This window comes from Schistocerca piceifrons, chromosome 9 (genome assembly GCF_021461385.2).
Source record: "Schistocerca piceifrons isolate TAMUIC-IGC-003096 chromosome 9, iqSchPice1.1, whole genome shotgun sequence".
Lineage (NCBI taxonomy): Eukaryota > Metazoa > Arthropoda > Insecta > Orthoptera > Acrididae > Schistocerca > Schistocerca piceifrons.
The window spans coordinates 64,389,870-64,534,048 of NC_060146.1; the positions used below are offsets into that span (position 1 = coordinate 64,389,870).

Below are 144,179 nucleotides of genomic sequence, written 5' to 3' on the forward strand. Positions count from 1 at the left end.
AATCTATCAATTCCAAGGCGAATAACTGCTTACATAATGGCGAGTGGTGCAGTAAAGTAACGCATTGTTGACTTGCTGAATTCGTAAACTCTTTCTCCTGAATAAACCATCCAACTTTCCTTAAATTGTAATCATTCGTTTATCTGTACATCTACATCACATTTACTGGTCCGTCCCGTTCGGATAATTCCTTCGTGGTGCGCCGTTTATTTCGTCTAAGAGTGTATTTGAACTGAGGAAATCTATCCGTTTTCACGTCTCGTGTTTTTTAAATTCTACAAGGTGCACAACTTTGCTTCCGCCATTTGCCCCCAACATTTGAGGTCACTAGTTTCTCCCATCTTTCGGGCAATGTGCGAATCCCGCGCCGAACAAACTGTTCATCTTTTGAAAGCGATGCACGAATCGGTCCAATTTGTGACTTCTTCATGAGATCGGAAGTGTTGTTCAGCCAGGCCATGTCCCATTGATCTAAACAGGTGATAGAGTGAGCAATGCCTCGAGAACACGGCGGGTGGGGTAGGACTTCCCATTTTAACGTTTCCAAGTACTTTTTGATCTCTTTTGCGACGTGGGGTCGAGCGTTGTCGTGCTGCGAAATCACTTTATCGTGCTTCTCGCTGTACTGCGGCCGTTTGTCTTTTAATGCTCTGCTCGAACGCATTATTGCATTCGATAACGAACACCTGTGATTGTTTCACTTCGTTTTAACACCTCAAAGTACACGACGCCGAGCTGGTCCCACCAAATGCAGAGCATGATCTTGGAGCCGTGAATATTCGATTTGGCCGTCGACGTGGAAGCATGGCCGGGATATCCTCATGATTTTTTGCGTTTAAGGTCATCGTAATGAACCCATTTTTCGTCCCCGGTCATAATGCGACCCAGAAATGCCTTCCGTTTTTGCCTCTGAAGCAATTGTTCACAAACACACAAACGCCGTTCAACGTCACTTGGTTTCAGCTCACACGGGACCCAGGTTCCTTCTTTCTGAATCATGCCCATAGCCTTGAGACGTTTTGAAATGGTTTGCTGTGTCACTTCCACTAATCGTGCCAATTCGTCTTGAGTTTGACGTGAGTCTTCACTCAGAAATGTCTGCATCTTCGAAAACATTCTCTCTTCCACCACTATTCCGGTCTACGACATTAAAATCACCGTTCTTGAAGCGTTGAAACCACTCACGGCACGTTCTTTCACTAAGAGCGTCTTTAATATACGTACTTGAGAGCATTCCATGAGACTCCGTCGCTGTTTTCTTCATATTGAAACAAAACAGCAAGAGCTTGTACTTGAATTACGTAACCATTACGGCACCTCATCTGTACCTCTCGATACCAGCAATATTCTACTGTGTTTCTGAAAAGTAGTTGACATATTTCTGAGACAACATTAAGATCTGATTTCATTAATGTAGAGGTACTTTGATACATCGATATGTTTATATTGCAATGATATTATTCTCATATGTAATCTTTCTTTTGTCACTATGATCTTTGACGTACTTGTAACTCTGATTTTTGGGCGCGTAAGCGGTTATTAGAGAGTCAAGCTTTGGTCGTCATGTTAAAAAGACGCAAATTGTAGTCAGCTTATGAAATGTGAACTTTGGCAGTGAGGAAGATATTTTCGAGTATGTTTTATATTGTGAAGTGATGTTTTGGAACGAATTACGTGATATTGCAACAAAAGTAATAAAAAAAGAAGTGTAACTTAAATTCGGAGTGCTCATTATTCATTTTTACATCACCATTGTCCTAACTTTCAGAAGTTTAATCTTCATGAATCGTTTATGAAACACATCTATAAAACTTTTGAATATCGCAGAATAACACCTAGGCCTCTTTGCATCCGAGCTTGGAATCATCACCACCTAGATTTTCGACGATTGAGCCATGATTTTACAACGTGACCAGCGTGGGAAACACGAAAAGATGAGAGCGTAGTTTTTTCATTATTACATGAAATGACTTTATTAACTGTGCTCTAATGACACCTGCCACATAATAACTTTGTTGTTGCCCGAAAATGCAGTATTTAGCAGCGTGAGCAACACCTCGATCATTATTAAATTTTGACATTTGTTGTGGTAGGGTTGATAGAAGCTCCAGCAAATGACGAGAATTAGGCTCGTAAACTGACATTTTCAGTCAAGAAGAACTTTATGATGCAGACACAAATCGACTAATGTTTGAATAAGGTTATGTTGACCAAGGTCCAAGCTAGCTGCCTGACGCCTGCGATCTGTTTCTTTCGACCGCTACTAGAGAGTCTGTATAGGGAGAGAGTGGGCAACCGGACGATACGGCGGCCATTTTTCTGCCAAACTGCGGGCGGGGCTTTTGAATGTACAGCAGTGGCGTAGTGGAGTACACACTCACCGAATCAAAGGCACAAGGCAATACGGCGAAATCATTCGCTAAATGCCTTTGTTTATAAGAATAATGTGTTATAACCCAGCCAATTGACAGGTCTGTTTTCAAATTTAGCTATGTATATTGCAAGTTGTTTTATATGTAGTAAAAAGCAAAAACGACTTACTTCGCATAGATGGGAGTACTTGGTTGGTTTCCATAAGGCTCCTGTTTGATTTATGTCAGCCCTGTTGACTGCGACTGCACACTACTTTCGTCTTTCTTCATTGCGTGGAAATGCTAACACGCGAAATCCACCTCCGCCTCTATCGGAACAACCAAATGCAGCAGAACCTGGCATTGTTTACGAACGTCTGCAGAACGAATTACGGATGTCAAAAACAATACTGTACAATTACTTACGTGTTTACTTCAAACATGTAGGCCTACCGACTTCATCACAAAACGCTTCATTATTTCAACTCGTATTTAAGATCGCAAACGCTAATTACGTACTAAAAACGATATACAACTAAATCGATCATGCATGCACAACGCGTAACAAGTCTCTCGATAATTCAAATACCTTTTAATCGTTTCCAAAAGTCCTCTGAAGTTCAACTCAAAAGCACGGCGAACATAGGAAGCGCGAGAGACGTTTGGCGCCATTTTTCTGCCAAAGCTAATCAAGCAATCACGGGCAACTTGAATTATGGCCACTGTCTCTGTGTACAGGCTCTCTAACCGCTACTTACCATTATCGTCACCTATCGGCAAACGGCGGAAGCAAAGTTGTACACCTGGTATATGCCGGATTGTTGCTACTCACGAATTTTGTTTTTCAGTAATTTTATTACTCTTTCTGCTGTCTCTTTAAAAGTTTTCATTTGTTTTCGTAGTGTTTGAATGTCCTCACACAGAATCCTGAGATCTTCTGCTAAAGCTAAGATTCTGATGAGGTTACTATTGTTATTTTCCTGTCCAGGTTGCTGGACTCTATGAAGATGGCGCCGGCGGTGGTGCCGAGGGCGGCCGGGGGCGGCGGAGGCGGCGGGGGCGGCTTCCACATCTGCGACATCCTGGACCTGAACGCGGCCGAGCATGCCAAGCACGCCGGCCTCCACCACGCGCACGTCCACGCGCATGCGCACCTCGCAGGTGAGCGCAACCACGCCAGACCTCCACTAATTATGTCGCCCAGCAGGGGGGCTCGCGAGTTGCTTGTGTTGAGCAGACACAGAAGTTGCCGCCGCTGCTGCTGCTGCTGCCACTGTTGGTCATATTTGAACAGCCAGAGAGTGATATGAAATAAATTATGCCCTATGTGATAAATGGCAACGGCCTTGTCGCAGTGGATACACCTGTTCCCGTGAGATCACCGAAGTTAAGCGCTGTCGGGCGTGGTCGGCACTTGTATGGGTGACCCTCCAGGCCGCCATGCGCTGATACCATTTTTCGGGGTGCACTCAGGCTCGTGATGCCAATTGAGGAGCTACTCGATCGAATAGTAGCGCCTTCGGTCAAGAATACCATCATAACGACCGGGAGATCGGTGTGCTGACCCCACGCCCCTCCTATCCGCATCCTCCACCGGAATGACTGGACGATCAATTAACACCAGGATCAAAGAGCATAAGCGACATAGCAGGTTGGGGCAGGTGGAGAAATCGGCCGTGGCAGAGCACGCGCTGAATGAGACGGACCACGTAATAAAATTCGCCGACACGAAAGTTCTGGCTGTAGAGAAGCACTATCACACGCGCTTGTTCAGAGAAGCTGTAGAAATACAAAAACACGCGAACACTTTCAACAAGAAAGAGGAAAGCCTTAAGGTAAACGGATCGTGGCTTCCCGTACTGCAGCGAACGACCGTCGCAGGTAGCAAGAGGAGAACCGCACCGGAAATGACCGCGGACAAGCCCTCGGACGTTGGCGCGCCAGGTACATATAGTCTGCGGCCGCGAGCTCGGCTCCAGTTCTCCACCGGCAATGGAGGGTGAAGCTTTGACAATGCCAGCCACTCGTGCTGGCGAAAAGTCAGAAAAATCGTTAGATGAACGTCGGCCGAAGAACCCGAGACAGAAGGCAATAGGCAGTTTGCCAACAAGTGGCCAGGAAAGCCTTAATTTTGTAGTATGAGAATCGCTCACTTTATAGGACGGTGGCAGAATTCCTGCGTTTACAAGTCGTAGTTTGATGTATTATAGTTTTCGTCTTAGATAGACGCCATGTTGAAAGTTCAAATTGTGGTGCCGTTTTACATACTGTAATAGTGGTACTGGAGGGCGGCTTGGAGGGTAAAAATCGTAGAGGAAGACACATGAGCACACTTAACAGATTCAGAAGGATGTAGGCTGTAGTAGGTATTGGGAGATGAAGAAGCTTGCACAGGATAGAGTAGCATGGAGAGCTGCATCAAACCAGTCTCTGGACTGAAGACCACAACAACAACAACAATAGCAGTGTCACAGGGTTGGTGTTATGTTTGACGGAACCCTACGAAAAAACGGGTCTAGTGCAGCAGGGGATACAACCCGTCGGCTTTGAACAATGACGTCACAAGTCGCCAGAGACCATGTATTACAAAGATGAAAGAGCTGAGAAGAATGTTGAGAAACAAAGGAATGCGAGAGAGATAAACATTGATCTTGTCAAAAGCCGAGAAGCGATTCTTCTTAGTGTTGTAGCTCCCTTCAGTAGCTAATAAGTGTTTTTTGGCTTTAAAAAAAAAATCTCACGAGATGGAATAAACTGATCCTACTGTATTAAGCAATAGTGTTTTTTTGGCTTTTTTTTAAAAAAAATCTCACGAGATAGAATAAACTGATCCTACTTTATTAAGCAATATCTTGTCAGAAGCCGAGAAGCGATTCTTCGTAGTGTTGTAGCTGCCTTCAGTAGCTGATAAGTGTTTTTTGGCTTTTTAAAAAAAAATCTCACGAGATAGAATAAACTGATCCTACTTTATTAAGCAATCAGTAAAAAAACGAAATGGAAAGATAACAGCAAAAGCTGTTACGTTTTAGTTTAGTTTTTTTATTGATTGCTGAATAAAGTAGGATCAGTTTATTCTATCTCGTGAGATTTTTTTTTTAAAGCCAAAAAACACAATTCACATTATCTCAATATCATTACGAAAAATATTAAGTACCGGCCGAATAAAAAACAAACAATGAAGTTAATTAAATCACACGTTTAACGATGTACCGAATATCAAGCGATCGCTTTTAGATTAACATTCAATTATTTTAATGATAGTGCTTATTAGAACACAGAACTGCTTTATTATCTATGCCTCGAAGTGAAGACATTACGATCTATGACTTAGGAATGACGTCATTGTTCAAAGCCGACGGGTTGTATCCCCTGCTGCACTAGACCCGAAAAAACAGTGAAGTAGTGTACACGCAGCGGTTGCCGAGCAACGGCGAGCGCGCACAGACACAACAGCGGCGTGCCGGCCACAAAAACGCTAACGGGGCCATGCGGCGGGCTCGGAAGCAAGTCAATACCGCGAGCGGACGGGACGGCCGGCGCGACGTGCGGCAGCGCCACGGCACTGCGTCGCTTCCCAGCGGAAGGCAGCAGGCGCTGCGGATGGCGACCGTGGCAGGACGCGAGGGACACGACGTCTTCATGTGTAACAGCGACTAAAGCCGTTCCTCGCTTCTCAACCTCCACAGTTTACCATGTTCACAGTCGCCCTCTTAGAGGTTCGTAAAGTTCACAACTTTCTTGACATCTGTCACAAATCTTACAGTAGCCAGAATGAGATTTTCACTCTGCAGCGGAGTGTGCGCTGATATGAAACTTCCTGGCAGATTAAAACTGTGTGCCGGACCGAGACTCGAACTCGGGACCTTTGCCTTTCGCGGGCAAGTGCTCTACCAACTGAGCTACTCAACTACGACTCACGCCCCATCCTCAGAGCTTTACTTCTGCCAGTACCTCGTCTCCTACCTTCCAAACTTTACAGAAGCTCTCCTGCGAACCTTGCAGAACTAACACTCCTGAAAGAAAGGATATTGCGGAGACATGGCTTAGCCACAGCCTAGGGGATGTTTCCAGAATAACATTTTCACTCCGCAGCGGAGTGTGCGCTGATATGGAACTTCCTGCCAGATTAAAACTGTGTGCCCGATGGAGACTCGAACTCGGGACCTTCGCCTTTCGCGGGCAAGTGCTCTACCAACTGAGCTATCCAAGCACGACTCACGACCCGTCCTCACCGCTTTACTTCTACCAGTACCTCGTCTCCTACCTTCCAAACTTTACAGAAGCTCTCCTGCGAACGTTGCAGAACTAGCACTCCTGAAAGAAAGGATAGCCGGAGACATGGCTTAGTCACAGCCTAGCGGATGTTTCCAAAAAGAGATTTTCACTCTGCAACGGAGTGTGCGCTGATATGAAACTGCCTGGCAGATAGATCTGTGTGCCGGACCGCGACTCGAACTCGGGACCTTTGCCTTTCGCGGGATCGCTTCTGTTAAGTTTGGAAGGTAGGAGACGAGATGCTGGCAGAAGTAAAGCTGTGAGGACGGGGCGTGGGTCGTGCTTGGGTAGCTCAGTTGGTAGAGCACTTGCCCGCGAAAGGCAAAGGTCCCGAGTTCGAGTCTCGGTCCGGCACACAGTTTTAATCTGCCAGGAAGTTTCATCTTATAGGTGCTCAACTTAGTTTCCAATTTCCCTATGGAATCCACTTCCATATCTTCCTTGCCCATCTGTTACCATTAGTTGGTTGTAACTGGTCATACCATCTTACCCTCATCATCTTAAAAGGGAGCCCGCGACGTTTGGAATGTACTTTGTAGTAAACTTCGTACACTCGTAGTAATCCATGAGGGCAGATTATTTCTCCTTCCATCTGCCAGATATATTTTACAAAGAACAGATAAGATTAATATAGATCACAATAAACGTTTGGAACTTACAATGTGGAAACAAATTATATCAGTATTTACATTACAATTATGTCAGGGAAACTACATTATTACGTCAAAAGGAACAAAAGTCACATAAATTGAAGACAATTAATTACACAGTAACATTAAGATTATGGAGCCATTTCCTGGCATTGTCCGTTAACTTGTGGAGCGACACAGAGAGCCGTCTCTGAAACCATGAATGATACAAACCAAAAGATGGTCCATTGTTTGTACCTCGCCACAGTCACAATACGAATCGTCTGTATAGCCCCATTTGGTTCTTTGCTGTCTGCATCGTCCAATTCCCGTGCGAAACCTGTTTCGAGCCGCGATGGCCGAACGCCTCTGTGCCTCCCGGCCTAGCCAGATACGCAAGAGCAAGAAGCGTAAGCGCGATCATCACCAAGAAAAGGTGAAACACACACTGATTGTGTGGCGTCACCGCCAGACACCACACTCGCTAGGTGGTAGCCTTTAAATCGGCCGCGGTCCGTTAGTATACGTCGGACCCGCGTGTCGCCACTATCAGTGATTGCAGACCGAGCGCCGCCACACGGCAGGTCTAGTCTAGAGAGACTCCCTTGCACTCGACCCAGTTGTACAGCCGACTTTGCTAGCGATGGTTCACTGACTACATATGCTCTCATTTGCAGAGACGACAGTTTAGCATAGCCTTCAGATACGTCATTTGCTACGACCAAGCAAGGCGCCATATTCTTCAAGAATGTATTCTGAACAGTTAATATTGTGAATCATGTACAGTCAAGAGCGACGTTCATCATTAATGGATTAAAGTCAAGTATCAAACTAATTACGTCCGCTTTCTGAATTCTCATTCCTTGTCATGTTCCAGACCTCACGTCAGTATAGTTCTTCCCTCCTCCCGCCAGCCTGCGTGAGCTAAAACGCGTGCATTTCGGCCTCCTCTCGTAACACGGTGTTGGCTCTTCTGGTAACACAAAACATTGTGTGTCAAGTTAATATAGAAGGTTACAGTTGAGCGAATGGAGATATACTGTCCAAAATCATGAACGACTATAAAGTGGACGTCCTTGCATTGCAAGAAACCCACCTAACGGATGACAACATCTCCAAGATCAAAGTACATTTCTTCGCGACAGTTGCCTATGCTGGGCACGAAAAACATGGCATAGGCACCCTGGTAAGGAACAACTTGTTGAGCAAGACAACAAAGAGTAGCCACGACTTCACTGTGGGAATCAAGGTGAACGACATGACGATATTTAATGTGCACAAGCCACCCTCCAGCTCTTGGTCTCCGTCCATGCTTCCTGTGACACTCCACCCCTCTGTCTACACGAGGACAGCGTTACTGAGAAAATCGCAAGATAATTTCGGTCGTCAAATATCATCATCATCAGTTACCTGCTATATTAGCAGGTCCTTTGCCTCTCCATCTTCTGCGATCCATTGCTTCCTTCTTAAGGCTGCTGTATGTTGTACCGTCCATCATGTCATCCAGTATCTGGAATCTCTTCCTTCCTCGCTTCCTTTTCCCTTCTACATAACCTTCTAAAACTGTTTTTATCAGTCCGTCATTCTTTCTTAATATATGCCCAATCCAATTTCTTTTTCTTCTCTTTATTACATCTAGTAACTGCCTTTTCTCTCCCACTCTTCTCAGTACCTCTTCATTTTTTACTCTGTCCATCCAACTTATTCCTTCCATCTTCCGCCATGTCCAGATCTCAAAAGCCTCCAGCCTTTCTCTGTCTTTTTTCCTCATAGTCCATGTTTCAGCGCCATATAGAAGAACACTCCATACAAGACATTTTATGAGTCTCTTTCTCAGTTCTCTGTCCATACCGCTGCAGAAGATTCTCCTTTTCTTATAAAACGCCTCTTTTGCCATTGCTGTCCTTGTTTTAATTTCTGTGGTGCACTTCCAGTCGGTGTCTATCCTGCTTCCAAGATACTTAAAATTTTGCACCTGTTCAAGTGTTTCTCCATTCAGCACAATTTTTATTTCCTCCTATTGCCAATACTTTTGTTTTATTTGTGTTAATTTTCATTCCATATTTTTTTCCGTTAGTTGCAATGGTGTCCACCAAATCCTGTAATTCTTTTTCCCCTGTGGCTAGAAGGACCATGTCATCAGCAAATCTCAAGCACCCTACTCTTCTTCCTCCAATTTCTACTCCTTTGTCATCTAATGAGCATTGGTCAATCATATTTTCCAAGTACAGGTTGAAAAGAGTAGGTGATAAACAGCATCCTTGTCTTACTCCTTTCGCTAGTCTGATCCAGTTTGTACTTTCTCCTCTCACTTTAACTGAAACTTTTTGATTAAGGAACAATGAGTTTATAAGTCTTCTGGTTTTCCAGTCCACTCTCTTTTCCCTCATAATAGTCGCCAGCTTGTCCCAAACCACATTGTCAAATGCCTTTTCTAAATCGATGAAGCACATATATAGGTCTCTTCCTTTTTCAATAAACCTTTGTCCGAAGATTCGTAGGAGCCCTATTGCATCTCTGGTGCCCGTATTCCGTCTAAAGCCAAACTGCTCCTCGCCGAGATTCTCCTCTATTACTTTTTCACGTCAAATATATATATATATATATATATATATATATATATATATATATATATATATATATATATATATATATATATCTGTGCGTGGCCATTTTAACCATAAAGCTACTGCACCCGAGTGGTGCCGCCACGGTAGCTCAGCGTGTTCGGTCACAGCGTTAGCTCTCCTTTCTAATAAAAAAACTTAGCCCCTTGTGGGGCAGGACCTGGTTCAGGGCTTATTACATTCGACGCCACATTGGGTGACCTGCGCGCAGTATGGGGATGAAATCATGATGAAGACAACACCCAGTCCCTGAGCGGGGAAAATTCCAGACGCAGGCGGGAATCGAACCCGGGCCCGTAAGACGGCAATCCGTCATGCTGACCACTCAGCTATCGTGGCGGACGTATTCCTAGATGGACATTGTCAAGAGTGTGCCGAGAATACTAAATTTCAGGTATTACCTCTCGCAACAGACAACTTAGTCGCTGACGGCCTTCACTTAAAAACTGAGAACAGCGGCTTTTACGTAGAGCTGTCATTGCTAACAGACAATCACCTCTGCGAAATCAGTATGGGACTTACGACGAAGGTATCCGTTGGGGCAGAATGCAAAATGTGGCGTTAATGGGCTATGGCAGCAGATGACTGATGCGAGTGCTATGGCAGCGGCTCGACATGCACGGTCAAATGAGTCCCGATTTCATTTACTAACAGATGATGACTGGTTTCAAGAGTGGCGCATTTCCCACGGAGCCCTAATTGTCAACAAGGCACTTTGAAAGCTGTCTGTGGCTCCATTATGGTGTGGGCTGTCTTTACGCGGAATGGACTTGGTCCTCTGGTCCAACTGAACAGATCCTTAAGCGGAAATGATTATTTTCTTCTTGATGCAATAATTTACCAACAGCTCCATGTATTGTAGAAATTTATTTTATTTTATGAACTTCTATGTGCTACCAGTTTCGGCATTACATTGATGCCATCTTCAGGCCCCATACGTCATAGTAGTAAAATTGCTATACACGGAAGGAGCCATATAACTGGATCCGTGAAAAGGAGCTGTGCGACGGGATGGAAACAGAGGTAGGTAGGCGTATTTCTATATCTAGGAGGTGATATGTATTGAAATTTCGCGCCAATCACTAACAGTAGTGCTAGCAGCGTCACTGTTAGAATGAAAATCAGATATATTTTACATACACGCTGTAACGGTCGTGAGTGTGTTACCTGTGAGATCGGAGGCCGGCCGAAGTGGCCGTGCGGTTAAAGGCGCTGCAGTCTGGAACCGCAAGACCGCTACGGTCGCAGGTTCGAATCCTGCCTCGGGCATGGTTATTTGTGATGTCCTTAGGTTAGTTACAGGGTGTTTCAAAAATGACCGGTATATTTGAAACGGCAATAAAAACTAAACGAGCAGCGATAGAAATACACCGTTTGTTGCAATATGCTTGGGACAACAGTACATTTTCAGGCAGAGAAACTTTCGAAATTACAGTAGTTACAATTTTCAACAACAGATGGCGCTGCGGTCTGGGAAACTATAGTACGATATTTTCCACATATCCACCATGCGCAGCAATAATATGGCGTAGTCTCTGAATGAAATTACCCGAAACCTTTGACAACGTGTCTGGCGGAATGACTTCACATGCAGATGAGATGTATTGCTTCAGCTGTTCAATTGTTTCTGGATTCTGGCGGTACACCTGGTCTTTCAAGTGTCCCCATAGAAAGAAGTCACAGAGGTTCATGTCTGGCAAATAGGGAGGCTAATCCACGCCGCCTCCTGTATGTTTCGGATAGCCCAAAGCAATCACACGATCATCGAAATATTCATTCAGGAAATTAAAGACGTCGGCCGTGCGATGTGGCCGGGCACCATCTTGCATAAACCACGAGGTGTTCGCAGTGTCGTCTAAGGCAGTTTGTACCGCCACAAATTCACGAAGAATGTCCAGATAGCGTGATGCAGTAATCGTTTCGGATCTGAAAAATGGGCCAATGATTCCTTTGGAAGAAATGGCGGCCCAGACCAGTACTTTTTGAGGATGCAGGGACGATTGGACTGCAACATGGGGCTTTTCGGTTCCCCATATGCGCCAGTTCTGTTTATTGACGAAGCCGTCCAGGTAAAAATAAGCTTCGTCAGTAAACCAAATGCTGCCCACATGCATATCGCCGTCATCAATCCTGTGCACTATATCGTTAGCGAATGTCTCTCGTGCAGCAATGGTAGCGGCGCTGAGGGGTTTCCGCGTTTGAATTTTGTATGGATAGAGGTGTAAACTCTGGCGCATGAGACGATACGTGGACGTTGGCGTCATTTGGACCGCAGCTGTAACACGGCGAACGGAAACCCGAGGCCGCTGTCGGATCACCTGCTGCACTAGCCGCGCGTTGCCCTCTGTGGTTGCCGTACGTGGTCGCCCTACCTTTCCAGCACGTTCATCCGTCACGTTCCCAGTCCGTTGAAATTTTTCAAACAGATCCTTTATTGTATCGCTTTTCGGTCCTTTGGTTACATTAAACCTCCGTTGAAAATTTCGTCTTGTTGCAACAACACTGTGTTCTAGGCGGTGGAATTCCAACACCAGAAAAATCCTCTGTTCTAAGGAATAAACCATGTTGTCTACAGCACACTTGCACGTTGTGAACAGCACACGCTTACAGCAGAAAGACGACGTACAGAATGGCGCACCCACAGACTGCGTTGTCTTCTATATCTTTCACATCACTTGCAGCGCCATCTGTTGTTGAAAATTGTAACTACTGTAATTTCGAAAGTTTGTCCGCCTGAAAATGTACTGTTGTCCCAAGCATATTGCAACAAACGGTGTAATTCTATCGCTGCTCGTTTAGTTTTTATTGCCGTTTCAAATATACCGGTCATTTTTGAAACACCCTATAGGTTTAACTAGTTCTAAGTTCTAGGGGACTAATGACCTCAGCAGTTGAATCCCATAGTGCTCAGAGCCATTTGAGCAATTTGTGACATCAGACGTGGTGAGTTGATGTTAGCCAAGTGTGCCTTTACAGGCAACAAAGACTCCGTTACCTACAGCTCACATAATTTGATACGAGGTCGTGCAATAGGGCTACCAGAAGTTGGATCTTCCTTCTGCATGTTGTATAAACACTTGGCAGTAACGTAGAGCCTGTACATGGTGCCTAGCAGCGGTGTTCAGGGAATGTACGGTCGCAAGAGGAATGGGCACCGAACGGCCACGTGGGAGGTCTGTTGTGTGTTCTGATCAAAGCTGGTTCTGTCTCGGTGCGAGTGATGGCCGTACTTTGGTTAGGAGGAAGCCAGTCGGGGGCTCGCGAACAGTCTGCATGCTAGAAACACTGGACGTACATCTGGAGTTATGGCCTGGGGTGCGATTTCGTGTGACAGTAGGGGTACTATCGCCGTTACCGCACGCACCCTGGCCGCAAATCTGTATCTGGCCATTTTCACCTGTTGTGCTGCCAGTTATGAACATTCCATGGGGTGTTTTCCAACAGGATAACGCTCGCCCACATACCGATTTTGTAACCCAACACGCTCTACACAGTGTTGATACATTGCCTTGGCCTGCTCGATCGCCGGATCTGTCTCCAATCGGGCACATGTGGAACAATATCGGAGAACTCTGGCGCCATCCACAACCAGCATTAAGCGTCCCTATGTTGACCGACCGAGTGCCACACGCTTGCAGCTCCATCCCACAAAGTGACATCCGGCACCTGTACAGCACAATGCATGCACATTTGCATGCTTGAATTCAACGTTCTGGTAGTTACTCCAGTTATTAGTGTACCAGCATTTAGTGGCGCAGTGGTTAGCACACTGGACTCGCATTCGGGAGGACGACGGTTCAATCCCGTCTCCGGCCATCCTGATTTAGGTTTTCCGTGATTTCCCTAAATCACTTCAGGCAAATGCCGGGATGGTTCCTTTGAAAGGGCACGGCCGATTTCCTTCCCCATCCTTCCCTCACCCGAGCTTGCGCTCCGTCTCTAATGACCTCGTTGTCGACGGGACGTTAAACGCTAATCTCCTCCTCCTCCTCCACCAGCATTTCACATTTGATATGACTTATTTCGCGCATACGTTAACCTGTGGTCTTGCCATGTTGATCACTTAAGGGGGGTAGGACGTCAAACGGGCTGACTTGGAGCAGGAGAGGCACCAGAGGACATTTTAATTTCCACTGTCTATACTTTTACAAGTAAATTCATAAAACTTTGTCAGCATGACCAGGAAGGATTTAGGATTCACACTCATAGCAGTGGAAGTGCAAAAACATAAAATAATTTTTTTTTAGATATGAAATTTCATCATTTTTTCACTTACTGTTGGCTGCATTTGTTGCTATAAGTATATTTTTCTTCACAAGTAAGAGAGATTCTTTGATGAATTTTGCACAGCATACAAACCATACTTACAGGTGTCTGAAACTCTAGAATGTATTTAATTTATGAAAAAATTTATGTTTAGAAAAAAATCAATTTTTGTAGTTAATTATCTCAATTTTTACCACAGTTTTTAATAGATTTGGAAAATTCTAGAGTTTCATACACCTGCAAGTATGGTTCGTATGCTGTGCAAAATTCATCAAAGAATCTCTCTTACTTGTGAAGAAAAATATGCTTATAGCAACAAATGCAGCCAACAGTAAGTGAAAAAATGATGAAATTTCATATCTAAATAAAATTATTTTGTTATGTTTTTGCACTTCCACTGCTTTGAGTGTGAATCCTGAATCCTTCCTGGTCATGCCGACAAAGTTTTATGAATTTATTTGTAAAAGTATAGACAGTAGAAAATAAAATGTCCTGTGGTGCCTCTCCTGCTCCAAGTCGGCCCGTTTGACGTCCTACCCCCGTTAAATATGTTACCTTGACAAATGTGCTCTCAAAATTTCATTATTCTACATTAATTATTTTTTGGTTTTGCGATTTGTTCCTGTCAGAGTATACCTCACTACTGCCGTTCTTCAGGTGGTTTGATGTCAGGGCAGTATATGTTTCATTGCAGTGCAGTATTATGAGTGATGTGCATGTAAAAAATGCCCCATTGAGTCCTGTAGAGGGTAGCTATACTTGAGACCTACATCCATTCACAGTCGTTTGCACAAACACGTGAAGTGCTCGTAGCAAAATTCCCAAACGTCAAGATTCCAGCTATTCGTAGCACACACGACTTACTTAAAAAAAAGCTTAAAACAGGGGCGGTTTCAAATGCAAAACGAAATAGGCAGCCTTCTATTAGGAGTCCATAGGCCATTGCCGCTATTGAAAGGAGAATTACTTCTTATCCGAAAGAAAAGCGGTGCGCAAGTTATTCCAACAATCTGGTGTCAACCACATATCTTGCCGCTAATTTCTTCATGAATTAAAACTGAAACAAAACCGCGCTACAGCTATTCAGTTACTGAGAAGGCGGACGATCCGAAACGAAATGACTATTGATACTGGCTTGGTGGGCAGATAGACCTGATGTCGCATTTCATGCCAGACAAGGCGTGGTTTCATTTTCCCGGCCACATTAATCTGCAGAAAACGAGGCAGTGGATGTCGAGGAACTCTCATGAGCTATCGGAGCGTCCACGATGTGAAAATTGGTGTTTGGTGCGCCGTTTCTGTCAATAGTACAGCGGGACCAACATCTTTTCACCGGACAGTTAATACTCAAGTTTACCTCACTATTTTCGAAGAATTCTATGCTCAATTAACCAATAATGGAAAGGACGCCAGCTTCTGCCAACAAGACGGAGCAACATCTCACTAACAGAGCGTTTCACCGACTCGCGCTCATTCAGCTTTCACAGTATACAATGCTTCAAATGGCTCTGAGCACTATGGGACTTAACATCTGAGGTCATCAGTCCCCTAGAACTTAGAACTACTTAGACCCAAATAACCTAAGGACATCACACACATCCATGCCCAAGGCAGGATTCGAACCTGCGACCGTAGTGTCGCGCAGTTCCAGAATCTGGCGCCTAGAACCGCTCGGCCACAGCAGCCGGCCGCAGTTTACAGAAGTGGAAGATGTTCTGCACGTTCGCCAGAGTTCCTTGGCCGCGGTGTTTTCCTTTGGGATTACTTAAAGGAGAGTTTGTATATCAAATTCCCTAAATTTTGATGAACTCAATGCGAACATTCGACGAGAAATCAACGTAACTGACAACAACATGTTACGTCAGACGATTCTCAGTATCGCCAGTCGAGCACAGAAGTGCATCGATGCCCAGTGTGGTAATTTGGAACATCTGTTGTGACAATGGTGTTAACACACTGATGAGCCAAAAACTCTTGACCACTGCCCACTACGAGGTTGTGTGCTGCCTGGTCACACTGAGGGCACGTGACGCCCTGAGAGAAGTACACTACTGCCCAATAAAACTGCTACACCAAGAAGAAATGCAGATGATAAAGGGGTGTTCATTGGACAAATATATTGTACACACATGTGATTACATTTTCACGCAATTTGGATGCATATATCCTGAGAAATCAGTACCCAGAACAACCACCTCTGGACATAATAACGGCCTTGATACGCCTGGGCATTGAGTCAAACAGAGGTTGGGTGGCGTGTACAGGTACAGCTGCCCATGCAGCTTCAACACGATACCACAGTTCATCAAGAGTAGTGACTGGCGTATTGTGACGAGCCAGCTGCTCGGCCACCATTGACCAGACGTTTTCAGTTGCTGAGAGATATGGAGAACGTGCTGGCCACGGCAGCAGTCGAACACTTTCTGTATCCAGAAAGGCCCGTACAGGACCTGCAACATGCGGTCGTGCATTATCCTGCTGAAATGTAGGGTTTCGCAAGAATCGAATTAAGGGTAGCGCCACGGGTCATAACACATCTGAAATGTAACGTCCAATGTTCAAAGTGCCGTCTACGCGAACAAGTGGTGACCGAGACGTGTAACCAATGGCACCCCATACCATTACGCCCGGTGATACGCAAGTATGGCGATGACCAATACACGCTTCCAATGTGCGTTCACCGCGATATCGCCAAACACGGATGTGACCATCATGATGGTGTAAACAGAACATTTTTGGTGTTGTTCTTCTTCTTAGGAATGCCAATTTGCGGTTTTTCCCCCATTCCACAGCACTATGAACTGAACGCTTGAAACAAGAGTAGTGAGCTTGAAACAAGCGTTCAGTTCATAGTGTTGTGGAATGGAGGAGAAAACCGCAAATTGGCATTCCAAAGAAGAAGAACAACACCAAAAATGCAACAGGAGCGTAATGTGTAAGAAATTGTCCACGCAACCTGCCACTGACGATGACTTGCAGAAAATAAAGCCGAAACGCGTATGGCACTGAAATTCTGTTTTATTCAGTTGCTGTCAGACGGTCCACAAGTAAAAATTATCAATATACCGTAATATTACATGCAACTGAGGAAGACAGGACTACAAAAGTTGCCCGCATCTCGTGGTCGTGCGGTAGCGTTCTCGCTTCCCACGCCCGGGTTCCCGGGTTCGATTCCCGGCGGGGTCAGGGATTTTCTCTGCCTCGTGATGGCTGGATGTTGTGTGATGTCCTTAGGTTAGCCAGGTTTAAGTAGTTCTAAGTTCTAGGGGACTGATGACCTCAGATGCTAAGTCCTATAGTGCTCAGAGCCAGCCACTACAAAAGTTGAACTTTGCAAGGTCTTCCTGAATTTGTCTTCTTCGAGCTTTAGTTTCGCTATGTACAAACGTAAACAACATTACAGACTGCGGTTTCGACGTGTAGTGCTGATGCGTCTTTCGAATGGAGTTTCAAGTTGCCTTCAAACGGAGAGCGGCAATCAGCGGTAGGCTAAGCTCTTATCGGCTGTTGAGCGAACGCTGATGAGCCGAGATTTGGCGTGGCCCTTATCGCTTAAGATACCAGTTGCGTTATATAAGGCTATTCGTCGCCTGAGGAACGTGTATTCGCTTTTCCTCCACTCTTGTGGTGACATACAGCTTCTGCCAGATCTATAGACTAAATACAGGGTGTATCAAAAAGAATCATCCGATTTTGCACGTCTGTAACTAATAAACATATGCAATGAATTTTGTTTTTTGATGAATGGGAAACTCAAAAAGTTTTAACAGAATCTTCCGTCGGTTCTTGGTAGAACAACATTATAAAAATAAATGAAAACCACCAGTTTGCTTTTGTTCTACAATATTACTTTTATTGCTAACCGGTTTTCGGCTTACAAGGCCATCTTCAGACATTTACTGAGTATTATCACCAAAGAAGTTAAATGTTAGCAGACAACATTGGAAGAGAAGTAACACATCTAGAGTGAAGTAGAAACATACAGTAAGTAACATCTTTGCAATGAAATAGTAAAAACTGAACAGTACATAAATAACAATGGAGTTGACAGGAAAACCTTTAGCACAAAATAGGAATAGCATGCCTACATAACAGTTTCTATTAATAAACAAAACTAATAAAATAAGATAAAATTAGTACTAGACAAGGCTGCATCAAGAGGTATGAAACATGGAGAGTGATACACAACCAATTAAAAAAAAAAAAAAAAAAAAAGACAGTTGTCAATGTAGATACAGAATACATAAATTAATAAATGCAGGAAAATTGAGGTGTTCGAGGGAACCTACAGTTTGAGAGTGTGGTGGTACTGCATTTTAACATTAACATTATAATCAAAGCAGTGGCTGTGTACCAGTTTTCATTAAATAAATGAGCAAAGTAAAATATGAACAGTCTTTGATGAGACAACTACAAGGGGAGTTAAACATGGACAGTAATACAAAAAAGGAAGCCCTTAACTATTGAAACTACAGTCTATGTGGAATACAAAGACAACTGCAACAAATAAAACTACTTAATGGCTACAGGAGAATGGGAATATGTAGGAAGAGAGAGTGTGGGAAGTAAGGAACAACAAAGATGATTATACGAAGTTTACGAGAGGGGAAGTGTTGAGTTGTGTCTGGTCATTTAGGATGAGATATGGGCTGTGAGCAAGATGTTTGTTACTTCTCTTCCAATGTTGTCTGCTGACATTTAACTTCTTTGGTGATAATACTCAGTAAATGTCTGAAGATGGCCTTGTAAGCCGAAAACCGGTTAGCAATAAAAGTAATATTGTAGAACAAAAGCAAGCTGGTGCTTTTCATTTATTTTTATTTTCAAAAAGTTTTTTTTCATACCTTTTCATAGGTGTTCAACACGGCCCTCGTGAGATGCACGGCATATGTCAGTGCGGTATTCAAATTGTTCCCAAGTTGCAGCGAGCATGTCTTGAGTTACAGCTGCCAGAGCTTCTGTTACGCTATGTCCCAGTTCATTCACTGTTGTTGGTAAAGGAGGCACTTATACAGAGTCTTTTATAAGCACCCACAAGAAATAATCACATACACTCAAGTCCGGTGACCTTGGAGGCCAGTAACGTAAGGCTGAATCATTTGGTGCAAGGCGACCGATCCATCGTTCAGTAATGCTTTGATTTAAAAATTCCCGCACTTCCAGATGCAAGTCTGGCATTGCTCCATCCAATAGGTAAATGAGGTCGTTCGAATCAGTCTCCAACTGTGGCAAAAAGCAAGTTCTCAAGCATATCGAGATATGTGCTTCCTGTAACAGCGTCCTCAGCAAAGAAAAATGGACCATACACCTTTTCCCGTGAAACTGCACAAAACACATCAAATATTGGAGAGTCCCTCTCATGTTGTACAACTTCATGTTGTTGTTCCGTACCCCATATTCTCACATTATGACGGTTCACCTTTCCATTTAAATGGGATGTTCCCTCGTCACTAAACACTCAGTGTGGAAAAAAAACTGTCATCCTCTATGTTGCCAAGAACGAAATTACAGAACTCCACGCCGGCCGCGGTGGGCGAGCGGTTCTAGGCGCTTCAGTCCGGAACCGCGCGACTGCTACGGTTGCAGGTTCGAATCCTGCCTCGGGTATGGATGTGTGTGATGTCCTTAGGTTAGTTGGGTTTAAGTAGTTCTAAGTTCTAGTTGCTACAGTTCATTGCACATGTAAAACCGATTTTCCTGGCCTTCGTCTTAACTTTCCCCCAGGATCTGAGATATACATGAAGCTGTTATATGTACTTACGTGTCTATATCATATTAATATCTTTGTGCTGCAGAAGAATGGCCTTCCGCAAGGAAGTGTTTTGGCGCCATTTCTGTTTAATATTTGCACGAACGATCAACCTATAGCTCCAAACACAGGGAGCTTCTTATATGCTGACGACTTCGCTCTAGCCACCCAAGAGCACAGATTCTGAATCAGTGGAGAACAACCTCACGAAGGGCCTTGAAGGTCTATCCAGATACCACAGCACAAACCAGCTTAAACCAAACCCTTCAGACACCCAAGTGTGTGCTTTTCATTTGAGAAACAAGGAACCCACTGGCAAGCTGAAAAGAGTATGGCCGGGGGTCGAACTGGAACACTACAAGATTCCAAAATACCTAGGAATGGCACTTGACAGATCTCTCGCTTTCAAGAAGCACTGCATGAAATGCAAGTCGAAAGTTTACACCAATAACAATCTCGTACGGAAGCTGGTTGGATCACAGTGGGGTAGTCAACTGAAAACAATACGACCATCTGCGTGAGAGTATGCCTGTCCTGTTCGGTATAATTCAACTCAGCTCTCAACGGAACCTGCAAAACTATAACAGGTTGCTTGCTATTCACTCCAGCAGAATGGCTTTACCACCTCGCAGGGATAGTACCACTACCTGTTCGAAGAGAGATATGTGAGCACAAGGAAAGAAAGGCAGTCGAACAGGAAATTACCCATCCTCTGTATGGGCATGAACCGCCTCCGCAACGGCTGAAGTCAAGGAAGAGTTTCCTTAGGACATCAAAGGAACTTAGAACCACTGCTGAAAAAGCTAGGTTACAACTGTGGAAGGCTGCGACCTACCTTCCCGCTGGTTGGAAATGAGTTGTTGAAGCTTTACCTGCAGGCCATGACACGGAATGGACAACTTGGAGGTCCCTGAATACACTGAGATCCGGAGTTGTAAGATCAAAAGTTAACTTGGGAAGATGGGAATACACTGATCCAAATGATATTCGGTGTGACTATGGAGAAGAACAGACAGCTGGGCACATGCTTCAGTGTCGATTGTGTTCAGTCTCCTGTACAGAAGACGGTCTTCAACAAGCAACAGAAAATGCACTGGAAGTGGCCAAGTTTCGGTCAAAAGTAATTGAATCATAACTGTCTAAAATGTATGTACATGTACCTATATGTTTCTGACACGAGAATAACAATGTGTTCATATCTCTTTAATTTCTTGTGTTGGTACAACAAACAAATGATTGACGCAGAAAACCGTTTCGTTTATATTTCAGTTGGAGCCGCACTCGTCGTGATAACGTCATTTACGGACAGAATAGTTATATGTAGTGCCTAGACAGGGGAATGACTATTCAGCAGATTGCAAATTGAAAGTGTAAGGCGTCGGGCTACAGTTTGTTACAAGAAGCAGCAGAATATGGGCAAATGAGGCTGTGTGAAAGTACAAAGGAAAGCTAGTGACATTTTAACGAGGCCGTCCCTAGAATTGCGTCAGAACAGATTTCCTGCTGATCAGAATCTTGAGGGACAAACGCGAATTGGGATGTAGGAATTTGTTTGCTGAAACTGCCTGCCAGATTATCTGCGTAGATAGGGACACGCTTCGGCTCATTAGGGCGATAAGGCACAGACAGGACGCGAGAATATTCCTCAAGGTTTCCCCAGATACCCTATCTGGCCACAATCGCACGCAGTCAAAGCGACTCGTGTGTTAAGAAAAAAGAAAGTACTGCCAACAACGGAGACAAAGGACGCCTTAAACTGCGTCGTTCAGAGTAGTGTAGGTACAAAATACGTGGACAGGTAACGCGGCGAAAAAGTGTCAGTGATGTTGAAGTCTCTGACGTCTTTTACAGACTGTCATTATTCAAGGCTATATATATACAGTACGACGGAGCTAAGACAGACCACTCCAAATGTATCCAGAATGAATAAATGTAGCGTGGTGAGGTTTTTGCCAAATTACAGCGGACATTATGGCGAAATTTCTGTATATATATATATATATATATATATATATATATATATATATATATATATATATATAGGAATATACAGCCTACAGTTGCAGGTTAACTTTATCGTTTACCTAGGTTTCAACGTTGGCAATAACGTCTTCTTCAGAAGATAAAATATTATTTAAATGTTTGCCTAAGGCAAGCCATGTCCTAAGCCAACTTTATAAAACTTGATGCATAACTATAATGTTTTGTCCCTTCTATTAAACAAGCTGTAGCAAATTCACTTTAAGCCCGTTGTATGGACCTCGTCGTGTGACGAAACATGTCACATTACAGAAAAACAAAGTCGGTGTCGTAGTTCGGCGGCTACAAACTATGAAAACTGCTTACGAACGGCGGAAACTACACTACTGGCCATTAAAATTGCTACACCGCGAAATGACGTGCTACAGACGCGAAATTGAACCGACAGGAAGAAGATGCTGTGATATGCAAGTGATTAGCTTTTTAGAGCACTCACACAAGGTTGGCGCCGGTGGCGACACCTACAACGTGCTGACATGAGGAAAGTTTGCAATCGATTTGTCATACACAAACAGCAGTTGACCGGCGTTGCATGGTGAAATATTGTTGTGATGCCTCGTGTAAGGAGGAGAAATGCATACCATCACGCTTCCGACTTTGGTAAAGGTCGGATTGTACCTGGGTGCACGAGTGGCAAAACGTCATTTTTTCGGCTGAATTCAGGTTCTGTTTACAACATCATGATGGTCGCAGCCGTCTTTGGTGACATCGCGATGAATGCACGTTGGAAGCTTGTATTCGTCATCACCATACTGGCGTACCACCCGGCGTGATGGTATGGGGTGCCATTGGTTACACGTCTGCATCACCAGCAGTCGAGATGACAGGCATCTTATCCGCATGGCTGTAACGGATCGTGCAGCCACGTCTCGATCCCTGAGTCAAGAGATGGGGACGTTTGCAAGACAACAACCATCTGCACGAACAGTTCGACGACGTTTGCAACAGCATGGACTATCAGCTCGTAGACCATGGCTACGGTTACCCTTGACGCTGCATCACAGACAGGAGCGCCTGCGATGGTGTACTCAACGACGAACCTGGGTGCACGAGTGGCAAAACGTCATTTTTTCGGCTGAATTCAGGTTCTGTTTACAACATCATGATGGTCGCAGCCGTCTTTGGCGACATCACGATGAATGCACGTTGGAAGCTTGTATTCGTCATCGCCATACTGGCGTACCACCTGGCGTGATGGTATGGGGTGCCATCGGTTACACGTCTTGGTCACCTCTTGTTCGCACTGACGGAACTTTGAACAGTAGACGTTACATTTCAGATGTGTTACGACCCGTGGCTCTACCCATCATTCGATCCGTGCGAAACCCTACATTTCAGCAGGATAATGCACGACCGCATGTTGCTGGTCCTGTACGGGCCTTTCTGGATACAGAAAGTGTTCGACTGGTGCCCTGGCCAGCACATTCTCCAGATCTCTCACCAATTGAAAACGTCTGGTCAATGGTGGCCGAGCAACTGTCTCGTCACAATACGCCAGTCACTACTCTTGATGAACTGTGGTATCGAGTTGACGCTGCATGGGCAGCTGCACCTGTACACGCCATCCAAGGTCTGTTTGACTCAATGCCTAGGCGTATCAAGGCCGTTATTACGGCCAGAGGTGGTTGTCCTGGGTACTGATTTCTCACGATCTATGCACCCAAATTGCGTGAAAATGTAATCACATGTCAGTTCTAGTATAATATATTTGTCCAATGAATGCCCGTTTATCATCTGCGTTTCTTCTTGGCGTAGCAATTTTAATGGCCAGTAGTATACATCCCCATATGTTTATTCGTTCTGGTTATATGTTGGTCGCCTATCTCAGCTGCCTTATCCCATATATATATATATATATATATATATATATATATATATATATATATATATGTTGGTCGCCTATCTCAGCTGCCTTATACTATATATATATATATATATATATATATATATATATATATATATATATATCCTTGAATACTGAGAGCTTGTATCAGACTTCGTGCTAATGCCTCTGGAGATTCTGTAACAACTACAGCTATCAATCAAGAGGATTACACACCGATACACGGATACCCTGAGCGCTTCCAATAACGCAACCTGATAGCATGGTAAAAGAATAATACGGCTGAATTAATCCTCAAGCTGTATCCCTGCGGCATATGCTTACACCATCTGTTGCAGAGTGGCCAATTCCTGATTAAACATGTCACCCCTCTACAGGCTTATAGACCTCACTCATCCTGCGTCCATATTCTCTTGATGCTCAGGTGCACGGAAACACAATAGTTGTCAGAGACAATTTCTTCCTTGATGCGAACATCGTCCTTGTACTGATTACTGAATCCCCTTTTGCACTGATTGATTATTCTATCTGTACGTTGAGTGAGCAATAATGGAAACCATAGAAAAATTTGAAGAATTAAAATTAAGGGAGAAGAAATTAAGATCTTGATCTTTGCCGATGACACTGTACCCCTGTCAGAGACAGTTACGCACTTGGAAGAGCAGTTGAACGGAATGGATAGTGTCTTGAAAGGAGACAATAAGATTAACATCAACAAAATTAGAGAACGGGATGTAGACGAATTGGTGGATTGCATTCTGAGGCATCAGGGAATCGTGAATTTCGCATGGCAAGAACGTGTGTGGCGGAGTGCGAGGCAGGGCGGAGGAGCCGGCCGGTGTGGCCGAGCGGTTCTAGGCGCTACAGTCCGGAACCGCGCGACCGCTACGGTCGCAGGCTCGAATCCTGCCTCGGGCATGGATGTGTGTGATGTCCTTAGGTTAGTTAGGTTTAAGTAGTTCTAAGTTCTAGGGGACTGATAACCTCAGAAGTTAAGCCCCATACTGCTCAGAGCCATTTGAACCAGGGTGGGGGAAGAGACTAAAAAGATGGAAGTAGGTTGCAGTAGTTGTTCAAAGGTGAAGAGGCTTGCACAGGATAGGGTAGGATGTAGAGATGCATTAAACCTGTCTTCAGACTGAAGATCACAAAAAATTATTTTTACTGATCTGGAAATATTTTTAAGGACTTCTGTTGATAAGTATCGGTGCATATGAGAATATTTTCCACGTATTTAATGTGAGCTGATTTTAGACGTGGATATTATGCATAAATATTATAGACAGAAAAATCCTCCTCATAAATTTGTCAATTTTCTTCAGAAGCCATGAATAAATTTATCGATATTTACAAGTAAAGTAATAGATTTCTCAGGAGGGGGTACCAGTATTGAAAGTTAACTTACAAGCAATAATATTTGCAATATTAAATATAGAAAATATGTATAGTGGTTTGCTGCAGTTGTTACTGTTGTAGGAACTGAAGAACATATTGCACTAATGCTAAAAGTAGGATAGAGTGTAGAATTAATAGCGAGGAACGTAGGAAATATGCTAGTTGTAATGGCAGTCTTTGAGGTAGCAGTTATAGTAGAAGAGGTAGCAGGAAGAGGAGTAGTATTGGTTGTGCCAATGGTGGTGATGGAGTTAACACTGGTAATGTTGTTATTGAGGTGTTGAGGTGATGTTGGTGATATTAGTAATACTGCTGGTGATACCGGCTATTGTAGTAGTAATACTATGGGCAGTGTTAGTAATAATAAGGCTAATAGTAAATGTGTTGGTCTTTGTATTAATGGTGATATTCACGAAGGGAGTAAGGTTGATGATAGATGTGATGGTAGTAAAGCTAATGGTCTTGCCTCAGTGGTAACAGCGGTTCGAATCAGATCACCAAAGTTAAGTGCTGCTGGAAGCTGGCTAGCAGCTTGGATGGGTGACTGTCTGGGTCTGCTGAGTGCTATGGCAAACAGGGTGCACTCGACCCTTGTGAGGCCAGTTGAGGACCAACACTATTAAGAAATAGAGGCTCTGGTCACGAAAACTGACAATGGCTGGGAGAGTGGAGTGCTAATCGCATGCCCCTTCATCATGTGATGCCTATTTGGACACCGATTTTGGTAATAGTATTCGCAGTGTAGAAGTAGTAGTGATAGTAGTAGTAATAATTGGGGGTGGTAATGGTAATAGTAAGTAAATAGTGATGGTAATAGTAACTGAGGCAGCAGAGATAATTTTGAAGGTGTTTGTAGTAGTGCTGATGTTGGTAGCAATGGGAGTAATATTAATAGTGGCAAAGGTAATAATGATGGTAGTGATCATAGTAATTGTCGCACTAATTGTAAGGTAGAAGATGTAATAGTAGATTCAAGTATCAATGGTAGTGATAGTAGTGTTAGTAATAGCGGTGGTGGTGGTGGTGGTGGTGGTGGTGGTGATAGTGATGATGATAGTGGTATCAATCATGGCAGCAGTGGTAGTGAAGTGATGGTGTCCTTAGTAATGGACGTCTTGTGGCAATAATAGGGAAATAGTAGAAATGTTAGTGTTTATAGCAATGGAAGTGTTAGTGTTTGTCATTATAGCATAATCATTATTGGTGGTGGTGGTAGTAGTAGAAAGAGAAGAACAATAAGAAGTTGTGGCGGGAGGGGGAGGAAGAGGCAGCACAGAAATATTAGTTCTTACAAATAATGGTATTGGTTTAATGGTGACAGAGGAATAGTGGGACCTACTCTTGATTGTATTGGTGATGGTGGTAGTGTTAGTGCAACTAACATCCTGTAGATGACTAGGCCATTAGAGACAGGGCATGAACATTGGTTGAGGAATGAAATTGGTCACGCCCATTCAAAGGAACCATTCCAACACTCTTTTTAGGCGATTTATGGACGTGGTGGAGAATGTAAATCTGGGTGGCCAAACTGGAATTTGAACTGGCGTCCTCTCGAGTACGAATACAGTTTCTTAACTACTGCACCATCGAAATTGCTGGTGTTATTGGTGGTACTAATGATGCTGGCAGTAATAGTGATGGTGACGCTCGATTGTCTTAGCATCACCTTCTTCTAACAGGAGGCATCCACACCTTAATATTTTTTTTCTCGTGGGTTAACTAGAAAAGCAAGAGTAGTAGTTCTGAGCATGTCATTCCGCAGGCATTCTGGAGGGCAGTGCATCAACACAGGTATGCAGCCGGCCATTGTGGCCGAGCGGTTCAGGGCTCTTCAGTCTGGAACCACGCGACCGCTATGGTCGCAGGTTCGAATCCTGCCAGGGGCATGGATGTGTGTGATGTCCTTAGGATAGTTAGGTTTAAGTGGTTCTAAGTTCTAGGGGACTGTTGACCTCAGATGTTAAGTCCCAGAGTGCTCAGAGTCATTTAAGAAAAAGTATGCATTGTCCTTGGGGACACAGCACGCAGTGCATGTGCATAGTTCAGAGAGCATCAGGATGAGTTTACTGTACTCCCCTGGACACCAGACTCCCTGGATTTAAACTCAATCGAGAATCTATGGAACCACGTCGATTGGGCTGTTCATACCATGGATCCCCAGCCAAGTAACCTAGTGTAGATGCCCACAGCACTGGAGTCCGCGTGGCTACACAAACCTATCGGTACTTTCCATGTTGTGACCAGATGAACCTACTTTCGTCTGGCCATAACTGTGGGTTCTTAGACTGCTCTGACAGAAAGCTCATCAAACTAGAACACATGAAATATTATTTGACTTTATTATATAAACGAATAAAAGATTTACTTAACTTTGACAGACTTTTTTGCCAAGGGAGTAGTCGATATTTGACCATGAAAGCATTACTTGATGCACTAAGTAAGAAACTATTATCCTGAGGTACAATTTTCGACATGTACAGCACTACGGGATCATCTGCAACTATAAAAACTTGTTGGTTCTACACTACAATTGACTGCTTCAGGTGAGGTGAGCTCGGCCCAGTTTGTGACCTGACCTTAATCAGTCAATTGTAGTGTAGAACCAACAAGTTTTTATAGTTGCAGATGAACACTATATTGACATCAGCGTGATGGCGCTGCTGTACTGAGAGGGAGGGGGGTGTATTCTCTGTATTCTTGAGTGCCTCCTACTGGTTATTATGGTTTACAGCGACCTCTCGGTAATGTCTGTGGTGTCGACAGGCGTTAACGACTCTGGTATGGCACTGCCATCTCTGGACGATAGGGCATTCCAGAAACTCATTGGCTGTCTTTCTGCATGTTTCACAGCATTCCATGCCGCAAAATGTGGATATTCAGGCTGCTGACAGGTGGTTACATTGATGTGACTGGACATTGTACTCTTAGAACAGTAGCAACGTAAGACTGCGGCAGATCTTTGGCGTTACCAGGGTGGTAACTAACGAATTAAAATGTACATAAAACAATAAGTGAATGATCTGCAAGGTATTAAAACCAGGAAAAAGGAGTCAATTCTGTTTCTGAAGTCACATGTCCGGTGCATTTCCTGCAGCTAACCGACACTACTTCTGGTACACGTTAAATTGAACCTATTTGTGACTTTCAAATACATCTGGGCGGAATTATTCGAGCCTATTTCCCGGCGACTGCGTGCGAGCACACACAATGAATGAATGACTAGCAACGCCAGATGAGTAAGCAGACAACTGACGAAAAGTATTTACTCAGTCAAGTGGCTAAATCTGTGAGTGCCCGGTATTGACAGCCACAAGTTCTTCAGGAATTGGTGCTCGTAAAACTGCCACATTGTGTCACAAACTGTAATTGATACTGGATAACAAGTGCTATAAATACAAACGAAGGCCGAGTAGACCCACAGAATTCACTGTAAATTACTGCTGCTTTTCAACTATTTTGTTATGAAATCTCGTACCTAATAGTCTGAGAAACACACATTAACACAATACTACAGCGGTGCATAAAGACGCAAAAAGTATAACATAAAAATATTCTTTCTCTTTGTGTGCTCAACTTGGCTGCTACAAGACGTATCTGCTATATCGTTGGGCTCTCTCGAGGAACGATAAGATAGAAAAAGTCTTATCTCGTTTTCCGTGTGTCGTAATATCAAGGGCAAGTCGTTCGCCAGATCATCCATCAGAAATTAAAGCACTGGATAGCTTCGTTCCGTGTCCCAGATGCCTACGAAAACGCATTACTTATAGTGCCATAAACGCCAACCATTTTTATTATTTCAGGGCTTGTCCAGAACTAGATGCTTCTCAGAGCAGTTTCTGCATTCATGGCAACCACATCGTAGTTCTTCTGCATTTTTCTGAGAGCTCTGTGTTTATTCTACGTTTAGATGACTTCGTATTACCAGCTTTTACGCTATTGGGTACGTATTTTCACAGACACGTAGATAGTTGTGGTAACAAACCAAATACGTGGGGTCCTGACTACTCCTCGCTTATAGGGTGCCTAAACGGTGCTGCGTTCTCGGATAGCTATACAACAGGTCAAGCAAATCAAATTAATAATTTTCATTACTATAAAGGCAAACCTACGTTTCTAGCATTTTTAGACTTAGAGGAAGCTTTTGACAATGTTGACTGGAATACTCTCTATCAAATTCTGAAGGTGGCAGGGGTAAAATACAGGGAGCGAAAGGCTATTTACAATTTGTACAGAAACCAGATGGCAGTTATAAGAGTCGAGGGACATGAAAGGCAAGCAGTGGTTGGGAAGGGAGTGAGACAGGGTTGTAACCTATCCCTGATACTATTCAATCTGTATATTGAGCAAGCAGTAAAGGAAACAAAAGAAAAATTCGGAGTAGGTATTAAAATCCGTGGAGAAGAAATAAAAACTTTGAGGTTCGCCGATGACATTGTAATTCTGTCAGAGACAGCAAAGGACTTGGAAGAGCAGTTGAACGGAATGGACAGTGTCTTGAAAGGAGGATATAAGATGAACATCAACAAAAGCAAATTGAGGATAACGGAATGTAGTCGAATTAAATCGGGTGATGCTGAGGGAATTAGATTAGGAAATGAGACACTGAAAGTAGTAAAGGAGTTTTGCTATTTGGGGAGCAAAATAACTGATGATGGTCGAAGTAGAGAGGATATAAAATGTAGACTGGCAATGGCAAGGAAAGCGTTTCTGAAGAACAGAAATCTGTTAACATCGAGTATAGATGTCGTTTCTGAAAGTATTTGTATGGAGCGTAGCCATGTATGGAAGTGAAACATGGACGATAACTAGTTTCGACAAGAAGAGAATAGAAGCTTTCGAAATGTGGTGCTACAGAAGAATGCTGAAGATTAGATGAGTAGATCATATAACTAATGAGGTGGTATTGAATGAAATTGGGTTAGAAAAGGAGTTTGTGGCACAACTTGACTAGAAGAAGGGATCGGTTGGTTGGACATGTTCTGAGGCATCAAGGGATCACCAATTTAGTACTGGAGGGCAGTGTGGAGGGTAAAAATCGTAGAGGGAGACCAAGAGATGAATAAACTAAGCAGATTCAGAAGGATGTAGGCTGCAGTAGGTACTGGGAGATGAAGAAGCTTGCACAGGATAGAGTAGCATGGAGAGCTGTATCAAACCAGTCTCAGGACTGAAGACCACAACATCAACAATAGATGATTTCGTATTACCAGCTTTTCCGCTATTGGGTACGTATTTTCACAGAAACGGAGATAGTTGTGGTAACACACCGAATACGCGGGGTCCTGCCCACTCCTCGCTTATAGGGTGCCTGAAGGGTGCTGCCTTCTCGTATAGCTATAAAACAGTTCAAGCAAATCACATTAATAGTTTTCATTACTATAAAGAAGACTGACAATACTTTGTATTTATAAGAACTTGTCGCAAGCGATGGGCGACATGCAAATAGTCAGTCTCCCTCTGTATATACTGAGTCCATACAAGCAATCGATACGGATCACTAACAACTGCTGTCGTAGTCCTGTGCTGGTCTCCGTCTTCTAACCGCCCCGGCCTGCTAGAGCCGGCCCAGTTCTGTGTGCAGTGGCTAGAACACTGGACTCGCATTCGGGAGGACGATGGTTCAATCCCGCGTCCGGCCATCCTGATTTAGGTTTTCCGTGATTTCCCTAAATCGCTCCAGGCAAATGCTGGGATGGTTCCTGTGAAAGGGCACGACCGACTTCCTTCCCCGTCCTTCCTTAATCCGATGAGACCGATTACCTCGCTGTCTGGTCTCCTTCCCGACACAACCAACCAACCAACCAACCAACCAACCTCTACTGTGCGGCCGCGTCTGTCAGGAGCGGCCCTTGTATTCTGCTCTTGTAAAGGCCGCTACTGCGTGGTACGCTCCTTGTCAGCGAGCTGTTGGCTGACGTGTCGTAGCCTTCCCTTCTCGTGCGTTCTTCGTCTTCGTGCCGGCGCTTGTGGATACGCCAGAACAGAATAAATCATATACATTTACGGAAAGAACACCAGCACCAAGAAGGAGTTGTACGACATAAACGAATGTTGGTAGATGCGTTTTTAAACTACTGGCCATTAAAATTGCTACACCACGAAGATGACGTGCTACAGACGCGAAATTTAGCCGACACGAAGAAGATGCTGTGATATGCAAATGATTAGCTTTTCAGAGCATTCACACAAGGTTGGCGCCGGTGGCAACACCTACAACGTGCTGACATGAGGAAAGTTTCCAACCGATTTCTCATACACAGACAGCAGTTGACCGGCGTTGCCTGGTGAAACGTTGTTGTGATGCCTCGTGTAAGGAGGAGAAATGCGTACCATCACGTTTCCGACTTTGATAAAGCTCGGATTGTAGCCTATCACAATAGCAATAATTAGCATAACAAAGTAAGTATATGCTGAGGCATTGGCGTCGGATGTTGCCTTCCAGCATGCCTAGAGATGTCGGTCGATCACGATACGCTTGCGACTTCAGGTGACCCAAAAGTCAATAATGGCACGGACTGAGGTCTGGGGACCTGGGAGGCCAAGCATGATGAAAGTGGTGGCTGAGCACACGATCATCACCAAACGACGCGCGAGAGATCTCTCACGCGTCTAGCAATATGGGGTGGAGCGCCATCCTGCATAAACATCGTACGTTCCAGCAGGTGTTTATCAGTCAGGCTGGGGATGATGCGATTCTGGAACATATCGGCGTACCTCTCACCCGTCTCGGTTGCAGTTACAAAACCAGAATCACGCATTTCCTCGAAGAAAAAACGCCCGATAACGGTAGATGTGGTAAATCCAACCCATACTGTGACTATCTCGTCGTGCAATGGAGTTTCCACAACAGTTCTAGAATTTTCGGTAGCCCAAATTCTGCAGTTGTGGGTGTTGACAGATCCTCGGAGCGTGAAAAGATCTTTGTCGGTCCACAACACGTTACTCAAGCAATCGTCATTTTCCGCCACCTTTTGAAACGCCCACACCGAAAATGCCCTCCGCTTCACTAAATCTCCAGGTAACAATTCATGATGCTGATGGTTACCTAAGTGCCAACCCAGCAGTAGTGTATGGAATGCCTGTGCGAAGTACGACTACACGAGCGCTGACTTCCCCGTGCATAGACGAACCCGCTACAGTCTCCATTTCTTCGTGAACTGTCTCAGCAGCATTACGTCTCGTGGTCGGTCGCCCACTACGGGCTCTATCGTCTAAACAACCCGTGGCTTCGAACTTAGAAATCATTCTCGCCACAGCTGCATTTGTCAACGGACCTTTACCCGTTCGAATCCCCGTCCTATGGGGATAGGAAGGCTGAACTAGCACATTCCCCATTATGATAATACAGCTTCACTAAAAGCGCCTTTCCAGGTAACGTCAACTGCTGCGACTGCTGGCGCATCTGATTCTCTCTCTCATTACAGCACCTTTTATACACCATTGTCACGCGCAGTCACTGACGTTTTGGTGTCCAGCGCCATCTGTCAGACATTGTGTCTACTTTGTTTTTTTTTTTTTTTTTGGCTGTAATAAAACCCCATATCATTCCAAGCATTTGTGTCAATTTTTACCTCTCTATCTACATTATTCCGTGGTTTATTCAGTTTTCAAATTTATACTGACTTTTTGATCACCCGGTACATACTGGAAATGGAAATGAGCGTTTGGCGTCATTGGTCGGGAGACCCCTCAAGGAGCATGTCAGGCCTCCTTGGTGCACGTCTTATTACATTTGACGCCACATTGGGCGACCTGCGCGCCGGATGGGAATGAAATGATGATGAAGACAACACAACATCCAGTCCCTGAGCGGAGAAAATCCCGGACCCAGTCGGGAATCGAACCCGGGCCCTTTAGGAAGGCAATCGTTCATACTGACCACTCAGCTATCGGGGTGGACAAGTACACACTGACGCAACATTATTCAGTTTACTGTTCGCAGTCACCGATAAAGACATCTGCACTTACACCTGTTTTGCCGCTAGCGGCCAGTGGTAGACACAGTGGAGTGTTTCTTGACATGGGTGCAGCAGTTGGTGGCAGGCACCGCTACACACAGCTCATCGGCCTCTCGTGTTTCAGGTGGTGGTGACCCGTGCGGCCAGCAGGCGGCAGCACAGGCTCAGCAGTATGGCGGGCTGTTTGTGGGGGAGGTGCCCGCCCACCACCACCCACACCACCACCAGCACCAACACTGGCTGGCACAGCACCACCCCGGTGAGTACCGCCATCGTCGCCTGGTTGTGATCTTTAAGCACTAAATGGCCCGTCGATTTGCACATTTCCTCACATGCCGCTCGCAGTTCCTCTGGTTCAGTTGAAACTGATACTCCACATGCAGCAGTCGAAGCAACGTGCCGGAGCGTCTGCAGTTATCTGGGACTTTGGGAGTGTTGTCTCCCGCCTAACGCCCAGGACAGCAGTTCCTCTCTGTGTTGAACACTTAGGGTACGTTCGTACCGCAACCTCTACGACCACACATCGCCAGCGTGGTTCGGCGACGATGAAACAATCCCACTGAGTCTTAGCATTGCAACTGACATGCAGCATCTCTGTTCGGCCCACCGCTCGCTACGATCTACATCTACATCTACGTCGATACATCTACATTTACATCTACATTTATACTCCGCAAACCACCCAACGGTGTGTGGCGGAGGGCACTTTACGTGCCACTGTCATTACCCCCCTTTCCTCTTCCAGTCGCGTATGGTCCGCGGGAAGAACGACTGCCGGAAAGCCTCCGTGCGCGCTCGAATCTCTCTAATTTTACATTCGTGATCTCCTCGGGAGGTATAAGTAGGGGGAAGCAGTATGTTCGATACCTCATCCAGAAACGCACACCTCTCGAAACCTGGACAGCAAGCTACACCGCGATGCAGAGCCCCTCTCTTGCAGAGTCTGCCACTTGAGTTTGCTAAACATCTCTGTAACGCTATCACGCCTACCAAATAACCCTGTGACGAAACGCGCCGCTCTTCTTTGGATCTTCTCTATCTCCACTGTCAACCCGACCTGGTACGGATCCCACACTGATGAGCCGAACGAGTGTTTTGTAAGCCACCTCCTTTGTTGATGGACTACATTTTCTAAGGACTCTCCCAATGAATCTCAACCTGGCACCCGCTTTACCAACAATTAATTTTATATGATCATTCCACTTCAAATCGTTCCGCACGCATACTCCCAGATGTTTTACAGAAGTAACTGCTACCAATGTTTGTTCCGCTATCATATAATCATACAATAAAGGACCCTTGTTTCTATGTATTCGCAATACATTACATTTGTCTATGTTAAGGGTCAGTTGGCACTCCCTGCACCAAGTGCCTATCCGTTGCAGATCTTCCTGCATTTCGCTGCAATTTTCTAATGCTGCAACTTCTCTGTATACTCCAGCATCATCCGCGAAAAGCCGCATGGAACTTCCGACACTATCTACTAGGTCATTTATATATATTGTGAAACGAAATGGTTCCGTAACACTCCCCTGTGGCACGCCAGAGGTTACTTTAACGTCTGTAGACGGCTTTCCATTGTGAACAACATGCTGTGTTGTGTTTGCTAAAAACTCTTCAATCCAGCCACACAGCTGGTCTGATATTCCGTAGGCTCTTACTTTGTTTATCAGGCGACAGTGCGGAACTGTATCGAACGCCTTCCTGAAGTCAAGGAAAATGGCATCTACCTGGGAGCCTGTATCTAATATTTTCTGGGTCTCATGAACAAATAAAGCGAGTTGGGTCTCACACAATCGCTGTTTCCGGAATCCATGTTGATTCCTACAGAGCAGATTCTGAGTTTCCAAAAATGATATGATACGCGAGCAAAAGACATGTTCTCAAATTCTACAACAGATCGATGTCAGAGATATAGGTCTATAGTTTTGCGCATCTGCTCGACGACCCTTCTTGAAAACTGTGACTACCTGTGCTCTTTTTCAATCATTTGGAACCTTCTGTTCCTCTAGAGACTTGCGGTACACGGCTGTTAGAAGGGGGGCAAGTTCTTTGGCGTACTCTGTGTAGAATCGAATTGGTATCCCGTCAGGTCCAGTGGACTTTCCTCTGTTGAGTGATTTCTATCCTTGAACACTTATTTCGATGTCAGCCATTTTTTCGTTCGTGCGAGGATTTAGAGAAGGACTCTGGAAATCACATTTAACTGAGTGGCACAGGGTTCATCCAATGACCTTCACAGTTCTCTATTATTCTAATTTCGTATAGCGCGCGGAAAGAATGTACGAGCTCTGATTTCCCTTATTTTGTCATAGTGATCGTTTCTCCCTATGTAGGTCTGTGTCAACAAAATATTTTCGCATTCGGAGTAGAAAGTTGGTGATTGGAATTTCGTGAGGAGATTCCGCAGAAACAGAAAACGGCTTTGTTTCAATAATGTCCAGCTCAAATCCTGTATCATTTCAGTGACACTCTCTCCCATATTTCGCGACAATACAAATGTGCTGCCCTTCTTTGAACTTATTCGATGTACTCCGTCAGCTCTATCTGGTAAGGATCCCAAACCGCGCAGCAGTATTCGAAAAGAGGGTGGACAAGCGTAGTGTAGGCTGTCTCTTTAGTAGATCTGTTACATTTTGTAAGTGTCCTGCCAATAAAACGCATCTTTGGTTAGCCTTCCCCACAAAATTTTGTATGTATTCCTTCCAAAATAAGTCGTTCGTAATTGTAATTCCTAGGTATTTAGTTGAATTTACGTTATTTAGATTTGACTGATTTATCGTGTAACGGAAGTTTAACGGTTTCCTTTTAGCAATCATGTGGATGTCCTCACAATTCTCATTATTTATCGTCAGTTGCCAATTTTCACACCATACAGATATCTGTTCTAAATGATTTTGCAATTTGTTTTGATCTTCTGATGACTTCATTAGTCGATAAATGACAGCATCATCTGCAAACAACCTAAGACGACTGCTCAGATTGTCTCCCAAATCGTTTATATAGATAAGGAACAGCAAAGTCCCTATAACACAACCTTGGGGAACGCCAGAAATCACTATTGTTTTACTCGATGGCTTTCCTTCAATTACTAAGAACTGTGACCTCTCTGATAGGTAATCACTAATCCAGTCATATAATTGAGACGATATTCCATAAGCATGCAATGTCGCTACAAGCCACTTGTGGGGTACAGTGTCAAAAGCCTTCCGGAAACCCAGAATTACGGGATCAATGTGGAATACCTCGTCAATAACACTCAACACTTCATGGGAGTAAAGAGCTAAAATCAAATGGCTCTGAGAACTATGGGACCTAACTTCTGAGGTCATCAGTCCCCTAGAACTTAGAACTATTTAAACCTAACTAACCTAAGGACATCACACAAATCCATGCCCGAGGCAGGATTCGAAACTGCGACCGTAGCGGTCGCGCGGTTCCAGAATGTAGCGCCTAGAACCGTTCGACCACGCCGGCCGGCAGTAAAGAGCTAGCTGTGTTTCACAAGAATGAAGTTTTCTAAATCCATGTCGACTGTGGGTCAATAGACCTATTTCTTCGAGGTAATTCATAATATTAGAACACAATATATGTTCCAAATCCTGCTGCATATCGAGATTACTGATATGACGCTGCAGGGTTTTCTGCTTTATGATGAATGAACCAACGCCGTCTCGATCACTACATCTTTCATTAATAATTACCGTTTTAGATCTACTGAGCAGATCAGGTGTAGAACTAAGAGGCTTAAGAAATTAGCCAACCAGTTGTACACCAAAGATTTACTTAGCCCTTGACCTAGGTTTCGATATTTCTAGAAACATCATCTTGTTTTTTATGTCAGTTTTATATACGACAAGAGCCGCTCGGCTTCATCTAATATAATGTACCACCATGTGATGTAGCGAGGCCCACTCCTTCTGAAGAATATTTTTAGAAATATCGAAACTTAGATGAAGGGCAAACCAGATGGGGACGTTCGCAAGACAACAACCATCTGCACGAACAATTCGACGACGTTTGCAGCAGCATGGACTACTGTATCAGCTTGGAGACCATGGCTGCGGTTACCCTTGACGCTGCATCACAGACAGGAGCGCCTGCGATGGTGTACACAACGACGAACCTGGGTGCACGAATGGCAAAACGTTATTTTTTCGGATGAATCCAGGTTCTGTTTACAGCATGATGATGGTCACATCCGTATTTCGCGACATCGCGGTGAACGCACATTGGAAGCGTGTATTTGTTATCGTCATACCGGCGTATCACCCGGTGTGATGGTATGGAGTGCCATTGGTTACACGTCTCGGTCACCTCTTGTTCGCATTGACGGCACTTTGAACAGTGGACGTTACATTTCAGATGTGTTACGACCCGGGGCTCTATGCTTCATTCTATCCTTGCGAAACCCCACATTTCAGCAGGATAATGCACGATCGCTTTTTGCAGGTCTTGTACGGGCCTTTCTGGATACAGAAAATGTTCGACTGCTGCCCTGGCCAGCACATTCTCCAGATCTCTCACCAATTGAAAACGTCTGGTCAATGGTTGCCGAGCAACTGGCTCGTCACAATACGCCAGTCACTACTCTTCATGGTCCCGGCGGAGGTTCGAGTCCTCCCTCGGGCATGGGTGTGTGTGTTTGTCCTTAGGATAATTTAGGTAGTGTGTAAGCTTTCGGACTGATGACCTTAGCAGTTAAGTCCCATAAGATCTCCCACACATTTGAACATTTTGAACTACTCTTGATGAACTGTGGTATCGTGTTGAAGCTGCATGGGCAGCTGTACCTTTATACCCCATCCAAGCTCTGTTTGACTCAATGCCCAGGCATATCAAGGCCGTTATTAAGGCCAGAGGTGGTTGTTCTGGGTACTGATTTCTCAAGATCTATGCATCCAAATTGCATGGAAATGTAATCACATGTGAGCTTTTGCATAATACCCCCCCCCCCCCCCCCTTTTTAAACCAACCTACTTTACTTTCTCCAATGTTTGTACTCTATTTGTCCTATGAATACCTGTTTATCATCTGCATTTCTTCTTGGTGTAGCAATTCTAATGGCCAGTATTGTAGTCTTTCACGATGATTCCGTACTTATACTCTGTATCATACGATTTTAGTCACAATTCTGTGAACATGTTATAGACCATTCTTTGATTTACATTCTGAGGAAGGTACTCCTAGCAGTGTTGAAACCCGGTTAATCCGTTAAAAGTAGTGACCGAGGGTTTTTTTCATTCAGTTGAAACTGCGGAATGCACATGAGGATGCATTTCGCACTATAACACCGAATATGCTCAAAAATGTGTCAAGAAGAATATGGAGGCGTATAGGTATCTGTTTACAGCGTGATGGGGAACATACCGATATACTGAACAGTCAACTCATAAGTATTTGGTCTACTACAAATCAAATCAGTTAGCATTCGCCCCACCTGTAGATGCCAGTAAGCAAGCCAGTAGGTCTGATAGCATTTACGCACCCACGGCTGTCCGACAAAAGTGAATGTTGAGACGCTGAGCCTGACACGAGTAGACTACATGTTGAACAGGTCGAGGAAAACATCGGGTCTGCTTGGGGCGGAGCGCGCAGTTTGACAGAGCTCGAGACTGGAAGCCGCTGAGGGCAGGCTGGAGCCGTTGTTAAACAGGAGCAGGGGGTGGTAATGGATGAGCAGCCAGCAGCCGGCTGCGGGCCAGGTAATGGTAATGGTGATGGACGCGCGCCCATTACGGCCGTGACTCACCTGTCTGGCTCCCCCAGCGCCAGCCGGTTAGTCTCTGACGGATTCCCATCCCAACCCCAGCCCGCCGAACGTTCTCCCCTCGCGCAAAGAGCAGCGCCGATTCATACTCTATTCGTACAAATGGCTCTGAGCACTATGGGACTCAACTTCAGAGGTCATCAGTCCCCTAGAACTTAGAACTACTTAAACCTAACTAACCTAAGGACATCACACACATCCATGCCCGAGGCAGGATTCGAACCTGCGACCGTAGCGGCCGTGCGGTTCCAGACTGTAGCGCCTTTAACCGCTCGGCCACTCCGGCCGGCACTCTATTCGTACAAGCTGGACAGTCAGCTCTTCAAAGTATCTCAAATATCCCTTTACCCACAATATGTTTGGTGAGTAGCCATTAAGTTTGTGACTGCGGATGATAGTGTAGAACAATGTAACTAAGCAGACAACCGTCAAAGTTCATTTCTTATTTATTTTAAAAGTTAAGTAAAACTATATCATTTTGTTCGCAGATTCAACATTCACGATTAATTTAAACGAAACTTTCAAATTCTAAAGGTGGCGGGGTAAAATGCAGAGAGCGAAAGGCTATTTACAATTTGTACAGAAACCAGAAGGCAGTTATAAGAGTCGAGGGGCATGAAAGGGAAGCAGTGGTTGGGAAGGGAGTGAGACAGGGTTGTAACCTATCCCTGATACTATTCAATCTGTATATTGAGCAAGCAGTAAAGGAAACAAAAGAAAAATTCGGAGTAGGTATTAAAATCCATGGAGAAGAAATAAAAACTTTAAGGTTCGCGATGACATTGTAATTCTGTCAGAGACAGCAAAGGAGTTGCAAGAGCAGTTGAACGGAATGGACAGTGTCTTGAAAGGAGGGTATAAGATGAACATCAACAAAAGCAAAACAAGGATAATGGAATGCAGTCGAATTAAGTCGGGTGAGGCTGAGGGAATTAGATTAGGAAAAGAGACACTTAAAGTAGTAAATAAGTTTTGCTATTTGGGGAGCAAAATAACTGATGATGGTCGATGTAGAGAGGATATAAAATGTAGACTGGCAATGGTAAGGAAAGCGTTTCTGAAGAAGTGGAATTTGTTAACATCGAGTATAGATTTAAGTGTCAGGAAATCGTTTCTGAAAGTATTTGTATGGGGTGTAGCCATGTATGCAAGTGAAACATGGACGATAAATAGTTTGGAGAGGAAGAGAATAGAAGCTATCGAAATGTGGTGCTACAGAAGAATGCTGAAGATTAGATGGGTAGATCACGTAACTAATGAGGAGGTATTGAATAGAATTGGGGAGAAGAGGAGCTTGTGGCACAACTTGACTAGAAGAAGGCATCGGTTGGTAGGACATGCTCTGAGACATGGAGGGATCACCAATTTGGTATTGGAGGGCAACGTGGAGGGTAAAAATCGAAGAGGGAGACCAAGAGATGAATACGCTGAGCAGATTCGGAAGGATGTAGGCTGCAGTAGGCACTGGGAGATGAAGAAGCTTGCACAGGATAGAGTAGCATGGAGAGCTGTATCAAACCAGTCGCGGGACTGAAGACCACAACAACACAACAACAACATTTTCTCTTTCATCAGCCTAACTCCATACCACGCAGCTACAACTCTGGGGACTGTTTCGGCGCAATACTGCACTGAATTGAGGCTAACAGTATTCTGCTCTAACACCACGTTTTCGAGAAACGAAATTCGGGAAAGTAGCGGATATCTGGACTGCCTGAAATTCACACGCGACCATTTATCCACCTGTGACGTGTATAAACCGTGCGACTGCCTGCATTTTGCCTGACACAATGGCAGCGTGCTCCCGTAGGCGATGACCTATACAGTTAACGCTTGCATCGAGCGATGTGAAAGCATTCACATCGTTAAGAGCGGCTGCGACATTGCGTGACGCTTTGTGGTGTTACTGCGGGCGGAACTCAAAAGCAACTGGTGCTTTCTGAACGTACAGTCAGTTCCAAAATGATATAAGCGCTGCGAAAGCCTCGGTGACTACGCGGCCAACATGACTGACTAATAACTGAAGGGGTACGCTTTCGATTCCCCGCTAGGTCGGAGATTCTTCTTCCGCTCGGTGACTGGGTCTGTGTTGTCATAACTGGCATTACATGGATGTATGGGAAAATACCGATCGCCAGTAAATTAAAAAAAAAGCTTGACTAGCGCGTCCGCTGTTTATTCAGCAAACTGCGTCATTGGAGGTACACAAATACAATGTATTATCAAGGTTTTAAATATCACCTGAAAAAAATACAGGTACATAAAAACATTTCTCGTTTATTTATTCGTACATGTCGGCACTGCTTTCGTGCCACGTATACTTGCTTCACTCAGTCAAAGAGAAAGATTGGACGTGATGCAAGCTCAAGAAGTAAGACTGTTTCACACAGTAAAACTAAAATTATGTACAAATCTTTAACATAATGCAGCGCTTCAGCAACCGTGAATTGTTCAGGCAATAAGAAATTGAGCCTTCAGTTGCAAGGCAAAATTATTTTCGTTTACCTAGGTTTCGATGCCAATAATAGTATCTTCTTCAGAACCTATAATTTACCCAAATGGACATACATTAAACATTGAAATACATCATCAATCTAATGATTTCATAAGAAGCAAAAGCGTGATACTTACAAAAATTAAATTATTTTGAGGGCCAAACGTGGGCCATGTCACAGAATAAAACTGACACAGAATAAAGATGCATAATCGTAAGATTACTAAAAACAATAAGGAAAACGTAGACGGAGCTACGCCGGGAGAGGAATTACAATTTTCATTATTATGAAATCATTAGATTGTTGATGTATTTCAATGTTCAATATACGTCCGTATAGGTAATTTATAGGGTCTGAAGAAGATACAATTATCGGCATCGAAACCTGGGTAAACTAAAAAAAATTTTACCTTGCAACTGAAGGCTGATTTTTTTATTGTATGGGTAAAATATAGTTGTACTACAATTTCAAAACAACAGCGTCAAATATTTAACGAAAATTGTGCAAAAATGTAATATGAAACAAAAATATCTGCACTCTACAGGGTGAAAAGTATTTAAACCGACAAACTCTGGGAGGTTGTAGGGCACATCGAAACAAATATTTTTCCCTAACGTCATTTTTTCCTGTGAGGAGTATTTAAACCGGTAGAGGAAGATTTCTCTGGTCGCAAATTAACTAAACCAACAAACACTTCTCCATTTTTTTTATGACCAACAGACAACGCATTAACACAACCCAATTTCAGTTACATAGATTTTCAAAAATGCCTCCATTGACGCGTAAACAAAGGTTACACCGTCGGATCCTGTTCTGTCTGACACGGGCAAAAACCCCAGGAGTATCCTGAATTGTTCCTGCTGCTGCTACTACCCGGGCAACCAGATCCTCTTCTGATGCAACAGGAGTTGCGTAAACAGGATTGCGCATCTAGCCCCACACAAAAAACTCCAGAGGGGACATGTCTGGGGATCGAGCAGGCCACGGTACACGACCACCTCTGCCAGTCCACGTTTCTGGGAACCGTCGGTCCAGGAATCGACGCACACGACGACTGAAATGTGCCGGCGCCCTTTCATGTTGGAGCCACATGCGTTGTCTTGTAGGGAGCGGGACGTGTTCCAGCAATTCTGGCAATGCTCTGGCGAGAAAATTGTAATAGTGCCTGCCATTTAATGGCCTAGGTAGCAGATACGGCCCAATTAAACAGTCCCCAACAACACCGACCCACACATCAACGAAGAACCGCACTTTATGAGCGCTAGTAACGGTGGCATGTGGGTTATCCTCACTCCAAACATGCGAATTGTGCATGTTGAAGACTCCATCACTCCCGAACGTTGCTTCATTGGTAAACAACACAGAGGATGGAAATGTAGGATGCATTTCACACTGTTCCAGGTACCACTGCGAAAACTGTGCTCTGGATGGATAATCAACTGGTTCCAGGTTATGGACACGCTGTAAGTGAAATGGACATAACAATTGCGCTTTAAGGACTGTTCTTATATTCGTCTGATTCGTCCCCATGTTACGTGCACTTGCACAAGTGCTGATTGAAGGATCCCGCTCCACATGCTGCAAGACAGGTTCCTCAAATTGCAGCGTTCTTACCGTGTGACGGCGTCCCTGTCCAGCTAATCTGCAAAATGACCCGGTCTCACGCAGACGTTGGTAGACAGCAGCAAAGGTCGTATGATGCGGGATACGGCGATTAGGATATTGTTGTTGATAAACCCACTGTGTAGCTCGTCTGTTGTGTTGCGCTACGTAGTACGCACCAACCATATCAGTGTACTCACTCCACGTGTATCGCTCCATTAGTAAACAGAGACAATGCACTACTACACTGGTGGACAGCAGTTGCCTACAACTAAAGACTGTAATACGCCCTCTAACAACTGAAGATCGTAATACCGCCTCTAACAACTGACGAACGTAATACGGCCTCCACCGGTTTAAATAATCCTCATAGGAAAAAATGACATTAGGGAAAAATATTTGTTTTGATGTCCCCTACAGCCTCCCAGAATTTGTCGGTTTAACTACTTTTCACCCTGTATATTGCCTTTTTGATATCAATACATATGGTGGAAAGTATCACCGACATTTATCGTTACTTTCTGGTGGAAATATCGATATATCGATAATTTATCAACAGCCCTAGTAAACAATGCAGACTTTTCAAGGAAGACAATTCAGTGTTTATAAGAGCCATTTACGCACATCATCCTAGCTGGGTAGCTGCCCACTCGGTCTGCATGTCGTATGGAGGAATTGACAACCAGGGTACAACAGTATTGAGGTGCCAGTTTCCAATCATACAATGCTAGCATGATATGTGTCTCTATAAACTGTATGTACGATGTTCAGGTATTATTTAGTTTCCTTCACCCCTTTCGTGTGCTTTACTTTTTTCGTCGTGCAGTGTGAATGTCACGAAATGATTACGACAAAAAATTCGGATTAAAGGAGAGCTTGTACCGAGGCTTACTGACAGCAGTTCCTCGCAGGGAACATTCCGCTAATGATGCAAGAAAAGGAGAGGGGGGAGGGGAAACGATAATGTTACCCCGTAAGACGTGTTGCGTAGTCCAGTGTGCTAACCAACACGCCACCTCGCTCGGTAAGACCTCGAGGAACTTGCAAAGCGTGAACACCCTAGTATCAAGAGGGTGAGGTCTGCAATCTCATTTGGGTGGACTGTGCAGCATGGATACGGCTGCGCTTTCACCGGATAGAAATGAGAGGAATAATATCCGTGACACAGCCGGATAGGCGTTATGGTAATCGCAGGACGTCTGGATAGCTCGGTTTGGGAGGACCAGGTTTTTCGCGGAATATTTGGCTGTATTGGGACATAATGTCTTCTCTTGGACTGTAGTGATATCCGCCTCTTGTGTCACAATTCTTGATGGATCTTTTTCTTTACGCCTGGAACAACACCTATATAGAAGGCAAGTGCAGTAAGGTTGGCCATCAATGTTTCGCCAGGTGGTGCACCATCTCCATACGTGAGATACCAAAGTGTCTCTTGAGCCATAATAACTGGACACATTTAAGTTCATTTTCACAATGACAGACGAAGAGAGCTGAGGTAACGTCAATCGTAGAATGTACGCAACATCGGTCAGTGAAATTGCTATACTTCGTGCATCTACATCTACACTACTGGCCATTAAAATTGCTACACCAAGAAGAAATGCAGTTGATAAACGGGTATTCATTGGACAAATATATTATACTAGAACTGACATGTGATTACATTTTCACGCAATTTGGGTGCTTAGATCCTGAAAAATCAGTACCCAGAACAACCACCTTTGGCCGTAATAACGGCCTTGATACGCCTCGGCATTGAGCCAAACACAGCCTGGATGGCGTGTACAGGTACAGCTGCCCATGCAGCTTCAACACGATACCACAGTTCATCAAGAGTAGTGTATTGTGACGAGCCAGTTGCTCGGCCACCATTGACCAGACGTTTTCAGTTGGTGAGAGATCTGGAGAATGTGCTGGCGAGGGCAGCAGTCGAACATTTTCTGTATCCAGAAAGGCCCGTAGAGGACCTGCAACATGCGGTCGTGCATTATCCTGCTGAAATGTAACGTTTCGCACGGATCGAATGAAGGGTTGAGCCACGGGTCGTAACACATCCGAAATGTATAACGTCCACTGTTCAAAGTGCCGTCAATGCGAACAAGAGGTGACCGAGACGTGTAACCAATGGTACCGCACACCATCACGCCGGGTGATACGCCAGTATGGCGATGACGAATACACGCTTCCAATGTACGTTCACCGCGATGTCGTCAAACACGGATGCGTTCATCATTATGCTGTAAACAGAACCTGGATTCATCCGAAAAAATGACGTTTTGCCATTAGTGCACCCAGGTTCGTCGTTGAGTACACCATCGCAGGCGTCAAGGGTAACCGCAGCCATGGTCTCCGAGCTGATAGTCCATGCTGCTGCAAACGTCGTCGAACTGTCCGTGCAGATGGTTGTTGTCTTGCAAACGTCCCCATCTGCTGACTCAGAGATTGAGAAGTGGCTGCACGATCTGTTGCAGCCATGCGGATAAGATACCTGTCATCTCTACTGCTAGTGATACGAGGCCGTTGGGATCTAGCACGGCGTTCCGGATTACGCTCCTGAACCCATCGATTCCATATTCTGTTAAAAGTCATCGGATCTCGACCAACACGAGCAGCAATGTCGTGATTCGATAAACCGCAATCGCGATAGGCTACAATCCGACCTTTATCAAAATCGGGAACGTGATGCTACGCATTTCTCCTCCTTACACGAGGCATCACAACAGCATGTCACCTGTCAACGGCGGTCAACTGCTGTTTGTGTATGAGAAATCGGTTGGAAACTTTCCTCATGTCAGCACGTTGTAGGTGTCGCCAACGGCGCCAACCTTGTGTGAATGCTCTGAAAAGCTAGTCATTTGCATATCACAGCATCTTCTTCCTGTCGGTTAAATTTCGCGTCTGTAGCACGTCATCTTCGTGGTGTAGCAATTTTAATGGCCAGCAGTGTACGTGATTACTCTGCTGTTCAGTGTAAAGTGCCTTTGTAGCAGGTTCACCGAACCAAAGCTGTTTCTCTACTTTTTCCCCGTCGAACGGCATGCGGGAAAAAAAAAAAACGAGCATAAAATCTTCCTGTGGAAGCTCCGATTTCTCCTATTTTATTATTATGATCGTTTCTCCCTATGTAGGTCACTGCCAACAAATTATTGTCTCAAATGGTTCCAATGGCTCTAAGCACTAAGCAGATGTGCGAGCGGAACAGGCCTGTTGTGGCACTGGTGTTTAATAAGGCGGCAGAGAAGTGACGCCGGCAATATTGCCGCGGCAGAGCGGGGGTGGCGGCGGCGAGCGATTAAGTTGCGGGGGTGCGCGCGCCCCCAGACCCCGGCCGCTCATTAGGGGACTCCCCGCGGTTCTTAACGCCGGTCCCGGGGCAATATCTCCAGCCGGCGCTGGCCGCGTTCATTGTATTAGCCGCCGCGATTGTGCCGTCATTAGCCGGCGCGCTTATTGCGGGCACGCGCCCGATCCGATGATTTATCTCAATCTGGTATTCATGCGCCTCCCCCCCGGGCACTGCCGCGGACCGGCCGGGGCCATCAATCCCGGTTAGGCAGGCAGCGAGCGCCAATATGCCGCCTTATTGGCCGCCACGCTGCGAGCCCCGGGCGGCCGTCTGCAAACACGGGACCGGCCGGCGCTGTGTCGCCCCACTGCCTTTAAGGCCTCTTCCACGCCCGGCGCAGCGCTCGTGTCCGACAAGTCGTCAGGGCCTCTCTTACCCACACTAACATACCGCGTGATCGAAAACTCAGTATACATTTTAAAACTTAATAAACCACGGAATAATGTACAGGGTGTTTCAAAAATGACCAGTATATTTGAAACGGCAATAAAAACTAAACGAGCAGCGATAGAAATACACCGTTTGTTGCAATATGCTTGGGACAACAGTACATTTTCAGGCAGACAAACTTTCGAAATTACAGTAGTTACAATTTTCAACAACAGATGGGGCTGCGGTCTGGGAAACTCTATAGTACGATATTTTCCACATATCCACCATGCGTAGCAGTAATATGGCGTAGTCTCTGAATGAAATTACCCGAAACCTTTGACAACGTGTCTGGCGGAATGGCTTCACATGCAGATGAGATGTACTGCTTCAGCTGTTCAATTGTTTCTGGATTCTGGCGGTACACCTGGTCTTTCAAGTGTCCCCACAGAAAGAAGTCACAGGGGTTCATGTCTGGCGAATAGGGAGGCCAATCCACGCCGCCTCCTGTATGTTTCGGATAGCCCAAAGCAATCACACGATCATCGAAATATTCATTCAGGAAATTAAAGACGTCGGCCGTGCGATGTGGCCGGGCACCATCTTGCATAAACCACGAGGTGTTCGCAGTGTCGTCTAAGGCAGTTTGTACCGCCACAAATTCACGAAGAATGTCCAGATAGCGTGATGCAGTAATCGTTTCGGATCTGAAAAATGGACCAATGATTCCTTTGGAAGAAATGGCGGCCCAGACCAGTACTTTTTGAGGATGCAGGGACGATGGGACTGCAACATGGGGCTTTTCGGTTCCCCATATGCGCCAGTTCTGTTTATTGACGAAGCCGTCCAGGTAAAAATAAGCATCGTCAGTAAACCAAATGCTGCCCACATGCATATCGCCGTCATCAATCCTGTGCACTATATCGTTACCGAATGTCTCTCGTGCAGCAATGGTAGCGGCGCTGAGGGGTTTCCGCGTTTGAATTTTGTATGGATAGAGGTGTAAACTCTGGCACATGAGACGATACGTGGACGTTGGCGTCATTTGGACCGCAGCTGCAACACGGCAAACGGAAACCCGAGGCCGCTGTTGGATCACCTGCTGCACTAGCTGCGCGTTGCCCTCTGTGGTTGCCGTACGCGGTCGCCCTACCTTTCCAGCACGTTCATCCGTCACGTTCCCAGTCCGTTGAAATTTTTCAAACAGATCCTTTATTGTATCGCTTTTCGGTCCTTTGGTTACATTAAACCTCCGTTGAAAACGTCGTCTTGTTGCAACAACACTGTGTTCTAGGCGGTGGAATTCCAACACCAGAAAAATCCTCTGTTCTAAGGAATAAACCATGTTGTCTACAGCACACTTGCACGTTGTGAACAGCACACGCTTACAGCAGAAAGACGACGTACAGAATGGCGCACCCACAGACTGCGTTGTCTTCTATATCTTTCACATCACTTGCAGCGCCATCTGTTGTTGAAAATTGTAACTACTGTAATTTCGAAAGTTTGTCCGCCTGAAAATGTACTGTTGTCCCAAGCATATTGCAACAAACGGTGTATTTCTATCGCTGCTCGTTTAGTTTTTATTGCCGTTCCAAATATACCGGTCATTTTTGAAACACCCTGTAGATAGAGAGGTACAAATTGACACACATGCTTGGAATGACGTGGGGTTTTATTAGAACCAAAAGAAAACAAAGCTCACAAAATGTCCGACAGATGGCGATGGACACCAAAACGTCAGTGACTGCGCATGACAATCGTGTATAAAAGGAGCTATAATGAGAGAGAGAATCAGTTTCCTCTCCTCCCCCCAACTGTCCAGTTTTCCCCCACCCGCTCTCGGCTGTGGTATGTCACGTTTGCCAACTTTTTGGTGCAGTTGTGTTCCGGTGAATGTTCAGTGTTGTTCGTCTTTCTCGTGTTGCGAACAGAAACCACGCTGTCGCTAGGTGTGAATTTTATGTCTTTTGCGAACGGAAATCAGACTGTCGGCGTGTTTTTTAATTGTCTGTGTATTGATTTACCTGTGTGCTTCATACGTATTTTATTAGCATCATCATCCCTCTGTTCTTTGTTTTAAGATCCACGATTTCTTTTCGCCATGTTACTCTTTAAGTCCCCAATTTTATCGCCTGTTTTTATTATTTATTCTCTTCATCTTTTTAACAAAGTCTGTAGGCTGAAGAGCGGCATACTCAGCTGCTGCAGGCCCGCCCCCTTCGGGGAGAATTGAAATTCAATAAAGAAAAAAAAAAGAGAGAGAATCAGATGCGCCAGCAGTCGCAGCATATTGACGTTACCTGAAAAGGCGCTTTTAGTGAAGCGGTATTATCAGAATGGGAAATGTGCTACTTCAGCGTTACGATCCTATCGATTATAATGGGTAAAGGTCCGTTGACAAATCCAGCTGTGGCGAGAATGATTTCGATGTTCGAAGCCACGGGTTGTTTAGACGATAGATCCCGTAGTGGCCGACCGAGCACAAGGCGTAATGCTGCTGAGACAGTTCAGGAAGAAATGGAGACTATAGCGGGTTCCTCTATGCACGGGGAAGTCAGAGCTCGTGCAGTCGCACGTCGCACCGGCATTCCATACACTACTGCTTGGTTGGCACTGAGGCGTACCCTCCGATGCTGTCCGTACAAAAACCATCGGCATCATGAACTGTTACCTGGCGAGTTGGTGAAGCGGAGGGCATTTGCTGTGTGGGCGTTTCAAAAGATGGCGGAAGATGACGATTGGTTGGGTAACGTGTTGTGCACCGACGAAGCTCATTTCACGCTCCGAGGGTCTGTCAACGCCCACAACTGCAGAATTTGGGGTACCGAAAATCCTAGGTGTCGTGGAAACTCCATTACACGACGAGAAATCCACGGTATGGGTTGATTTACCACATCTACCGTTATCGGGCCTTTTTTCTTCGAGGAAATGTGTGATTCGGGTTTTGTAACTGCCACCGTGACGGGTGAGAGGTACGCCGATATGTTACAGAATCGCATCATCCCCAGCCTGGCTGATAAACACCTGCTGGAACGTACGTTGTTGATGCAGGATGGCCGGCCGGGGTGACCGAGCGGTTCTTGGCGCTACAGTCTGGAACCGCGCGACCGCTACGGTCGCAGGCTCGAATCCTGTCCCGGGCATGGATGTGTGTCATGTCCTTAGGTTAGTTAGGTTTAAGTAGTTCTAGGTTCTAGGGGACTGATGACCTCAGAAGTTAAGTCCCGTAGGGCTCAGAGCCATTTATGATGCAGGATGGCGCTACACCCCGTATTGCTAGACGCGTGAAAGATCTCTTGCGCGCGTCGTTTGGTGATGATCGTGTGCTCAGCCGCCACTTTCGTCATGCTTGGCCTCCCAGGTCGCCAGACCTCAGTCCGTGCGATTATTGGCTTTGAGGTTACCTGAAATCGCAAGTGTATCGTGATCGACCGACATCACTAGGGATACTGAAAGACAACATCCGACGCCAATGCCTCACCATAACTCCGAACATGCTTTACAGTGCTGTTCACAACATTATTCCTCGACTACAGCTATTGTTGAGGATTGATGGTGAACATATTGAGCATTCCCTGCAATGAACATCATCTTTGCTTTGTCTTACTTTGTTATGCTAATTATTGCTATTCTGATCAGATGTAGCGCCATCTGTCGGACATTTTTTGAACTTTTGTATTTTTTTTTTTTTTGTTCTAATAAATCCACATGTCATTCCAAGCATTGGTGTTAATTTGTACCTCTCTATCTACACTATTCAGTGACTTATTCAGTTTTCAAATTTATATTGACTTTTTGCACACCCGGTACATAAGCAAGCTGTACGCTCGTATACAGCGTGACGACAAACTCCTGCTGTCACTTCTAAGACTCGTAACGTGGAAACTACTCTGACGGAAAGAAAATCGCCAACATCGAGAAGGAATTGTGCAACATGAACGAAAACTGGCATGCGTGTTTTTGCATCTGAAAGATGATGCCTATTCCAATTTCACACTAGTCGTGTGCCTTTCGAGCATCGCTTCAGTTGTATAACTGGATTCGTGATTTCCTGGCTGAAAGTCGGTAGTAATTGACGGAAAGTCAACGAGTGAACCAGAAGTAATAATGTCTGGCGTTCGCCGAGGATTGTTATAGGTCTTACGTTGTTCCTGATGTGCGTAAACGAATTAGTACAAAACCTGAGCAGCCCCCTTAGATTGTTTGCAGATGATGCTGTCATTGCCGGCCGGAGTGGCCGTGTGGTTCTAGGCGCTACAGTTTGGAACCGAGCGACCGCTACGGTCGCAGGTTCGAATCCTGCCTCGGGCATGGATGTGTGTGCTGTCCTTAGGTTAGTTAGGTTTAAGTAGTTCTACGTTCTAGGGGACTGATGACCTCAGATGTTAAGTCCCATAGTGCTCAGAGCCAGCCATATGTTCCGCATGCCATTTGACATTTCTCCTGGTCTGTCGATATTTCGATGCATTCAGAGTCAGATCTACAACGATGGAAATAAGCTTTGAGTGCTGCTAAGCGGTTTGCAACAAACCACGGTTTTCTATCGCTGATAATTTGAAGGATATGATCCTTTCAATATGCTAGCGGGACTTTGTGGACACTTTATGAACTGTATTTTTGACACCACCTTCATCAGATTATGTAAAAATCAAGTTGGATAAGCTTCGTCTGTCAGTTGCCGCTGAAGGGCATTAAATAAGAAAAAGAAGCGTCTCGATGTAAGATCCGGTCGTCAAATATCTTATCAGATTTGTGAAAATCTTACGTTTAACAAGACATTTGACGATCTGTTGTTATAGCCAACAGCTACTTATTCTTATTTAACTCCTTCAGCGGCAATTGATGGATGAAGCTTACTCAGTCACGTTTTTACATAATCTGGTGATACCTTACAAGGGCGAAGCACTTAATTGTGACTAACAAAAACAAGTTTGCAAACGAAACTGTTTTCATTCAGAAGACTTAATCACGCCCAGGGTAGTCCGAGAATAAAAAAGAAACACATATTTTGATTAATAAAATGTCGAAGATACCGAAGATATTTTGAAAATCACCCGTGATTTATTTTCATATCTTTCCGTCTCGCACCAGTTCATTGGTAGGTGCCTTGAATGAAATTTCTCCTTCACATTCGTATAAGTATTGCATGTGCCACCGTAGCTATAGACTTGAAAATAATGACGAGTTAAAATTTCTGTACATCAGACTACGACTAATGGTGGACAAGAAAGTCAGTTTGCCTGATCTAGTCCTATGGCGTACTAGAACTGGCCTCCTTGTTCATCGTCTCCTTCTTCGGAAAGAGGGAGACAAAGGAAGCAAGCACAAGTGAATGATAGAAAGGGCAATCAAATGTAAACGAGACAGATGTAAAAAAAAAGTAAGTAAACGGTTTATTATTTCAAAAGTAATCATCATAACTGATCACACCGATATCCCACGGTGGAACAAGGCGGTCAGCACCGTCACGGAAGAATGATTACTGTTGCTCAAGGTATCATGATTGTATCCAGCAAATCGTCGGCCATGAATGTCTCTCTTCAGTGCTTCGAAAATATGGAAATCGTTTGGGGAAAGATCGGGACTGTGTCGAGGCTCCGTAAAGGCATCCCAACGGAACTTCTGCAACCTGCTAGAAACAAACTGGACAACATGTCGAATCGCCGACATACGGTCACGATCTCTCCGCACTCGATTTCCATATTTTTGGAGTCCTGAGGGAAGACATTCGTGGCGTCGATTTGCTTTGAAGAGGTGCACGGATGGATAAAATCACGGTTCCGTAGCAAACCGCAAACAAGCTTCCATTGTGGTACTAGCCATTTTGTCTCACAGTAGGATAAACTTATTTACATCCGTGTCCGTATCATTTGACTGCCCCTTATAATATTGTAAGTCTGTGGTCTACGTAACGTTAGGCTGAAGTTACTCATTGATATTCTTTTCTAGAGTTATTACAAAAATCGTATCTACGATGTAGGCGGTAAAGAAAGAAATGTTAGAATTGGCTAGAGCGATATTTGATTAACGCAACTCAGGGGGCTATACTGGACGGCGAATGCTCAACTGAGACGAAAGTGTTATCGGGTTGCTCCAAGCAAGTGTAATAGGCTACCTAACATTTTCAGTAGACAAGTGAATTATCACGTATGGTCACAAACACTACCAGACTGTTTGCTGATGATGCTGTTGTGTACAGTGAAGTATCGTTGGTTCATCGTAAGGAATTGCAGAGAGGCATGGACAAAAATACAACCGATTTTATGAAGGCAGTTGTCGATAAATAATAGATAAACGTAAGATAATGCCTATAACACAGGGAAAGAGCCGTATCTTATCCGAAACAAATTTAATGACGAACATCTGAAGGACGTCCTATCGTTTAGATATCTAGGGCCAATAGAAGCGGTTAGAGATTAGACGATCACGTGAAATCAGTATTAGGGAAAACGAATGGTAAACTTAAATTTGTTGGAAGATATTGTGTCCATAGGTGAATAAGATGGCACACGCACTTCAACATTCACTAAATGATTAAAACTTCAGCATACGTTTTGCAAATTTTACAATATGCACAGTAAAATAAGATAAATTCGTAACTTTGTTATCACTGAATGTAACTGTTAGACACTCTGACGGTTCGACAGTACTGTCCAAATCTCTTGTTCTGTTGGCTAGCTTGTGGATCACGGGGTCCTGGATTGAATTCCCGGCCGGGTTGGGGATATTCTCTTCCTGGGGACTGAGTGTTCATCATCATCATCATCATGATTCGTGACAGTGGCTAGATTGGACTGTGTAAAAAAAACTGGACTGTGTGGGACTTCGTACGGGCGCTGATGACCGCGCAGTTGAGCGCCCACAAACCAAACACCATCATCATCATCGACACTACTGTGGATCGCTGCCTAGCAGTACATTGTTCAAACACTTGCTGATCAGTATCAGAGCAGTAAACCCCCGATACCTTAAAGAATCGAGCTCCCACGTTTCGAACAGCTTGAAAGTTCTGATTACGTTATAAATGAGTTAATGGGTTTCTTTACTTGAAGCATGTAAGAAAGACAATTTTTTAGAAAAACTTTGACATCATCGGTATGCCTAAAGTATATGGGAAGTAGCTAAATGCGGTTCTAGGTGCTTCAGTCTGGAACCGCGTGACCGCTACGGTCGCAGGTTCGAATATGGCCTCGGGCATGGAAGTGTGTGATGTCCTTAGGTTATTTAGGTTTAAGTAGTTCTAAGTTCTAGGGGACTGATGACCACAGATGTTAAGTCCCATAGTGCTCAGAGCCATTTGAACCATTTTTTTGTAGCTAAATGTTTTCATTATGAACCAATGAATGAATAAAGTATGGGTAATTTCCACTCCATCTTATGAAAAAGTTAATTTTTTACGCATCTAAATGTTCATGGCGTCGTATTTCTACAGATGTATTCACTGACATTTTTGGATACTGTCTGCAAACTGTATTGCGAATAGAGTCGATAGTAAACACATAATGCCCGATGGAGACGTTTGACTGCATGAACAGCGAAAATGTGGTAAACAAACTTTTTTTAATCAAAATATCCACGGGTGTACTGCCGGTCTACAGTGTCCAACGGGCACAATATTTCGGCGATCATACATGTCGCCATCATCAGATGAACTGACGTCAGTTCATCTGATGATGGCGACATGTATGATCGCCGAAATATTGTGCCCGTTGGACACTGTAGACCGGCAGTACACCCGTGGATATTTTGATTATCAAATACGCCGGTAGAAACTCAAGAATCACAAACTTTTTTTTTCTTGCTGACATTTCTGAGTGTGTGTGTGTGTGTGTGTGTGTGTGTGTGTGTAGGGGGGGGGGGGGCGTGTGGGTGTGGGTAGGGGCAGGGTGTGTCAGTGATAAGAAGTTTCGTAAAGGTTTGAAATTATGTGTAAAGTTTGTTGGAAGCCGCTAAGTGCTGTCAATAGTCTCAAATACTTTATGAATATAGTCTGAGTATTTGCACGCCGTCATTTACGCTTTCTCGAGACAAAGATACAATTTGTAACTGGAATACTTGTCTTATTGTGTTAAACTTTTGACATAAGATTATACTACTTAATGAATAGGTTACGACAACTTTTTAAATTTTTGAAGTCGGTCAGTAATTATATGAAATATTAAAAAATCAATCCAACTGGTTTTAGGTTACCGCGTGCTGCGTTAGCGGTTTAGTGTTATTAATAGCTTCGCGCCAGGTCCTTGTATTCTCACTGTGAGTGTTCCGATATCTGGGCCACAACCTTCCGATTCAGGAAGGACACGTCCCCTCGGGCTTGACGTTACGCAGTCTAAACAGTGGACTGCTGTTCCTGCTGTCTTGGCGTAATCTGACGTAAATGGCCGGCCGGGGTGGCCGAGCGGTTCTAGGCGCTACAGTTTGGAACCGCGCGACCGCCACGGTCGCAGGTTCGAATCCTGCCTCGGGCATGGATGTGTGTGATATCCTTAGGTTAGTTAGGTTTAAGTAGTTCTGAGTTCTAGGGGACTGATGACCTCAGAAGTTTAGTCCTATAGTGCTCAGAGACATTTTAACCATTTTTTTTTTGACTTAAATGGGGGATGGGCGTCGCTGATTGGCGTCGTCGAAGAAGTTGCCCTCAGGTGCTGCAGAAGTCCACGAGCGGGATGCTGGCGTCCACGTGAGTAGAGAAGTCGAGCGAGAAGGTGCAGGGTTAGGCAACCCGTCGACACTCTAGGGGGCAGTTTGCCTACCTTTAGGCGCTAGAGCAGCCGCCAGATTGAACCGGTCTCGAAGTTTCTGACAGGATCGTTTGTAACGGGCTCAATAAAGGGGCGTGGGTTGTACCAGCGAACTGGGGAAGGGGGTCTTACAGGGATCCTTTGTAGTTTTATTAACATACATGTTTATGTTTCACTCCCACGCGATCACGACACAGGGGGCCGAAAACAGGAGGGTTGAAAAAGCATAAGTACCCCTTATTGCTTCAGATCGCTTTAAAATCGAATGGTTTCCTAGTATTTCTAATTTGTACACGAGAGCAAAACATGCGGTCAGGTTGACCTTCCATGGGGATGCAGCACCACAGTGTCCTTAATAAGAAGTTTTAAAAGACCGAGTGTGTCAGCAGTGCAAAAGGATATCAGGAACATCTTCGTGTAAGACCTTAACTTTTCCCGGCGAATCGAATGTTCAAATAACTTACGGGTTTGCTGCCGGGTGACGTCGTCGAACACCGCCGATATTTCGACAGGAGCACACCCTGCCATTGTCAAGGCACAAATGCAAGGAAGAAGAAATGTGCCAGCTTATTTAATACCTCGGTTCACAGAGGAGAAACAAGGAAGACACCACACACAGAACAAGTGTCAACACAAACAAAGATAACCAACTTCAGAAATATCAATAGTTACTGTTAATCAACAGGTGAGGTAGCACTAATTCTGTCCCTCTGTTTTTTTATGAGAGACAGAGCCGGATTCCAAGCAGCATTTAAACTAAATCCACCATCTCTGTTAATAAGGGTGCTTGATAGTCTGATTTCAACAGCTTCCTTAATCACACTATCCCAGTAGATGGACGTGCAAGCCAGAATCTCCGTGTTGTAGTATTCCATAGGGTGACCGGTGTCAAGGCAATGTTCTGCAATAGCGGATTTGCTCTGCTGTTGTAAGCGCGTATGACGCTTATGTTCAATACACCGGTCTTCCAGTCCTGATTGTCTGACCAATATATGACATGCCACAACTGCAAGGAATATGATAGCCCCAGCCTTACGCAAACCAAGATCATCTTTTACGGACGCCAGCAGTGCCTTAATCTTAGAAGGTGGTCGAAAAACACATTTCACATCATATTTCCGCAAAATACGGCCAATCCTGTTGGAAATGCTTCCTGCGTAAGGCAAAAAGGCCGTAGACTCAGTTGCCACTTCGTTGCTATCGTCACTCACCCGTTGCACAGAAGGCTGATGGCGCAACGCACGTTTTATCTGCCTCTCACTGTAACCATTCTGACGAAAGGTGACTTCGAGATGTGCTAGCTCAGCTGCCAAACTTTCAGGGTCTGAGATAACGTGGGCCGTGTGAACCAAGGTGCGGAGTACTCCTTCACGCTGAGCTGGATGGTGACAACTATCAGCTCGCAGATACAAGCCAGTGTGGGTGGGCTTCCTATAAACAGAATGTCGCAACGTACCATCAGACTTCCTTTTGACCAACACATCAAGGAAGGGAAGGCATCCATTCTTTTCCACCTCCATAGTGAACAATATTCGGGTGGATTGAATTCAGATGTTCCAAAAACCGGTTTAAATTCTCACTACCATGAGGCCAAACAACAAAAGTATCTTCTACATATCTGAAAAAATACGCAGGTTTCAAGGTCGCTAACTCCAATGCACGTTCCTCAAAGTCCTCCATAAACAAATTGGCTTCCCATTGCAACTCCATCAGTCTGTTGGTAGTACTGACCATTGAATAAAAAGTAAGTGGAAGTCAGCACATGGCGAAACAAATTTGTTAACTCGACACCAAACTTAACCTCAATTAGCTGCAGCGAATCAGAGAGAGGAACGCGAGTGACAAGAGAAACCACATCAAAACTGACTAAAATATCAGAGTCATTCAAACGCAAACCCTACAATCGACGTATGAAATCTTCAGAGTTCTTAATGTGGTGTTCACACCTACCTACTAGTGGGCTCAACAAACTAGCAAGATGTTTAGCTACACGATATGTCGGATCACCAATGTTAGAAACAATAGGCCTCAACGGGACAGCCTCCTTATGGACCTTAGGGAGGCCATATAATCTAGGTGGTACAGCACAGTAAGAATTAAGACCCTTGATAGTCTCCTGTGACAAAGAACTTTTCTTCGGTAGGATATTTTTCTTTCTTTCAACACTCTTAGTAGTGTCAGCACCGATTTTGCGATACGCCGAATCATCTTTTGAATGTAATCGTGCTTGTTCAACAAAACGGTGGCGTTTCCCTTGTCCGCAGGTAAAATAACAATATCAGGATCCATTCTAAGTGAACGTAAAGCAGCCGCCTCAGCTGCTGTAATGTTACATTTGGGTGGACGGGCCCCAGTCAACACACGACAAGCTTCCCTCCTAACCTCTTCCGCAGCCTCGTTTCTCCTCTGTGAACCGAGGTATTAAATTTGCTTGCACATTTTTTCTTACTTGCATTTGTGCCTTGAGAATGGCAGGTTGTGCTCCTGTCGAAATATCGGCGGTGTTCGACGATGTCACCCGGCAGCAAACCCGTAAGTTATTTGAACATCTTCGTGTTGCTCGTAGCACGGTCACCTGTCGATGTTGACTGTGTGGGAATAATCAGAGCCCCATCGAAGGGGTTGGTTCTCATTGACACCCTTTGCACCACCCTTAGAGGCTTTTCCGTGCCGATTTTGAGCAGCGGTGTGTCTGAAATGTTTTCCTGGGCAACCCATATGAAAACCTAGTGATTTCACCGGTGGGTGTCTCGGCGAGACCTCCATCGCAAGAGGCGTCGAAAGAAGGGATGAAATGAGAGTAAGAGAGTCTCCGACTACTTTCTCATCATGTGTCACGTCCGCGGTGGGTTGAGTACAATTGTTGTTAAATTTGGTGCCAAAGTGACATCATTAATTCACGTTGCAGCACACATCTGAGCTGTGGCCTTTTTTTTCGCATGTGTCGAGACCTTCCAGTTTGAAGCGTTATTGAGCTCGAGGTTGACGTCGTAGGACGCCACACTTTTCACATTTGCTAAGTTATATACAGGGTGTCACAAAAAGGTACGGCCGAACTTTCAGGAAACATTCCTCACACACAAATAAACAAAAGATGTCATGTGGAAGTGTGTCCGGAAACGCTTAATTTCCATATTAGAGCTCATTTTAGTTTCGTCAGTATGTACTGTAGTTCCTCGATTCACCGCCAGTTGGCCCAATTGAAGGAAAGTAATGTTGACATCGGTGCATGTGTTGACATGCGACTCATTGCTCTACAGTACTAGCATCAAGCACATCAGTACGTAACATCAAGAGGTTAGTGTTCATCACGAACGTGGTTTTGCAGTCAGTGCAATGTTTACAAATGCGGAGTTGGCAGATGCCCATTTGATGTATGGATTAGCACGGGGCAATAGCCGTGGCGCGGTACGTTTGTATCGAGACAGATTTCCAGAACGAACGTGTCCCGACAGGGAGACGCTCGAAGCAATTGATCGGCGTTTTAGGGAGCACAGAACATTACAGGCTATGACTCGCGCCTGGAGAAGACCTAGAACGACGAGGACACCTACAATGGACGAGGCAATTCTTCGTGCAGTTGACGATAACCCTAATGTCAGCGTCAGAGAAGTTGCTGCTGTACAAAGTATCGTTGACCACGTCACTGTATGGAGAGTGCTACGGGAGAACCAGTTGTTTCCGTACCATGTACAGCGTGTGCAGGCACTATCAGCAGCTGATTGGCCTCCACGGGTACACTTCTACGAATGGTCCATCCAACAATGTGTCAATCCTCATTTTAGTGCAAATATTGTAAATTTTCAAAATCAACCTGTGTGGGCTGACGAGAATCCGCACGCAATTGTGCAATCACGTTATCAACACAGATTTTCTGTGAACGTTTGGGCAGGAATTGTTGGTGATGTCTTGATTGGGCCCCATGTTCTTCACCTACGCTCAATGGAGCACGTTATCATGATTTCGTACGGGATACTCTACCAGTGCTGCTAGAACATGTGACTTTACAAGTACGACGCAACATGTGGTTCATGCATGATGGAGCTCCTGCTCATTTCAGTCGAAGTGTTCGTACGCTTCTCAACGACAGATCCGGTGACCGATGGATTGGTAGAGGCGGACCAATTCCATGGCCTCCACGCTCTCCTGACCTCAACCCTCTTGACTTTCATTTCTGGGGTCATTTGAAAGCTCTTGTCTCCGCAACCCCGGTACCAAATGTAGAGACTCTTCGTGCTCGTATTGTGGACGGCTGTGATACAATACGCTATTCTCCAGGGCTGCATCAGCGCATCAGGGATTCCATGCGACGCAGGGTGGAAGCATGTATCCTCGCTAACGGAGGACATTTTGAACATTTCCTGTAACAAAGTGTTTGAAGTCACGCTGGTACGTGAGAAGTTATAAAATGAGCTCTAACATGGAAAGTAAGCGTTTCCGGACACATGTCCACATAACATATTTTCTTTCTTTGTGTGTGAGGAATGTTTCCTGAAAGTTTGGCCGTACCTTTTTGTAACACCCTGTATATAGAAATTGTAATGTACATGTACATCACAGCTACCGTTTCCCGGCCCTCTAGGGTTATTCCTTCGTGGTTCTTTTTCTGTATGCATGAGCCGAATCGCTTGGCCGTGACTGAGCCCTCTCCTTGTAAGCTAACAGCGAAGCATCAATTTGTAATGTGGGCAACCCGTCATTATTGCGTACTCTCCGCTTCTGATCTGCACTGGACGCGACTGCCTCGCGCTCACGGCTAGGCAGCCAGTGTGGCGGTATCTGGCTGTCAGCCGTCCCAGTGAAGAGGTGGGATGTGGAGTGGCTGGTAGCTGCTCGCTAATCCGCGATGAAGTCAGCGCCACTTGTTGCTCAAGAGATAGATAGATAGTCCCTCTCCTCTCACTGCCTTATCTCCCTCGCTCTCTACAGTGCTTGTCGGGATTACGGCTATTGGCCTACTGCTACAGCGCCACCAACAAGTGGTTGTGCAAACAGTCGCGGATTAGTGGGACTGTAAGCGGGGAGCCAAAGAAACAATACCGGAGGTTCGGCCTGAGACCCCCGGTACAACGAAAAACCACTCCAAAGTTTGTAATGGCACTTGAATTACGTAACCATTACGGCACCTCACCTCAACCTCTCGATACCAGCAACATTCTACTGTGTTTCTGTAAAATAGTTAACATATTTCTGTGACAACATTCAGATTTGATTTCATTAATGTAGAGGTACTTCGATACAGCGATATGTACATATATTGCAATGATATTATTCTTATATGTATTCTTTCTTTTGTCGCTATGATCTTTGACGTACTTGTAACTCTGATTTCTGGGCGCGTATGCGGTTATTAGAGAGTTAAGCTTTGGTCGTCATGTTAAAAAGACGCAAATTGTAGTCAGTTTATGAAATGTGAACTTTAACAGTGAGGAAGATATTTTCAAGTATGTTTTATGTTGTGAAGTGACGTTTTGGACGACTTACGTGATATTGCAACAAAAGTAATAAAAAAGAAGTGTAACTTAAATGCCGGCCGGTGTGGCCGTGCGGTTCTAGGCGCTTCAGTCTGGAACCGCGTGACCGCTTCGGTCGCAGGTTCGAATCCTGCCTCGGGCATGGATGTGTGTGATGTCCTTAGGTTAGTTGGGTTTAAGTAGTTCTAAGTTCTAGGGGACTGATGACCAGAGATGTTAAGTCCCATAGTGCTCAGAGACATTTGAACCATTGTAACTTAAATTCGAAGTGCTGATTACGTTTTAACATCACCGTTGTCCTAACTTGCAAAAGTTTAATCTTCAAGAATGATTTATGAAACACGTCTATAAAACTTTTGAATATCGCAGAATAACACCTAGGCCTCTTTGCATCCGAACTTGGAATCATCACTTCCTAGATTTTCGACGATACAGCCATGAGTTCACAACGAGACCAGCGTGGGAAACACGAAAAGATGAGTGCCTAGTTTATCCATTATTTCAAGAAATGACTTTATTAACTGTCCTGTAATGGCACCTGCCACATAATATAACTTTGTTGTTGCCCGAAAATGCAATATTTAGCAGCGTGAGCAACACTACAATCATAATTAATTTTTGACCTTTGTTGTGGTAGGGTTGTTAGAAGTTGCTAATTTTACTTTTCTTACTTACTCGTTCACTAGTTTCGGACCGAGGCCCGTTACCAAATCATCGTAAAATAGTAGAAAATGGTATTTCCGGTGGTGTGAAAACCATTACAAAAATGTGCAATGAACAGTTACAGAGCATACAGATGATTATTAGTCTCGTTTTACTGATTAACAAATGTTGGTGACCTACAGCTATTCCAACATGCTGGAAGTTCATAGACTGAGTCCCTGCCAGAAAGTAAGGAAGTGACAGAACCTGATTCCGACTAGTCGGTGGCCAACCGAAAATAACTCCTGCGAAACGGAATACGTCACTACATTTCCGTTTTCAAAAATGTTCAAATGTGTGTGAAATCTTATGGGACTTAACTGCTAAGGTCATCAGTCCCTATGCTTACACACTACTTAACCCAAATTATCCTAACGATAAACACACACACACATGCCCCAGGGAGGACTCGAACCTCCGCCGGGACCAGCCGCGCAGTCCATGACTGCAGCGCCCTAGACCGCTCGGCTAATGCCGCGAGGTTTTCCGTTTTCTAAAAAAAATCTACATCAAAGGCCATACATGACAGGATTTTGCGGCTCAGGTGGAATCGTTTGAAAATTATACATACCAGGCGCGCAGATAAATAGTTTCTCAGAAGGCCAAAAATTAGTCATTACGATCCCATAACGCTTAACGGAGTGGGAAAGCCCTTGCTATATAACTGAGGTGATGGGGAAGAGGGGGGGGGGGGGCGCTTACGAAGTGTCATTAGGCTGCGTTCGGATCAGAGACAGTCTGTATGTGATTGGGTTTGAACCCTAGAACCCTCATGAACGCGAGGAGGGGGGGGGAGGGGGGAGGAGGGGGAGGGACCTGATAAGTCTAAGATTCTAAGACACATGTATGACCTTCGGTTCAGATTATGTTTTTGTTGTTCCGTACTATAAATAAAATTTATTTGAGCTATAAATTTTACTCCAATTTGCCATCTTTGACATAAAGTACTACAATAAGTGAAAAAATGAAGAAAGTTCAAAAATTTAAATAACTTGGATCCGGAAAAGTCGTTTAGACCAATGGACTGACTAAATAAGCTAACAACGCCAGATCCCAGAAGCTCCAGATGGCGTATCAGCTTTCCAACTACGCCAAGAATTTTAAAAAATGTCTCCATTTGTGCAACACAGTTACAAATCCACAAGCGCTCTGTGCAACGTACAGAAAACAGAAAGAAAATGGAGAAAAAAGAGAGGAGAACCCTCCGAAACATTCTGCGACCCATCATCGTCCAAAATTACAGTCATAAATTAAGAAGGAACTAAGAGCCGTGTCGAAAAATTCCCAAGCTCTCAGGCACAGTTTTCGGAGAAGGCGGAGCAGTTTCTTTGGACACGTGAAAAGAATAGAGGAGAATAGATTAACCAAATAAATAACGGCTGATAGTCTAATACCACATTTCATTACGGAAAAAACTGTGTCATGTACTGTGCTGTGTGTAGGAACCAAAGACGTTACTACTTGCACAAGAAAAGTGAACGTTATCGTTATATTACATCTGATTTTTATTGTCTCTGTTTATGAATGAAATTTAATGACTCCGATTTTGTTCTTGCTCCGATAAGGATGAAGGGAACTTACAATTATGCATATTACGTATTAGAACTCGACCGGAAGAGTAAAATGTTGTATTTAAGAATAAAATAAACGAGTGTTCATTCTGATAAATAATTATGTGAGATTCGAATGTAAATATTATTCGATTCAGTCATTCTAACTACTACAGAAAGTTTCAGCTACACTACGTTGACGTGGAGCTAGAGAGACGCTGGAGAGATTGGCGAACGAACCTAAATTAAACACGCGACTTTTAACGGACTCAAGAACATGTAACAAGAAATCTGCCACAGCTCTTTACGAACACATTACCACACGACAAAACGCACAAAAGGCTGGTTTAAAGGACATTTTAATACACCAAGAATACATTCTAATCTTGCCTATAAAACCATAAAATTCAATAAAAATAACAATGTTATGGTCCTATGAATATTCGGTATGTAGACGCCTACATGATAAAAAATTTAGGTATATCATCGCACGTGAGGCATAAGTAAGGAAGGAGAAGTATACGCAACAAGGTGCATAATATAGTATTGTCTAATTCTGACATGTGTTAAAGCACATAATTTTCGCGGTGCTACACATGAAAATGGGCGAAGGTGATAACTGCAAATGTTGAATTTATATATAAATAATTTGAACTGTTAAGGCGACAATTACATCTTTTAAAAATGTGTATTCCATTACTGATCGGCCTGGTAAAAAATTCATAGACAAAATCTTGTACATCGGTGCACGTTCAGAGACCGTGAATAGTTACAATTGAAAGAAAATCAGCCCTCGGTTACTAATTTTAAACAAATTAACCTGGTTTCGACACTGCTAGGACTGTCTTCCTCAGAATTTAAAACAAAGAGTGGTCTATATTCTATACCATGGTCACAGAATTATGACTAAACACGTATGATAGAGTATATGTCCGGAAATGTCTGCCAGTCTTTCACGACGTTTCCGGACTTTATCATACATGTTTAGTCATAATTCTGTGACCATGTTGTAGAATATAGACCATTCTTTGTTTTAAATTCTGAGGAAGACACTCCTAGCAGTGTCAAAACCAGGTTAATTTGTTTAAAATTAGTGGTTCAAAAATGGTTCAAATGGCTCTGAGCAGTATGGGACTTAACATCTGAGGTCATCAGTCCCCTAGAACTTAGAACTACTTAAACCTAACTAACCTAAGGACATCACACACATCCATGCCCGAGGCAGGATTTGAACCTGCGACCGTAGCAGTCGCGCGCTTCGGGGCTGAAGCGCCTAGAACCGCTCGGCCACCGCGGCCGGCTAAAATTAGCGCCGAGGGCTGATTTTCTTTTAAATGAAATTCGTAGACATAGTTTTGACCCTACAGCGAACACCCTGTTATCATCGTAACCTCTTGTGAAAGACCCCTCCCGCGTGGTAATTAAGAATGCGAACAACCTCTTTGAGACAATGAAGGAGATCCTGCGCTAACCGAATCACTCTGGTAGCGAGGAATGGCGTGTTGAAATCTGGAAAAAAAGCGGTGTTAACTCTCCACTTAACGATCGAATCCGTGTAACGACCCTTATCTCCGGTCCGCTGCTGTTATCTGCGTGAGCCGAGATAGCCTCTGCTTTGCAAGATCGATACTACGCCTGGGTATTGACAACCAGCACCACTCCACGCTTACATGCACGATACACGTAATATACTCACCCACTGCAGGCCTCTCGGTACTAGCCAATTATTTTAATACGCACCTAGCCTGTTCGCGCCCTCTTTTTTTGTCATTATTCATGATATTTCCAACTGATAACGTTTTATTAAAATGTTTGTCCTTAACTCGTAGCCAGCCGAGGCAAACGCTTTGTTGTTTACTCTGTACAGCCGTTTAAATATTCCGGCACAATTGTAGCTATGTAATGCCGAGACAGCAAAGGACCTCGAAGAGCAGCTGAACGGAATGGACAGTGTCTTGAAAGGAGGATATAAGATGAACATCAACATAAGCAAAATGAGGATAATGGAATGTAGTCGAATTAAATCGGGTGATGCTGAGGGAATTAGATTAGGAAATTAGACGCTTAAAGTAATAAATGAGTTTTGCTATTTGGGGAGCAAAATAACTGATGATGGTCGAAGTAGAGAGGATATAAGATGTAGACTGGCAATGGCAAGGAAAGCATTTCTGAAGAAGAGAAATTTGTTAACATCGAGTATAGATTTAAGTGTCAGGAAGTCGTTGCTGAAGGTATTTGTATGGAGTGTAGCCATGTATGGAAATGAAACATGGACGATAAATAGTTTAGAGAAGAAAGGAATAGAAGCTTTCGAAATGTGGTGCTACAGAAGAATGCTGAAGATTAGATGGGTAGATCACGTAACTAATGAAGAGGTATCGAATAGGATTGGGGAGAAGAGAAGTTTGTGGCACAACTTGACTAGAAGAAGGGATCGGTTGGTAGGACATGTTCTGAGGCATGAAGGGATCACCAATTTAGTATTGGTGGGCAGCGTGGAGGGTAAAAATCGTAGAGGGAGACCAAGAGATGAATATACTAAGCAGATTCAGTAGGATGTAGGTTGCAGTAGGTACTGGGAGATGATGAAGCTTGCACAGGATAGAGTAGCATGGAGAGCTGCATCAAACCAGTTTCAGGACTGAAGACCACAGCAACAACAACAAATGAAGGGAAGCTTCCTGAAAATCATGGTCGAACTAGGGGATTGGAACTATTTAATTTGCAGTACAGTGGTGACTCAAACAAATGTTAAAAATGTGTGTCTAACGTCAATCTCAACTGCGAGAATAACTGTTACATTGAAATGAATTATTTTCAGAATATATTCTTTTTATTTGGCGCTGACTGAGTGGATAATGTCCGAAAACCACAATAAGAAAAAACTAACATATTCTTGAGGTCAAACTGCCTGTTTATTTTTACGTATAGCTGATACTCCTCGGAACTTACGTTACTGATAACTGCAGCCTTTTCTATGCGTCTTCAATCATTAACGACAACCCGGTTTGGTACTCTTGCATCATTGTTCATGGTTTTTCATGTGCAGGGGTGTAGGTCTTTTGTCCAGGCCGACAAGACCAACGATTTTACCTTCTCAGATGAAGCCCTTCTTCGTGCAGCTAGTGTCTGCTTATAACATCTGAGCGTCGATGCGCTGTCGTTGTTATTCTACACCTGTAATTTCAGTAGGCGGAAAATGCTAGTTGTTCCTTCATTTAATTGGTCGTGCGAAAAACGTCTCCAAGCAGGTTTACTGCTCCGAAAAATGAAAAACGATCTGGAAGAAGCAATATGTGGACGGGAATGGTTCCCTACGGAACAGAAAATCTTACCTATCGAACTTCCTGGTACGTGCACAGACAATGAAATTTTATAGTTTATTTCTGCACATTTATTCCTCTAAAGACAATCTACTGTATGAAATTACGGCTTCATAGTAGTTTTGCTATAATATGTACTCATTCTATTCTTCGCAGGTAAAAGTAACTATGTAATTATTTATCAAATGTTGAATAACGCTAATATTCTTAACTCACCACTGATTTCCCTTACAAAGATTGCACTGCTTTGTGCTTCTCATATATGCTTACTGATTTCTTCCGACCGATCTACTTTTACAAACTCCACTCAAAGAACACAAGACTTCAGTGTAGAAGCTGGACCTTTTTAACAGAAGTGTTTGTATATCTGGTTTGTATTCTTCTGACCTCTGACTTCAGCTGTCTCTGTCACTCTTCCTGATTAATCTCAGATATTAAACGCAACAAATTAATTTTTCTTTGGTCGTGGCTGACTGAAATCTTTATATGTAAGTTCTACAACTCATACAATATACAAAGTTACTAATGTAATTCACTGTAGTATCAACACATGGGAAAATTACATGAAATCCATAATGTTTTTCCTTCGTTACCGACCACAATCACAATATAATTTTTGAATGCAATTGACGCCGCTTAACTGTTAAGTTTATTATATTCATTTATACACACAATCGTGATATCTGGTTCATAATCACTATCAAGCGCAAAGGTGAAAGTAATCATTAAATGCCAGCTGGAGTGGCCGAGCGGTTCTAGGCGCTACAGTTTGGAACCGAACGACCGCTACGGTCGCAGGTTCGAATCCTGCCTCGGGCATGGATGTATGTGATGTCTTTAGGTTAGTTAGGTTTAATTAGTTCTAAGTTCTAGACGACTAATAACCTCAGAAGTTAAGTCGCATAGTACTCAGAGCCATTTGAACCATAATCATTAAATATCCGACATCTCTGAATAAAATGTAGTTGTCGAAGTATTACTATAGGCTACATGCGTGGTCATAAACAGGGTGTTTCAGAAGTGATGGTCAATATGACAGGAATGACCATTTGAAACAAAAATGTCAAGTAAACATGGCGTCTAAAACACAAACTTTAAGAGCTATTAGCAATTCTTGATCTTTGATACGGTGAAACAAATCTCTTCTGCTGCAAGCTCTTTGCTTTCCTTATTTTGGGAAGTGGCAGTATGGATCGAAATAGAAAAAAGTTTCCAGTGAAAATGTGCTCTAAAATGCATATATTAAGAGCAATGAGGTCTTTTTCATCTTCGCTACTTTCAATCATGACTCTTGTAATGAACAAAAGCTCATTCTTGTCATGTCCCTGAGTATGGACTATCACTTCTGAAACGCCTGTTTACCAGTCGTGTCAGTATGAGGTCTAAGTATGAACTGCTGTGTGTGATAATGTCAGCCGTAATGCCTACTTTTACTTCGTATAATGTAACTGGTATATACGACCACACATGCATCGTTAAATTTCGATGACTACGTGCCATTCAAACGTTTCAGATATTTAATGACTTTCTTTCAACCTTTACAGTCGTTAATGACAATAAATCGGAGATCGCGATGGTGTGAAATAACTGAACAATGATTAAAAAATTACAATTTGATGGCGGCAATTTCTTCCCAAAAGTAGCTATATGAATTCCGTTCAAGCTTCTAACAACCCTACCACAACAAAGGTCAAAAATTAATTATGATTGTGGTGTTGCTCACGCTGCTAAATATTGCATTTTCGGCTAACAACAAAGTTATATTACGTGGCAGGTGTCATTAGAGCACAGTTAATAAAGTCTTTTCATGTAATAATGAATAAACTAGGCACTCATCTTTTCGTGTTGCCCACGCTGGTCTCGTTGTGAACTCATGGCTCAACCGTCGAAAATCAAGGTGGTGACGATCGAAGCTCGGATGCAAAGAGGCCTAGGTGTTATTCTGCGATATTCAAGAGTTTTATAGATGTGTTTCATAAATTATTCTTGAAGATTAAACTTTTGCAAGTTAGGACAATGGTGATGTAAAAAAGTAATCAGCACTTCGAGTTTAAGTTACAATGGTTCAAATGGCTCTGAGCGCTATGGGACTTAACATCCGTGGTCATCAGTCCCCTAGAACTTAGAACGTCTTAAACCCAACCAACCTAAGGACATCACACACATCCATGCCCGAGGCAGGATTCGAACCTGCGACCGTAGCGGTCACGCGGTTCCAGACTGAAGCGCCTAGAACCGCACGGCCACACCGGCCGGCATTTAAGTTACACTTCTTTTTTATTACTTTTGTTGCAATATCACGTAACTCGTCCAAAACATCACTTCACAATATAAAACATACATGAAAATATCTTCCTCACTGTTAAAGTTCACATATCAAAAACTGACTACAATTTGCGTCTTTTTAACATGACGACCAAAGCTTGACTCTCTAATAACCGCATACGCGCCCAAAAATCAGAGTTAGAAGAACGTCAATGATCATAGTGACAAAGGAAAGAATGCACATAAGAATAATATCATTGCAATGTATGTACATATCGCTGTATCGAAGTACCTCTACATTAATGAAATCAAATCTGAATGTTGTCACAGAAATATGTTAACTATTTTACAGAAACACAGTAGAATATTGCTGGTATCGAGAGGTTGAGGTGAGGTGCGTAATGATTACGTAATTCGAGTACCATTAGAAGCTGCAGATGAAATTATTGTAGTGGGTGCTTCTCTGGTCTGTTCGATTTTCTGTGTCTTGCATTAGGCCTGTATCTGCATCCACCTCCGCAAAATGTTGTCAAGTGCATGGCAGACAATACTTCCCACACTCTTAAAGAGGAGACTGTATACCGAAATGTCATAAATCGCCGGCCGCTGTGGGCAAGCGGTTCTAGGCGCTTCAGTCCGGAACCGAGCTGTTGCTACGGTCGCAGGTTCGAATCCTGCCTCGGGCATGGATGTGTGTGATGTCCTTAGGTTAGTTAGGGTTTAAGTAGTTCTAAGTCTAGGGGACTGATGGCCTCAGATGTTAAGCCCATAGTGCTTAAAGCCATTTGAACCATTTGTACTGTGAATATTTTGGAAGAACTGGAGGTACACACTCTTATCATCCATGTTTCCCAAAGACAAAAAAAAACTCTAAATATAAAGCATCTAAGGGTTCAACGGCTTAAAAACTGTACAACAATTATTATCAAGAAGAAATTCATGTTATAACGGGCATGTGACTATAATAACACAGCAGAAAGCTCACAGTTGATCCCTGGATCGTGAGCTCCACCTACACCTAACAAGGGAACCTCCCCATCGCACCCCTCTCCGGTTTAGTTATAAGTTGGCACAGTGGATAGGCTTTGAAAAACTGAACACAGATCAATGGAGAAAACAGGAAGAAGTTGTGTGGAACTATGAAGAAAATAAGCAAAATATACAAACTGAGTAGTCCATGCGCAAGATAAGCAACATCAAGGATACTCTGAGCTCAGGAGTGCCGTGGTCCCGTGGTTATCGTGAGCAGCTGCCGAATGAGAGGTCTTTGGTTCAAGGCTTCCCTCGAGTGAAAAGCTTATTTTCGCAAACTTATGATCTGTCCGTTCGTTCATTGGCGTTTCTGTTCACTGTAATAAGTTTAGTGTCTGTGTTTCGCGTCCGCACCGCAAAACCGTGCGATTAGTAAACGAAAGGACGTGCCTCTCCAATGGGAACCGAAAACATTTGATCGCAAGGTCAATAGTCAACCGATTCCTCCACAGGAAAACACGTTTGATATATTCTATACGACACTGGTGACGGCATGTGCGTCACATGACAGGAATATGTTGTCGACCCACCTAACTTGTACACTTGACGAATAGGTTTTACCTTGCCCGATTTAAGTTTTCTTGTGGATGTGGTAATCACTCCCAAAAAAGTGATGAAAATATAAGAGTGTGTCACACAAACTGCAACAAATGATTGCAACAGTTTCACAGTCACACAGTTTTCCCCTGTGCTCTGTCAAAACATATGTTTTTATCCGTTTTTAACGTTTTCAAATTTTTCCTTGTGTAGACCGTCAAATCCTGCATATGTCCAAGCAAATCTGAACATGTCCTGGAATTTTGGAGAGCGAAGTTGATTATGTGTGAGTGCCTGAACTTTGATAATTGTCTGAAACTAAAAAATTAAACTTTTCGCTCGAGAGAAGACTTGAACCAAGCACCTCTCACTCCTCAGCTGCTCACGCTAACCACGGGACCACGGCGCTCCTGAACTCAGGAGTTGTCCCTGACGTTGCATATGTTGCGCATGGACTACTCAGTTTGTATATTTTGCTTATTTTTTCCATAGTTCCACACAACTTCTTCCTGTTTTCTCGATTGATCTGTGTTCAGTTTTTTAAGACCTATCCACTGTGCCAACGTATAACTAAATCTGAGGGGGGTGCCCTTGTAAGTAGAAACGTAATCTATAAAAATACGTTCTTGACCATAACTAAGACGTAAACAAGATTTACTATTTGCAACACTCATAGGACTTTTGAAAATGGCTTGTAAATGGAAATAGGCTAGCTCTTTGTGTAGAGACAAGGAAATAAATATTACATTGCAGCTACTGGAAGCTACTACTTGTAAAATGTCCTGTTCGGAAGTAGCATGCTACAGGCCCTATTGTCAAAAAACTGTTGAAATTTAATGACTGGTTAGGCCTACGTTTAGTTTTTAATTATATCACAGGTTTTATTTCTTCTATTTTGGAGTCAGACGCCACTTCTCGCTGGTGCAACAGTTTTGCAGAGAGGGAACCTCATAGAATTAGTCCGGCGGGCTTCGGCTGGTCCAGGAGGCATCGGTCGCAGCTTCCGCTGGGGGCGTGGCCTCACCCCGCCTGGCCCCGCCCCGCCGCTTCCCCATTGGCCCGCCGCCGTCCCCTACCCCTGCGCCGACCGGCCCCCTCGGTGACCCATTCTGGCGCGCGGATGCGCGTGCAGCTGTGCCTTTCGGAGACAGCTGTGCGCTGTCGCGCCCTGCGCCCTCGAAAGGGACTGCCGCGCTTCTCTCACGCCCTTCGCAGCACAAAAGGGCGCGGTGCGATTTCACACGGACCCGCGGCCCTTCCAAAATGGCGGTCGGCCCACCGGTACCTGGCCTGGAGAGGGGGGCACGCGTCCCGCGACAATGACGGCTATTGTGACGGCCCACAATGCGGCTACATCTGTACGCAACGGCCGACGCCTGCTAAACGAAAACTAAACTACACGCGCCCGCAAGCGTCCGCGCCGTTCACAATGTCCGACCGGGCTCCAAAGCCGCTCTTCACGCCTCGCTGGAGATTTCGATCGCGGCGTCTGTTGTGTTCCGTGTTTACGCCTCCAACAGCGGACACGCAGTCGCCGTAAAGCCATACTGTCTGTGAGTCAGCCTCACCACGCCTAACTATCGACCATTATTCTCGTCTGAGGCCCCTCGTATTCAATCACTACGGATCCTACGTGATGCCTACCACCACCTATCCACGAAGAAACTCCTTGGAAAACTTCAGTACCAAAGTATCAATGGCAAGCAATTTCTTCTGAAGCCAGTATCGCGAAATATTATTTATTTCACGCTGACCGGTTTCACAGAAGCTTGCTATTATCATCTGATCTACAAACGTGAAATAAAGGATAAATTTCATTGAAAGGAAAATTTTATAACTCTATAAAAGCACAATATTCCAACTTTCGGTAATGTATAATTAATATTTTTTTTCTTTATTGATATTTCACCCACCCCCACCCACTCTCGCCCCATAAGGGTGGGGCGTGGGCTGTCAGCAGTGCAATTCTCCACTCTTCAGTCAAGCAAATAAAAATAAAAAAAAACTGCAGTGAGAAATACAAACAAAATTTAGGGCTGTTTCCTACTTTAAATTAAAAATCAAAGGAGGACAGTTAAAAACGGAAAGATATACTTTTTGATTTAATTTAATCTATATTTCGCAGCTTCAAGCGTTACTGTATTCAATACGCTAGAGGTATGAATTGAAAAAAACGCCTTCAGTCACAACTTCTCGTGTTTTATTAACTACACGATTCATTTCGGACATTGGCTCTGAGCACTATGGGACTTAACATCTGAGGTCATCAGTCCCCTAGAACTTAGAACTACTTAAACCTAACTAACTTAAGGACATTACACATATCCATGCCCGAGGCAGGATTCGAACCTGCGACCGTAGTGGTCGCGTGGTCCCAGACTGAAGCGCCTACAACCGCTCGGCCACCATTTCGGACATTGTGGGTCTATCATCAGGTGTAATTTGTCTTAATACTTGCTTTAGTCCTTCTCTTGAATGAGGTGAAATGCATATTCCTGTCACGAAACGTTTAATGGGTCTGAGCACTATGGGACTCAACTGCTGAGGTTATTAGTCCCCTAGAACTTAGAACTAGTTAAACCTAACTAACCTAAGGACATCACAAACATCCATGCCCGAGGCAGGATTCGAACCTGCGACCGTAGCGGTCTTGCGGTTCCAGACTGCAGCGCCTTTAACCGCACGGCCACTTCGGCCGGCAAACGTTTAATGTTAGGTTATGAATTTCGTAAGTCAAGCGCGGAAAATATGAGTGAAATAGTAGAAAAGATGAACAGCGTAAGCAAAAGCATACATTTCATGGATGTTAAAATTACCAACCACCAACAAGCATTCGCAGAAAACGCACATACACAGACATAACACTGGACAACTCATCATGTCATCCCACTACACAGAAACACGCCGCATGTAGGTCCATGCGACTCACAGTACACTCCCGTGATTTAGAAAACAACACCTCAAGAATGAGATAGATACAATACAGAGCATTGCCACAAGCTACACAGACAAAACAATCGACAATTGAAACAGACAAATACACAAAAATAAGACAATGAATGGAAACACAGTGAAAGAAGAGAAAATATTCGCCAGTATCCCATACCTGGCCCCCATATCACATTAAATTGCTAACTTTTTCAGAAAAACAAATCTAACAGTTGCATTCTCAACTAATTATAAGTTAGGAAACTTACTCGCCCATAGCATAAAATCAAATACGCATACATACAGCAACATTGGAGTGTACAAAGTATCATGCCCCAGTTGTCCTGCCTACAATGTAGGGAAAACAGGCAAAAACTTCAAAACCCGTTTCCAAGAACACGTAAATGCTTTAAGGCTCAACTTCTAAAAGTCAGTCATTGCACAACATATATTGGAAACGAGACATGTCATCAATAGTCTAGATAACAATATGGTAGCACTACATAACGAAGCCAATGGTAAGACCCCTGAATCTGCTGTTTTAACAGAACAACGGGAGATATACCTCCACAAAAACAAAAAAAAACAAAAAAAAACCGGAATCTTTGTTAAATGAACAAACAGATTCCGCAAGCCATAGTTATTTGGGTAATTTTAAAGACCTATTCTAAAGTTATTTCCTGCATATGTCAATTGTTTAATAGTTGTATCTTTAGCACTACGAATAAATTCATCTTTGACAACACCAATAGAGTAAATATCTCTGGAGTGAGCATTCACATGCGCAGAACAGATTTTGTGTTGTCAACATACATTGCCGGCTTGGTCACGTGTTCTCGGGACGTCGTGTGTTTGTCCGTATAGCGCCCTGTATATTTAGAATGTCACTACATCCCTAATACAGACGGATTCTTTTCGTACGTGTCGTGGATTATTTATATATGTTGCGCAGACATTTTAACAGTATCCATTTGATACCGGGAATAAACCAGCTACGTAACTTTTAAGGGCAAGTGATGTTGCACTCTGCTTCTTTGCGATAGGTGTCACAGTTCAGATGCACTCGATTTTTGGTAGTTTTCTGTATGATACGGCACTTTACAGTATTACAGAGCCTGACGTACATTTTTGCAGTGATAGTCTTGCAAAACGACAGTACGCTAGTACTTTTGCAAGCGTCCGAAAAACACCGAATTTGCCACACATTAGCGATTATATCCCTGCTAATTCGTCCTTTTTTCTGCTATTTCTGCGTATTTATTTTCTCGTTTTTGCAACCTAAAGCACAATTTTTCTTACTGGTGACACTTTGAAGTATTTATTAAATGCATTTTACGTACTTGCTCCCAGTTTATTATATAAATAGTAGACTGAGTAATCTGTATACATAATCGACAAGTCACTGTTAAATGCATGGAGGAGAGTATTTGCTGAAGCAACTAATCATTGCTTTTCCTGTTCCACCAGCAAATTTACGAGAGTAATCGATTGTTTGTAAGCTTTTGTACGAGCCGTAATATCTACTATATAGTCATAAAATCGTAGAAAAATAGGTCTACAGAATCAAGCCTTAATTATAATGCGTCTCGCAATTTTTAAACATATACAGTGTCTTTTACTAATATGATAACTGTAATTAGAGCTACATGGTATGTTACCATGAAAAGTTACTATCCCTCGTTTCGCATATATTTCTTTGCATCCGTAGCAACAACAGTAATTAACCATCGCTATTACACTATCAGCAAACGGTGAAACACAACAAAAACTCTTGATATTATAAACTTCAAACGCTTCAGAAAGCACACACGCACAGCGAAGTCCCGAAAACACGTGACAATCCTGGTTTACTGTTGACAACATGCGCAGAGCGCAATGCTCACTCCAGAGATATTTACTCTATGACAACACCATGTACAAAAGCATCTGTGAAGTGTTTACAAACATGTGTTTGCAAATGTGCCTCTTGAATCAATTGACGTGTACGAAAGCTGGTGCTAAAACGTTAAAAACGCTTTTCTTGTATTATGTGGTAAGTTTACACTGTTAATCTTTTCCACTATTTCGCACGTATTTTGCGCGTTTGACTTACGAAATTTATAACCTAACATTAAAGATTTTCGTGACAGGAATATGCATTTCACCTCATTCAAGAGAAGAGCTAAAGTATGTTTTACGACAAATTGCACATGATGATGGACCCGCGGGGCCCGAAATGCATCGTGTAGTTAATAAAACACAAGAAGTGGAAAGATATACTTTTAAAACACATTACAGCAAACGGAAAGTCTTCTGATAAAAACGCGGAACCACTCCACTTCCACTTGAAATCTGAAGGACCTGCGCTAGGGTGAGAGGTACTGCCAGAGGAGAAAGTATGTTCCACGTGGGTAGAAGGGTAGGGGTCTGTTAGATATGAAAACTAGGGAGGTGAGGGATAGGAGATGAGGTAGATAGTGGGAAATGCAGTTGGTGGTAAAGGCAGAGGTGAGGAATAGTGTTTCGTATGGTTAGGGCAGTGGTTGTAATATGAAACGGATGGAGATGGATGGAGAAGGGAAAAGGAGAGATCTCATTGTCTGGGAGAGGGAAAATAAATGAAATACCTTCGGAAATTTAAAGTGCATACATATCAGTCCCTCGACCTCGGGGAAGATCAGTTTGGATTCCGTAGAAATGTTGGAACACGTGAGGCAATACTGACCCTACGACTTATCTTAGAAGAAAAATTAAGGAAAGGCAAACCTACGTTTCTAGCATTTGTGGACTTAGAGAAAGCTTTAGACAATGTTGACAGGAATACTCTCTTTCAAATTCTAAAGGTGACAGGGATAAAATACAGGGAGCGAAAGGATATTTACAATTTGTACAGAAAGCAGATGGCAGTTATTAGCGTCGAGGGACATGAAAGGCAAGCAGTGGTTGGGAAGGGAGTGAGACAGGGTTGTAACCTATCCCTGATACTATTCAATCTGTATATTGAGCAAGCAGTAAAGGAAACAAAAGAAAAGTTCGGAGTAGGTATTAAAATCCATGGAGAAGAAATAAAAACTTTGAGGTTCGCCGATGACATTGTGATTATGTCAGAGACAGCAAAGGACTTGGAACAGCAGTTGAACGGAATGGACAGTGTCTTGAAAGGAGGATATAAGATGAACATCAACAAAATCAAAACGAGGATAATGGAATGTAGTCGAATTAAGTCGGGTGATGCTGAGGGAATTAGATTAGGAAATGAGACACTTAAGGTAGTAAAGGAGTCTTGCTGTTTGGGGAGCAAAATAACTGATGATGGTCGAAGTAGGGAGGATATAAAATGTAGACTGGCAATGACAAGGAAAGCGTTTCTGAAGAAGAGAAATTTGTTAACATCGAGTATAGATTTAAGTGCCAGGAAGTCGTTTCTGAAAGTATTTGTATGGAACATGGAAGATAAAGAGTTTAGACAAGAAGAGAATAGAATCTTTCGAAATGTGCTGCTACAGAAGAATGCTGAAGATTAGATGGGTAGATCACATAACTAATGAAGAGGTATTGAATAGAATTGGGGAGAAGAGGAATTTGTGGCACAACTTGAGTAGATAAAGGGATCGGTTGGTAGGACATGTTCTGAGGCATCAAGGCATCACCAATTTAGTACTGGAGGGCAGCGTGGAGGGTAAAAATCGTAGAGCGAGTCCAAGAGATGAATACACTAAGCAGATTCGGAAGGATGTAGGCTGCAGTACGTACTGGGAGATGAAGCTTGCACAGGATAACCATGGAGAGCTGCATCAAACCAGTCTCAGGGCTGAAGACCACAACTGCAACAACAGCAACAACAACATATCAGTCGCATAGTGTGAACATATTCCACTCTTTATACAGCGTAAGCACATTGATTTGTTAATAATAAGAAGATAAAAATATAAAATACAGAATCGCAAAGTGTTTACCCGGAGTGAAATGGCATAGGTGTAAAACGTAACGTCGTAAACCGACAGCATGACGTTACAACCCGGGGGTTGGGTGTTTATTGTGTCCTCATCATTTCATCATCATCATTCGTGATAGTGACTAAATTGAATTGTGAAAAAATGGACTGCGTAGAAACTGAGACTTGTTACGGGCGCTAATGGCCGCGCTGTTGAGCGCCCCACAAACCATCATCATGATCGTCATCAGCATCATCATCATCATCATCATCATCATGGATGTGCAGCTCTGGGCAGAACGCGCGCTTGCAGAAAATGTCAACACGTGGTGCTAGTGTACCAATACAGCGTTTAACTTACATAAAAAAATTTTAGCCCTTAACATACCGAGTGAATCAAGCAATCACAGACGAAATTTTGTACCACAAAGAGAAATTTACTGCTATCAAAATGACATAATAGACCGGGAATTCAGTGTCGTTTCTACTTTGAACCAAAACTCTGGCAGCTTGCACTCAAACAGAGAGGAACAAGATAACACCAAAAATTACAAGTGTACCTAATGTAAAGAATTTACAAATTCACGAGTAAACTGCTTTTTTTTCTTTTACTTCCTCTTTTCTTTTTTTTTTTTTAAAAAAAGTGAAACCTTCCCGTCTCCTCTGTATACCTTTTGTTACGCAACGTTCCCTTCTACAATAACCTACGAAACCTTCCCTTTCGATTTCTTCTTCTTGCTTAATAATAAATCTTCCCTTTGAAATTAATTCTCTTTCTCCTTCTTCGCATACAAATTAAATTGCTGCTTATTAAAAGTGATTTTCTGATTATTTCGACGAAACATAGAATGTGTCGTCGTCGTGGCCCTCAGTCGTTATCTGCAATAACCCAAAACTGTTCCTTACTTTTTTTTACTGTTACAGGATCGCCATCTGACTGCTACATCGAACTGCGACATGAATATACTTACTCTGTTTTACTATACTCTATTAGCTGCTGGTGAGCTTTCATAATAAGTGGCTGTATTTTTACCAAAGCTGACGTTATTCTTTAATAGCAAAGATGACCTTATTCTTTAATTAATTTGACTGAAGTTACCTAATTCATAGTTATACTTTTTCTTGACAGCAATAAAATTTGTGTTAAGTTTTACGTTGATGGTTTTTTGGGATGGATTATAATCAGTAACGCAACATTCCTGGCAAAAATTAATTATATTCTGAAAACGTTTCTTCAAATATTTACTGCTGGTAATAAAATGATTTTACAAACGTTCAATTGGGACTTACTTTTTACAATAATCTTACAACTAGCATTGCGCAAACATATCTTCACTAATCTTGAGTTTCGCAAAGAAAATAATTCAATAATATTAGTTCCTCTTACTATAATAGTTATCTGATGTCCCTGTACATCCGTTTATAATCTCTTGTAAATCATAGCTAGTGGCTGGCAGGCACACCGCTCCTCTCAACCTCTCGCTTCAGACCTGCTACCGACTCGTTTCACATCTCGCTTACTACTGACATCCTACGAACGCTAAAGTGCGGTCTCTCTTGTCAACAACACTTTGGTGCAGACATTCCCTGCTACCACAATTATTCCCAACATGACAAATATTAATTATTCCTACTTAATCCTATCAACAAAATATAAACATCTTTCATAAATTGTGGTTTGACAATAGACAATAGAAATATACACGTCTTACATATGTATTAAGACAATCGTGAGGTAGAAGAGCGAAGATAAGAACATACCATTGACAGTTAAGAGCAAATGTAAATGAGCATTCCAAGTTATTAAAAATTAATTTACAAAAAAGTTACAGGTTGAGAATAAATACCAACAGCTGACAATTAGATACGATAAACGTACAGGTACCATCCTTCCATTTCAGACAATCCGTCTATAAAAATGAAGCACGTACTGTCAACTGGACATGCTGTTACAATAGAACTGTTTTTTTAGTTTCTTATTCTATGGTTTATTTGCACGATAAATCGTAATAATGTAGAACGAGCCATTACACATTCACATCGAAAATTAATTTGTAAATATGACTACATGTTGAATATTTGTGCTGTATGTTGTCTCTCTTTTCTTACTTTTTTAATAATACAGGTGAAAATTAGTAATTCCTATCCACCACCTCTTACACAATACAGCAATAGATGTTCTTCTGTGGCGGAGGAGGAGCTGTCAAGGAGAAGCTTTTTCAATTTGTTTTCCAATTTTACTTTGCTGTCAGACAGACAATTTATATCATTGTGCAAGTTATCAAAACTTTTAGCTGCAGAATTGTGCACTCCTTTCTGTGCTAATGACAACTTTACTGTGGAGTAATGAATGTCATTCTCCCTACTGCTATTGTAAGTAGTTACACCATTGTTCCTTTTGAACTGCGGTGGAGTATTTAGAAGTACTTTCATGAGGGAGGGAATAAGTATACTGCGAAGCAGCAGTCAGGGTACCCAACTCCGTAAAGAGATGTCTACAAGATGACCGTGGGTGAGCACCACATATTGCTCTTACAGCAACTTTTGAGCAAGAAGACTTTCTTTCTTAAAGATGAGTCACCCCAGAAAATTACTCCACATGAATTATTAAATGAAGATAAGCAGAATATGTTGTAAGTAGGCTGTTTAGGTTTTTATGTTGGTAACGACACTTAGCGCTCTGTATGAAAACCACTGACTGCGCTATGTGCAGTCTGTGGCTGGTTTGCATTGTTGGAATTTGCTATTGTAGTGTTGGGCAGTTGGCTGTTAACAGCGCGTAGCGTTGCGCAGTTGCAGGTGAGCCGCCAGCAATGGTGGATGTGGGGAGAGAGATGGCAGAGTTTTGAGAGCGGATGATCTGGACGTGTGTCCATCAGAGACAGTAAATTTGTAAGACCGGATGTCGTGAACTGATATATATATATATATATATATATATATATATATATATATATATATATATATATATATATATAATGACTTTTGAACACTGTTAAGGTAAATAAATTGTTTGTTCTTTATCAAAATCTTTCATTTGCTAACTGTGCCTATCAGTAGTTGGTGACTTCAATGTTTTATTTAGCTGTCAGTATTGGCGCTCGCTATATTGCAGTAGTTCGAGTAATGAAGATTTTTGTGAAGTAAGCGATTCATGAGAGGTATAGGTTATTGTAAGTCGGGGCCATTCTTTTGTAGGGATTATTGAAAGTCAGATTGCGTTGCACTAAAAATATTGTGTGTCAGTTTAGTGATGATCGTAATAAGTAAAGAGAGAAATGTCTGAGTACGTTCAGTTTTGCTCAGCTGTTTGAAAATGAAATAACGTAAGGGGTTTACCAGCACAGCAAATCACAGATTTTTCTAAGGGGACGTTTCAATGTGAACCTACTAGTTTGTTTCTAATGGTTCTAAGTACAAACGTGACTGAACTAAGTCGGTTTAGGAGTTCCAAAATGTGCTGTTTCCAGTTTAAATTCTCATCAATACGGACGCCTAAGAATTTAGAGGTTTTATTATTTCTTCAGATTTATTCTCAAACCAGGAAAACTATGTGTGCAGCCTTGTGAACATGACTGTTGTCGTGTTGGATGGCGGAAGTGTGCGCACTAAATTCAGTGCGAATATCCAGAAGAAATCGCCGTACACGGTCACCGAATAGGTTCAAGTAAACGTCTGGTTGCTACAGAATGGATCTAAGAACACTCTTCTGAATTTAAACACTTCCGCTGGCCACCAAACTCTCCAGATATGAACGTTATTGAGCATATCTGGGATTCCTTCAGCGTGCAGTTCAGAAGAGATCTCCAGCCCCCTCGTCTTCTTACGGATTTATGGACAGCCCTGCAGGATTCAAGGTGTCAATTCCCTACTACTTCAGACATTAGTCGAGTCCATGCCACGTCATGTTGCGGCATTTCTGCGTGCTCGCGGGCGTCCTAAACGATATTGCGTAGGTGTACCAGTTCCTTTGGCTCTTCAGTATATACCGTCTTCCGTGAAGATAATTCTCCATTTTGGGAGCTGGTTGCACAAGAGAGAGAACGCAGCATGTCATTCTCAATGGAGAGAAGTCTTCCGAAGTAAGAGTGATTTCAGGTGTGCCGCAGGGGAGTGTCGTAGGACCGTTGCTATTCACAATATACGTAAATGACCTTGTGGATGACATCGAAAGTTCACTGAGGCTTTTTGCGGATGATGCTGTGGCATATCGAGAGGTTGTAACAATGGAAAATTGTACTGAAATGCAGGAGGATCTGCAGCGAATTGACGCATGGTGCAGGGAATCACAATTGAATCTCAATGTAGACAAGTGTAATGTGCCGCGAATACATAGAAAGAAAGCTCCCTTATCATTTAGCTACAATATAGCAGGTCAGCAACTGGAATCAGTTACTTCCATAAATTATCTGAGAGTACGCATTAGGAGTGATTTAAAATGGAATGATCAAATAAAGTTGATCGTCGGTAAAGCAGATGCCACACTGAGATTCGTTGGAAGAATCCTAAGGAAATGCAATCCGAAAACAAAGGAAGTAGGTTACAGTACACTTGTTCGCCCACTGCTTGAATACTGCTCAGGAGTGTGGGATCCGTACCAGATAGGATTGATAGAAGAGATAGAGAAGATCCAACGGAGAGCAGCGCGCTTCGTTACAGGATCACTTAGTAATCGCGAAAGCGTTACGGAGATGATAGATAAACTCCAGTGGAAGACTCTGCAGGAGAGACGCTCAGTAGCTCGGTACGGGCTTTTGTTGAAGTTTCGAGAACATACCTTCACCGAGGAGTCAAGCAGTATATTGCTCCCTCCTACGTATATCTCGCGAAGAGACCATGAGGATAAAATCAGAGAGATTAGAGCCCAAACAGAGGCATACCGACAATCCTTCTTTCCACGAACAATACGAGACTGGAATAGAAGGGAGAACCGATAGAGGTACTCAAGGTGCTCTCCGCCACACACCTTCAGGTGGCTTGCGGAGTATGGATGTAGAAGTAGATGTAGATGTAGACGCTATACGCTATATCTGTTTCTAGGAGAATTTCTTGCATTTTTTAAAATCTGTCGATGAAATTACCGAAAAGCGACATGTATGGATTTTAGTAAAATAATAATAAAATGTGCGTTCAAGAAGAAAATGGCCCTGAGCACTATGGGACTCAGCTGCTGAGGTCATTAGTCCCCCAGAACTTAGAACTAGTTAAACCTAACTAACCTAAGGACATCACAAACATCCAAGCCCGAGGCAGGATTCGAACCTGCGACCGTAGCGGTCTTGCGGTTCCAGACTGCAGCGCCTTTAACCGCACGACCACTTCGGCCGGCTACGCGTTCAAGAAGGAATATTTAATAATGGCCAAAGCATTATTTCCATTGACATCTACAACGACTTTCTTAACTTACTTCATCAACCGTATATTTCAAAATATTGTACAGAGAGGCAGCAAGGCTGTGGAATTATCCGCACCAGAGACGTTCTTTTTGGTGGCAGGAGAGATACGAATCGACGCAACTATCTTGGCGTCCGTGAAGGCTAGGGGTACGAGCTTTCCAGGCAGATAGATAGATGAGATTAGATACCGGTCTCCGTATAATTAGCAGCCGCTGCGTCACGTGACGGGAAACAATAACGGACGACGTAATAGTGAACATTCCGACAATGCGTTGCCAGAATCACGCACGAGACGCGTGTTACTGCCCAGATAGCAGATGCTCCGCTCAGGGTCGTGGAAGCTATTCCTCCCAGCACTAGAACAGTGAATTGATACACGGCCGCAAAACCGACTGTCAACATTCTCTCCACAGTTAAGATTTTATTCTTTATAAAGAACTAAACTTCGTAGGTTGATTGAGAAAGGTAATGTTGCATAACACAGAAGTGGCTGATGTCGAAATAAGTGTCCAAGGAATACAAAAGCAACTGAAATCACTCGACAGAGGAAAGTCCACTGGACCTGGCGGGATAACAATTCCATTCTACACAGAGTACGCGAAAGAACTTGCCCCCCTTCTAACAGCCGTGTACCGCAAGTCTCTAGAGGAACGGAAGGTTCCAAATGGTTGGAAAAGAGCACAGGTAGTCCCAATCTTCAAGAAGGCTAGTCGAGGAGATGCGCAAAACTATAGGCCTATACCTCTGACATCGATCTGTTGTAGAACTTTAGAACATGTTTTTTGCTCGCGTATCGTGTCGTTTCTGGAAACCCAGAATCTGCTCTGTAGGAATCAATATGTATTCCGGAAACAGCGATCGTGTGATACCCAACTCGCTTTATTTGTTCACGAGACCCAGAAAATATTAGATACAGGCTCCCAGGTAGATGCCATTTTCCTTGACTTCCGGAAGGACACAGCATGTTGTTCTCAATGGAGAGACGTCTACAGACGTTAAAGTAACCTCTGGCGTGCCACAGGGGAGTGTTATGGGACCATTGCTTTTCACAATATATTTAAATGACCTAGTAGATAGTGTCGGGAGTTCCATGCGGCTTTTCGCGGATGATGCTGTAGTATACAGAGAAGTTGCAGCATTAGAAAATTGCAGCGAAGTGCAGGAAGATCTGCAGCGGATAGGCACTTGGTGCAGGGAGTGGCAACTGTCCCTTAACATAGACAAATGTAATGTATTGCGAATACAAAGAAAGACGGATCCTTTATTGTATGATTATATGATAGCGGAACAAACACTGCTAGCAATTACTTCTGTAAAATATCTGGGAGTATGCGTGCGGAACGATTTGAAGTGGAATGATCATATGAAATTAATTGTTGGTAAGGCGGGTACCCGGCTGAGATTGATTGGGTGAGTCCATAGAAAATGTAGTCCATCAACAAAGGAGGTGGCTTACAAAACACTCGTTCGACCTATACTTGAGTATTGCTCATCAGTGTGGGATCCGTACCAGGTCGGGTTGACGGAGGAGATAGAGAAGATCCAAAGAAGAGCGGCGCGTTTCGTCACAGGGTTATTTGGTAAGCGTGATAGCGTTACGGAGATGTTTAGCAAACTCAAGTGGCAGACTCTGCAAGAGAGGCGCTCTGCATCGCGGTGTAGCTTGCTGTCCAGGTTTCGAGAGGGTGCCTTTCTGGATGAGGTATCGAATATATTGCTTCCCCCTACATATACCACCCGAGGAGATCACGAATGTAAAATTAGAGAGATTCGAGCGCGCACGAAGGCTTTGCGGCATTCGTTCTTCCCGCGAACCATACGCGACGAACAGGAAAGGGAGGTAACGACAGTGGCACGTAAAGTGCCCTCGGCCGCACACCGTTGGGTGGCTTGCGGAGTATAAATGCAGATGTAGATGTAGAAGTATCAGACATGTACTGCGTAACAATTACCTTACTATATGACAAGAAAACGTATATTAGTTACAAACTTCGGCGTGCACGCTCTTTATTGGCTCTGAGCACTATGGGACTTAACATCTGAGGTCATTAGTCCCCTAGAACTTAGAACTACTTAAACCTAACTAACCTAAGGACATCACACACATCCATGCCCGAGGCAGGATATGAACCTGCGACCGTAGCAGTCGCGCGGTTCCGGACTGAAGCGCCTAGAACCGCTCGGCCACCACGGCCGGCACACTCTTTATTCAACTTGTAAAAGTCACTACAGGTATTCCTAGGTAGGTTATGACATTTCCGATATGGCAGGCGTCATTGGAGATAATGTGGCGCAGACGAATAGCGAATTTCCCCGTGACCCACGGAAGTGTCGGAAATCATTGCTGTCGATAACATCCTGAATGGCAGTTTTCAGCTCGGCAATGGTTTTGGAGTTATTGCTGTACACCTTGTCTTTAAAGTAGCACAACAAAAAGGAGTGGCATGTGTTCAGATCCGGAGAATATGGCGGCCAATCGAGGCCCATGCCAGTGACCTGTGCGTACCCCAGAGCCAGAATGCGGTCCCCAAAGTTCTCCTCCATGACATCAAACGATCTCCTGCTTCGATGGAGTCGAGCTCTGACTTCCATGAACCACATCTTGTCGAAATGAGGGTCACTTTGGATAATGGGGATGAAATCAACTTCCAAAATCTTCATGTATGGTTTGGTAGTCTCCGTACCATCAAGGAATATCGCACCGATTATTCCGTGACTCGACATTGCACACCACACAGTTACCCGTTGAGGGTGAAGAAACTTCTCGATCACGAAATGCGGATTCTCAGTCCCCCCCAAACGCGCCAATTTTGCTTATTGACGAACCCATCCAAATAAAATCGGGCTTCGTCGCTAAACCAAACCATGCAGCACGTACTAATTCCCATCATGCTCCGCGGCCAACCGTGCAGTTTGAACGTCCTAACACAAACTGTTCAGAAGTTATGACGAGTTTAATTCCTATAGTTCACTGATTGGCACCTTGTATGTCTGCAAGGTGTAGGCAAAACAAACTGGTGCGGATAATGTAAAATTAGGCGTTTATTTTCTACATCTGCATCTACATACATACTCCGGAATCCACCATACGATGCGTGGCGGAGGGTACCTCGTACCACAACTAGCATCTTCTCTCCCTGTTCCACTCCCAAACAGAACGAGGCAAAAATGACTATCTATATGTTTCTGTACGAGCCCTAATCCCTCTTATCTTATCCTTGTGGTCTTTCCGCGAAATGTAAGTTGGCGGCAGTAAAATTGTACTGCAGTCAGCCTCAAATGCTGGTTCTCTAAATTTCCTCAGTTGCGATTCACGAAAAGAACGCCCCCTTTCCTCTAGAGACTCCCACCCGAGTTCCTGAAGCATTTCCGTAACACTCGCGTGATGATCAAACCTACCAGTAACAAATCTAGCAGCCCGCCTCTGAATTGCTTCTATGTCCTCCCTCAATCCGACCTGATAGGCATCCCAAACGCTCGAACAGTACTCAAGAATAGGTCTTATTAGTGTTTTATAAGCGGTCTCCTTCACAGATGAAGCACATCTTCCCAAAATTCTACCAATGAACCGAAGACCACCATCCGCCTTCCCCACAACTGCCTTTACATGCTTGTCCCACTTCATATCGCTCTGCAATGTTACGCCCAAATATTTAATCGACGTGACTGTGTCAAGCGCTACACTACTAATGGAGTATTCATCTGCATTAATTTATGTTTATCTATAATTAGAGTTAGCTGCCATTCGTTACACCAATCAAAAATCCTGTCCAAGTCATCTTGTATCCTCCAAGCCACTGAACGACGACACCTTCCCGTACACCACAGCATCATCAGCAAACAGCCGCACATTGCTATCCACCCTATTCAAAAGATCATTTATGTAGATAGAAAACAACAGCGGACCTACCGCACTTCCCTTGGGCACTCGTCACGTCGCGTTGCGGTACTTCTGCGTACTCGCTGTGACCCTACACGATATTATGCGGGTTTCTTTGGCTGGTCAGTGTAACTTCCGCACTTCAAGATGCTATTTTCTATGTTACGGACGTGAAGACGACTTGTAGCTGAGACGCAACCAGCCAGTGAAATTATATTTGCGATCTTGACTGTTAAGGATACCTGTGAGTCCACAGGTGTAAAACAACATATCACTTATTATTTGACCATTACAAATAATTTTTTGTTTTCTTCCTCAGTGCTACGGAAATAGTCAAATTCAGGTACTCGTTGTTTTATGTCAGTCCTACTTTCACCTCGTTTCTTGTCTGTAACCATAAATTTTGTCTCCTTGGTATTTTTTTTTTATAATTTCAGTTTTGTTATCCTTTGCATAAGATCTTAAGCATTTTATTTACTTCTTTCCCTGAATTTGCTGCTGTTGCAATGTCATCAGTGAATGTGAGGCAGTGAATATGAATACCATTTAACTATTTGACACGGCTGGAAACCCAAGAACAATTTGTCCAGATTTTTTTGTGTCTCTTATTTTTTTTTCACCTTTATCGACGATTATTTTATGAACTGTTTGATCGCACACCTTTCAATACTGTAACCCCTGTATATATCAATTTAACGAAATTTCAGTGATATAATCGCCGTGTGCGTTACATGGTGGCAACTTTACCAGCTTGCCCTCTCGTACTTCACGTGGCGCGCTCCTTGCCAGTCCTCCATCGATTGCCCTTCCGGGCTCTCTCTGCGGTCGCCATCTTGGCTCAGGGCGCAGCTCCTTACCTGTCCACAGGGTTCGCCCCAGAGAGGTAGAGAATAGCTACAGACAGAGGCTATGGGACGTCATCCAGCGCTTCCTGCGGGTCCCCGCCGTACTATTACACGTCACGTTTCGGGAAATTCTGCAGTTGTTATTGGCGTGACAGAGCTCGTGTATGGAACTGTAAGCTACGCAGTTGCTGAGTTTCTTCCCGGAAGCATGGTTGTCGCTTAGAGTACAAATGCACGCAAGCGCCGAATTAACGATTTAAGTATGGTGACCAGATGCAATTGTTTAAGAAGGAGGACAAACAGCTTCAAAAAGGAGGGCAAAGGAAGAAAAAAAGAGGACACATCAAACGTGTCAACTGCAGATGAGAATACCACCCGTCAGCTTTGGACAAGTCACGTGACTGCTGGGAATTCCCGGTAAAACTAGTAGTTAATTGTTATTGATGCTCAGGTGGTGGTTAACTGGGCAATATAAAAAAATTAAAAACATTGATTGTGGTGACAGTGTGTCGTCAATTGTTTTGTTATATCAACAACACAGAATTGTTTACAAATCGAAAACCGTAAGACTATTCACCTCCCTTCATTCGACGCACCGCTACCAACATCTACAATTCAAGAAGCAGCTGGCGACATGTAAACTGTACTTTAACCTTCCGAATACAAATAAATTGAATGACTGTGAAAGAATGAAATAAAACCATGACAGTTAATCTGTCGAGTTATTTCTTACCTTTATTGGCCACTGAGACGTACGTTCCAGCTGCACATATCTTACATTCGGCTTCAAATTCATTTCTCCCTTTCTTAAAGCCGGATATTTGCAGGAATGGACATCAGAAAATGTACGCTTTCGTTTAGGCATAGCCAAATATTTTACGTAACTCACTCGGTTAAAAATTACACTCACAAATCACACGTGCACTACAGGAAGCCGAGCCAATACAAAGCGAAGATACGAAACGAAAATTTTAAATAATCGATATTTGCATTCGCTTATAGGTCGATCAACGATAACATCGACGATCCTGCTGCCACACACTAACACCGCTTTCGTGCGTGTTCATCAAGAAGGCTGTGCCAATAGTTAAAGTATTTAAGAAAAAAGCAATACAACGGGACGAATTGTAAATTTAACTGAATTACGCTCAACTTTGCGAAAAAGCTGGACACTCTAGAAATCCACCCGGACCCCGGACAAAGAGCTAAAAAGGAGGACATGTCCGGATTAATCCGGACGTCTGGTCACCCTAGATTTAAGACTGGTGTAAATATTTTTTATTAGGATTCTATAAAAAGCTGATGGGTCACAATTAGTAGCCACTAGACGCTAGTGGAACTCTTCCGTTTCCATAATGCGTTTCGGGAGTGCCCCATCGTCAAATGAGCTGCAAATTCAGTAACACATTTTTACATTCCACGTTTTAACGCATGCAGGAACATATTTACACAGGCACAATGGTTTGAACCAAATTCATAATTTTTTACAGAAATATGCAACATGAATATAATGCTGTGACAACGACATCTTTCGAGTTAGAAGACAGTAAGTTGTTACATTTACATAAGGATAGGAATACTGATATGACATAGAGACAGCTACCAGATGAACCAATGTATTGGCTCTCAATGCCACTGAAGTAACCTCGCTTACCCTTGATGGCGTAGATGATAGAAAACCATTATTTTCTCCTAAGATTTATTTTACTGTAGGAACTAGGGGTACACTACAGCGAAACTCCATAAATGACGTAGTAAATGGTAGGCTTACAAATAGTGTTAGTAACACTGTTAGGGAAAGGAACATAAATGAATGTGTAGCCGACGACTTCTCTTTGTTTTTTGTTCGGTCGGTTGTTTTTTTTTTTAAATATAATTAGAATCTCACATCGTTCAGTGTGCGTCCATTGTGTATTTTATATCCTTACAAAATATAAATTTTATTTTATAAGTAAGTTGATTGCAAGTACAATTTACATGCACCAACACAAAAATATAAGTTATTGTTGTTGTTATTTTTTGCTCAGTAAAACGATGTTCATCATGATGAAAGACAAGTGATTCCTGTTATTATTGATAAATACGAAAGTTGTTTATGAATATCAGAAACGTGTTCAACGAAGTATTGAAGCGATGTTTGATACATTTTTTAAAAATTTTATCCTATTATTGAGGAAATTCCGTGTTCTGGCGCTACATGGTAAATCTGGATTGTTTTCTTTGTTTTTTACAACAATACCCTGTTTCGCGTTACAAATAAACAATTTTGGAGTAAAACCTGAATTAAACCAATGTTTAATTCAGGTTTTACGTACAAGTACAACTTTGCTATAAAAACTGTTTATTTTTAAGTAAAAAGCAGGAGGATAACTATGTAGAGCAAAACTGTCCCATGAATTATGTGGCCCTTTACATATCCTCATACAGTTTCTAGACGGTTTACTGCTTCCAATTTTTAGGGGAATCGAGCAACATACTGATCGCATACGTAAAGAAAGCGATCGTTATGAGGTATCTACATCTACATCTACATTGATACTCCGCAAGCCACCCAACGGTGTGTGGCGGAGGGCACTTTACGTGCCACTGTCATTACCTCCCTTTCCTGTTCCAGTCGCGTATGGTTCGCGGGAAGAACGACTGTCTGAAAGCCTCCGTGCGTAATGCTAGATAGGTTTGCAGCGAACCTAACGTATAGGTAATCCAGGTACGACCTTAAATGGCCAGTGCTACTAGAAAAACTAAGCTTACTTTTTAGTAAATGGTAGTTTACGGTAGTTTTAAAACTGTAATAGCAACAGATATTTATACAAATTTTAATGTGGCGTAATCCTGCATCGGGCATGGATGTGTGTGATGTCCTTAGGTTAGTTAGGTTTAGGTAGTTCTAAGTTCTAGGGGACTGATGACCACAGCAGTTAAGTCCCATAGTGCTCAGAGCCATTTTTTGAAGTTCCGCCGCGCAAGTAAATTGCTGCAATATCTTGCTAGTGTAAACCGAGCCTTAAGTCGTCGGCACACGGACCGTGCTGTCGAACGTTAACATTGAGCGTGCCAAATTCAACGTGCTGCTGAACACTCAAGAACGATGTGACTTGTCCATACGGTACCTGGGCCCCAAAGTGGTATACGCGATCGCAACGCATTCCACAGGCAGCTGAGGGATGTTTCTAGTTCGTAGTAAATCGTAGATCACACTGTTTAGTCGACGGGTGCGCGTAAAACTCCCACGCACATTTCCTCCATCATCCACGAAAAGGAAAGTATCATGTCCAATCAATAAGGACACAGGCCTAAAAAAGTTCCATTACAAACAGTGCGGTACAAACTTGGAATACATCTCCGCATAAGATAAACATTACTTCATCATTCCCACATTTTAGTAAAAGCCCAAGGTCAGGCTTACTTGATCACTGTTCCTACCCAGTAGCAGAATCTTTGCAGCATGTGAATTACGAAGCGTAAAAGAAAAAGGAGCAAAATATCTTTATATAAGTAGCTCAAGGTCTCCTGTAGATTAGGCCAATCGAACAAAGTCACCCGTAAAAAAAAAGGTGAACTTATATTTACATAATATCAAATATTATAGTATATACTTATGTTAAACTAATAATAAAGTATCAGCACCTAATAAAAAGACGAACGTTAGGAAAAAAAGTTGGAAATGTAAAGATGCGAACCACCGCCCCACCAATTAGTTCTAATGATGACAGTGACGCTACTCATCATGCAAATCAACATCACCCGTTGCTGAAAACCTTATTCGTAGATACGTTACTAATTGATATTTAATTATAACATATTGTACCAAGAACAATGGGTTTTGGGGGGATATTCAGTGTGTCGCTGCCTTCAAATAGCCTACTCTCATAATACTGAAGTTACAATAATTCTTTTGCCATGAATATGATGTTTCTCATAATTTTATTGGAACGAATCACACAACTAACCACGGGTTTTCCAGTGATTCTCAATTTGCTGGTGCTCAGAAACGGCAAGTATACATATAGGCTTGAAATGAACGCCAATATGGCGCGTCACAACTCAGTACTAAGGGAGACGGCATGCTTGTGACGTATGTGACGTTGTGCCATCTCATTGGTCAACGCTCAGACGCACGCTCAGAATATCTGACATGCCAGATACTGCTCTGCACGTTCGGAAAGACTACTCCCGAACGTGCTGTTCCACGCTGTGAGGTCATAAACTCGGCACGCCCAACGCTCAACGTTCCGATGCACGGTCCGTGTGCCGACGGCTTAATGATGAGGCAGATGAGGTTATGTATGGACGACGGACGTCAGATTTAATCTTCGTGTTCGACTGGGTTTTTTATTTTTTTTGGTCATCAGTCTACTGACTGGTTTGATGCGGCCCGCCACGAATTCCTTTCCTGTGCTAACCTCTTCATCTCAGAGTAGCACTTGCAACCTACGTCCTCAATTATTTTCTTGACATATTCCAATCTCTGTCTTTCTCTACAGTTTTTGCCCTCTACAACTCCCTCTAGTACCATGGAAGTCATTTCCTCATGTCTTAGCAGATGTCCTATCATCCTGTCCCTTCTCCTTTTCAGTGTTTTCCACATACTCCTTCCCTCTCCGATTCTGCCCAGAACCTCCTCATTCCTTACCTTATCAGTCCACCTAATTTTCAACATTCGTCTATAGCACCACATCTCAAATGCTTCGATTCTCTTCTGTTCCGGTTTTCCCACAGTCCATGTTTCACTACCATACATCCTCAGAAATTTCGTCCTCAAATTAAGGCCGGTATTTGATATTAGTAGACTTCTCTTGGCCAGAAATGCCTTTTTTGCCATAGCGAGTCTGCTTTTGATGTCCCCCTTGCTCCGTCCGTCATTGGTTATTTTACTGCCTAGGTAGCAGAATTCCTTAACTTAATTGACTTCGTGGCCATCAATCCTGATGTTAAGTTTCTCGCTGTTCTCATTTCTACTACTTCTCATTACCTTCGTCTTTCTCCGATTTACTCTCAAACCATACTGTGTACTCATTAGACTGTTCATTCCGTTCAGCAGATCATTTAATTCTCCTTCACTTTCACTCAGGATAGCAATGTCATCAGCGAATCGTATCATTGATATCCTTTCACCTTGTATTTTAATTCCACTCCTGAACCTTTCTTTTATTTCCATCATTGCTTCCTCGATGTACAGATTGAAGAGTAGGGACGAAAGGCTACAGCCTTCTCTTACACCCTTCTTAATACGAGCACTTCGTTCTTGATCGTCCACTCTTATTATTCCCTCTTCGTTGTTGTACATGTTGTATATGACCCGCTTCTCCCTATAGCTTACCCCTACTTTTTTCAGAATCTCTAACAGCTTGAATCATTTTATATTGTCGAACGCTTTTTCCAGGTCGACAAATCCTATGAAAGTGTCTTGATTTTTCTTTAGCCTTGCTTCCATTATTAGCCATAACGTCAGAATTGCCTCTCTCGTCCCTTTACTTTTCCTAAAGCCAAACTGATCGTCACCTAGCGCATTCTCAATTTTCTTTTCCATTTTTCTGTATATTATTACTGTGGTCGCGGCGCAGCGCCTCTGCCCGTCTGGTTTGCCCTCCGGCTGCTGCGCACGCAACAGACGCCGCTCCGGCTGGCGCGTATCGACTGCAGGCCTCTCTCTCTCTCTCTCTGTCTCTCTCTCTCTTTCTCTGACCACAGGGGTCGCGTGCTGCGCTAGCACCGTCCGCTAATCAGCTACCACTGCCGGCCCGAGTGCCGGGCCACGGAGGCGGCAGCGGCCGTTCTCCACTTAGCGCTCGCCTCAAAAACGTCTTCATTCCGACCCCAAGCTTGCTGAACCGAAAGCTTGAAAACTCTGCCCACGCGCAGAAGTTAAATACTGTAGTACAGTAAACGCAACATCGTGAGACCTCAGTTTCTCCTGGCGTATAAAACTTTCAAATAACTTCCGGGATTCAGCCAGGTAACACTTTCAGAGACCGCCGATATTTCGGCGGGAGAACACCCCGCCATTTTCAAGGCAAACTGCAACGGACAGGAGGCGTACATGCAAATTCGTTGCGGTTAATTGAGGCCAGGTTTGGTGCTGAATTAACTAATCTCTTTCGGCATGTGTTGACATCCACTTACTCTTTATTTAATGACCAGTATTACGAGCAGACAGATGGAGTTGCGATGGGTAGCCCGTTGTCTCATGTGATCGCAAATTTGTTTATGGAAGACTTCGAGGAACGTGCATTCGAGTCGGCGCCTTTGAAACCCGCCTGTTTCTTTAGATACGTTGACGATACCTTCGTTGTTTGGCCTCATGGTAGGGAGAATTCGAATGTCTTTCTAGAACATCTGAACTCGATCCATCCGAACATTAGTTTTACGATGGAGGTGGAAGAGGATGGTTGCCTTCCCTTTCTTGACGTGTTGGTTAGCAGGAAGGATGATGGATAATTGGTACATGCAGTTTACAGGAAACGTACTCACACCGATTTGTACTTACAGGCTAATAGTTGTCACCATCCGGCTCAGCGTGAAGGGGTACTTCGTACCTTGGTACACAGGGCACATGCCGTTTCTGACGCTGAGACTTTGCCAGCTGAGCTGTCCCATCTCGAAGTTACATTTCGTCAAAATGGTTATAGTGATAGACAGATTGAACGTGCGTTGCGCTATGGACCTACTGTACATCGGGTGATTGATGATAATTCTGAGTCGACACCTAAGTCTACTGCCTTTTTGCCTTACGTAGGAAACACGTCCAACAAGATCGGTCGCATTTTACGGAAATGTGTTTTTCGACCTCGGTCTAAAATTAGAGCACTTTTGAGTTCCGTTAAGGATGATCTTGGACTGTGTAAGGCGGGTGTATATCGTATTCCTTGTAGCTGCGGCATGGCATATATTGGTCAAACTATCAGGACCGTGGCGGACCGATGTACTGAGCATAAACGGCACACACGATTACAGCAGCCAAATAGATCTGCTATTGCCGAACATTGCTTGGATACTGGTCACCCCATGTTATACAATAATACCGAGATATTGGCATGCACGTCCAGCTATTGGGACAGTGTTATTAGGGAGGCAGTTGAGATTAAATTAGCGAGCAACCTCGTTAACAGGGATGGAGGTTTCTGTTTAAACTCTGTTTGGAATCCGGCTCTCTCCCTTGTCAAAAATAAAAAATAAAAAACAAATAAATAAAAAAAACAGAGGGACACAGTCAATGCTACCTCACATGCGAATTCATAGTCTCACTATCGATAGCTCTGATTTTGGTCATCTTTGGTGGCACTAGTGTTTAGTGTGTGTGTTATCTTTCCTGCTTCAATCCGAGAACAGAGGTTTTCAGTTCGCCTTGAAAATGGCGGGGTGTTCTCCCGCCGGAATATGGGCGGTCGCTGAAAGAGTTACCTGGCTGAATTCCCGGAAGTTATTTGAAAGATGCAACATCAGAAGAGAGTTCCTGGAGCCACTCTGTAGCAATTCTGGACGTGTGGGCTGTCGCATTGTCCTGCTGGAATTGCCTCCACCCGCTCGATACAATTTGAAACGAGAGTCGTCATCAACAGTCCAATGTCGGTGTTGACAGACTCAGAAACGGTTCAAAGCTTTGTATCATGCAGTATCAAGGGTACACGAGCGAGCCTCGACTCCGAAAGCCCATATCGGTGCTGTTTCGTTGAATGGTTAGCACGCTGACACTTGTTGGTGACCTAGTACTGAAATCTGCAGCAATCTGTTGAAGGGTTGCACTTCTGTCAAGCTGAACGATTCTCTTCAGTCGTTGTTGGTCCCGTTCTTCAAATTGTTCAAATGGCTCTAAGCACTATGGGACGAAACATCTGAGGTCATGAGTCCCGTAGAACATAGAATTACTTAAACCTAACTAACCTGAGGACATCACACACATCCATTCCCGAGGTAGGATTCGAACCTGCGACCGTAGCGGTCGCTCGGCTCCAGACTGTAGCGCCTAGAACCACACGGCCACTCCGGCCGGCTTTAATTTTATTATCAATTTTATTGTGCCTGGTGAATGTTCCATTTTAGCGAGTTTTAACAGGTTCTTTTACTTTTTATTATTCTGATGATGGAAGTTCGAGTACCGAAACGCGTCAATCTCAGTGTTTTACACTATAAACAAGCGGTTGAGCCGATATATTTTTTAACATTGACATTCACAACCAAAACCTCTCATCCAGTATGGATAAAATCAAAATTATTGAGCACATCAGTGATGCCTTGCAACATGCTGTTCAGAAGAAATCCCTGCAGGATTCATGGTGTCAGTTCACACCAGCACTACTTCAGACATTAGTCGAGTCTACGGTACGTCGTGTTGCGGCACTTCTGCGTGCTCGCGGGGGCGCTACAAGATATAAGGCAGGTGTACCAGTTTCTTTGGTTCTTCACTGTATATCGATATTTTGTCAATAGCTCTAATATCGATGAAGGCTTGGTGCGCGCTATAGTGGGAATGCTCTAACCGGTGTGGCCGGTGTACTGTATCTCTTTCTCGCCCCGTCGGAACTACCTGTCGTGTCGTGTGCTACGGTATCACCACAGACGTCCGTCATTAGTCGGCGGCATTCTTTACGCGGTCGGGACTCCGGCCGGATGTCGGAGTCGCGGCCGGCGTGTTATACACGATAGCTGCGGGCATTGAGTCAGGAGTCGGGGCTTTGTGGCCAGACGGGCGTGCTTCCGACGCCGCCTTTCTGGAGGCCTGCGAGCACCGCCCACGCGGCTGCGCTCTGCACAGGTGCCGCCCGCGGCCGGCTTTGAGGCTCTGCCGGTCGTACATCACCGCCCCGGAAGCGCCGGTTGCGTCACACAAAGCGGCGGCCAACAGCCGTGTAACCGCCTTTGTGGAGCGACCCGCCCACGCTAGCCGCTCCAGCGATCTAGCGTCTTCTGTGAGATCCCGCGGGACAGAGCGGGGGCGGCTGGACACAGGCGCGTAGCCGTCAAAGGCGTGCGGTGTGTTCAGCTGTGCGGGGAATCCCCACACCCAGCCAGTGTGAATGAAATCGGGAGCAAACAGTGCGACAGCGGACAACGTGGGACGACTTTTGGGAAATGCAACCAAACCAGGACACGTCCGAGATGTATTACACAGCCACCCTTCACACAAACACACACACACACACACACACACAAAATATGTACAATGTGTTTCAAAAGTGATGGTCAATGATACACACACACAAACTACAGGCCAAAAGTAGCTAAAAAGCTCCAATAAACATGTGTCCGCAAATCACCTGTTGCCAAGGTATCGCATTAAATTTGAGTTGGGAACATAGTGTTTAGTGTATTTGGGATTGTAAAACAGTTAAGATCCTTAGACGCCACGCCCGGGTTCGATTCCCGGCGGGGTCAGGGATTTTCTCTGCCTCGTGATGACTGGGTGTTGTGTGATGTCCTTAGGTTAGTTAGGTTTAAGTACTTCTAAGTTCTAGGGGACTGATGACCATAGATGTTAGGTCCCATAGTGCTCAGAGCCATTTGAACCATTTTGAACCTTAGACACCAGGAAGGCATCTGCCCCAGACGGCATCCTCGTAAAGATTGCTTGTTGTTGTTGTGGTCTTAAGTCCTGAGACTGGTTTAATGCAGCTCTCCACGCTACTCTATCCTGTGCAAGCTGCTTCATCTCCCAGTACCTACTGCAGCCTACATCCTTCTGAATCTGGTTAGTGTGTTCATCTCTTGGTCTCCCTCTACGGTTTTTACCCTCCACGCTAGCCTCCAATACTAAATTGGTGATCCCTTGATGCCTCAGAACATGTCCTACCAACCGATCCCTTCTTCTAGTCAAGTTGTGCCACAAACTCCTCTTCTCCGCAATCCTATTCAGTACTTCCTCATTAGTTATGTGATCTACCCATCTAATCTTCAGCATTCTTCTGTACCACCACATTTCGAAAGCTTCTATTCTCATTCTGTCCAAACTATTTATCGTCCATCTTTCACTTCCATATATGGCTACAGTCCGTACAAATTCTTTCAGAAACGACTTCTTGATATTTAAATCTATACTCCATATTAACAAATTTCTTTTCTTCAGAATTGCTTTCCTTGTCATTGCCAGTCTACATTTTATATCCTCTCTACTTCGACCACCATCAGTTATTTTGCTCCCCAAATAGCAAAACTCATTTACTACTTTAAGTGTCTCATTTCCTAATCTAATTACCACAGTATCACAAGATTTAATTCGACTACATTCCATTATACTCTTTTTGCTTTTGTTGATGTTCATCTTATATCCTCCTTTCAAGACACTGTCCATTCCGTTCAGCTGCTCTTCCAGGTCCTTTGCTGTCTCTGACAGAATTACAATGTCATCGGCGAAACTCAAAGTTTTTATTTCTTCTCCATGGATTTTCATACCTACTCCAAATTTTTCTTTTGTTTCCTTTGCTGCTTGCTCAATATATAGATTGAATAACATCGGGGAGAGGTTACAACCCTGTCTCACACCCATCCCAACCACTGCTTGCCTTTCATGTCCCTCGACTCTTATAACTGCCATCTGGTTTCTGTACAAATTGTAAATAGCCTTTCGCTCCCTGTATTTTACCCTTGCCACCTTTAGAATTTGAAAGAGAGTATTCCAGTCAACATTGTCAAAAGCTGTCTCTAAGTCTACAAATGCTAGAAACGTAGGTTTGCCTTTCCTTAATCTTTCTTCTAAGATAAGTCGTAAGGTCAGTATTGCCTCACCTGTTCCAATATTTCTACGGAATTCAAACTGATCTTCCCCAAGGTCGGCTTCTACTAGTTTTTCCATTCGTCTGTAAATAATTCATGTTAGTATTTTGCAGCTGTGACTTATTAAACTGATAGTTCGGTAATTTTCGCATCTGTCAACACCTGCTTTCTTTGGGATTGGAATTATTATATTCTTCTTCAAGTCTGGGGGCATTTCGCCTGTCTCATACATCTTGCTCACCAGATGGTAGAGTTTTGTCAGGACTGGCTCTCCCAAGGCCGTCAGTTGTTCTAATGGCATGTTGTCTACTCCCAGGGCCTTGTTTCAGTGCTCTGTCAAACTCTTCACACAGTATCGTATCTCCCATTTCATCTTCATCTACCTCCTCTTCCATTTCCATAATATTGTCCTCAAGAACATCGCCCTTGTATAGACCCTCTATATACTCCTTCCACCTTTCTGCTTTCCCTTCTTTGCTTAGAACTGGGTTTCCATCTGAGCTCTTGATATTCGTGCAAGTGGTTCTCTTTTCTCCAAAGGTGTCTTTAATTTTCCTGTAGGCAGTATCTATCTTACCCCTAGTGAGATGAGCCTCTACATCCTCACATTTGTCCTCTAGCCATCCCTGCTTAGCCATTTTGCACTTCCTGTCGATCACATTTTTGAGACGATTGATTATAATCTAATTTTATGTTGACTATGCTACAAATATCGCACCATTCTTATCCATCAGCTATCAGAGATCACTGGAACGGCGGAAAGTTCCAAGGGACTGGAAGAAGGCCCAGGTCGTAGCAATGTATAAAAGGGGTAGAAAATCGGATGCACGTAATTACCGACCAATTTCACTGACATCGATTTGTTGTAGAATCATGGAACATGACCTTTCTCGTCTCTGAGAAGCTCATCTGCAAAAATCAGTACGGGTTTAGGAAACAGCGGTCATGCGGGACACAGCTGGCCCTCTTTGTGCACGATATACAACAGGTTCTAGGCAGCGGCTCCCAGGTTGATGGCATATTTCTCGACTTTAGAAAGGCGCTCGACTCAGTTTCGCACTGTCGCTTGCTCCAAAAAGTGCGCGCTTACGGTCTATCCGATGACATATGCGGTTGGATAGGAAGTTTTCTAACAGGCAGAGAGCAGTATGTCGTCCTGAATGGGATGACTTCACAAGAAACAAGCGTAACTTCAGGTGTGCTCCAGGGCAGCGTAATAGGTCCGCTGCTTTTTGCGATTTACATAAACGATCTGGTTGATGGTATTGACAGCGGCATTACACTGTTTGCCGATGATGCTGTAGTCTACAGGAAATCAGTATCACAAGAAAGTTATGAACAAATTAATGACGATTTGCAGAAAATAAATGCGTGGTGTAATGACTGGCAGTTATCTCTCGACATTAGTGAGTGTAACCTACTGCGTATAACAAGATGAAAGTCCCCATTAATGTACGAGTACAAAATGAATGCCCAGTCTTTGGAAGCGGTAACATCCGTCAAGTATCTGGATGCGACTGTTCGAAATGATCTCAAATGGAATGATCAGATTACACAAGTAACGGGCAAGGCGAACTCTAGTTTGTAGTTTATTAGTAGAATCCTGAAGCGATACAGTCCTTCAACAAAGGAAATTGCTTACAATACGTTAGTTCCTCCCGTCTTAGAGTATTGTTCTTCTGTATGGGACCCTTAGCAGATGGGTCTGAGTCAAGAGATTGAGAAGATCGGCAAGATTGGTGACTGGTACATTTAGCCATCGCGATAGCGTCACATATCTCATAGAAAGTTTCTACACTTATAGAGAGACGACGCCCTAAACGGAAAGGACTGCTCACTAAATTCCGAAATCCGATCTTCACCGAGGATGTAGAGCATATATTATTACCAGCAACTTTCAAATCGCGCAATGATCACCATTCAAAGATAAGGGAGAGCTCGTACTGAGGCGTTCAGACAGTCGTTTTTCCCTCGTGCGATCCACGAATTCTGACAAAACTCTACCATCTGGTGAGCAAAACATACGAAACAGGCGAAATACCCTCAGACTTCAAGAAGAATATAGTAATTCCAATCCCAAAGAAAGTAGGTGTTGACAGATGTGAAAATTACCGAACTATCAGTTTAATAAGTCACAGCTGCAAAATACTAACGCGAATTCTTTACAGACGCGTGGAAAAACCGGTAGATGCCGACCTCGGGGAAGATCAGTTTGGATTCCGTAGAAATGTTGGAACACGTGAGGCAATACTGACCCTGCGGCTTATCTTAGAAGCTAGATTAATGCCGGCCGATGTGGCCGATCGGTTCTAGGCGCTTCAGTCTGGAACCGCGTGATCGCTACGGTCGCAGGTTCGAAGATTGCCTCGGGCATGGATGTGTGTGATGTCCTTAGGTTAGTTAGGTTTAAGTAGTTCTACATTGTAGGGGACTGATGACCTCAGATGTTAAGTCCCATAGTGCTCAGAGCCATTTGAACCATTTTTGTCATTGAAACTGAGGGAATTGAAAAAAATGGTTTACCAAGTCCGTATGGAATCTCAGTTCATTTTTAGAGAGAGTATGCTTCTGTGCAGCCCCATAACTTAGCTTAAATTTATCGCGAATGTCTCGTGCAGTGCAAAGTCCTAAGAGACTGAAGAAGAAGAGTTATAGAACGGACCCATAAAATTACAAACCAATATCATTAAACTCTTTCTTCTGCAGAATTATTGATTATTTTCTTCGTCCGAATACAATAAATTTCGATGAGACAGAAAAGGATTTCTCCACAAATCAGCACGGACATAGGAAATATAGCTTGCGCGAAACTAAGCTTGCCCTTTTCTCAAACGATATCTTGCGAACCGTGGATGGAGGTCAACACGCTGATTCCTTGTTCCTAGGCGTACGGAAAGCGCTTGACAGGGTGCCACACTGCAGACTGGGTCCGAGCGTATGGAACAGATTCTCAGGTATGTTAGTGACCCGAAGGCTTCTTAGCCGGCCGCTGTGGCCGAGCGGTTCTCGACGCTTCCATCTGGAACCGCGGGACCTCTACAGTCGCAGGTTCGAATCCTGCCTCGGGAATGGATGTGTGTGATGTCCTTAGGTTAGTTAGGTTTAAGTAGTTCTAAGTTCTAGGGGACTGATGACCTCAAATGTTCCCATAGTGCTCAGAGCCATTTGAACCTTCGACCAGTTTCATAGAGATGAAGCGATGCAAGTTGAAGAGAGGTTGTGGCTCCGTCAACAAACATTCCACAGTGACGATATCAACAAACTGGCCTCTCGTTGGGGAGAATGTGTTCGTCGCCAGAGTGACTATGTTGAGAATAAATATGTACACATTGGTCCGAGCACGGGGCTCACAACCCGAACCACACGCCACTGTTGAGCACTAATGAAGGACTGGGTCACTTCGATTGCACATAACTCACTAAGGTCAATCCAACACATTTATTTCAAATAACACAAATGGAGTTACATTTGAATCTGTCTGACATTAAACAGGAATTAAAAAATCAATTTTTTTATATGTTTAAATTACAGCATTATGGAATTCCAAATCTTTCCCTTTTCTAGGCGGAGGCTGATCCAGAAACACAGAATGCCACAAAAACCCAGTTTTGCTGTGAAATCTTACAGGACACCCGGAAGCAGTAACGGACAAGGGGTCGGCACCCACAAGTAACACAGGCTAAGAGTCAGGCTGGGAGCACATCCTACGAGAACTTGTTCACACTATGCTCACCACAAACTGCAGACATTCCGGCCGAACATCCGCTTGCGGTGGCTGCCAGAAGGACGAAGCAACCGACAGCCCCACGCCGTGCTTCTCACACAGGCACCTCAATTTGTACAAACATCTAGGCCAACACCAACTCCGGAATCCCCTCTCACTGCCAGGCTTGGCACAGTTTATACGAAATGCCTTCCGGGCAACCAGTAACCGCCGCAGGAGTTTCACGATTCGCAAACAGCCCTACCGTAACAGACATCACACGTGTGCTTACGCCCGAGCCACAACTCCGCCAGTCTCACCGGCCGCCCCAAACCGACTGCCTCTCGCCGTCCCGCGCGCCCCAGCCGAAAACGCAAAGATGCTCATGTCCGGGGACACGCCAAAGATAACAAGCCTATCGCTGATGAACGACCAGCGATCTGGCTCACACGTGAAGAATAAAGAAGTAGAATGTTAATAAAGTTTATTTTATTTAAAAAGCCTTACGGGTTTTCACATAAAATATGCAGAGCGATTATTTAAAAAAAAAGTGTGTGCAATCTTATGTGACTTAACCGCTAAGGTCATCAGTTCCTAACCTTACACACTACTTAACCTGAATTATCCTAAGGACAAACACACACACCCATGCTCGAGGGAGGACTCGAACCTCTGCCGGGACCAGCCGTACAGTCCATGACTGCAGCGGCTGAGACCGCTCGGCTGGTACCTCGAGGCGATTATTTTTCAGTATACCCTCATAGTACCATATCCAGGAGCCTACGCTTTCTTCGTATCTAGAATGATTTTACACTCGCACAAATCATTTATCTCTATTTTAGCTCTGTCTTCACAAACTCGGAAGCAGCATGTAGTGAGTAGTTTTTTTATCCGCGGTGTTGGCAGGTGTGCTGGCGGCGGTGCCCCAGCAGACGCACGCGGTGCCGCCGCCCCCGCAGCAGCTGAGCCCGGACAGCACGTCGCCGGGCACGCAGGGCCACGGGCAGGCGCACAGCTCGCCACCCCCGCCGCCCCACGACGCCGCCCCCGACTCGCAGCTGCAGCGCGCCCCGCCGGATGTTCACGAGGACGGCGACAGCCGTGACTCGGAGCGGCTGCACCACCACCAACCTGGCGCCCACCCAGGTCAGTGTTGCCAACCCCTGTCTACTAAGGACACTGGACGAATAACACTGTCCAACAATGAAATTTTTACACCAACAAAACTAACCAGTCTTTACAGGTTTTGGAACGCTGAATTCCAGAATGACAGTAATTTTTGTATTTTAGCTCCAGTTTTCCGGTTATACGACGTTTTTTACGTTCTTGTTTCTGTTCCTCAGCCGCTTTTCCTTGCTATGTAAGGAATACCACTGAAATCATGGGTGAATGATACGTTTCAAGCAATTACACACTGAGGTGACAAAAGTCACGGGACAGCGATATTTACAAATACAAATGGCGATAGTATCGCGTACACAAAGTACGAAAGAGCATTGCACTAGCGTAGCTGTAATTTGTACTCACAAGGGAACCTCCCCATCACACCCCCCTCAGATTTAGTTATAAGTTGGCATAGTCGATAGGCCTTGACAAACTGAACACAGATCAATCGAGAAAACAGGAAGAAGTTGTGTGTAACTATGAAAAAAATAAGCAAAATATACAAACTGAGTAGTCCATAAGCAAGATAGGTAACATCAAGGTTAATGTTAGCTCAGGAGCGCCCTGGTCCTGTCGTTAGCGTGAGCAGCTGCGGAACGAGAGGTCTTTGGTTCAAGTATTCCCTCGAGTGAAAAGTTTAATTTTTTTTAATTTCAGACAATTATTATCTGTCCGTCCGTCCGTCCGATGCGAGGTAACTGCGCCGTAGTATGGGGACGCTACACCTAAACAAACATCGAAACAAAACATATGTAGCCGGCCGCGGTGGTCTCGCGGTTCTAGGCGCGCAGTCAGGAACCGCGCGACTGCTACGGTCGCAGGTTCGAATCCTGCCTCGGGCATGGATGTGTGTGATGTCCTTAGGTTACTTAGGTTTAAGTAGTTCTAAGTTCTAGGGGACTGATGACCACAGCTGTTAAGTCCCATAGTGCTCAGAGCCAAAACATATGTTTTCACAGAACACAGGGAAAATTGTGCTACTGTGAAACTGTTGCATTCATTTGTTGCAATTTATGTGACAAACTCTTATGTTTTCATCACTTTTTTGGGAGTGATTATCACATCCACAAGAAAACCTAAATCGGGCAAGGTAGAAGAATCTTTTTACCCCTTCGCCAAGTGTACAAGTTAGGTGGGTCGACAACATATTCCTGTCATGCGACGCACATGCTGTCACCAGTGTCGTATGGAATATATCAGACGTGTTTTCCTGTTGAGGAGTCGGTTGACCTATGACCTTGCGATCAAATGTTTTCGGCTCCCATTGGAGAGGCACGTCCTTTCGTCTACTAATCGCACGGTTTTGCGGTGCGGTCGCAAAACGCAGACACTAAACGTATTACAGAGAACAGAGACGTCAATGAACGAACGGACAGATCATAACTTTGCGAAAATAAAGAAAACTTTTCACTTGAGGGAAGACTTGAACCAAGGACCTCTCACTCCGCAGCTGCTCGCGCTAACCACGGGACCACGGCGCTCCTGAGTAATGCTGGCCTTTATGTTGCCTATCTTGCAAATGGACTACTCAGTTTGTATATTTGGCTTTTTTTTTTGCGTAGTTCCACACAACTTCTTCCTGTTTCTCGATTGATCTGTGTTCAGTTTTTCAAGGCCTATCCACTGTGCCAACTTACAACTAAATCTGAGGGGGGTGTGATGGGGAGGTTCCCTTGTCAGGTGATTCATGTGAAAAGGTTTGCGACGTGATCATGGCCGCGCGACGGGTATTAAATGACTTTCAACGCTGGATGGTAGTTGGAGCTAGACGCACGGGATGGCAGATTCCATTTTGGAAATCGCAAGGGAATTTAATATTCGTAGATTCACAGTGTCAAGAGTGTGCCGAGAATATCAAATTTCGTTCATGAGCACTCACGACGAACAATGCAGCAGCGTACAGTCGTCGATGCTAACAGACAAGCAACACTGCGTGAAATAACTGCAGAAGAAGGTATCTGTTAGGACAGCGTGGCGAAATTTGGCGTTAATGTGCTGTGGCAAAAGACGACCGACGCGAGTGCCTTTGCTAAGTCCAGATTTCAGTTGGTGAGAGCTGATGGTAGGATTCGAGAGTGGTGGAGATCCCACGAAGCTATGGACCTAAGTTGTAAACAGGGCACCGTCCGAGATGGTGATGGCTCCATAATGGTGAGGCCCGTATTTGCATGGAATGGACTGAGTCCTCTTTCCCAACTGGGTGGACCCCTGCCTGAAAATGGTTACGTTCGCCTACTTGGAGACAATTTGCAGCCAGCCATGTTCCCAATCACGTCACCAGGTCACAACTGTCGCGATTGGTTTGAAGAATATTCTGAACGATTTGAACAAATGATTTGGCCACCCAGATCAACCGACATGAATCCCATCGAACAAAGTTTAGCTAGATTTACCTAGGTTTCAGTCGGTATAACCCAACCGTCCTCAGAATAAAAGTAACTACCGTTTGTCCATAGTGGACATCGTCAAGATAAAAAGGGTTCAAATGGCTCTGAGCACTATGGGACTTAACAGCTGAGTTCATCAGTCCCCTAGGACTTAGAACTACTTAAACCTAACTAACCTAAGGACATCACACACACCCATGCCCGAGGCAGGATTCGAACCTGCGACTAGCGGTCGCGCGGTGCGAGACTGAAGAGCCTAGAACCGCTCGGCCACCAGCGGCCGGAGTCAAGCTAAAGCTATAAATCCATAAATTATCGTCAGATTGTAAAAAATTATTTGAAGCTGCTTCGGCCCCACTTCGCGACCGCGATGCAGCAGCCACGAGTGCTGTACTGGAGTTCCAGTAAAGCGCTTGTGTCCGCTGCTCTGCCGTCGCGAAATGGGGCCAAGGCAGTTTCAGAAAATTTTTTACAGTCTGACGATAATTTATGGATTTATAGTTTTACCTTGACGATGTCCACTATGGACAAACGGTAGTTAATTTTATTGTGAAGAAGGTAGGGTTATACCGACTGAAACCTAGGTAAATCTAGCTAAACTTTGCAACTGAGGCTGTTGGTTTTTAAAATTAAAATTAAAAGCAGGGATGGCTAGAGGACAAATGGAAGGATGTAGAGGCTTATCTCACTAGGGTTAAGACAGATACTGCCTACAGGAAAATTAAAGAGGCCTTTGGAGAAAAGAGAGCCACGTGTATGAGTATCAAGAGCTCAGATGGAAACCTAGTTGTAAGCAAAGAAGGGAAAGCAGAAAGGTGGAAGGAATATTTAGAGGGTCTATACAAGAGCGATGTACTTGAAGACAATATTTTGAAAATGGAAGAGGATGTAGATGAAGATGAAATGGGAGATATGATACTTGACAGAGCACTGAAAGACCTAAATCTAAACAAGGCCCCGGGAGTAGACAACATTCCATTAGAACTACTGACAGCCTTGGGAGAGCCAGTCCTGACAAAACTCTACCATTTTGTGAGCAAAATGTATGACACAGGCGAAATACCATCAGACTTCATGAAGAATATAATAATTCCAATCCCAAAGAAAGCAGGTGTTGACAGATGCGAAAATTACCGAACTATCAGTTTAATAAGTCGTAGCTGCAAAATACGAACGCGAATTGTTTACAGACGAATGGAAAAACTGGTAGAAGCCGACCTCGGGGAAGATCAGTTTGTATTCCGTAGAAATGATGGAATACGTGAGGTAATACTGACCTTACGACTTATCTTAGAAGCTAGATTTAGAAAAGGCAAACCTACGTTTCTAGCATTTGTAGACTTAGAGAAAGCTCTTGACAATGTTGACTGGAATACTCTCTTTCAACTTCTAAAGGTGACAGGGGTAAAATACAGGGAGCGAAAAGCTATTTACAATTTGTACAGAAACCAGATGGCAGTTATAAGAGTCGAGGGGCATGAAAGAGAAGCAGTGGTTGGGAAGGGAGTGAGACAGGGTTGTAGCCTATCCCCGATGTTATCAATCTGTATATTGAGCAAGGAGTAAAGGAAACAGAAGAAAAGTTTGGAGTAGGTATTAAAAGCCATAGAGAAGAAATAAAAATTTTGAGGTTCGCCGATGATATTGTAATTCTGTCAGACACAGCAAAGGACTTGGAAGAGCAGTTGAACGGAATGGACAGTGTCTTGAAAGGAGGACATAAGATGAACATCAACAAAAGCAAAACGAGGATAATGGAATGTAGTCGAATTAAGTCGTATGCTGCCGAGGGAATTAGATTAGGAAATGAGACACTTAAAGTATTAAGGAGTTTTGCTATTTGGGGAGCAAAATTACTCACGATGGTCGAAGTAGAGATGATATAAAATGTAGACTGGCAATGGCAAGGAAAGCGTTTCTGAAGAAGAGAAATTTGTTAACATCGAGTATAGATTTGTCAGGAAGACGTTTCTGAAATTATTTGTATGGAGCGTAGCGATGTATGGAAGTGAAACATGGACGATAAATAGTTCGAACAAGAAGAGAATAGAAGCTTTCGAAATGTGGTGCTACAGAAAAATGCTGAACATTAGATGGATAGATCACGTAACTAATGAGGAGGTATTGAATAGAATTGGGGAGACGAGGAGTTTGTGGCACAACTTGACTAGAAGAAGGGATCGGTTGGTAGGACATCAAGAGGATCACCAATTTAGTATTGGAGGGCAGCGTGGAGGGTAAAAATCGAAGAGGGAGACCAAGAGATGAATACACTAAGCAGGTTCAGAAGGAAGTAGGCTGCAGTAGGTACTGGGGGATGAAGAAGCTTGGACGGGATAGAGTAGCATGGAGAGCTGTATCAAACCAGTCTCAGGACTGAAGACCACAACAACAACAACATTTATACAGTTGCTGACAGGGCCACGAAATATTGAAAATATTTAAGATGTCCTAGGTGTCGGAGGAGACGTATAAGTGGTACAAGTGACGAGTGGGTGCAGGTAGTTGGACGCAGAAAGAGTGTCGTTCTAGGATCTGGAATGAATGATTGGAGCAGTGGATGTCCACGTTACATTGGCGTGGGTTTAAGCCGTCGGCACACGGACCGTGCTGTCGATCGTTAACGTTGAGCGTGCCAAGTTCAACGTGCTGCTGAAAGCTCAGGAACGATGCGACGCGTGCATACGGTACGTGCGTCCCAACGTGGTATACGCGATCGCAACGCACTCCAGCGGCAGTTGAGGGATGTTTCTAGTTCGTAAATCACACTGTTTACTCAACAGGCGCGCGTAAAATTCCCACGTTAGCTCTTAAAACGCATATTTCGTCCATCGTCCACGAAAAGGAAAGTACCATGTCCAATCAGTAAGGACACAGGCTTATAAAAGTTCCATTACAAACAGCGCGGTACAAATTTGGAATACTTGTCTGCATACAATAAACATTATTTCATCATTCCCACATTTTAGTAAAAGCCCGAGGTCTGGCTTACTTGATCACTGTTCCTACGCAGTTGCAGAATCTTTGCAGCATGTGAATTACGAACCGTAAAAGAAAAAGGAGCAAAATATCTTTATACAAGTAGCTCAGGCTGTCCTGTAGATTAAGCCAATCGAACAAACTCACCCCTCAAAAAAAGGTGATCTTATATTTACATAACATCAAATCTTATAGCATATACTTATATTAAACTAATAATAAAGTATCAGAACCTAATAAACGCCAATGTTAGGAAAAAATTTTGGAAGTGTTAAGACGCGAACCACCGCCCCAACAAAAAGTTGTTTTGTACAGAGACGCTACCCATTACGCTAAAACCCTATCTCCCTCTGTTTACTTAATCATATTGTGTTACTCGTGCTAAAATCGTTAATCGTAGATAATTATGTTACTGAATGAAATTTAATTATAACAAATTGTACCAAGAACAATGCATTTTTGGTGGATCTTCAGTGTGTTCATCTCAGAGTAGCACTTGCAGCATACGTCCTCAATTATTTGCTTTACGTATTCCAATCTCTGTCTTCCTCTACAGTTTTTGCTCTCTACAGCTCCCTCTAGTACCATGGAAGTCATTCCCTCATGTCTTAGCAGATGTCCTATAATCCTGTCCCTTCTCCTTATCGGTGTTTTCCACATATTCCTTTCCTCTCCGATTCTGCGTAGAACCTCCTCATTCCTTACCTTATCAGTCCACCTAATTTTCAACATTCGTCTATAGCACCACATCTCAAATGCTTCGATTCTCTTCTCTTCCGGTTTTCCCACAGTCCATGTTTCACTACCATACAATGCTGTACTCCAGACGTACATCCTCAGAAATTTCTTCCTCAAATTAAGGCCGGTATTTGATATTAGTAGACTTCTCTTGGCCAGAAATGCCTTTTCTGCCATAGCGAGTCTGCTTTTGATGTCCTCCTTGCTCCGTCCGTCATTGGTTATTTTACTGCCTAGGTAGCAGAATTCCTTAACTTCATTGACTTCGTGACCATCAATCCTGATGTTAAGTTTCTCGCTGTTCTCATTTCTACTACTTCTCATTACCTTCGTCTTTCTCCGATTTACTCTCAAACCATACTCATTAGACTGTTCATTTCGTTCAGCAGATCATTTAATTCTTCTTCACTTTCACTCAGGATAGCAATGTCATCAGCGAATCGTATTATTGATATCCTTTCACCTTGTATTTTAATTCCACTCCTGAACCTTTCTTTTATTTCCATCATTGCTTCCTCGATGTACAGATTGAAGAGTAGGGGCGAAAGGCTACAGCCTTGTCTTACACCCTTCTTAATACGAGCACTTCGTTCTTGATCGTGCACTCTTATTATTCCCTCTTGGTTGTTGTACATATTGTATATGACCCGTCTCTCCCTATAGCTTACCCCTACTTTTTTCAGAATCTCGAACAGCTTGCACCATTTTATATTGTCGAACGCTTTTTCCAGGTCGACAAATCCTATGAAAGTGTCTTGATTTTTCTTTAGCCTTGCTTCCATTATTAGCCGTAACGTCAGAATTGCCTCTCTCGTCCCTTTACTTTTCCTAAAGTCAAACTGATCGTCACCTAGCATTCTCAATTTTCTTTTCCATTCTTCTGTATATTATTCTTGTAAGCAGCTTCGATGCATGAGCTGTTAAGCTGATTGTGCGATAATTCTCGCACTTGTCAGCTCTTGCCGTCTTCGGAATTGTGTGGATGATGCTTTTCCGAAAGTCAGATAGTATGTCGCCAGACTCATATATTCTACACACCAACGTGAATAGTCGTTTTGTTGCCACTTCCCCCAATGATTTTAGAAATTCTGATGGAATGTTATCTATCCCTTCTGCCTTATTTGACCTTAAGTCCTCCAAACCTCTTTTAAATTCCGATTCTAATACTGGATCCCCTATCTCTTCTAAATCGACTCCTGTTTCTTCTTCTATCACATCAGACAAATCTTCACCCATAGAGGCTTTCAATGTATTCTTTCCACATATCCGCTCTCTCCTCTGCATATAACAGTGGAATTCCCGTTGCACTCTTAATGTTACCACCGTTGCTTTTAATGTCACCAAAGGTTGTTTTTACTTTCCTGTATGCTGAGTCTGTCCTTCCGACAATCATATCTTCTTCGATGTCTTCACATTTTTCCTGCAGCCATTTCGTCTTAGCTTCCCTGCACTTCCGATTTATTTCATTCCTCAGCGACTTCTATTTTTGTATTCCTGATTTTCCCGGAACATGTTTGTACTTCCTCCTTTCATCAATCAACTGAAGTATTTCTTCTGTTACCCATGGTTTCTTCGCAGCTACTTTCATTGTACCTATGTTTTCCTTCCCAACTTCTGTGATGGCCCTTTTTAGAGACGTCCACACCTCTTCAACTGTACTGCCTACTGTGCTATTCCTTATTGCTGTATCTATAGCGTTAGAGAACTTCAAACGTATCTCGTCATTCCTTAGTACTTCCGTATCCCACTTCCTAGCGTATTGATTCTTCCTGACTAATGTCTTGAACTTCAGCCTACTCTTCATCACTACTATATTGTGATCTGAGTCTATATCTGCTCCTGGGTACGCCGTACAATCCAGTATCTGATTTCGGAATCTCTGTCTGACCATGATGTAATCTAACTGAAATCTTCCCGTATCTCCCGGCCCTTTCCAAGTATACCTCCTCCTCTTGTGATTCTTGAACAGGGTATTCGCTATTACTAGCTGAAACTTGTTACAGAACTCAATTAGTCTTTCTCCTCTTTCATTCCTTGTCCCAAGCCCATATTCTCCTGTAACCTTTTCTTCTACTCCTTCCCCTACAACTGCGTTCCAGTCGCCCATGACTATTAGATTTTCGTCCCCCTTTACATACTGCATTACCCTTTCAATATCCTCATACACTTTCTCTATCTGTTCATCTTCAGCTTGCGACGTCTGCATGTATACCTGAACTATCGTTGTCGGTGATGGTCTGCTGTCGATTCTGATTAGAACAACCCGGTCACTGAACTGTTCACAGTAACACACCCTTTGCCCTACCTTCCTATTCATAACGAATCCTACACCTGTTATACCATTTTCTGCTGCTGTTGATATTACCCGATACTCATTTGACCAGAAATCCTTGTCTTCCTTCCACTTCACTTCACTGACCTCTACTATATCTAGATTGAGCCTTTGCATTTCCCTTTTCAGATTTTCTAGTTTCCCTACCAGGTTCAAGCTTCTGACATTCCACACCCTCACTCGTACAACGTTATCCTTTCGTTGATTATTCAATCTTTCTCTCGTGGTAACGTCCCCCTTGGCAGTCCCCTCCCGGAGATCCGAATGGGGGTCTATCCGGGAATCTTTTGCCAATGGAGAGATCATCATGACACTTCTTCAATTACAGGCCACATGTCCTGTGGATACACGTTACGTGTCTTTAATGCAGTGGTTTCCATTGCCTTCTGCATCCTCATGTCGTTGATCATTGCTGATTCTTCCGCCTTTAGGGGCAATTTCCCACCCCTAGGTCAAGAGAGTGCCCTGAACCTCTATACACTCGACTGGGTACTAGGTTTATATTTGACAGAGTGTCAGTCAAAGATATAGAGCTTTTTAGTCGCACTTTTAGGGCTACTGACAATGAAGACGCCCCTGACCTGGTGTGTTTGGGGTTCCCCAACAGGTGAGGACCAGGGCGCGCAGGCCGGCGGCGAGGGCGCGGCCGGCGGCCAGCCGGCGCAGCAGCCGCAGCAAAAGAAGCGCAAGCGGCGGGTGCTGTTCAGCAAGGCGCAGACGTACGAGCTGGAGCGCCGCTTCCGCCAGCAGCGCTACCTGTCGGCGCCCGAGCGGGAGCACCTCGCCTCCATCATCCGCCTGACGCCCACGCAGGTCAAGATCTGGTTCCAGAACCACCGCTACAAGACCAAGCGCGCCCAGCAGGAGAAGGGCCAGCAAGGTGTGTACACTGCCCGCCTGCCTGCTCCTCTCGCCTTCATCTCCTCTCCCTCTCCCTCTAATCTCCTCTCTTTTCCTCCGCCAATATCCTAACTCTTCCAGTCTCCTTCATCTCTCTTTCATTTCCTTAACTCTTGCTTTTGTCTTTGTCTCTTTCTTCCTTCCCAAGCATCCTCACTCTTTCATTTTCCTCCCTCTCTCTTTCTACATCTGCGTCTACATCCATACTCCGCAAGCCACCTGACAGTGTGTGGCGGAGGGTACCTTGAGTACCTCTATCGCTTCTCCATCCTATTCCAGTCTTGTATTGTTCGTGGAAAGAAGGACTGTCCCTTTGCCCCTGTGTGGGCTCTAATCTCTCTGATTTTATCCTCGTGGTCTCTTCGCGAGATATACGTAGGAGAGAGCAATATACAGCCTGACTCCTCGGTGAAGGTATGTTCTCGAAACTTCGACAAAAGCCCGTACCGAGCTACTGAGCGTCTCTCCTGCAGAGTCTTCCACTGGAGTTTAACTATCATCTCCGAAACGCTTTCGCGATTACTAAATCATCCTGTAATGAAGCGCGCTGCTCTATGTTGGATCTTCTCTATCTCTTCTATCAACCCTATCTGGTATGGATCCCACACTGCTGAGCAGTATTCAAGCAGTGGGTCAACAAGCGTACTGTAACCTACTTCCTTTGTTTTCGGATTGCATTTCCTTAGGATTCTTCCAATGAATCTCAGTCTGACATCTGCTTTATCGACGATCAACATTATATGATCATTCCATTTTAAATCACTCCTAATGCGTACTCCCAGATAATTTATGGAATTAACAGCTTCCAGTTGCTGACCTGCTATATTGTAGCTAAATGATAAGGGATCTTTCTTTCTATGTATTCGCAGCACATTACACTTGTCTACATTGAGATTCAGTTACCATTCCCTGCACCATGCGTCAATTCGCTGCAGATCCTTCTGCATTTCAGTACAATTTTCCATTGTTACAACCTCTCGATATACCACAGAATCATTCGCAAAAAGCCTCAGTGAACTTCCGATGTCATCCACAAGGTCATTTATGTACATTGTCAATAGCAACCGTCCTACGACACTCCCCTGCGGCACACCTGAAATCACTCTTACTTCGGAAGACTTCTCTCCATTGGCCGGCCGAAGTGGCCGTGCCGTTAAAGGCGCTGCAGTCTGGAACCGCAAGACCGCTACGGTCGCAGGTTCGAATCCTGCCTCGGGCATGGATATTTGTGATGTCCTTAGGTTAGTTAGGTTTAACTAGTTCTAAGTTCTAGGGGACTAATGACCTCAGCAGTTGAGTCCCATAGTGCTCAGAGCCATTTGAACCATTTTTTCTCTCCATTGAGAATGACATGCTGCGTTCTGTTATCTAGGAACTCTTCAATCCAATCGCACAATTGGTCTGATAGTTCATATGTTCTTACTTTGTTCATTAAACGACTGTGGGGAACTGTATCGAACGCCTTGAGGAAGTCAAGAAACACGGCATCTACCTGGTAACCCATGTCTATGGCCCTCCGAGTCTCGTGGACGAATAGCGCGTGGCTGGGTTTCAGACGATCGTCTTTTTCGAAACCCATGCTGGATCCTACAGAGTAGATTTCTAGTCTCCAGAAAAGTCAATATACTCGATCATAATACGAGTTCCGAAATTCTACAACTGATCGATGTTAGAGATATAGGCCTATAGTTCTGCACATCTGTTCGACGTCCCTTCCTGAAAACGGGGATGACCTGTGCCCTTTTCCTATCTTTTGGAACGCTACGCTCTTCTAGAGACCTACGGTACACCGCAAGAAGGGGGACAAGTTCCTTCGCGTACTCTGTGTAAAATCGAACTGGTATCCCGTCAGGTCCAGCGGCCTTTCCTCTTTTGAGCGATTTTGATTGTTTCTCTACCCCTCTGTCGTCTATTTCGATATCTACCATTTTGTCATCTGTGCGACAATCTAGACAAGGAACTACAGTGTAGCCATCCTCTGTGAAACAGCTTTAAAAAAAGACATTGGGTAATTTGACTTTTAGTCTGTGATCCTCTGTTTCAGTACCATTTTGGTCACAAAGTGTCTGGACATTTTGTTTTGATCCACCTACCGCTTGGACATAAGACCAAAATTTCTTAGGATTTTCTGCCAAGTCAGTACATAGAACTTTACTTTCGAATTCATTTCCTTAAACTCTTTTGTTTCTCTCTCTCTCTGTCTCTCTCTCTCTCAATCGCTTTCCTCTAAAGCTTCTTGATTCTTCCTTTTTCCTCTCTCCCTGTCACTCTGTCTTTCATCTCTAACTCTTGCCTCTATTTTCTTCTCTTTCTCTCCTCTCTCTCTGTCTGTCTGTAATATCTTATACCATTTTCTAAAACTCTTCCTCTTTCCTTTTTAGCTCTTTCACTAATTTTTTGCCCTGGCCTTTTTGTTTTTGTCTTTAATATCCTCTACCTTGTTTCTTCTATAACTCTCACTCACTTACTTGTTGAGTCATCAATCTCCTGCCTGGTTCGATGCAGTCCCCCACACTTTCATCTCTGTGTCAACCTCAATTATTTGTTGCATGTTTTCCAGTCTCTGTCTTCCTCTATAGTTTTAACCTCTACAGCTACGTCTAGCACTAAGGAGAATATTCCATGATGTTTTAGCACATATCCCGTTATACTGTCAGTTCTTCTTGTCAGTATTTTCAATTCGTTCCTTTATCCTCCGATACTGCAGAGAACCTCCTAATCTCTTACCTTACCAGTCCATCTGATTTTCAACGTTCTTTTGTAGCACCACATGTGAAACAGTTAGAACCACTTCTGTTCTCGGTTTCCCACAGTTCACGATTCACCGCCATACAATGCTGTACTCCAAATATACGTTCTCAAAAATACCTTCCTCGAATTAAGGCCTATGACTGATATCAATATACTTCCTTTTGACAGGAATGCCCTTTTTGTTTGTGCTAATCTGCTTTTATGTCACACTTGCTTAATGTATTATGGTTTATTTTGCTTCAAAGGTAGCACAATTCCTTGACTTTCTCTACTACGTGATCGTCAACTTTTAACTTGAGCTTCTCTCGGTTTTCATTTCTCATTACTCCTGTTTTTCTTCAGTTTATCTCATTCCACATTCTCTACTCATTAGACTGTTCATTCCATTCAACATATGCCATAATTCTTCCTCATCATAACTGAAGATAGCAGTTTCATCAGCAAATCTTATCACTGATATTTTTTCATCCTGTTTTAATCCCACTCTTAGACCCTTTCATTTATTTCCATCATTGCTCCTTCAACGTACAGACCGAACAGTAGGAGTTAAAGGGTGCATCGCTATCGTACACCTTGTTCAATCCGAACTCCTCCAGTGCTATTGCCCCCTTTTGGTTTTTGTATGCGTCGTATAAGCCCGTCATCTGCATTCCTTCTTGGTGTAGCAATTTTAATGGCCAGTAGTGTATTCTGATCAGATGAAGCGCCATCTGAACTTTTGGATTTTTTTGGTTCTAATAAAACCCCATGTCATTCCAAGCATGTGTGTCAATTTGTACCTCTCTGTCTACATTATTCCTGGATTTATTCATTTTTCAAATTTGTACTGACTTTTTGATCACGCAGTATTTTCACCGTATATCTCGACTTACCCTCTACCAGGGTTTGACACTGTACGCTTTGACGTCAGACACACGTCTGTTGCGTCTTTTTTCCCCATTTCTGAGAGAGCTGTCCGCACGTGTTGCAGGCTGCGTGCACGACGGCGGACCCGGAGGTGTTCCGGGGGCGGGCGTGGGCGGCGCGGGGGCGGTCCCGTCGCCACGGCGGGTGGCGGTGCCGGTGCTGGTGCGCGACGGCAAGCCCTGCGTGGGCGGCGGGGGTGGCGGCGCCGCGGGGGCGGCGGCCAAGGCCGTGGCCGGCCCCCAGGAGCTGCCGCCGCAGTACGCGCCGCTGCTGCAGCCACCGCCGCCCCACCGCGCCTGGTGGTGAACCTCTGACGCAGACGTCGACGCCGCGGCCGCTTCGTGCTCTCCGAGACAGCAGTACAAAGCACCCTCCACCACCGCCCACAGCCGCTGCCCAGTGAACAGAACAACTCTACGCGTCAGTGGACCACGCCCTGACCGGGATGGACGCTAGACCTCTGTTAAACTGCCACGAGACCATTCATCTGTACAAGACTGCCACGCTCCACCGCACACAAACCTGTATTTCCACGACGCCTGGCACCTCAGTTCTTCAGCCTTCCGTACTACCTACGCTCCCTATCGAAGAACCCATCCTCACGTGGGCGTAAAACTGATCACCGTCACATATCTAGTCTCCGTTTATTGATTTGCTACGGAACCGTTCTCTCATACTCTACTGCATACCAACATGGATTTCCACATCTGTCGCGTCATTTTGAGCGCTCCGATATCACTGCATCTCCTCAGTAGCATATGAGAACGCCAGGTGCCAAGTTGACATTCATATCTCGCTGCATTGTTCAGAACCGTTCGTCTTCAATGACGAATTTTGAGAATTCACGAGGCATCGTTTACGTTACGATGGAGCAATGTCGTGTCATAAGTGACTCTTCATTACGAGTCAGCTGAAAACAGAACTGCCATACATAAATCTCGTTTGTTGAAAAAAATGTACATAGGCTTAAAAGAAGCAATGGATCAGAGTAATGAACAGTGGAAAATAAAATCTTAACAAAGTTGCCTGCTTGCTTGATATGCACTACTGGAAGATAGTGAAAGCGCTGTTTCTGGACATGAATGGTCTCGGTTTCCATGACGTCATGAGTTCAGCCTTCCGAAAGAACTTCTGGTACACTAGTCTCAACACCGTCTGCGAACAAAAAGTGCTTTTTTCCATCTCAAAAATGTGGATGCTTTCATCAGATTTGTCCTTCCTTGGTCAAAAGTTTGAAAAAAGGAAACAAAGAAGGATACATATAGTAGTTTGTAAGGCGATGAAGCAAAGCCAATGTGATTGGAGACTTTTAATTAAGATACAAATTTCGGCGTATCATTCTCGATGCTGACAAAGAAATGAAATATCGGCTTACAAGAAAAGAGTTGACTGTAATAATGAGAAATGCCAAACAGCTGCAGTGATCCAAGAAATGAGGGGCAGGAAAAATTCTATTCCCTTTAGATGTGCTTCTTGATTGACCTACTCAGCTCAAAGATGGTGAAAGCTCTGTAGTTCTGAACAGGCACGAATAATTTTCCAGCTCCCTAAAACAAAATTAAGCAATTTAAAGATACCCCTGAGAACCATTCTATAGATGTGCTGCTCAACCTTACCGTACCAAACGGTGGAAACAATACGTCATTCATGGACTGGAATGGTCTCGTATATTTCAAAAATTCAGCAGAATCCAGCAACGAACAACTGAAAACGGTGAAAACTGCAGTGCTGTCTCAAGAAACAGCTGATGTGAATTAATGATTTGCCTTCGGAGATACTGCTTGACTTAACTGACTAAAATATGGCGAAAATGTCATATTTTCTTACAGGAAGAATTTTCGAGCTCGATAAAGTAAAATTAATTCGATGACTTTATAAAGACCAGAGAAGCATTGTAGATATGTGCTACTCAGTCATGCTGGACGGAGTGGTGAAAACTACGTCATTCGTGGACTGGAATCGTCTCGTATCTTTCAGTAGTCAACAACATCCAGTGAACAGTGGCAAACAATGAAAATGTTAGCATGATCCCGAGCAGCAACACGTAGGGAATAGCTCTGTTGTGTTGAGAAATAGTGCTTCCTTGATTCATGCGACTGAAAGAAAATCGTTTATTTCGCTTCAGGACTGATTCTGGAGACAACTTAAAAAAGACTGTACGGTGGAAATACTGCGACATTCGTGCACTGGAATGGTCTCGTGGCTAACGATAAACAGAAAGCTGTAATTGAAAGAAAGCTTTAACAGACTCCTCTTCTTTTCATGGTTGTGGAAAATGGTTCTACTTACGCCCTCTCCAAGGTCAGATCGTCATTCATTCAGCAGGACAGCACGGTTTTGAAGCGGCCAACTCGTCGAGCGCAGAGACAAGAAGCGAGGATGAGGAAGTGAAGGAGATAAAGAAGAGCGGAGTTCAAAAACTGCCAGCAGGTGGGAGCGAGGACTTCACCGGCTGTGGATCTCAGAGGAACCGCCCCAGATCTCAAGTCAAGTTCGTCTTAGTCACACGTGCAGCGTTCCCCTGATCGTGTGAACGTGTACATTCGTGTATGTATGAGAGCGTGTGTGACTGTGTGAACTCGTTCCTCTCACGTGCCGTTCGTCCCACGGGTGGACAATGGCGCGACGTGCCCCTGTGTTATGTGACGGTGTAAATATTTTGCGTGAATGTGTCGTGTTTCGTCTGTTTGTAGTGGGGCGAAGCGAAGCTATTCCCCCATCACTTAACTTTGTGTGTGTTCCAATTGTTCGTCCTGAGAGGACAACAATTATGCCCAGTTTATACATATACATATGTATTATTATACAAACGATGCGCCACTACCAAGGTACCGCAGTAACAATGTATGTTTTAGTACATTTGTTCGTCCCGGATGTTGGACAACAATGACGTAGGTTTGTCCTATATTGTAACGAAGCCTGGTTTTGGTTTTGTTTACTGGCAGTTTTGGGGTTTAATATTTCTTTAATTTTTCTTGCCTTCTCTCTCTCTCTCTCTCTGTCTCTCTCTCTTTCCTTCTTTCTTTCACACGTGAGCGGTGGTCGTCTTTGCGATGGGACACTACGCGCTTTAATCATCATTTATATTTTTCTTGTTATTGTTCTTTTTATTATTTTTGTTTTTCTTATCATTTTTATACGGCACACTGTTCGGCGTGCGAATAGTCAATAGTGTGCAACAAATGTTTTTTTATTAATTTTTACTGTTTTGTACTGTATTTGTTCGATTCGAATGTGATCAACAAATCTATATATATATATATATATAATATATATTTCTTTCGTTTGAACATAGACGGTTTTCTGTCTTTACTTTCAGTATTTTATTTCTCACCGGTATAAATTGTTCTTCACCATCACTAGTGACGAAGATTGGTACGGAGTGAGCAAGGATTGGATTCACCTGTCCCTAACCCGCTCCCCAGAGCATTTTGCAGAAATGGTGGAATTAAGCGTTTATCATAATCTGAGTTCTCATTATAGGGCGAAAAGATAATTAGTAATGCATACAGTTGTCTACATAAACTATACATAAAAATAGAGTGGAAGTAGTCATGAAATGCAACACACTTGTCACAAAACGGTCAAAGTATAACGAAACAACAATTAGTAAAATGAAAAACTTACACTCCATTTTAAGTAATGATGCACTGGAACGACCTGGTTTCGGAACCTTCATTACCATTCTCTCAGCATAATAGCTGATTAGCTGATTTCCTTCATCGTTAACTCTCAAGTAGTGGACCAAACGGCTCACTGCGTCTTTAACTCTGCGACTGTTGGACACACTACGTTTCTGCTGTGCAAAATTTTCCGCATCCTCTTGGATGATTATGTAGCGTTATTACAATATTTTTACATTGTGCATCATCAACATGTCATTTTACCATTTCATATTACCACATACGATCTCTTCTGCTTGATCAGACTGATTGACTCCGCACTGCCTGATAGAAACATGGTGACTACCGTATTATTGGCCAATGGTCAACACACATCTGGGGCATAAAATTTTTGAGGAACTACTGGTAGCACACAAAATTTCATTAATACAAGTTTCGAATTCGTATAAAATCAGAGAGGGATTGGTGTATGTGAGTAAACTCATGTCACAAGATGGGGCACTTGTTGGAGGGCCATTTTCATTCTCACAAGGAACTGCAGGAATCCAGCAAGTGGTTTATGTCTCCTTCTTTTTTCTGACACTCGAAGAATGGGTTATCTTTGATACCTATCAGATATAGCTAAGTGGGAAGGAGTTCACGCTTCCATACCAACGTAGTTAACAAATTACTGCTCGCCTGAAATTTTCGAAACCAGTGGGTTTCTAATGGCGGGATGCACTCTTTAGTTCCACTCTCTTTTCTGCCAAAATAAGGCCAAACGGTGTGTAATGTGAATTTTTAGATAAGCTACACACCGCTAAAATCGACGTTTGTTTGGGCCCTAGGCTGCCTCTCCTCCCCCTCCCATCCCCTCCCCCCCCCCCAAAAAAAATCAATGGTCCTCTGCTGAAGCCGATTACTCCCTAGTTGTCCGTCGATATAGCATCAAAATTACGGAACTAGCAATGATAAGTCTGTTAATGGCCAAAGCGAACTTCATAACTGATGTTCTTGGTTAACTGGTACGGTAAAATGTCAACAAGTATAGCAATAAGAAAAGTGCATCAAAAACATTTCAGAACATCGGCATTTATTGGTATCAAAAATATGTACATACAAAAGGTCAAACGATATTGATAAGGCACTACATAGAGCCATCCATTGTGTTTTTTCCTTGTAAGTATCAAAAAAGCTCAGGAATAACTGTTTTTTCTCCTGAAGTAGACCTGACAATTTATTATTATTATTCCCACTTTTACTATGTATATAGTTTCTAGTAATTTAATTTTCCTTCTGGATTTGTGCCTATCTTCATAAATTTTCTTCAATATTTCTTCTTCTAATTAATGTTTGAATTCCTGGTGGAACCCATTCCATGATCCGTTGTGGGTCTCTCCTCCCACATGCTTCTAGTATGTCATTGCCATGTAAATAATTTTCCTTCCACAAAATCCGTAGCATAACTTCTGACATTCATTTTCTTCCTCATGACTGTTTCTGACCCTTTCCTGCCTGTATTTCCCTGGACACCATCTCTTAATGTACATGATGGTCGCCATTAATCTTTTATTAATTTTGGATTCAACAGCCTATGCTTCTGATCGTTGCATCGTAATGCTCCTAATAATGGTTTTGAAGAATTTTTTTTGCTTTATTTCTCTTCTAATTAGTTGATCCCACAAAGTACCATATAATATTCCAAGAGTGAACTTTCCAGAATTTATTGTTGAATTAATTTCCTCGTCTTTTTCAACTTCTTATGTGATTTTTATTCTCAAATATTTGCGCTCCTCAGTATGTGTAATCGTTCCCACCACTTCTTCCAGCATCAAATGATGATTTTCTTCTCCTATTAGCACATACCTCGTCATTTTGATCTGATGGCCCAATTTCTTATAGTCCTCCATAAATAACCTGGTGATATGCTCAGTGCCTTCTTCATCTTCTGTTAAAAGTAGCTGCTCATGCTTCACTGATTATTTCGCCATTAGAAAATTACTTCACCAACTGGCAGTCTTAGACTGTAAAGCTTAAATCACTTTAATTTTATCCATTGTTTTTCCGTGTTCCGTCCGCGACTGTTTTACTTTCGTAAAATGAAGAACAAACCGCCTTCAGTCACAAGATGCGTTTATTTACTGCACTATGCATTTCGAGCCCTGGAGGCTCATCTTCAGGTGCTTTTTAGTGATTTACATCAGGTTTTTTTAGTTGTTTGCAGTTTAACAGAAGCAGACATAATACAATGTTAAACTGCAAAAAACTAAAAAAAGCCTGATGTAAATCAGTAAAAACCTGAAGATGAGCCTCCAGGGCTCGAAATGCATATTGCAGTAAATAAACGCAACTTGTGACTGAAGGCGGTTTCTTCTTCATTTTAAATAATTTTTTCACCTTTAGATATTTGGCCGCTTGTGAAGCAACGGTCGTGGCAAAAATATCAACGTCATCGTGGAAGATTTGGAATGTATAACGGAGACGCGAAAGCACGAAATGTACTACTGTGATCTGAGTGAGCGGTTTGGAAACAGATTAACATCCGGTGTTGGAAGACACGATGCGCCCCACACATCAACGTCATCGCGAAACATTTCTTCTCTACAAACCTTGACGTTGACAACCCTTTCCGCCCGCGTGAAGCCGCTGTTTGAAACGTATTGCCGAGTGCTTTGTCGCTCCGTTCCATCAAGTGTGAAGCGACTTTTAGCGAGGAAGCCAGCGCTAATATATTTGTTGCCGGCAGCGAGTTGGACAATCGCGCGCCACCCTCTTTGTCCGCCAGCAGAGGGCGACATAGCCCCTCAGCGTATCCGGGCAGAAACGCGAGTCCGGCCTGTCCAGTGGAGCGGAGGGACCAATTGGGGAGGGAAAAAATCTCGCAAAAAGGCCAGATTCTGCCCCAGAGGGTCGCAGGCGGCTAATTTTTTCAGGAAGCGCCAGGGGCGGCATAAATATACGTGATCTGTCGTTTCATTTTCTGAGCGAGGCCCGGTTCCACCCTTCGTCGGTCCTCACCCCCTTTCCTGCCGGTACCTTCCCTTTTCTGCCCTCTCCCCTATTCCTTCCTACCTCCCACCACCGGAGGAGGCGAGCATAAATAATCCGGAGTCGGCGGCGAGCGGTAATAAAGTTTTTTTCTGCCCAGATTGGCCGCGTCTAACCGCTCCTCGGCGAGCGCTGGGGTCTCCGTCGACCGGAAGCGGGCGAAAACAATGCGGACGCCGCGTAACGGCCGGAAGCGATACTTCAGCGGCCGACGGCGGAAGTCGCCCTAAATATTCGCGTCTTCTGCCTGGGGACTTCGGAGGTCGCATCCCTCCCCCCTCCCCGAGCGATCGCAAAACAACGCCAGAGATATTACTGCGCGCTGCGCTAAGACTTCTGGTCGCAGTCGTCAGGGAGCGAGTTAACACTGCACAGATCCTGATACAGAAAGGGTGGGGGGGGGGGGGTACTGCGTACTCTCTTCACGCTTCAAAGTCTTTGCTCTATGTAAAACATTTGAATTACAAGGGGCAGTCTGAACAGCTTTAATCGAGGAAACGTTAGCGACAGCTCCGGACATTTGCACAAGCCCTGTCCATTTATCTCCCTCTACACCTACCCTCTGCCACACCAACCAAGAGCGCATCCGATCTTTGGTAATCCTCGTCGCTGTCGTGTTTTCGTTCGTCGTTTTTTGTTTTACCGCGGTTGTTCATACTAGCAGTGTTGTGCTGTTACTACTTCTTAGCAGTTTGTGTAATACCGTCAAAATGAAACACAGATATGCACTCTCAATAAAGTTATCATACACAAGGTACCGAATCTTGACTGTTGTGGCCAACTGCTGTCAAAACTGATATCTAACAGACATTAAAGTACGATAAGATGTGTTGGAATGACACTGACGACATTATGTACATATGTTTAACAATAGGCAGCTCTAAAGCTCTCAAACACTGAAGAAGAGCTCAAAGTAATCTCGTGTCTGCTACAAGCAAGCAGTCATAAGAGTTCACAAGTAAAAATTCACCCATTACACAGGCAAATATTAATGAAGAATGTCACTGTATAAATATCTGACTGCTTGCATTACGCATTTCTACATTATCCCACTCTTATATTCTTTAGTCTTAATGAGGTAATCAGAAACAAACCAAGCCATCGACTTTGCCTTGTTTATGCACAACATTGATTTTAGACAATCGAGATAATGGACAGCATCCTTGGCGATACTACCAATTAATATTTCCCAACAGAATTTCTTACACTACGCAAGGTGACGGAAATTTGCGCTCACTGCAGTTAGCAAATATCAGATTTTTTGATACAGTGCGGATGAAAGCTCATGAAATAAAAAAGATAGTGTGGATACCAATTTTTACTTTTCATTCTTATTGATGATTTTTCAACTCGCATATTCAATGACCATATTTCTAATTCTTTTCACAATGGTACCGGAAAAACTGTATTTCGTACTAACTACTGATTTTCTCCCTTGTTATGACTGGCATATCTGTGATACGAACAACTTTGATGTTGGAACATGCGCCAGACCATGGGCGGAGCTTAGGATATGGATTGGTGTGGAGGGGGGGTGATTGGGCGGGACTTGTGCACCGTCTGGGGCTGTCGCTAACGTTACGTCTTTAATCATCACCTCTGAAAATGATTTTAAGAATTCATTCTTTGTTTGGATGTGTCTGTAGTCCTGGTATACCTTGAAATCCCTTTCCATAGGTTCACAGTATCAAACGACAAATACCGATATTTTACCTCATGAGTTGTGTCGGAAAAAAAGCGTTTTACACATGAAAATATTGATTCCTACAGGTCGCGATAGTCATCTTCAATAAAAAAAAAGTTACACTCTATTGGATCCAATATCTCCATCTCTGTTTCTAATATCTATCTATAATAATGCGAGAGAATCGATTTTCATATTTTTTGAGCTGGATAATACAAGCACTAAACGAAGCAATGTTTTTATTTTCATTACAAATTAATAATTTTAAAAATTTAGAACTTGCGTTGTGGAAATACAGGTCAAATTATCAGAAAAACAGCTGATTGTACCCAAACATAAATAAATTAAATTTTTTCACACTTACACTGCTTTAAAGAACAATATCAAATCAAACAAATAAGACGAAACATGAAAACAAGGGACTCCAAGTGAAAAGGCTTCAAACATGATATTGTTAAGGTTGGCCTGTCGGTTTTAACATGCTCAGTTGTTTAAATTACTGGAACTATGTCGTGTGGCCAAAATTATGGGTAAGAAGTAAAAATGTTATAAATCATTGTTGCGACCATTCATTACATTACGTTCTATAAACTACTGATAGGAGTAAAAGTATCGAGTAGAAAGTATCAGTTGAGATGACAGCACTTGAGACCAAGAGGTATTGATAATTTTATGTGTCACTGCCTCCATGACACTACCTTAGCACACTGTGAGATTAGCCAAAATAGAATTGCCAAGCCCAATCATAAAGTGGACTACAGTGTGATTATTCGTTCTGCCATCAGCAGAAATGTAGCTGTTATAAGAGGTCCATCCACACGGCTGAAGAAGTTATCCAGGTTGATCTGGCTCAGATGCAAACATTTCTGCTGCTGCCACTCCATTTTTCTATTAAAGTGACTGTGCCATCTTGATGGAGCTCCTCTTGTGACTTGTTATAGTTCTGAGACCCAAGAACTTCAGTGGGCAACCATGGTTGCAGACATGTACTGCCAAAGAACAAACAATGTGTTATGTATCTTTAATTGTTTAAGGAGACAAATGATAATTCACGACTGCCCCAAATTGCAAGAAATGGTAAATCCTATGCTGGCAATATTTAAATTGTTCATGTACAGTTTCACTCTCCAAAGCTATCAAGAGAGGTAGATGCAAGAATTTCTTATACATATCTTGTAGCGCCTTAGAAACATTACTGATACAGAATAATTAATTTTAAAAATGTCGCAGAACATATTTGTAGAAAAATTCCACATTTTATTACATATATCTTGCATTACATACTCTCTGTAACGCAACAGCAGAGATATGACATGCTGCACTAATATCTCTGGCTGAAGCTGCCAGAGAACAACTCAGTACTGAGCAGTTCCACTGCAACGGAGTGGAAAGGGAGATTACTTCATTCTCCAAGGCGTTTGGCTTACCAGGCACATTTTAAGGAAGGGCGATTCGCAGTGGAATACAACAAACATTAGAATATTATAGTTACGATGAAATTTGCATTCCAGTAGTTACTTTTTCAGGAAAAAGGTCTGGTCCTTATTGTAGAGCCTTTCTTCAGCAAACCTCGACCATGTCCACGCTCTCCATTCTCACTGCAAGAATTTTTCAACCATGTACATTAAATGGAGAGCATGCCCAAACAAGGAGAAAGGTACAGCAGTCCTTTTGTTATCAGCACTGAAGCTGCTAGATTACTCATTTTAAGCTGTGTATGTCTTGTCTTGTTCATTAACTCCATCTTTTGTTGTTAGATTCACGTAGCAGAAATAATAGCGGACAGGCTTTGTAAGAGAAACTGATTTTGCTTTCTTTAGATTTTCTGAGGCTCTTTCTTGATGACTCTGTCAGACACATATGCACCTCTGAACATTTTTCAGTGTTTTCTCTTATCATTCATTAAAATCTGGCTATGAATTGTGAAAGTATGACAAAATCAGACACATATTTGTTTTAATATGGAAATAAATATTAAAATCTTCATTAAAACCTCTACAGGCTAATTTGTTAAAGGGCTGCAGTTCTTTTCCCTAGCAGGAATCCTAAATACAGATCGCTTCAGTTCCAGACAATAAGCTACAATGAAATTACCTTTACATCTCAAATCCCACTACACTCATATTTTAACTTAAAACTTGGACTATGCAAATAAGTAATGCACTATTGCGTTTTTACTTAGTGTTAGTACCGAAATTTCACGATTCTTATCCAATGCAGAACACTAGAATCTCTGTGTAGCGAAGCTGCTGAGACTGTCGCATCACCTTGGAACTCAAACACAGCTGAGAAATACATCCAACAAAATATCTTTCTCCAAATACTGCTCCATACTATTACATACTGAAGTTGGCGAATTTTAGCTTTGCCCAGCTGGTAGCATTCCTTGAAAACTCTTTGAACATAGTCTTTAGTATACCATCCCATTTAAAGGGTGTTTTGAATAAAATTAATGATGTGCATCAAAATTTTCTTTCGATGTTCCACTTGTATTGCGTAAATTTTGGTGTCTGGTGTGTTACTGTCACCCTTTGCAATTTTTGCCTTACGCTTAACCAATGAATCGCGACTACAATATATTTATGTGGTATACTGGACACCTCTGATTCATGGATACCACACCCCGCTTTATTTTCTACGTAAAACAGGTTTACAGAAAAAAAAACAGTTGTCCATAACATCAACAAAAGGCCTTACGACAGTATATTAGGTTGTATAGCTCCATACGAAATTAGGGAGTCTCTATAAACCAATGTTGAGGTGTGTCTTTTTGACGTCACCTAATACACTTTCAGTGATGCTCTACACATTTCTTGAAACCAGGGACATAAAATTTTTAAAATATTTAAAACTTATAGCTTACTTGACTCAAGATGTGTTACAAAAGTACCGTTGTTTCAGCTTCCATTCACAGTACAATTACCCATACCTATTCATTTCTATGTATGCAGCCATAAGTCACTTATACTGTAGACTGCATTTCCTTTTCTATCTTAAGAACATCATTTATATACGAAAGACTCACGAACCACCAGAATACAATTTGCTAAACGGAACATCACAGTTCAGAAGCAACAGTTATCCATAAAAAAAGGGGAGTTGTTTCTATAGTATTTCTCTGAAGTGCACGATTCTATAACTGCAAAACTACCAATTTAGGCATAATAGCTATCATTTCGGCCCTAAAGTGAGCTATGAAGACAGTAGAGGAAAAGTTGATTAGATCATTACGCTTGGGGAGCGGGTAGGTGGGCGAAAGACAATATTAAAAACACAGTTTTGCATCATTCTTGAAACCGAAAGTTTGTGTTATAGTATGTCAATAAAGAATTTATGTGAATAAAGAATGTACATAGCGGATGTGTGCTCAGGTTTAATCCAGTCAGTCTGGTAGATACAACTCTACTATATCATTCCTATGTAGAAAGACAACAAATGTACATTATGTCATAGGTTATTGCTGTGGTTATAGAGATTAGTGGAGTGGAAAGCTGAATGCAAGTGTACAAACTAAGGTTGAATTTGTATAAAGTAATACTAATGAAAAAGAGAAATGTCTAGAATAATTTATACCGTTGTAATTGTATACCGTGAGAAAAAAAAATATTGTGGTTGTATATAATGCAGTTATGAATAAAATGTATGCACTCACAGTCTTTCGAATTCTTTTTGTTTTGTAAACCCTCTCCTTTTAAGATATCTATTCCTGAAATATAGCAAAGCACTCTTTAAGACAAAGTAATGCTTCATTATATACATCATCATCTGCTGGAACTCACTGCTGTTAACTGCAGGGTTTGTATAGTCCACGTCATTACATGCTTCAACGGGGCGTACTATATGTGCCGACGTTTGAGAAATTTGAAAGACTGTTGCTGTGGTCTTTTATCTGAAGTCTGGTACGATGCACCCCTCTGCACTGTCTATGCCACGTCTTCTTCTTCTTCTTCTTCTTCTTCTTCTTCTTCCTCAGCGTTTGTCCCGCGTGCTGGTGGGGTCTGCTGTTTTCGGTCGTTGTCGCCACTTCTTGCGATCTTGTGCCCGATCAGAGTGAAGGCCGGACATCTTGAGGTCTTCACGCAGGGTGTCAAGCCATTGCTGTCTTGTTCAAATAACTTACGGGTTTGCTGCCGGGTGACGTCGTCGAACACCGCCGATATTTCGACAGGAGCACACCCTGCCATTCTCAAGGCACAAATGCAAGGAAGAAAAAATGTGGAAGCAAATTTAATACCTCGGTTCACAGAGGAGAAACAAGGAAGACACCACCCACAGAACAAGTGTCAACACAAACAAAGATAACCAACTTCAGAAATATCAATAGTTACTGTTAATCAACAGGTGAGAGACAGAGCCGGATTCCAAGCAGCATTTAAACTAAATCCACCATCTCTGTTAATAAGGGTGCTTGATAGTCTGATTTCAACAGCTTCCTTAATCACACTATCCCAGTAGCTGGACGTGCAAGCCAGAATCTCCGTGTTGTAGTATTCCATAGGGTGACCGGTGTCAAGGCAATTTTCTGCAATAGCGGATTTGCTCGGCTGTTGTAAGCGCGTATGACGCTTATGTTCAATACACCGGTCTCCCACAGTCCTGATTGTCTGACCAATATATGACATGCCACAACTGCAAGGAATACGATAGCCCCAGCCTTACGCAAACGGACGCCAACAGGGCCTTAATCTTAGAAGGTGGTCGAAAAACACATTTCACATCATATTTCCGCAAAATACGGCCAATCCTGTTGGAAATGCTTCCTGCGTAAGGCAAAAAGGCCGTAGACTTAGGTGCCACTTCGTTGCTATCGTCACTCACCCGTTGCACAGAAGGCTGATGGCGCAACGCACGTTTGATCTGCCTCTCACTATAACCATTCTGACGAAAGGTGACTTCGAGATGTGATAGCTCAGCTGCGAAACTTTCAGGGTCTGAGATAGCGTGGGCCCTGTGAACCAAGGTGCGAAGTACTCCTTCACGCTGAGCTGGATGGTGACAACTATCAGCTCGCAGATACAAGTCAGTGTGAGTAAGCTTCCTGTAAACAGCATGTCCCAACATACCATCAGTCTTCCTATTGACAAACACATCAAGAAAGGGAAGACGTCCATTCTTTTCCACCTCCATAGTGAACTGAATATTCGGGTGGATTGAATTCAGATGTTCCAAAAACCGGTTTAAATTCTCACTACCATGAGGCCAAACAACAAAAGAGTCGTCTACATATCTGAAAAAACACGCAGGTTTCAAGGTCGCTGACTCCAAAGCACGTTCCTCAAAGTCTTCCATAAACAAACTGGCTTCCCATTGCAACTCCATCAGTCTGTTCGTAGTACTGACCATTGAATAAAAAGTAAGTGGAAGTTAGCACATGTCGAAACAAATTTGTTAACTCGACACCAAACTTAACCTCAACTAGCTGCAACGAATCAGAGAGAGGAACGCGAGTGAAAAGAGAAACCACATCAAAACTGAATAAAATATCAGATTCATTCAAACGCAAACCCTGCAATCGACGTATGAAATCTGCAGAGTTCTTAATGTGGTGTTCACGCCTACCTACTAGTGGGCTCAACAAACTAACAAGATGTTTAGCTACACGATATGTCGGAGCACCAATGTTAGAAACAATAGACCTCAACGGGTCCTTAGGGAGACCATATAATCTAGGTGGTACAGCACAGTAAGAATTAAGACTCTTGATAGTCTCCTGTGACAAAGAACTTTTCTTCAGAAGGTTATTTGTCTTTCTCTGGACACTATTAGTAGAGCCAGCACCGATTTTGCGATACGCCGAATCAGAAAGTAGACACTGCATCTTTTGAATGTAATCATGCTTGTTCAACAAAACGGTGGCGTTTCCCTTGTCCGCAGGTAAAATAACAATATCAGGATCCATTCTAAATGAACGTAAAGCAGCCGTCTCAGCTGCTGTAATGTTACACTTGGGTGGACGGGCCACAGTCAACCCACGACAAGCTTCTCTCCTAACCTCTGTCGAAATATCGGCGGTGTTCGACGACATCACCCGGCAGCAAACCCGTAAGTTATTTGAACATTCGATTCGCCGGGAAAAGTTAAGGTCTCACATCGCTGTCTTGGTCGTCCTGCTGGCCATTTCCCATTTACATGTAGGTTGAAACTAGTCTTTGGCACTCTTGTCTCGTCTGCCCTAAGGACATGCCCGTACCAACACAGGCGGCTTTCTCTCGTTTTGTCTGCTACTGGTGTAACGCCGTATAGCCTGTAAACTTATTTGTGACGTGGTCAACCAGTGTTAATCCCGATGTCGACCTAAACATTTTCGTCTCCATAACAGCAAGTCTTTGCTCTACCTCCTTTGTTGAAGGCCAGCACTCAGCCACTTACAATGCAACTTCACGGATTGCCGATCGGTATACTTTTGATTTGAGCCTGTTTGGAATTTTCTTGTCGCATAGTACTCCAGCAACAGAACGCCATTTGAATCACGGGCTGCTAAGGTGGTCGGAGATTTCTGCACGGAGATCTTCGTCTACAGCAACTGTCGAGCCCAGATACTTTAAAGTCCTTGCTTTTTGGAGGTCAACACCACTGATTCTGATGGTTACAGAGTCATTTAAATCCGTGGAAAGGTAATATGTTTTCAACACATTGAGCCGTAGTCCTACATCTGCAAGGCGGTCATTCCAGGCTTCGACTTAGTAAACATTCTTGTCTTCACTGGCCAGTAGCGCATTATCAGCGGTGTTCCGCAGGTCTCTAGAAGAGCGTAGCGTTCCGAAGGATTGTAAAAGGGCACAGGTCATCCCCGTTTTCAAGAAAGGGCATCGAACAGATGTGCGGAACTATAGACCTATATCTCTAACGTCGATCAGTTGTAGAATTTTGGAACACGTATTATGTTCGAGTATAATGACTTTTCTGGTTGACTAGAAACCTACTCTGTAGGAATCAGCATGGGTTTCGAAAAAGACGATCGTGTGAAACCCAGCTCGCGCTATTCGTCCACGAGACTCAGAGGGCCATAGACACGGGTTCCCAGGGAGATGCCGTGTTCCTTGACTTCCGCAAGGCGTTCGATACAGTTCCCCACAGTCGTTTAATGAACAAAGTAAGATCATATGGACTATCAGACCAATTGTGTGATTGGATTGAAGAGTTCCTAGATAACACAACGCAGCATGTCATTCTCAATCGAGAGAAGTCTTCCGAAGTAAGAGTGATTTCAGGTGTGCCCCAAAAGAGTGTCGTAGGACCGTTGCTATTCACAATGTACATAAATGACCTTGTGGATGACATCGGAAGTTCACTGAGGCTTTTTGCGGATGATGCTGTGGTATATCTAGAGGTTGTAACAATGGAAAATTGTGCTGAAATGCAGGAGGATCTGCAGCGAATTGAGGGATGGTGCAGGGAATGGCAACTGAATCTCAATGTAGACATGTGTAATGTGCTGCGAATACATAGAAAGAAAGATCCCTTATCATTTAGCTACAATATAGCAGGTCAGCAACTGGAAGCAGTTCATTCCATAAATTATCTGGCAGTAGGCATTAGGAGTGATTTAAAATGAAATGATCATATAAAGTTAATCGTCGGTAAAGATGCTAGACTGAGATTCATTGGAAGAATCCTAAGGAAACGCAATTCGAAAACAAAGGAAGTAGGTTACAGTATGCTTGTTCGCCCGATGCTTGAATACTGCTCAGCAGTGTGGGATCCGTACCAGATAGGGATGATAGAAGAGATAGAGAAGATTCAACGGGGAGCAGCGCGCTTCGTTACAGGATCATTTAGTAATCGCGAAAGCGTTACGGAGGTGATAGATAAACTCCAGTGGAAGACTCTGAAGGAGAGACGCTCAGTAGCTCGGTACGGGCTTTTGTTGAAGTTTCGAGAACATACCTTCACCAAGGAGCAAGCAGTATATTGCTCCCTCCTACGTATATCTCGCGAAGAAACCATGAGGATAAAATCAGAGAGATTAGAGCCCACACAGAGGCATACCGAAATCCTTCTTTTCACGAACAATATGAGACTGGAATAGAAGGGAAAACCGATAGAGGTACTCAAGGTACGATCCGCCACACACCGTCAGGTGGCTTGCGGAGTATGGATGTAGATCAGCTTACAGTAACGTTCAGGGTGAGGTTTTCTGCAGATTTCTTGTGACGGTATCCATGACAGTGATAAGTAGGAGCGGTGAGAGAGCAGATCCCCCATGGCCTCTCACGGAAATAGGGAAGTCGTCAGGTTGTCCGGCAGCTGACTGTGTCTTTCTCTTCGGGTTCTGGTAGAGCAGTCTGACCCACGTAACGAGCTCTTCAGTACTCCATGCTCTCGCAGGGCGAGCCAAATTAACTCGTGTGGCACTCGGTCAAAAGCCCTTTCGAGGTCGAGAAAGGCAAAGTGTAAATGTTCCAAATTCTCAAGGTGCTTTTCGATAAGCAGGCGAGCTGCATGGATAGCATCTATCTCGTCCCACACCTCTTCACAAACCCACATTGATTGATGGACAGACTACTGATAATTTGCCGGATGCTTTTATTGATGATTCTCTCGAATACTTTCATCCAGTCAGATGGAATCTTTCCCTCCTCAATGATCTTATTAAAATAATCCGTCGACCATTCGGCTGACTCCCTGTGTTTTGATTTCCACACATCTGCAGGAAGATCACATGGTCCCGTTGCCTTTCCATTTTTCATTTTCCGTAATGCTTCGACAACCTCATCCTTGGTGACTGGTGCAATGGCTCTCTCTACTGGAGTTAACACTGGAATGGGAGAATGTGGAAACTCCTCATTGCAAACTTCCTCAAAGTATCTCCATCATCGCTCTGCTACTTTCTTTGCCTTCTCCATCATTGACTCCACAGAATTTTTCAATGTATGCAGTTTGTTTATGGCGTTGCTTCGTCAGTCGATAGATTTCTCATTCTCCAGTAGGTGTTTCTAGTTTATCGTAGACTTCGCTGAAGTGGACTGATTTGGCTGCCGCAACTGCCTTCCTTGCTGCATTACTAGCGAGGCGAGGAGCTTTTGGTATAGCTGCTTTTTAAAGTACACAGCCTTCTTCACCTTCTCAGTCCAGAGCGATGTTTGGCCATCAATTTTACGTCGGCCTGGTTTTGTGGTGCCTAATTTTTCCCGGGCCGCTGTTATGACACGGTGTTTCAGGCCATCCCATGTTGTTCCTACGTCAGTAATATGAAGAAGAGTGATGGATGAAGGAATATCTCTTTCTTCACAATAAAGGATGACAGCCAAAAACAGTTGCAGGATAGAATTTTTTTATTATTAATAACTGTTTTATTAATAATAAAATTTTTTTATTATTAATAACTGTTTTATTAATAATAAAAAAATTCTATCCTGCAACTGTTTTTGGCTGTCATCCTTTATTGTGAAGAATTTTAACATTTGCTGCTGCAGCCAGGTTTAAAATATTGAGATGTCTCTTTCTGCTTCTTTGAAACGCCACCATGTAGTACGTGCTGGGCCAGTGCATTCTCTCTTCCTTTGATTTCGAAGTTTGATGCGCAACTTGACTACTAGCAGGTGGTGTTGTGTGTGGAATAGCTTTTGCATCCAAAACGAAGTTTAGTTCGCGTCGCTGTACAAGAATGAAATCTATCTGCCTCGTGTTGTTACCACTGTAGTATGTCCAAAGGTGGGATAGCTTCTTCTTGAAGTAGGTGTTCGTGATGACTAGTTCGTGTGTTTCTGCAAAGTTCAATATTCTCTGCCCATCTACATTTCTATGTCCAGCTCCCTTACTACCATGGCATTGTTATCCAAATGGTTCAAATGGCTCTGAGCACAATGGGACTTAACTTCTGAGGTCCCCTAGAACTCTTAAACCTAACTAACCTAAGGACATCACACACATCCATGCCCGAGGCAGGATTCGAACCTGCGACCGTAGCGGTCGCGCGGTTCCAGACTGAAGCGCCTAGAACCGCTCGGCCACGACGGTTCCAGACTGAAGCACCTAAAACCGCTCGGCCACGGCGGCATAGGTATCCATCTGCATTTGAACCAACATGACCATTGAGAACACCAGATACGATGAGAGTATCTTCAGGTGCAGCTTCTAAGTTGTTATCATCAAGCAACATCTAAAAGTCATCTTTTGTCTTTTGCGTGCAGCCTGTTTGCGGAGTGTAACACGAGAATATATGTATATTCCCCTCGTCTGTAGCCAAGACAACTTTCATTAAACGGTTGTCAAATCGCTCTGTTTTTGCTACAGAGTCACGAAATTTCAAGCTAACAAGTATCCCAACACCTTTGACTGATTTCAGGCTACCATTGTTGTTGTTGTGGTCTTCAGTCCTGAGACTGGTTTGATGCAGCTCTCCATGCTACTCTATCCTGTGCAAGCTTCCTCATCTCCCAGTACCTACCGAAACCTACATCCTTCTGAATCTGCTTAGTGTATTCATCTCTTGGTCCCGCTCTACGACTTTTACCGTCAACGCTGCCCTCCAATACTAAATTGGTGATCCCTTGATGCCTCAGAACATGTCCTAGCAACCGATCACTTCTTCTTGTCAAGTTGTGCCACAAACTCCACTCCTCCCCAATTCTATTGAATACCTCCTCAATATTTATGTGATCTACCCATCTAATCTTCAGCATTCTTCTGTATAGCACCACATTTCGAAAGCTTCTATTCTCTTCTTGTCCAAATTATTTATCGTCCGTTTTTCACTTCCATAAATGGCTACACTCCTACAAATACTTGCAGAAATGACTTCCTGACACTTAAATCTATACTCGATGTTAACAAATTTCTCTTCTTCAGAAACGCTTTCCTTGCCATTGCCAGTCTACATTTTGTATCATCTCTACTTCGACAATCATCAGTTTTTTGCTCCCCAAATGGCAAAACTCCTTTACTATTTTAAGTGTCTCATTTCCTAATCTAATTCCCTCAGCATCACCCGACTTAATTAGACTACATTCCATTATCCTTGTTTTGCTTTTGTTGATGTTCATCTTATATCCTCCTTTCAAGACACTGTCCATTCCGTTCAATTGCTCTTCCAAGTCCTTTGCTGTCTGTGACAAAATTACAATGTCATCGGCGAACCTCAAAGTTTTTATTTCTTCTCCATGGATTTTAATACCTACTCCGAATTTTTCTTTTGCTTCCTTTACTGCTTGCTCAATATACAGATTGAGTAACATCGGGGAGAGGCTACAACCCTGTCTCACTCCGTTCCCAACCACTGCTTCCCTTTCATGTCCCTCGACTCTTATAACTGCCATCTGGTTTCTGTACAAATTGTAAATAGCCTTTCGATCCCTGTATTTTATCCCTTCCACCTTCAGAATTTGAACGAGAGTATTCCAGTCAACATTGTCGAAAGCCTTCTCTAAGTCTACAAGTGCTAGAAACGTAGGTTTGCCTTTCCTTAATCTTTCTTCTAAGATAAGTCGTAAGGTCAGTATTGCCTCACGTGTTCCAGTATTTCTACGGAATCGAAACTGATCTTCCCCGAGGTCGGCTTCTACTAGTTTTTCCATTCGTGTGTAAAGAATTCGCGTTAGTATTTTGCAGCCGTGACTTATTAAGCTGATAGTTCGGTAATTTTCCCATCTGTTAACACCTACTTTCTTTGGGATTGGAATTATTACATTCTTTTTGAAGTCTGTGGGTATTTCGCCTGTCTCGTACATCTTGCTCAGCAGATGGTAGAGTTTTGTCATGACTGGCTCTCCCAAGGCTGTCAGTAGATCTAATGGAAAGTTGTCTACTCCCGGGGCCTTGCTACCATTATAGATGATTTTATTGGAAATTTGTGGTAAGGTCTTATGGGACCAAACTGCTGAGGTCATCGGTCCCTAATCTTACACACTACCTAATCTAACTTAAACTAACTTGCGCTAAGGACGACACACACACCCATGCCCGAGGGAGGTCTCGAACCTCCGAAGGGGGAAGCCGCGCGGACCGTGACATAGCGCCCTAGACCACGCGGCGATGGCTTTATGTCCAACCACCGATATCTCTTGATTTAGCTCCATTCCACCCGGTCTCCAGCACTATGCAGATGTCAATTTTACGCCTTTTTAAGACTCCCGCTACCTCTCGTGCTTTTCCTGTCATAGAGCCGAGATTAAGAGTGGCACATTTTGTTACTAGAGCTCGCTTGTATAGCGGACCTGGCTCTGAAAAAGTCGGTAACCCTTGATCATTTCCCACGCCATTCGGGCCTGGATAAAGCGCGTCTCCTCGGGGGACGCCCTAGCCTTTTCCCTTCCTTTATATTTCGACATGGAGCCATGATGATGTGACGGAAGTGTATCAACCGGCCTGTCATGAGGGTCTGTCACTGATCCACAGTTTTAAGGTTTAGGCCCAGACATTAATGAGCCGACATCCGACTGCAGGACGGCAGTTTCCCTGTTAGTCCGCGGGAAGTATTTCATTTTCCTCCTACCACCCACAGATGATGCTGAGGGAATTAGATTAGGAAATGAGACACTTAAAGTACTAAAGGAGTTTTGCTATTTGGGGAGCAAAATAACTGATAATGGTCGAAGTAGAGAGGATATAAAATATAGACTGGCAATGGCAAAGAAAGCGTTTCTGAAGAAGAGAAATTTGTTAACATCGAGTATAGATTTAAGTGTCAGGAAGTCGTTTCTGAAAGTATTTGTATGGAGTTAGCCATGTATGGAAGTGAAACATGGACGATAAATAGTTTAGATAAGAAGAGAATAGAAGCTTTTGAAATGTGGTGCTACAGAATAATGCTGAAGATTAGATGGGTAGATCATATAACTAATGAGGAGGTATTGAATAGGATTGGGGAGAAGTTTGTGGCGCAACTTGACAAGAAGAAGGGATCGGTTGGTAAGACATGTTCTGAAGCATCCAGGGATCACCAATTTAGTACTGGAGGGCAGCGTGGAGGGTAAAAATCGTAGAGGGAGACCAAGAGATGAGTACACAAGCAGATTCAGAAGGATGTAGGCTGCAGTAGGTACTGGAGATGAAGAAGCTTGCACAGGATAGAGTAGCATGGAGAGCTGCATGAAACCAGTCTCAGGACTGAAGACCACAACAACAACAACAACAACCCATATATGGGAGGCAATCCCCTATCCGCCACCTGGGGACGCGCCCTCTAGGACTTACAGGCTGCCCCGAGAGTAATCTATGCCGTGTAAGTCTCCTCATCGCAACTACTGCAACTACATCCAGTCCCAACTGTGTACATGAAAGATGTCATGAATAACAGACAACTAGATTTAAGTATAAAAATATTCATGAAACATGGAATATTGGGAGCGGATGATCTGGATGTAAGTAGGCTGTTTAGGTTTTTATATTGGTAACGCCACGTAGCGCTCCGTATGAAAATCACTGGCTGTGCTGTGTGCAGTCTGTGGCTGGTTTGCATTGTTGGAATTTGCTATTGTAGTATTGGGCAGTTGGCTGTTAACAGCGCGTAGCGTTGCGCAGTTGGAGGTGAGCCGCCAGCAGTGGTGAATGTGGGGAGAGAGATGGCGGAGTTTTGAGAGCGGATGATCTGGACGTGTGTCCATCAGAGACAGTAAATTTGTAAGACTGGATGTCATGAACTGATATATATGTATCAGCCTGTAAGGCCTAGAGGGCGCGTCCCCAGGTGGCGGATAGGGGAATGCCTCCCATATATGGGTTGTTGTTGTTGTTGTTGTTGTTGTGGTCTTCAGTCCTGAGACTGGTTTGATGCAGCTCTCCATGCTACTCTATCCTGTGCAAGCTTCTTCATCCCCAGTACCTATATACACACACACACATATATATATATATATATATATATATATATATATATATATATACACTCCTGGAAATGGAAAAAAGAACACATTGACACCGGTGTGTCAGACCCACCATACTTGCCCCGGACACTGCGAGAGGGCTGTACAAGCAATGATCACACGCACGGCACGGCGGACACACCAGGAACCGCGGTGTTGGCCGTCGAATGGCGCTAGCTGCGCAGCATTTGTGCACCGCCGCCGTCAGTGTCAGCCAGTTTGCCGTGGAATACGGAGCTCCATCGCAGTCTTTAACACTGGTAGCATGCCGCGACAGCGTGGACGTGAACCGTATGTGCAGTTGACGGACTTTGAGCGAGGGCGTATAGTGGGCATGCGGAAGGCCGGGTGGACGTACCGCCGAATTGCTCAACACGTGGGGCGTGAGGTCTCCACAGTACATCGATGTTGTCGCCAGTGGTCGGCGGAAGGTGCACGTGCCCGTCGACCTGGGACCGTACCGTAGCGACGCACGGATGCACGCCAAGACCGTAGGATCCTACGCAGTGCCGTAGGGGACCGCACCGCCACTTCCCAGCAAATTAGGGACACTGTTGCTCCTGGGGTATCGGCGAGGACCATTCGCAACCGTCTCCATGAAGCTGGGCTACGGTCCCGCACACCGTTAGGCCGTCTTCCGCTCACGCCCCAACATCGTGCAGCCCGCCTCCAGTGGTGTCGCGACAGGCGTGAATGGAGGGACGAATGGAGACGTGTCGTCTTCAGCGATGAGAGTCGCTTCTGCCTTGGTGCCAATGATGGTCGTATGCGTGTTTGGCGCCGTGCAGGTGAGCGCCACAATCAGGACTGCATAGGACCGAGGCACACAGGGCCAACACCCGGCATCATGGTGTGGGGAGCGATCTCCTACACTGGCCCTACACCACTGGTGATCGTCGAGGGGACACTGAATAGTGCACGGTACATCCAAACCGTCATCGAACCCATCGTTCTACCAATCCTAGACCGGCAAGGGAACTTGCTGTTCCAACAGGATAATGCACGTCCGCATGCATCCCGTGCCACCCAACGTGCTCTAGAAGGTGTAAGTCAACTACCCTGGCCAGCAAGATCTCGGGATCTGTCCCCCATTGAGCATGTTTGGGACTGGATGAAGCGTCGTCTCACGCGGTCTGCACGTTCAGCACGATCGCTGGTCCAACTGAGGCGCCAGGTGGAAATGGCATGGCAAGCCGTTCCACAGGACTACATCCAGCATCTCTACGATCGTCTCCATGGGAGAATAGCAGCCTGCATTGCTGCGAAAGGTGGATATACACTGTACTAGTGCCGACATTGTGCATGCTCTGTTGCCTGTGTCTATGTGCCTGTGATTCTGTCAGTGTGATCATGTGATGTATCTGACCCCAGGAATGTGTCAATAAAGTTTCCCCTTCCTGGGACAATGAATTCACGGTGTTCTTATTTCAATTTCCAGGAGTGTATATAAAATGACTTTTCAACACTAGTAAGGTATATACATTGTTTGTTCTCTATCAAAATCTTTCATTTACTATCTATGCCTATCAGTAGTTAGTGCATTCAGTAGTTAGAATCTTTTATTCAGCTGGCAGCATTGGCGCATTCTGTATTGCAGTAGTTTGAGTTACGAAGATTTTTGTGAGGTAAGTGATTCATGAAAGGTATAGGTTATTGTTAGTCAGGACCATTCTTTTGTAGGGATTTTTGAAAGTCAGATTGCGTTGCGCTAAAAAATATTGTGTGTCAGCTTAAGCACAGTCATTTTATAATTTTTCTAAGGGGACGTTTCAGCATGTCAACAAGCAATAGTAAGAACAAGGAATGACATCTAAATACAGGTAGCAACTATATAAAAACAGGGTTTATATGATCATTCCACATAATTTAAGGAAGGTAATATGGTCCGCTAAAAAAATCTGATACTTCTTCGTAAGGAGTAGTCATGAACAAGCTCCGCTTTTTCGCCATCTCATTGCCACCTCAGATGCCTAGCATTGTGCGATCATTGAAGTCACTTTTGTGTGTGCCATCATAGTGCCAACATCTTTATGCACACAAATACCAATTTACCACTTCTGCTACCAAGGCTGACAAACAATGCAGAAAACTTAAACATATTTTCTCACCGATTTAAAAAAAAGAATGATCTTGCACCAGTTGAGTGATTACTCTTACTGCTATATACGGAACCTTAATTTTTGTTCTTACGTTCAAAACTTATGAATTCAAAATTAATTAAAAGTGAAACCCCGTGGTTCCTTTTTGTGGGCCTAAAAGGAAAATCAAAGGTTGGTAGTGGTGGTTTCCTTATGCTGTTTATTTGAAAATTATTACTGTATATTTATAATGAGAAAATAATAGCAGAAACTGTGAAAGCGTATTTCAACATTGGTTAGTGAATCTGTACAAAAGCGTATCATAAGATAAAATATTCATATGACTTTACAGACTCATCAGCGTGAGTCACACAAGCTTCTGAATAGCAGCACACAGGACATTCCACGCAACCTGGGTTACTGACTGGACATCCAAATACATCACCAGTGCATCCAGCCCAAGATGTACGTTACCAACACCATGGCATTAGCTGGAACGATAATTGTATTCCCTGTACATCATTCTTTTGTGTCTCTCTACTACCATGCCACGAAAAATCTACTGGCACTCCTAGGTGGTCATTATGATTCCCAAGGTGTCCTCTCTCCTCACATCTGCATTATGATATCTCCATAACAGAACTTTTTATCGGTGTGCAAAGTGCAAGTACATGTGACAATTTAATACTAAATTCAAGAGGAAAAACACACACAATAAATGTGATCCCCACAAAACGACAATAGAAAGAGAAAGAAAGAGGGAGAGAAAGAGAGAAGAAAAAGGAAAAAACTTTAATTAAAGTAAGAGAGAGAGAGAGAGAGAGAGAGAGAGAGAGAGGTCATCCATAAACCTAACCAACTTACACACTATGTCTGCACATACTAAAAAGAGAACAGAAGATAGAGGTAATCAAATGGAAGCTTATGCATTAGGTAAGGGGATAAACCTGAAACAGAAGATAATATTCAACAGAAGTACCTTCCGCCATTTGCTTCTTGTTGTCGTCTATTATGTCACATATCTTCCTGGTGTTGCTGATGTTATTCCTAGGCTTCTGAATGTTATAATTAAGTGGCAATGCTGGGATTGTCATTTCCACTTGCTGAAACTTCTTGACCATTTGTGCTTGAACGCATTCTTGGGGCAGATATCTCTGGAATAAACATGAGTGGGTGTGAATAAAATTCATATTGCAAGCTATTAGCACGACAGTGATTTACCTCTACAAAAATCGTGTAGGAGGATCTTAGCTAAATGAGATATGGAGAAAAAATAATGTTAGCCACCTATCTCATACGCTGTACAGCGAGATCAGTTCGTCTTGGAACAGGCACAGCCGTTTGTCCACTAAATGAGTTCCCAAATGATCACCAAAAAACTTAGCGGTTCAGATAAATGACTAGCGTGAGTGGCATGTGTGGACACAAGTAATTAATTCAGCAAACACTGCTTCCAAAGTATTTTATGGGACTGTACATTCCGGAAGTTCCTCCAGAGCATACTCTCGTCCTTCATCCTTGTCTGTACCTCTTGTGACCAGTAGGTTGCAAGAAACCTTGTATACAATTCGCCGTATGTCTGGCAGTGTTATGCGAATGATCGTATTCTTCTCACGGCGTTGCCTTCTAAATAATGGCAGATGAAATCGGTACAAACACATACTGGCCCTGATGGTGGTATAAAATAACCACATTGATCAGCCAAGGCTTTGGGGTGAAGGTTTGAGTTATTGTCTCTGAACACCCGAAATGACAATTAATAAATAAACTCAGAGCAACGGGAATACCAACTTGCAAAACAAAAACGCTACGAACTTATGCACCAACCTAATACATTGATAACCAAACAACGTGAAGAAGCCTCTTCTTTTTTTGGTCATCAGTCTACTGACTGGTTTGATGCGGCCCGCCACGAATTCCTTTCCTGTGCTAACCTCTTCATCTCAGAGTAGCACTTGCAACCTACGTCCTCAGTTTTTTGCTTGACGTATTCCTATCTCTGTCTTCCTCTACAGTTTTTGCCCTCTACAGCTCCCTCTAATACCATGGAAGTCATTCCCTCATGTCTTAGCAGATGTCCTACTATCCTGTCCCTTCTCCTTATCAGTGTTTTCCACATATTCCTTTCCTCTCCGATTCTGCGTAGAACCTCCTCATTCCTTACCTTATCAGTCCATCTAATTTTCAAAATTCGTCTATAGCACCACATCTCAAATGCTTCGATTCTCTTCTGTTCCGGTTTTCCCACAGTCCATGTTTCACTACCAATAGTTTCACTACTAATAGTGGAATTCCCGTTGCACTCTTAATGTTACCACCGTTGCTTTTAATGTCACCAGAGGTTATTTTGACTTTCCTGTATGCTAAGTCTGTCCTTCCGACAATCATATCTTTTTCGATGTCTTCACATTTTTCCTTCAGCCATTTCGTCTTAGCTTCCCTGCACTTCCTATTTACTTCATTCCTCAGCGACTTGTATTTCTGTATTCCTGATTTTCCCGGAACATGTTTGTACTTCCTCCTTTCATCAATCAACTGAAGTATTTCTTCTGTTACCCATGGTTTCGTCGCAGCTACCTTCTTTGTACCTATGTTTTCCTTCCCAACTTCTGTGATGGCCCTTTTTAGAGATGTCCATTCCTCTTCAACTGTACTGCCTACTGCGCTATTCCTTATTGCTGTATCTATAGCATTAGAGAACTTCAAACGTATCTCGTCATTCCTTAGTACTTCCGTATCCCACTTCTTTGCGTATTGATTCTTCCTGACTAATGTCTTGAACTTCAGCCTACTCTTCATCACTACTATATTGTGATCTGAGTCTATATCTGCTCCTGGGTACGCCTTACAATCCAGTATCTGATTTCGGAATCTCTGTCTGACCATGATGTAATCTAATTGAAATCTTCCCGTATCTCCCGGCCTTTTCCAAGTATACCTCCTCCTCTTGTGATTCTTGAACAGGGTATTCGCAATTACTAGCTGAAACTTGTTACAGAACTCAATTAGTCTCTCTCCTCTTTCGTTCCTTGTCCCAAGCCCATATTCTCCTGTAACCTTTTCTTCTACTCCTTCCCCTACAACTGCATTCCAGTCGCCCATGACTATTACATTTTCGTCCCCCTTTACATACTGCATTACCCTTTCAATATCCTCATACACTTTCTCTATCTGTTCATCTTCAGCTTGCGACGTCGGCATTTATACCTGAACTATCGTTGTCGGTGTTGGTCTGCTGTCGATTCTGATTAGAACAACCCGTCACTGAACTGTTCACAGTAACACACCCTCTGCCCTACCTTCCTATTCATAACGAGTCCTACACCTGTTATACCATTTTCTGCTGCAGTTGATATTACCCGATACTCATCTGACCAGAAATCCTTGTCTTCCTTCCACTTCACTTCACTGACCCCAACTATGTCTAGATTGAGCCTTTGCATTTCCCTTTTCAGATTTTCTAGTTTCCCTACCACGTTCAAGCTTCTGACATTCCACACCCCGACTCGTAGAACGTTATCCTTTCGTTGATTATTCCATCTTTTTCTCATGGTAACCTCCCCCTTGGCAGTCCCCTCTCGGAGATCCGAATGGGGGTCTATTCCGGAATCTTTTGCCAATGGAGAGATTATCATGACACTTCTTCAATTACAGGCCACATGTCCTGTGGATACACGTTACGTGTCTTTAATGCAGTGGTTTGCATTGCCTTCTGCACCCTCATGTCGTTGATCATTGCTGATTCTTCCGCATTTAGGGGCAATTTCCTACCCCTAGGACAAGAGAGTGCCCTGAACCTCTATCCGCTCCTCCGCCCTCTTTGACAAGGCCGTTGGCAGAATCAGGCTGACTTCTTATGCCGGAAGTCTTCGGCCGCCAATGCTGATTATTTATCAAAATGTAGCCAGTGGCGGGGATCGAACCCGGGACCGAAGACGTTTGGATTATGAATCAAAGACGCTATCCCCCCCCCCCCCTTTTTTTTTTTTTTTTTTTTTTTTTTAATCTCATTTTGTTCGTTTTCGTTCGTTGTATTTGCTCTGGGCGGACGTCGAAAGACACCCGTTTCAGTTCGTTGTTGATCCATTAACTCA

The 144,179-nt window shown here is 43.6% G+C and overlaps 1 protein-coding gene across 1 annotated transcript; it reads left to right on the forward strand.

Annotated features, from left to right (window-relative positions):
• Positions 1-5,837: 5,837 nt before the first annotated feature.
• LOC124716708 (homeobox protein Nkx-2.2-like) lies at positions 5,838-116,057 on the forward strand (the record flags this gene model as incomplete). Its single annotated transcript, XM_047243249.1, has 5 exons — positions 5,838-5,994; positions 33,258-33,392; positions 102,621-102,860; positions 111,922-112,194; positions 115,963-116,057. Coding segments are annotated over exons 1-5 (900 nt in total), but the record flags the coding sequence as incomplete, so codon positions are not given.
• Between the last annotated feature and the right edge of the window lie 28,122 nt (positions 116,058-144,179).